We start from the raw sequence: 144,179 nt of genomic DNA, 5'->3' as shown, positions 1-144,179 counted from the left end.
TTAATCTCTTGTGGCAAGACTATGTATGTATGTATATCTTAATATATAGCGCTATCCAGATACATAGCGCTTTTAAATACACGTGCCATAATATTATAACACAAGTGTGACTGACAAAACAATAGGAAAAGGAGTCCACCGAAGAGATTACAATCATAGTGGTAAGTAAGGAGAACTAAGAGACAGTAGGAGGGTGTTATGGTAAGTTGCTTCTGCAAGGGGGCAAGGTCTGTGCTTATGAAATATATAGTATCAGCCAGCGGAGCTACCATATGCTTTGTTAAATAGGTGTATTTTAAGAAAGGTCCTCACAGTGGAAAGAGAAGATGCCATTTGGATATTGAGGGGAAGGGCATTCCATAGGTGTGGGGCAGTGAGTGAGAGGTTTTAGGCAGGAGAGGTATTTAAGAATATCTGTTAATTCAGGTGTAGTGTCCATCCTGAGTGTTTTTCTTTTTGAGGTTTAAAAATTGTATAATTAGTAGAACAAATGTGTAGGTAAGAATACATTCCTTTACGCCGAGTTCAGGGTGGGTGCTGCGGCCGCGAGCGTCCGTGCGCGCCTCTGCCACGCGCTCCTGCAGCCCACCGATCTGTGCTTTGGCTGCAGGAGTTGGGTCGCGGCATTTGGGGGCGTGGTGGGGGACATGGCGACCGTGTCACGGAGCTGGTTCACTGAACCAGCTCACGTGACGCGACTGTAGCCCGAAAAATCATTTTGGGTTGTAGCGGCAAAAAGTAGCAGCGTCAACGCTGTACTTTGCCGCCGGTGGAGTTTCCAGTTTGAAAACTCCCACCGAATAACCTGAAATTGTGACGGGCACGCACGTCGTGTAGCATCCACCCTGAACTCGGCCTAAGATGTGCTGCTCAAATGGCTTCAACGTTGGGGATTGTCTTTTAAAAAAAATAAACATTTAAAGTATAGACAGAAATATTTTTGAAGCCATTTGTAATCCTGCAACTGGAGGAAATGTGACTTCCTTTAGCTCCTCCACTGTGTGATTGTCAGAATTTTTGTTTTAGCAGAAGGCAATATCCACAGCCAAACTGCCTTCTCTCTTACCCCTCACCTTCTGCTTGCTCCTCTGAACACAAACACGTCATTAACTTGTATTCTATGTTTTGGGATCATAACTGAGAGGAAACACTTTTTAATTTCCACTAAATTTGACTCCTTTGCCTTTTAGGATGATTACAATTGTGTAAGGAAGCTAATTACAAAATGGCTTACTAGATGGTTTTGTTTAGATGTTACTTAACTGAAGCTGTCACTACAAACCTAAATCATCCAAACCCCATTCTTTGAGGTTACCACACAGAAAAAATTCCACGCTGACACCCCCTAACATCCACACCCCCAAACATTAATAGGACCAACTGTGCGGCTGGATCACATTCCATTCCACAATGAGCAGCCACTTTATCTTTTGTTTCAACACTGCCCCATATTCCCTCTAGACCAGGCCTGCACAACTCCAGTCGTCGAGGGCCACAAACAGGCCAGGTTTTCAAGATATCCCTACTTCAGCACAGCTGGCTCAATTAGTGGCTCTCCCGTAGCTGGGGAGAGCCAGGGCCCGGAGGAAACCAGAGGACCGGCAGCTGGACAGAGAAGTTGGGCCCTAGCTCTGGTATAGAACACTTGTCACAGCTCTCCTCCCCTGTCAGCACCCCTGGAGATACTCCACAAACAACTTTAACCCAACCTGAAGAAGTTCCAACCAGTTTTCAGTCCAGGTGAAACTATTTTTACTGAGTCCAGTTTCCTTTACTTTGTACACTAACCTCTTGTGTGGCACTGTATCAAAAGCCTTTGCAAAATCTAAGTAGATCACATCAACTGCATTACTCTGGTCTTAATTCCTACTTACCTCGTCAAAGAAACTAGTGTAACGGATCCGCATGTTAGTTTACTGCTTACCTTGCCTTACAGACCTGTGCAGTCCTGGAACACTTCCCCTGATATTTACTGCAGCCTGGATTCACTCATTAAAGCAATACTGTCACACGCCCCTTCTGCTATTGGTTCACTGACCTTTAAATACAGCCTTCCCACAATGCTTCCCTGCCGAGCATAATCCTTCCTGGATGTCACACGTGTTCTGCCACAAGCCCTAGGCTTGTCTCCTGGTACACTAACCTCTCTAGTTCTATTCCCTAGTTCCTGAGGTCTGCTGCTAGTCTTCATGCAGGGGCCTGTGTTTCCTGAGTATCCTGAGGCCAGCTACTACTCTCTACGTAGAGGCCTGCTTTCCTGAGGCCTGCTGCTAGTTTCACGCAGAGGTCTGTTCCTGTCTCCTGTGCTGAAGCGGAGTACTCTCCAGTGTTGTCTTCAGCTCCCTGTTTCCTGAGGCCTGCTGTCCTTCCATAGCAGAGGCCTATCTACTGGTTCCTGAGGCCTGCTGCTAGTTTCACGCAGAGTCCTGTTCCTGACTCCTGTGCTGAAGCGGAGGACTCTCCAGTGTGTACTTCAGCTCCCTGTTTCCTGAGGCCTGCTGTCCTTCCATAGCAGAGGCCTGTCTACTGGTTCCTGGGGCCTGCTGCTCTCCATTGCAGAGGTCGTGTCCTGGTTCCTGTGCTGAAGCGGAGCACCTCCAGTGTATACTTCAGCTCCCTGTTTCCTGAGGCCTGCTGCCCTTCCCTTAGCAGAGGCCGGTCTACGAGTCCTGAGGTCTGTAGCTCTCTCTCTCCTTGCACAGGCCCGCTCTGGACTCTTGCGCTGAAGCACTGGTTTACCAGTGCTGCCAGGCGGTGTGCCCACTCCGGTCTGCCTATCCCTTCCTGAGACCAGTACCATGGGCCATGGTCGCCGCACGCGCAGAACCCGCTCCCGCCCTGCAGCTATTACTCTGAAGCGGGACCTAGTTGACTCCCTGTTGCCGAAACTCCGCTTGGATAACGTTTACCCTGATGTCTCCAATCCTGACCCTGGCTTGTCCACTGACGATGCTGCCTTCTCCAGTCCCTGCTATGTACGACTACGAACTGCGCAATCCGGATCAGCCTGCGCGGTCTAAGGTCGGTGCTTATACAACCCCACCTCAGCCACGTGGTCCGACCCTGGTTTGTGGCGAGCACAACCGTGACAACTAGTAAGGTTAGTTTGGCACAACCTATCCTTCATAAATCCAGACAATTATTAATAATGTTGTTCTCCATTAGGTATTCCTGAATATTATCCTGTACTAAACCTTCAAGTAGTTTCCCCACTATTGATGTCAGGCTTACAGGTCTGTAATTCCCCGGTTGTGATTTAGCTCCCTTTCTATATACAGGCACCATGTCTGCTTTACGCCAATCTTGTGGTACTGAGCCTGTGGAAATGGAGTCCTTGAATATTAAATGTAATGGTTTGGCTATTACTGAACTTAACTCCTTGAACACTTGGATGCATGCCATCGGGGCCTGGTGCCTTATTTACTTTAATTTTATCAAGCTGCCTATGAACTTCCTCAATAAACCAATTGTTTGTTAATATAGAGGTTGTGGCTTCCTGCTTCGGCACTATTATTGCAATTGATTCTTCCCTGGTAAATACAGAGGCAAATCATTTGTCTAATACCTCTGCTTTTTCCTAATCTCCAATAATTGACATGCCCATCTCACACTGAAAGGGTCCTATAAATTAAAGAAAATGTCTTACATGTTATGAGCCATTGTGCTTTCACCGCCTTGTGGTGGAAAGAGGTATTGTGAGAACAGTTATATTATCTAAGAAAAGGTAATTTGGGTCCTAGGTTGTAAGTATACAAAAACCATTCAACTTTGTATATTTGGTCTGTTTATCATAACTAAAATGATTGTACCTCTTTGTCCTGAATGTGGTCCAAATATCACACCTCTTTCTATTCAGGAAAACCGTTTTATATTGTTTCACTGTTAAGTTTAACGAGAAATAACTTTTAAAACCTTTTTTTTAATGTAAATCAGCACAATGGATACATTTTTATTCTAATTTTTTCCACGTTGTACAAAGTCTGTACAACGATGTGGGGAAAATATCTCAACGATGAAGTGCTCCAGAGATGAATGATTCCAGGGAATAAAGCAAACAACTACTGTACGTCATCCATTAGAGATGTAAGTTCGTACTAAATCCCATAAGGAGTATATTAAATGGTTGGGTCAGTCTGTGTGAGCTTGCCAATGCAAATAGTAATGTAACCGCTCAGAGTCCTGACATAATATGATCAAGGTGCTGCGGGCAGGGACATTTTTAGAGATATGTGAGACCTCAGAACATCCGTGAGTCCATAGCCCAGCAGATGGTGCGCGATGTTTGAGTGATTTAAGTATAAACATATACAGACAAAAGCTAGTGTTGCTCCACAGTCCGTAGGCAAAATAAAACTTGTAGACAAAATCATAGTGTACTCACATGACCAAAAAGCTCAAAGCAACTCCTATAGCGTGCATCCCGTGGTAAATAATAAATGAAGATCTCCACCTGAAAATAGAAAAATACACCCTGAAGGGGTTAAAATTATATGTCAGCTCTACAAGTCTCCCGCCTAAATAGCATGGTTCTGTCTGGTCACATGGGATCAATTTTGTTGCCCATGTGCCACAGAGCCAAAAATACCCATAAGGAAGGTGTATTTTGGGGGGCATACTTTATTTGCCCTCTCCTGAGTGGTGAGCAGAAGAATAAATGGGCTTGGTCAAATGGTTGTTCTTTTAGAACAAAAGGAGGGAATTGAAGGGGTTAAAATTATGTCAGCTCTACAAGTCTCAGGGATTGAAAGGGTGAATATAATCTGCTAGCTTTATCTTTCTTATATGAGCTGTTCCAGTACTGAGAGAATTAACTCACTATGCTAGTTGTAATCTTTATTTACTTCTATTGTTCTCAGTTTGTCTTTTATACAATAGCACAAGAGCAGTAAAATGTCCCAAACAATACAGCTGCATGCTATTGATAAACATTACCTGTATTTCTCTTTGTAATGTAGAAGTAGAAACTGCCGGCCAAACACAAGCAAGATGTAATGATTTACTAATGCTTTGTCCAAAGACACAGATACATAACTTCTACAGAAACTTGTTATTTCTCATTGTTAAACATGATATGTTATGTATTAACATGTCCTTAGTTTTTTGTGTAAATGTCGGGGCACAACTGAATAAAACTTTGAAGTGTGGAAGTAGCAGCCCTGTTGTCTGACTCCTCTCTTCCCGAGCTCGTATTTGTCTGTGTTTCGGAGACTGCTAAACCAGTGCTGTCCAAATCTCCCTAGGTTGAGTAAAGTGATTCCTACCAAAGTGAAAAGTAACCCTTTCACACCCCTTCCCCCAATACATATAAAATACACTCCCACCCCCACATACATATAAAAATACACCCCCCACCCTAATACATGGAAAAATAAACACCCCCAATACATAGAAAAATACACTCCCCCCCCCCACATGCATATAAAACTTTTACTTAACTGTTTTGTTTTCTTATTGTAATACGGAAAAAAAACACTACAATGCAATCTATTTATTACACCCCCAACCCCCCCATACATAGAAAAATACACCCCCAAAACATATAAAAATACACCCCCACCCCCCAATACATAGAGAACTACACCCCCAATACATAGAAAAATACACCCCCAGCCCCCCCCCAATACATAGAAAAATACACCCACACACCCCCAATACATATAAAAGTACACCCCCAATACATATAAAAATATTCCCCAACCTCCCCAATACATAGAAAACTACACCCCCCAATACATAGAAAAATATACCCCCAGCCCCCCAATACATTGAAAAATACACCCACCCCCCCAATACATATAAAAGTACACCCCCCAAAACATATAAAAATACACCCCCACTGATAGGTCAAATCTGGACCTAGGGCAGGAAACCTTTTCTTTACTCCACTCAGAGAGTTTTCATTACGCAGCTGCTATATTCTTTTGTCTCAGATATGATGGTCGAGCTCGGAGAAGCAAAGATTCAATGCACACAAGGTGGTTGAGTTCTCACTTCTGTTTTAATATGCTCACAGATGAATCTTTTATACCAAAGGCAAGGACAATACATCGTGTGTCAATTTCATACATCTGTTACAAACTGAGTTCCCATGTATAGATCATACATGTAAAATGACATATACCATCTGGCCTAAATTGGTGGAAATAGGGATAAAAGGTCAATAACTACTAATGGGGTCAGAAACAAGACTAGTGGTCTTGTTTCTTATAATCTTATTTCTTATGTAATAGATATCCTGGGACAGCTGGTCCAAAGCTGAAATACTTTTACCATCTAGTCTTCTGAGAAAATAAAGCTTAACTGTTTTAACCCATTGAGACCCTGAAAAGAACATAGCTGACATATACAGTTTTTAACCTTACACTTCCTCCTTTTGTTCTGGAAGAACAATCCAATCAACCAGTCCCATTTCTTCTTCTGCACACCACTCGGGAGAGGAAAAACTCCAAGGGAGAAACCTCCAAGAGACCATGGGAATGCAGAAACCTATCTCTTTTAGGTATCTCGTTTGATAATCAGAGATGAATATATGGGTGGTTGACGAGTACCAAGACTATTGGTATTTCTCACTCTCATTGTGGGAGACATATACATAACGGTAGAACTAGAAGCAGAAGCAGCCCTTTTGGTAAAAATAGAATGGATTATACATCTAGTCATTTGGAGTAACATATACACACAAAGTAATAAACTTGCGATTGCCATGATTCCATAAAGAATTTTCATTCCCAATGCACCTAGCCAATTTCCAAGGCCAAAGGTCCAATCGAACCCTTTTGGTTCCTTTCGCATTCTAGATTGAATTTCTGCTAGAGTGTCCATGTCATGATATGTACTTTTTGATTGGTCATCAATATAAACACAACATTCTTTACCTACTAACTTACAAACCCCTCTTTGTGCTGCCAACAGATAATCTAGTGCCATGCGATTTTGCAAAACCACCGTTCTTATCTGTTCTTGCTCATTAGTGAGCCTAGTTATAGCGTCATTGGTGGCGTTGAAACCAACATCTAGCTCGTCCACCAGTAATCCCAGTTTGGAATATAAATCAAGGATGCCGTAAAAAGGGAATAAGGTACCTGCGAATGCTTCGCTTATACTTGTTTTGACAGTTAAACCCCTTTTGTTCCTTAACCGGCCTTCAGGTAGAGTAAGTTTCACCTGAAAAGCGGGTAGAACAAAACCTAGATAACACGGGGAGGGATGATTATAGGGCACAAACTTAGTTGCCTAGGAGCCACATAACCAGTAATACCCATATGGGAGTTTAATCTTAGGTGGGTAAGTTGTGATCGCTCTTTCCAATAGTTGTGATGTACCATATTTACAACTACTGTTGCTAAAACCATCACCACACGCACAAGCACCTATTGACAAGAACTGATTGGTTCGTGTTGGGTTTATCCATACTCTCCAAGTCTGGAGCTGTGTTCTGAACCACGTGTACAACTTGGGGGGGTTACTGGTACATCTCTTGGCGGTGTCATTATAAGTAATGTAATTTTGACAGAACTCACTACAATTCATAGTTAATTTCAGAGAATCAAATATCGTATGTTCACTTTGTGTGATAAGAGGTATATTAAAAAGTAATGTGATCACTGCCTACTGACAGTCAGAGTGCAATAGAAAAATTGAATCTCCCTGGATATTCTGTACATTCTGGTAGCATATGGCTCCGGCTACAACCTTTTTGCTAAGATGGATTTGATCTAATTCCTTTCTCTCTTGAGATTTGTCGTCAGGGGTAAGATTCCATGAAAGATCCCTTTCTACTATCTCCTGTAACTTAAATTAATCAATGGGGATAGGTACTGCTGGGTAGCCATGTTTAAGGCTATGTGGACCATGTCCACAGACCCAACGAGATGTATTAGGTTTGGTTTCTTGGTGAACAACTATTAGAGACTTTACATATATATTATCCTTTTCCCAGGATGATTTATGAAGCTCTCTTTTCTGTCGGTTGTGCTGTATTGTGTAATTGAATCTATAACTAATGGGTATGGTGTCTTTGTGGTACACAATGCAAGAAGTTAATCCCCAAATTAGCCCCAAAATCAAAGCTATTACAATGGATACACATGTGGTAAACATTAGGAGCTTGCTGACGGTTCCAGGATGGGTGGACCATGGGAGCCAATGGGTGCGGTCTTGATGCGACTTACGTGGATCCATGTTGGGCTGTCGTCTGTGAGTATGGCAGTGCGGGTGACAGTGATCACGGTGACAGGTGGTCCGAAGGCAGGATCCAATGTCTTATTCTTGAACAGCTGTTTGACCAGGGCAGTGTCTCCAGGCTTAAAGGGGTAGGTAGGCTCACCTGCGGGGGAAGGCAAAGAGACAGAAACATCACCATAGATGCCATTCAATTTCTCAATAAGTTGTGTTACATATTCCTCAGTTATACATTGCAAGTCGTTCCCTACTAGTGGTGTGCCATGGTTCCGTGCCCAGGGGGTAGGTAAAGGCCTACCCATTAAAATTTCAAAAGGAGAGTACCCAGTAGTTTTGTTTGGGGTCATCCTTATCTCTGCTAGTACAGCAAGCAAATGATCAGGCCAGTTTCGAAAGGTGCCATTAGTGCCCTTCCTGATTTTTGTCTTTGATCGTCCTGTTTGTGCGCTCCACCTGACCAGATGACTGGGGATGATATGGAATATGAAACTTCCAGTCAATGCACAACAGTGTACAAATGTGCTGCGTGACTTTAGCCGTAAATGGGGTACCTTTGTCACTATTGATAATCAATGGGCATCCAAAACGAGGAATAACTTCCTTACACAAAATTTAAGCCACCGTTTTGGCATCTTCCCTTGCAGTGGGAAATGCTTCTACCCATTTAGAGAACTGATCCACAATTACCAATAAGAATTGTAATTTACCCTTAGCTTTAGGCATGTGTGTAAAGTCAATTTGTATACACTGCATAGGGCCATCAGGTGGTGGCAAATGGTCGTGTGCTCCGTGAATATTACCCGTGGGGTTATTACGAGCACAGGTCAAACACCTAGATAATTGTGTCTCCACTAACAGTGGGAGATCTTTAATGCAGAACTTAGTCTGTATTGTCTTGCAGGTTTGTTTGCGACCAATGTGACCAAAAGAATGAAAATGACTGATAAAAATTGGTGCTGCTGTCTTTGGTATACCCACCCTTCCCTCCTTGTCTGACATAAGAAAATGCACATCCTTTGTCAGACCTTCTGATTCCCAATACTGAACATCCTCTTTGGATGCGAGAGCTTGAAGAGATATGTCAAACTGTGGGATGGGTGGTTGCAAGATCAGAGTGTATTGTGGTATGTGATCCTCGGGATACTGAGGATGAAACTGGGCAGATAATGCCGCATCCTTGGCTACCATATCTACCAAATTATTGCCATCAGCAATAGCTGAATCCTCTTTACTGTGCCCTGTTCATTTAACAATAGCTAACTGTGATGGCAACAACATAGCATCTAGAATACCTAAAACTAGCTGTTGTCTGATGTACGAAAACCTCTGTTCTTCCAGATTACCCCAAAATCATGTACCACTCCAAAAGCATACCGGGAATCCGTATAGATGGTGACTGGTTTGTCAGCAAACAGTATACAGGCCTGTGTCAGGGCTACCAACTCGGCAGCTTGGGCTGAAACAAAGGGCAAAGCATTTGCCATTAAAACAGCGTCAGGCAACTGTACTACTGCAAAACCAGTAAGAAAAACACCATCCATAGGTTTTGAGCAAGACCCATCTACAAATACAATGTCACCAGTTGACAAAGGGGAGGAAGATAAGTCATATCTTGGAGATGTCTCTTCCCTTAAAGTCAGAGCACAATCATGTGTTAAACTGTCGTCTGGGTCACCTGTGTCAGTGCAGGAAAGTAGCTTGTGTAGTAGTACCGCAGGGCCTGCATGAGAGGGGTAATACTCGACAACCAGATTAGAGGTTGCCGTTAAAACTGTCTCATATCCTGATTTCCTTTGAGCTGTCATGTGCTGTGTGGTGATGTTGTTAAGGATATGTATAACTTGGTGTGTTGTATGCAAGATAAGAGAGTGTGAAAGAACAATGGTCTGAGCAGCTTCAACCATCATGGCACAGGCGGCTACGGCCCTTAAGCATGCCGGCATTCCCCTTACCACGGGAGGTAGTACTTTAGAATAAAAAGCTACGGGCCTATAACCACAGCCGTGTTCCTGACAAGGACACCCGCCACAGTCACTCCACCTTCAGAACAATAAAGGTGAAACGGTTGCTGATAGTTTGGCAGTCCAAGAGCAGGAGCAGAGGGAGGCTTTTAGTGTCCGAAAGGCATCGGACATCTCATTGCTCCACTGGATAACATCTGGCATGTCTTTGAGGGTTGCCTGTCGAAGAATATGATCATAATATGAACAATCAGGAACCCATTGACGGCAATATGTCACAACACCCAGAAAAGATAGCAATGCAGTCTTGGTTTTGGGCCTTGGCAAAGCAACAATTGCTTGCACACGTTCAGGAGCCAATGTCCTTTGCCCATGTGACAGGATGAATCCCAGGTATCGTACCTCTGGAAGACAAAATTGCAGTTTCTTGAGTGACACTGTGTCATGTAATTGTAGAAACAGGCTGTGAGAGTCAGTGAGACATGATTCATAGTCTTTGCAGCACAGCAACAGGTCATCTGCATATTGGAGCAATACAGAATCACAGGGCGGGGACCAAGACTCAAGGGTTTTACGGACTATGGTTGAGAAGGCCGTTGGGGAGTCGATATACCCCTGGGGTAAACGGTTCCAGGTATATTGACCCCCCTTGTACGTGAAAGCAAAAAGAGGCCGGGTATTGGGGTGTACCGGTATACTAAAGAATGCCGAACACAGATCCACGGCCGTGAAACAAGTCGCTGTGGTAGGTATACCAGTGAGGATTGAATTCACATCTGGTACTATGGGGGCAATAGGTTGTACCAGTGCGTTAACTGCTCGCAAATCCTGTGTGAAGCGCCATTGCTGGCTTCCTGGTTTAGGGACTGGGTTAACAGGTGCGTTGTATGGGGAGACAGTAGGGGAAATAATGCCTTTGGTTAGCAGCTCGTGTACAATGGGGGCAATACCCTGTTCTTTATCTGCGGATAAGGGGTATTGTTTAATGTACACTGGGGAGGTATTAGGCTTCAAGGTCGCCTCATAAGGAGAGCAATCAATAAAACCTGGGTCAGTGGAGGACGTGGCCCATAAGGAAATGGGTACTTCAGAAAGTGAGGGATGTGGAAAAATGTGCTGAGGTGTAATGTCACAAGTTTGAAAACAAGTCATTGCTGGCAAACTGTCCAAAGGCAAATAACAAGGTTTGAAAACAATGTCATGTCCTTTGATCCACTCATGTATAGTTAGGGGTAATGATGTATGCACAGCAGGGTGTCAAATACAGTCCAGTGATTGATGACATCTGTGCGTCCGGCTGAGGGTGGTCAGCATGATCTAGAAATTGATCATACGAATCCCAAACCTCAATCGGAGTTTGAAAGGCAATATTGACATATGCATTTTGTGTGCGTGCAAAATCATAAGCTGCATACAATTGCTGTCTGATTTCCTGTTCAAACATCAGAGTGCGAACCTTCCTATTGGGGTCATATGTATGTCTTGCAACAAAACAGGTAACATAATCTTCTTTTGTACCTGCAGGAGTGGTAAGACAATAGGGAGTGTCACACACAACCCCACCCTTGTCTGTGATGTATAATGTCACACTCATTTTTCCCATAAGATCTCTTCCCAGGAGATTAACGGGGCACTTTGGGATAATCAAAAAGGAATGCTGCACCTCCAAAGGGGAAATACCAGGGGACACGTGTCTGACTGCAGATGTTAATTTAAAAGTGGTGTCCTTTTGCACTCCACTGGAACCCCACCAACACCAATAGAGGACTCACTTGCATCTGGGACCGGACCCTTATAAAACCTCCTGTATCAACTAAAAAATCATACAGGGTCCCGTCAACAGTAAAAGTTACCACAGGTACATTTTCCCATCGAGAGGAGAGTTCGGCCAAATTACAAATGAGGGGTCCCGTCTTCTGGCATCCCTATTGTTGTCGGGTTTGTGGTTTCCACTGGACATGCAAATTGTGCCTGGGAGGTCCTCCCTGATAATTATAATGTGGGGGGTGTTGGGGGTTTTGTGACGTGGCTTGAGGTGGTGGCTGCCATGAGCCAGTTGCCTCCACATTGGCATCCTAAAAGGGATATGGGCACTCATTTTGCCAATGTCCCATCTGGCCACAATTGAAACAGGACCCATTATGATGAGTTCTCCCTCCTGAGTGATTACAGGGTCCTGCAAAGGATCGTCTACCCTGATTCCTACCACCTCTACCCCGTCCCCGTCCTCCGTCAAAATACATGGTCGCGTTGGAGCGCCGCGTATTTTTCACGGGAGGGGGAAAAACCCCTGCTGCATCCTTCACTTTAACACACTGATCCCATTCTACAATATTTAGCTGGTGCCATCTATCAATGCACATTCTAATTGTCTGTGCGTTGCCTGGCAACATATTGTTCATTGCATGCTAAATATACAATGGAGCAAGAGTGCCATCTAGTGACAAACCACAGTCATTCTTCCAACACTCTTTAAACCTTCTTAAAAAATCAGTGACAGTTTCATCCACTTTCTGTACACATGCAATAGCCTCAGATATGTCTTATCTAGAACCATGCTCATCTGTAAATACAATCAAAACCTGTTTCCACATTTCTGCTATCCATTCAGACATTCCCCAATGATTGTCAATAGTTGCAGTAGGATTATCATATTGTGATTCAAGAGTTTTCCACTTCTCTGTCCTTTTGATACCTGCATGTTTAGTGACTAAATCTAACAAAAAGATATAATCAGAACCCACCAATTTCATGTGTTTAGTAAGTCTTTTTAAATACCTAACCGCAGCCTCAGGGTGTTGAGTGGGGTCAGAGCAACCTTGTGCCCATGCATTCATGACAAGTGTATCTGGGGTTTTTATAACCACTTGTTCACCTACTGTCATAAAGGGCATAGCTACAGATGACACACTTGCAGAAGATACCTCCAGCGTTTGGGACTGGGACTCATCTGTTTTTGGAGGGTTTGTCTCACATAATACAGGGGACTCTGCAGTAGCTATTTTGCTCAATTCGTATGCAAACTCCCCAAGTTGTTTCGATATTAAACCAAGATTCATAGTTTCCTGTTCTTCTGAAGAGAAATTATCCTTGGGGATTTTAGTCTTACTATTTACCTTCCTAGAATTTACTTTTTCCCGAGCTCCCAATTCCTTCCCTTTTTGTTTTGCTGCCGTGAGAGATCTAGTGTAACCCGCGGGACCAAAAGTGTATTGGTCTATTGTGTCACCCTGACTCATTTTCCTCATAAATGAAAACAGCTGCACTATGGACTGAGGATGCAATTGGGGATACAGCCGAGGACGCATCCCGGGACGCGACCGAGGACGCATCCTGGGACGCAACCGAGGATGCAACCGGAGACGCAACCTGAGATCTTTGATTATGCCTTAATCGCTGGGCTGCGAGGATTATGTCCTCATCCACAAATGCCACTGACAGTGAGGGAGGGGGTTGTGCGAGGGAGGACATACTAGGGTAAATAGAGGGGACGTATGGTGGAGGGGATGTGGGCATACTCGGGGCAGTTGCACCCAGTATAGCAGATGGACATACCGGGGGACATACTATTCCATCGGGGGATATTTCACAACCATAAGGCGCAATCGTAACTCAAGCACTGCCACTTTCCCTCATATATTTATGATTCCACTTGGGGTCACCTCCAAACCATGGCCAATCAGGGTCTCCTCCCAAACATGTCCCTTTTATCATAAGTACATGAAAATCATCAAAAGAGCCATCCCGGGGAAATGGGTTACTAGACTCTATTTTTTCTGACCAGCCGGCCAAATTATCCACAAACGGATCACAATAATAATTTCCAATTAATTCTACTGCAAATTCTTTAGGGCTTTGATTTGGCTTCCGCTTACAGGGAATAAGTTGCTGTTTACTTTTCTTAATATTTTTCTTTTTGTTAGTCTTATACTTAATAACATTTGACTTAACATCTGACTTACCCGCAGATGATGAAATGTTAGTGCCCATAATGAGTTTATACAGAAAAGAAATCTTAACACTTTATGCGTACGTAATAATAAACAATTCTTACTTTAACTTAAACAATTCTTATCTTAACTTAACTTAAACAATTCTTATCTTATCCTAAATTACCATCCTATCTGAGACCATACAGTATGCAGCCCGTTCATTTAACCAGGGACTCCAACCCTCTGTTATATAAATCAGGGACTTAAACCCTCGATTCTCAATTAAACACCAGGGACTTCAACCCTTTGTTATATAAATCAGGGACTTAACCCTCGATTCTTCTGCCCTATAAAATTTAGATTATTAAACTTACACCCACCTCCTCAATACATATAAAAATACACCCCCCCCCAATACATATCAAAAATACACCCCCAATACAAATAAAAATCAGGCTTACCTTGTGGATGGCCTCAGGTTGGTGGTTGCGGGATGGGGGGTGTGGCCATGAGTCGGCGGGTGCAGAGCATGATGCTGGTCTGCTGCGGTAGGGGGGGGAAGGGAAGGTGGATGCCAGTAGGGGGTGGGGGAGAAGTGAGAGGTGGATGCTGGTAGGGGGGACTCAGGAGGGGAAGGTGGATGCCGGTATGGGGGGTGGGGACAGTGGGATGCCGGTAGGGGGGAAAGGGGAGCGGACAGCGGGATGGATTGGGGCCCGAGGAGATGCCGCCCCAGTAGGGCCTGGCCTGCTGCTGGGGTGGGGCTCGTGGGAGGTCTGGACAGGAGCCGCCTGGGTCCTGGCTGGGGAGGGCACTGGGCGCTTAAGGCCCGCGTGGAGAATGGATGCCAGTGGGGGGGGAGGTAGGAAGGACGGGGGTAGTTAGGATGGGACGTACACTCAGACGGACACATGAGTGACACGACACGACACTACACAGACTGAGACAAAAAAAACAGACTAGAGACGAAGCACTGAAAAAATGCGTGAAACGCATTACAGTTCTTCTACCCTCTCTCATGCCTTGTTTATATACCATATTTGTTGTCACTTCATTCATTAAACTGTTTTTAACCTAGTTACGGTATTGTAGACCTTTCATCTTTTGCTGCTGTGCTCCGTTTTTTCTACCCGATTGGATCCCCTGCATTATGCTCTCAGCGTGAGGCACGCCCCTGGAACGGACGGCACTATACTGTGAGTACATCTACTTTCTTCCCACATTATAATTGTCAGACAGTGGGAGGAAGACTGTTATACATTGCATTAGAAGCTCTAGGGTGGTGATCCTTTTAGGAAGAGAACCAGGAAATGATGTTGTTTAACAGATACTTACTGCATTATCAACCATAGGACATTAGGTATACACTCCCTGCAATTTGAGAAAGATTCTTCTTCAACAGATATCATACTCACTGATGCCTTTATAGTCCTTTCTGCAAGCAAGTTTATATATTATAGACTGTTACTTTGTATTCAATATCCGTAAGCACTGATCAATGGAACTTTGTTTCCATTTCGTCCACTTATAGATATTTAATCAATGATACAAAATTATTGAGACCTATACTAATATCAGCCTATAACAAGTATATGCATATTTAATCCTTAAATCAATACGCATTGTTACATGTTAAAAATACTTTAAGAGAAAGATAAGGAAACCAACAGGGAGACCAATCCTATGGTAGGTATTGGTTCTCTCCATATCAAATGTATCTAATGCATTACACCTCTGGAGAATGGTATTCATCAGAACACTGGCAGCCCAGCAAGAATACTGGACCGAAGAAACCGTAAACAGATGGATCCACACCACAGAAATGCAGGATTTTGCTGATCGATCACAGGTGAACCAGGTGATCGGCAGCTTAGGTAATTAGTTTTCAATAAAGGTAATCAAATGCTGCATATATTAAAAGGAAAAAAAATTTAATATTTTTTTTTAAGTTGCTTCGATTGCCCCTTTAAACCTTGAGTCACTCAAGACCCCAAATTCATGTTTAAAAAAAACAGAACTCTGGCATCATACTCTATTTATCTCCCAGTATGTTCAAGTCTGATAAGAGATCTGGGGCTAGTTTCACTATCCCACACGGATTTCATGTGTGGACATTTTAGCATTTGCCCTTTTGTTAAACACATCAAGACAATTTTTTTTTGTTTTGTTACATCAAGACAATAGTTGGCAATGACAGGAAGAACACCTATAAAATAAAAACCATTATTAATTGTAATAGTAGCCATGTCATCTGCCTCTTGAGATGTGGGTGTGGCAAAGGCTACATCAGTCGTACTAAGAGACCATTTGGGCTGTTGGTTTTCTTTTCACTATCCCTGAGCATCTATTCAGCCTCTTTGTTATGAAACAATGAATAATTACTCATTAGATGGACTACCCGTAACAACAATTTTCCATGGGATTTGGTGATATATAAGCCCTGCAGACTTTTTTATTTAGCATCTTTCATGAAACGCAGGTACTATTAATCCTTATACCCCATTGCGATCTGTTGCTTTAAGGCTAGCAATAGCTTCTCCCAATATTATCCAATATTATCCAAAGTCATGGGAAAATGTTTTCACTCCCAATGAAGCGATTACCATACCAAGACAAATTTCCCTAGCCAATTCCAATCTGGCTTTTGCCCCAAACATTCCAAGGTAACTACCCTGCTAAAAGTTTGCAATGCGATCCAGTATGGAATCGAACTGGGACAACTTGCTGGTGCAATATTCCTAGATTTAACAAAGGCTTTTGATACTGTTGATCATATTATCTTGCTTAAACTCCAGTGCTCTGGAATAGGAATGCATGCTTTAAACTGGTTTTATTCCTACAGTACCTATCAAATAGATCTCAACATGTGTCTATCTCAGGCTCTAACTCCAACCCCTTGGATATCACCTGCGGTGTCGCTCAAGGCTCTGTTTTGGGGCCCCTACTCTTCTCAGTGTTCATCAATGATCTTCCTACAGCTTGTAAGGGGGCTTCAATACACATGTATGTATAGCCTCTCCGACCTTGAACACATACTTCAATCTGACTTTTTGAGACTTGAAAATCGGATTTCCCAAAACAAACTGTTTTTAAACAAACACTGACAAGACTGTAACAATGGTATCTAGGACCAAGGCTACATTTTTAAAGCTTCTAATGACTGAGCTCCATATCAGAACCAACACTAATACAATCCTAGCCCCTGTTACTAGTTTTAAATATTTGGGCATATTGTTTGACACCCATTTATGCACATTGATACCCTGACATCCAAAACCTATGCCAAACTAAGTGTACTTTATAGTAACAAATCTTCCCTAAGTCCGCTGGTCAGAAACTGTATCGCACAGCAGATGCTAATGCCAATTATAGACTATGGGGACATACTGTAGTATATGGCTCGGCACCCCAAACCCAACTTAGCAAACTTGATACCCTCTACAATTCAACATGCCGTTTTGTTCTCCAATGTAACTACAACACACATCACTGCGAAATGCTCAAAGATCTAGATTGGTCATCACTTGAGTCTAGGGCAAAGTTAATTTTTCCTGCCTTTCCTTCAAATACTTTCTGGGCAAGCTACCCGCCTATCTGAGCAAGCTCCTCACCCCTACCACATGCAAAACTTATCATCTGACATCAGACTCCAAAAGACTGTTCATGGTCCCAAGGTTCAGCAAAGTATCCGGCCGCTCCTTCTTCTGCTATCGTGCACCTTAAAACTGGAACAACCTACTGGAGACTCTCACATTCACCATCAGTCTAAGTTCTTTCAAAACTAAAGCTGTCTCACATTTTAATCTGGTCTGCAACCGTTACATAAGCCTATAACATATATTATCTCTAACTGTGTATGCAATGTCTTGTATATAATGTATACCCTGTTCACTTATGTAACTATGTATTTGTAACCATGTATTATTTGTCATCTTAACTCTATGCCCAGGAGATACTTGAAAACGAGAGGCAACTCAATGTATTACTTCTTGGTAAAACATTTTATAAATAAATAAATAGCCGTAGTTGTGAGTTATCACACTTTTCCATACAAATACATTGTTAACCCTGTATTCGGGTGCGATTGCGGCTTGATGAATACAAGCCAATGTTCTTCTGAGTGGGCAAACAAATGTTTATGCCTGACCTAGGGCCACAGATTATTATCCTGCATCTGTACATCATATTGTAGTGAACCCATAGCTGCTGTAACATCAATAAAGCATTCGCTCTGAATGTTGGTTTAGTTAATGATTGCATACAGTTACAGTGGGTCTGATGCTAATTATTGTGGGTGAAAAAGAAAACCCGAGGGTTGTTATATACTAACATCACCTGGTTACAAAACTGGTAATCATGTAGCACTAAATGTATCAAAGAAAAAAAAATCTTATTAAAAGTGTTTTAAAATTTGGTGTTATTTATTTATTGTGCCCCAATTGTGAAGCTGGGAGACCGATATATAATCTTGCCTATTTTTTCAACTGTATCCTGAGTGTTTTAGCGATGCAATCAAACTAAGCCCACTCACATATTGGAGGTGCAATAAAGTGAAAGCATTCCCCCGTGTAACTCTGCTTCTAATGTTTGCACAAAGTGTTTAAGTAGGTCATTTGGTTAAACACAAGGACAATATTTACTAAGCAAGGCTAAGCTATAACATATCTTCAGCTCTACAAATCTCAGTTAGTTTGTTCCTTGAATGTTGTCACCTCTACCTTCATTTAAAGGTGCCTTACGGCTTAGCGCTGCTTAGTGAACAAGCCCCGTATTTTTTTACATGCAACGTACATACCATTTTTTTAATTTCCTTTTTGTCAATGTGTGTTGTACAGTTCTTCAGTGTTCTACTTTCTCATTTCCCTCTGAAATATTTTGTTTCTGGCAAGTTGTGTGCGTGTCGGATATGTCTCCCAATATAGGCCATAACCGACCCGACAAGTAAACCTTCTTTTAAATGAGAAACACTCACTGGTTATTTTTTTTTTTTTTTTAAATAATGGATTTTTTTAGGCTTATTGAGAGATGCATCTTAAAAGCACTTCTGTTTAACGTGGATAAATAGAGTGCAAAGGTACTTGGGATATATACTGGAACCAAAAGGTTAAAAGGTATCAGCTATTCCTTAGTGTGACTGAACATCCTAGTTATAGGGGCTTTTCACCCAGCAGTTTGGATGTACTGTAGGGCCCCGCTTCTCGGTGATCCGCCAATATGGCGGTACCAAGAAGGGGGCCACCATGTCTGCGTTATGCGCAGAAGGGGGACGGCTGAAGTCGCGCATGTGCAGAAGGAGCGGCCGAGGTTGCGCATGCGCAGAACGGGGGAGCAGCCAAGTTCGCGCATGGCAGAAGGGTAAGAAAGACAGCAAATCGCTGGTGGACTTAGCAAATGCTATGTAGCGCACTTTCCCCCATACCCTGGGAGATGTGTGGCCACGGTGTGTGTGGTGCGGTGCAATACCTGTGGCTCAAAGGAGACCTGAGCCTCCGCTGCTGGGAACCTGGGGTGTACCTAGATCGATGCTCGGTAGCGGCTCCACCTGTATGGGATTCTAGATGTAGAATAACACCGTTACAGGACCCGCATGCAATAAAACACACTCTTAGTAAAAAGATAACAGTTTTATTACAGGCAACATAAGGAATATATGCAGTCCCACCAACCAGGCCATGCACAGCCTTCGCTCTCAAGCCATCCCCCCCTTGGAGTCACAATTCCCCAAAAGTACCTGAGGGGCCTTTGGGCACCCAACCACCCTGGTGTCCACAAAATAATACCCCACCCAATGTGTGGTACAGCGCTGCACACTAAAGTGTTTGTTGGTGCACGTGTTGCGTTGGGTACCTGCCGGGTGATCCCACACCCGGGCGTGCAGACGATGCCGGTGATGCAGATGGGATCCATGGATCCGTTGATGAACCGCAACGCCTCTGCCTCTATGGTGGGTGGGTCCCTCGTGGATGGTACCACCTTTAATAGTCTCTGAAGCACTGATGGATGATCTGGTCCCAGATCACCCTGATCCAGGATGCAGCCGCATCCTGGCTTTGTCTCTATGCTTTGGTTCTGGGGCAGTGTCCCTATCTATGGGCCTGTCCCTGCAGCAACCACAAGCTGCACAGGGGAATCTGGGCCTAACAGGGGGTATCTGGCGTAGTGGAGATGCCACTGACACCTGCACACACAACCTACCCCTTCCTTGTCCCAGCTCTGACTGCTGGCATGGTCACAGCGCGCGAAATGTATCTATCTGCAAGCAGGGGGATACGGCCACGCGATTGGCTGCTAGGCGTCCTGGATGCTTCGCACGTATTTGAAGACATCCTGTGAAATTAACCCACATTAAGTTTTCCATCTGCACTTAGATTGCTGTTCTCTGTTGTTTTTTTCTCCATATGCTCCCCCTGGGTTGTGAAAAAACGTATCTATCTTCTGGGGACCCGTGAAGACAGTCCCTGCCAGAGGGATGGAGCAGGGAGTTACAACATTTAATTTATCACGCCATTTGGCATTATTTATTTATTCACTTAAATCACGTTTCACGTTTGATATTGGGTTTTCTATCACTTTATAGTTAGTGATCACACTCAGTGTTTAGTGCCTTGATCTGCACCATCACTCAGTGTTGCACATAGCTCGCATCCTTGGTTCAGGGATCTTCTCCCAGAGGTCATCATCTGGAGTGGTGCTCAGTCCAGGTCTTCGGGATAGGGCATCCGCTCCGATATTCAGAGGCCCTGGTTTATATTTTAGGGTGAACTTATAGTTCGATAGAGCCGCCTGGCATCGGTGGCCGGTAGCATCCAACTTGCCAAATGTCACTATGTATGTTAGCGAATTGTTATCCGTCTTCACTTCGAAAGTGACGCCATAAAGGTAATCATGGAGTTTATCCACGATTGCCCACTTGAGAGCGAGAAACTCCAGCTTGTGTACCGGATAATTCTGCTCGCTAGGAGTCAGGATGCGGCTGACGTAGGCCACTGGTCGGGGTCCACCTTGATACTTTTGCTGCAGGACTACACCTGGACCATTGAGACTTGCGTCTACATGGAGAATATAGGGCTGTTCCACATCGGCATAAGCGAGAACGGTGGCCTCCGTTAAGCTTTTCTTCAGGCCCAGGAAGGCCCGTTCACAGTCAGTCGTCCATTTATCATTGAATGGTTGTTGAGCAGAGGTAGCTTTCCGCCCTGTGTCCTCAGGGTTTATTTTGAGGAGATTGTTGAGGGGCTTGGCCCTACTTGAATAATCCTCTACAAAGCAGCGGTAGTTGCCACAGAACCGAGGAAAGAACATAGCTCCATGACATTCCCTGGTTGCGGCCAATTCACCACGGCTTCCACTTTGGCCGAATCAGTAGAGATCCCATTGGCGGACAAGATATGCCCCAGGTAGGTCACGGAGGGGTGGCAAAACCGGCACTTGTCAAGGGACAGTTTCAGGCCTTCTTGACCCAGACGGCCCAGCACTTTTAGCAGCCGTTCTTCATGTTCCTCCAAGGTCTTACCAAAGACGATGATATCGTCCAGGTAGACCGAACATTCTTGAGGATTCATGTCACTGATGGTTTTCTCCATTAGGCGCTGGAATGTTGCTGGAGCTCCACATATGCCTTGAGGCATGCGCGTAAATTGATAGAAGCCCAGGGTACAGACGAAGGCAGTCTTCTCCTGGTCTTCCGCACTCATCGGTACCTGGTAGTACCCGGACAGCAAGTCCAGGACACTGAACCACTGGCTCCCAGTTAGTATCCAGCCGTTCCTCCTTCTCTTACTGTGCACCCCAAAACTGGAACAACCTACCAGAGACTCTCACATCCACCACCAGTTTAAGTTCTTTCAAATCTAAGGCTGTCTTACATTTTAATCTGGTCTGTAACTGTTTAATTCGCCCATAATATATATTTTCTTTAACTGTGCATGCAATGTCTTGTATATAATGTATACCCTGTTCATTTATGTAACTGTATTTGTAACCATGTATTATTTGTCTTAACTCTGTGCCCAGGACATACTTGAAAACAAGAGGTAACTCTCAATGTATTACTTCCTGGTAAAATATTTTATAAATAAATAGTGCGTTGAGAATCACTTCGATGCAGGGAAGAGTGTACTGGTCGGGTACCGTACGATTGTTCAGTGTCTGGTAGTCGACACACAATCTAACCGACTCATTCTTCTATCTCTGTAAGGAATCCACACCTCGGTTTACTGCTTACCTTGCCTTACAGACCTGTGCAGTCCTGGAACACTCCCCATGATATATTCTGCAGCTGTGCAAGCTATTACTGCAGCCCCAGCCTGGGCTCAGTCATTAGAGCAATGCTATCACACGCCCCTTTTGCTATAGGTTCGCTGACCTTTAACTACAGCTTTCCCACAATGTTTCTCTACCGAGCATAATCCTTTCTGGATGTCACATGTGTTTTGCCACAAGCCCTAGGCTTGTTATCTCTTGTTAAGTTTCCATGTTCTTGTCCCATGTTCCATGTTCCTAGTTCATGTCCTGGTTCCTGTGCTGAAGAGGACTCTCCAGTGTTACTTCAGCTTCCTGTTTCCTGAGGCCTGCTGTCCTTCCATAGCAGAGACCTGTCTACTGGTTCCTGGGGCCTGCTGCTCTCTCTCTCCATTGCAGAGGCCGTGTCCTGGTTCCTGTGCTGAAGCAGAGGACTCTCCAGTGTTACTTCAGCTCCCTGTTTCCTGAGGCCTGCTGTCCTTCCCTTAGCAGAGGCCGGTCTACGAGTCCTGAGGTCTGTAGCTCTCTCTCCTTGCAAAGGCTTGTTCTGGACTCTTGCGCTGAAGCACTGGTTTACCAGTGCTGCCATTCGGTGTGCCCACTCCGGTCTGCCTATCCCTTCCTGAGACCGGTACAATGGGCCATGGTCGCCGCACGCGCAAAACCGGCTCCCGCCCTGCAGCTATTACGCTGAAGCGGGACCTAGTTGACTTCCTGTTACCGAAACTCTGCTTGGATAACGTTTACCCTGATGTCTCCTATCCTGAACCTCGCTCGTCCATTGACTACGCTGCTCTCTCCAGTCCCGACCCTGCTATGTACGACTACAAACTGCGCAATCCGAATCAGCCTGCGCGGTCTAAGGTCGGTGCTTATACAACCCCACCTCAGCAACGCGGTCCGACCCTGGTTTGTGGCGAGCACAACCGTGACAATCTCACCTGCACGATGGGCGAGGCGTAGGGACTCTGGGATTCGGTCACAATCCCCACTGTCTCCATCTCTTGTAAGACGTCCCTTACATCGTCCACATCCCGAGGGGCGATGCGACGAGAATGTTCATGGAAAGGGGTGGCGTCACCGAGCCGGATAGTGTGTTGGATGCTTCGGCTGCAGCCCACGTCCATCTCACCTGTGGAGAATACGGCCTGGCTTTCTTCCAATCTGGCCGTTAGTCGGTCTTTCCATTCAGCCAGCAGGGTTGAGCCTCTAAAGTTGAAAGGCAGCTTGGCTGGATGCTCTGACATCGCAGCGGTATTCACGAGGCATAGTCTCAACAGGGGTGACGGGGTATATTCGCCAGATCGATGCTCGGTAGCGCCTCCACCTGTACGGGATTCTATATGTATATGTACAAGGCATAATAGTGTAGTGCACCTGCTGGCTTACAGGACTCCTGAGTCTCCCGCTCGATATTATGCGGAAGGTCAGGACAGGCTTCTGGGGACATATCCAGTACGAACTCATGGTGACAGCGCCTCTATCTATTGCAGGCCCCAGGATATGGGGTGGAATCCCTGGAATAGAAAGTCCCACTTAGGGATGAGAGATTCCAGTCTCACAACCGCTTCTTTATAAATCAGGAACACTTTATTACACAAACAGCATACACTGGAGCAGCATACACAGCAGTATAGGAACACAGGAAAGACAGGAGTTCTCCTGCAGGATGGACCTGGCCATACATTCCCAGTCAGAGCCCTGGAAGCAGGCCTAGCTCTTCCACTACCCCCTATCAGAGTAGTGGGAACAGTCTACCCGCCTCTCCCCTAAGGGCGGGCCCACAGTGTGGCAGAGCCATGCACAACTGGGTTGTTAGAGCGTGTCTTGTGTTGTACAGCCCCAGCTCCTGGGGTTGCTGGGAATTGTAGTTTTCCAACAGAGCTATTGGGTGTAATGGCCGCCACTGTGTACCTCTCTACGCATGCGCAAGGTGCACCAAGATGGCCACCACAACATAGACTTGCTCTGTGCATGCACGATCTTTTCCAAAATGGCGGCGCCCTGCAAAGTCCCGGCGACTCGGTCGCCACTCTCACCCAACCTCGCTGGCTCCTTCCGCCTGCCAGAGGCACCCGCGCTGCTGCAAGGGTGAACGGGGACTAAAGGGGAGCCGGGGTGCGGAGACGGGGGAGGGGGGGACCAGGTTACACTACATTCCGCTTTCTGGCGGTGGCTTAGAACGATCTTGTATTCTATAGGTACCTGCTTCTTAAACAGTCATTATTAATTGCAGTTTTGATGTAGTGTAGGATGATAAACACTTTCACTGGCTAAGGCTGCATCCCCGCTAGCGCTGAGCGGGCAGCGCTTACGGCGGTTACTTACATATATAGATATATGTACTGTAAGTCCCCGCTCACGCTGTGTGCACACATGCTCGCCGCTTAGGTAAACAAAAAATATATACTTTCCAGCGCGCTCAACTACCTGCAATGCCCCATCCCCCCCCCACGTACATGCAGGACACCTGGCGCTCATGCTTGGAGCGCTCTCCAAGCATGAGCGCGCTCAGCGCCAGCGGGGACTCAGCATTAGGCAGCACAGATATATACATTGCATGAATAGCATGAGGGATAATAATGCTGGTGTCACCAGTCATTTATTGAATCGGTAATATAAGCCTATACATTTATTCAGTGTTGTTATTTATCTTTAGAAAGAATGGGGAAGCCCTCTGACTCCCTCCCTCCTCCTGCCTGTCAGCAGACATCCATTAGCAGATATGAGGAAGTCTGACCCTCGGTGGCTTCCGTACCGTGGATTAGCCCATCTGAGGGACTGTGGGGGAGGGTTAACACCACATCATCTGTTTGACCGCTTCCTTTCCTATGCTGGGCCCGTTTCCCCCCCGCAGTAGTCTGACACACGGATCTGTGCGGTGGTTTCGCGGTGACAGCCAGGTCTCAGCTGCGTTGCGTCTCGTGGAGGTTTTCCGCACCCCTCCGCGCGTGGAGCGGATGGTGCATCCCGGCATCCCAGGTAATGGCAGCGCAGTGAGCGGCGGCGGTGACAGCTGAGGATCTCTCCCCCTCACCCGCCGGGACACTGACGCGTGTGACAGGTAAGGCCCGCGGCTCCCCTCACCCTGCTCACTGCCGGGGGCCCGGACCTCACCCCGGGGGTTACAGCAGCGCCGCCAGGTCCTGTCCCTGTAACCTTCCCCAGCACAGACACCTCTCCCCCTCACATCGGGGCCTGAGACCATGGCGCGCCTCCTCACACCGGGGCTCTGCCTCCCACACCGGGGCCCTGCCTCCTCACACCGGGGCCCTGCCCCCTCACACCGGGGCCCTGCCCCCTCACACCGGGGCCCTGCCTCCCACACCGGGGCCCTGCCTCCCACACCGGGGCCCTGCCTCCTCACACCGGGGCCCTGCCTCCTCACACCGGGGCCCTGCCTCCTCACACCGGGGCCCTGCCCCCTCACACCGGGGCCCTGCCCCCTCACACCGGGGCCCTGCCCCCTCACACCGGGGCCCTGCCCCCTCACACCGGGGCCCTGCCCCCTCACACCGGGGCCCTGCCCCCTCACACCGGGGCCCTGCCCCCTCACACCGGGGCCCTGCCCCCTCACACCGGGGCCCTGCCCCCTCACACTGGGGCCCTCCACAACTCACACCTGGGCCCCGCCTCCTCACACTGGGGCCTCACACCGGGGGTCCGCCTCCTCACACCGGGGCTTCACCCCAGGGGCCCCTGCCTCCTCACCCCAGGGGCCCCTGCCTCCTCTCCCCGGGGGCCCCTGCCTCCTCTCCCCGGGGGCCCCTGTCTCCTCTCCCCGGGGCTCGGCACCTTCTTTTACCGTGCACCCCAAAACTGGAACAACCTACTGGAGACTCTCACAGCCACCACCAGTTTAAGTTCTTTAAAAACCAAACCTGTCTCACATTTTAATCTGGTCTGTAACTGTTACATATGCCCATAATATATATTATCTGTAACTGTGTATGTATTGTATGTCTTTATATAGCGCCATAAATGTACATAGCGCTTCACAGTAGTAATACATATCATATAAATAACAAATAATATAAATCAGGTCATGGGAATAAGTGCTTCAGACATAAAAGTAATATTAAGGAAGAGGAGTCCCTGCTCCGAGGAGCTTACAATCTAATTGGTGGGTAGGGAGAACGTACAGAGACAGTAGGAGGGAATTCTAGTAAGTGCGTCTGCAGGGGGCCAAGCTTTATGTATCGTGTCCAGGATTATCCAGTGCTATTCTTGTATATAATGTATACCCTGTTCACTTATGTAACTGTATTTGTAACCATGTACTATTTGTCATTTTAACTCTATGTTCAGGACATACAGGCAGTCCTCGTTTTACAACGCTTCGTTTTACAACGAATGGCTTATCCAACGCTATGCAATGCATACCTATGTTCACTTATACAACGCCAAAACGGCTTATCCAACGCTCTTACGACGCTTTGCAACGTTGTTTATGTGTATGTGTGTATATACACACATACACATAAACAACGTTGCAAAGCATCGTAAGAGCGTATATATATATATATATAATATAATATATTATTTATTATGTTATATTATATATATAATACAGTATATACACTATATAATTTATGTGTGTGCTGCATATGTTATTGCCTGCGTAAAATATTTGGTGTATTTTAGTGTTAAAAATGCCTTCAGGAACGGAACCTTTCATTTAAACTGTGTTCCTATGGGAAAACGTGTTTCGCTTTACAACGTTTCGCTATCCAACACCATTTTGAGTAACACATTGTGTCGGATAACCGAGGACTGCCTGTACTTGAAAACGAGAGGTAACTCTCAATGTATTACTTCCTGGTAAAACATTTTATAAATAAAAAAAATAAATAAATTGTCGCTACCCCGAAGCTCTGCTCCTCCCGGCCCAACAGCAGTAGTCACGTGTAGGCGTCTGCCAGGCCTGGGCTGTATCCCGCTTGACCCCTTGTCTTCACTCGACCTATAGATCTGGGGGTTATTATTCTGTACAACTGGGGCAAACTGATCCAGTATAGATTGCAAGTGGGGTTGTTGCAGCACCCACTGAGTTTAGATATTTTTACATTAAGCTAATTGTGTAGGTTCCTGATTTTATATGTAGGCACCACCTTGAGAAAGGTCTCGTTGGGCTAATGGAACGTCGGTTTGTTGTGTCATTTTCCTCATACAAAAACTTGTTTACTGACTTACTTGAGTGCTGCTCTCTGATTTTGCGTAACAACGGTATTGTGTGTGTGTGTGTGTGGTTTATCAAAAGGAAGTGGTGTTAGCTAGATCTGTATAGTTTGTTTTCTTTTTTAAGGATCAGAGTTATGTCCCTTTTTTTTTTTTTTTTTTGTATTTGTGTAACCTAATCATCATATATTGTAGTGCATGTTTGGGGAAAATTGTTAGATTACATCTTTTGTAATGAGTGCGATACTTAGTTCTGTAGTTGTGTTTTTTTTTTTGTTAATTTGCGTGCGGCTAGCCATTTACACAGGCCAATAATATTATAATAGAGTATTGGCGACCCTGTACGAAATGGTGGTAAGTGCATAACTTAATTGAAAGAAAGGAGTCTGTGTTTTACAGAAACACTAATCATACTCCTGCTGGGAGGCCTACAGCCCCAGTAAGGGGTACATTAAGTATGTTTTTAGCAGCTTCTTTGTAGATTGTGATACATAGTGGATAAATATTAGAGTTCTTAATAGATGAAATGATGGTGCACAGATCTTTGAAACCTCCGGTTTCTTAGTGTATGTTTAGGTAAGCTTGAAAATCTGTTGTGGAGCATGCTCAGGTGTGTAGTTTATATTTGCCTAGACTAGAGGAAGGCAAATTAAAAAGAAACAAATGTCCTGTTTACAGTAATGAGCAGTAAAACATTTTCTGGATCCATAATGCAACTGAATGTTGATAACCTTTCTAGTAAGTCCTAGTAATAAGGTTGTCCTTTGGCTTTTGATCTGTATTTATTACTCAGTCATACTGTTAATGTGAAATCTCCATGGGGATGGAAATAAGTTTGCGCAACTCAGCCCTTTGTGTAACAAACTACGCAGACTATTTCTATTTCTGCAATCTGATTCTCACCCGTCATGCAGCGTCCATATAATTGGGCAATTCAACTCATAACCAAGTTGTAGTTATCCACATGTAAAACAAACAGGAATCATGTGTACCGAGCTTCAGTAAAATATGTATTTCTCCAATAATACCGAAATATACTTTTAGGTTGGTAACTCGATACAAGCTCTGGTGAGTGTTTTTTTTTTTTTTTTTTTTTTTTTTTAACGTCCCCGTGGTCCACTGAATGCAAACCGCACACAAATTCAATCAGAACCGCAAAAGATATTAAGGCACCTGTGGACATTCAAGTAACCGTTCAGGTTGTGCTATAAACCAAGGGAACTTTTAACTGATTGGAGCTTGTGATCTTTTCTGGTTATGCAAGTTGTTTTTTTTTTTTTTTTTTTTTTTAAATCTGCTCATTACGAATGCAGTGTGAACACAGATATTCCACCTGCAGCCCTTAACAAAAATCGAATGAGATGGGATATACACTGCTATTATAAGCTGTCGTCAGTTCAACTTTGCCTTCCTCTTGTTTTACAAAACAATTTTTTTTTATTGTTGTTTCACCTGTTTATTATCGTAAACTGGTATCGGGGGTTACCGTAGCATCCTCTGTGTGTGTGCTGTACAGGCATACCCCGCATTAACGTACGCAATGGGACCGGAGCATGTATGTAAAGCGAAAATGTACTTAAAGTGAAGCACTACATTTTCCCACTTATCGATGCATGTACTGTACTGCAATCGTAACATACGTGCATAACTGATGTAAATAACGCATTTGTAACAGGCTCTATAGTCTCCCCGCTTGCGCACAGCTTTGGTACAGGTAGGGAGCCGGTATTGCTGTTCAGAACGTGATGACAGGCGCATGCGTGAGATGCCGTTTGCCTATTGGGCGATATGTACTTACTCGCGAGTGTACTTAAAGTGAGTGTACTTAAAGCGGGGTATGCCTGTATATGAAAGAATCTGCCCAGTTTCAACTTCCAGCGTGGAGAATTGTTCACATTAGATCACCAAAGTATAACTATAGGATTTAGTAAAGGTTGGCATCACTAAAGATGAGTCTCAACAATAGTGTTAAACTCGGCAAACTGAGGAGTTTGCTTCTTTAACAATAAAAAAGTGCAGGCTTACAACACTACTAGTGTTATTATCTAGTAGAAAGGTATAAAGTATATACTCTGGTCTTATAAACCAAGGTGTTTTTTTTTTTATCTAACTCATGCATAGTTTTGCTTTTATTTTGAGCCTCACTTTTGCTGTGTAAGGGAAGAAGCATTGCAGATATTGTATGTGCTGTATGGTTCCACTTGGTAAGAATATCATACTATTTATATCTAGCGGTGTTAGAAAACCACAAATATCTATGTATGTATATCTGCTAAGTTTCCATGTGCCTGTATATTAAAAAAATATTAGTGCCAGTCACCAAGTTCTTTAACCATTTGACCACAAATCTGAATCTGTTGGGATAATCTTCAGTCTGTTCTAGTCTTTGGCATTCAGACTTTTTGGGACGCAGGAATCAACTCTTGGGTAACAAGTTTAGGAGCTTCCCAATTTGTTATAGATTTTAGCAAGTTTAATTTTTTTGCCCACTCAGTGGTATTTTTTGTCATTTTTATAGGTGCCAAATGGTAATAAATTCTGTTAGGGTATAAAATTCCTTGTGGCGTGTAGAAAGATTGAGTTTCATGCCCTGCATACAATAGATTGTATGAAACTGTGCTTTTAATGTTCTATCCAAGTATCATTATTTGTGACACTTTCTGCTGCTCTGTTTCCCAGTGTGGAGTACGTACTGTATGTTGTGTTTCTTGCACTCTGCGTTCTTGAATCACCATTTTAACTATTGACCAACGCTCAGTTTTGTTTGCTGTATTTCTTGCATAAAATAGTAAATATTTTTAGAATTTAACTACTTTTTGCTGAAGGAATCTATAGCAAAGTGTTTAAAACATGTTGGTTATTATTTATTTATAAAATATTTTACCAGGAAGTAATACATTGAGAGTTACCTCTCGTTTTCAAGTATGTCCTGGGCACAGAGTAAGACAAATAATACATGGTTACAAATACAGTTACATAAATGAACAGGGTATACATTATACACAAGACATTGCATGCACAGTTAAAGAAAATATATATTATGGGCGAATTAAACAGTTACAGACCAGGTTAAAATGTGAGACAGCCTTAGATTTGAAAGAACTTAAACTGGTGGTGGATGTGAGAGTCTCTGGTAGGTTGTTCCAGTTTTGGGGTGCACGGTAGGAGAAGGAGGAACGGCCGGATACTTTGTTGAGCCTTGGGACCATGAACAGTCTTTTGGAGTCAGATCTCAGATAATAAGTGCTGCATGTGGTAGGGGTGAGGAGCTTGTTCGGGTAGCTTGCCCATGAAGAATTTAAAGGCAAGACAGGAAAGGTGAACTTTGCGCCTAGATTCTAGTGATGACCAATCTAGTTCTTTGAGCATTTCGCAGTGATGTGTGTTGTAGTTGCATTGGAGAACAAAATGACAAATTGAATTGTAGAGGGTCTCAAGTTTACTAAGGTGGGTTTGAGGTGCCTAGCCATATACTATGTCTCCATAGTCAATAATTGGCATTAGCATCTGCTGTGCGATACGCTTTCTGACCAGGAGACTTAGGGAGGATTTGTTCCTGTAAAGTACCCCTAGTTTTGCATAGGTCTTGGTTGTCAGGGTATCAATGTGCATCCCGAATGCTAAGTGGGAGTCCAACCACATGCCCAGGTATTTAAAACTAGTAACAGGAGTTAGGGTGGTGTTAGTGTTGGTTCTAATCTGGAGCTAAGTCGCTGGAAGCATTAAAAATTTAGTCTTGGTCCCAAATACCATTGTTACAGTCTTGTCAGTGTTTAAAAACAGTTTGTTTTGGGAAATCCAGTTTTCGAGTCTCAAAAAGTCAGACTGAAGTATGTGTTGAAGGTCAGAGAGGCTTTGGCTGTGTGCATATAGGATTGTGTCCCACTTTGCATACTTTTTTAAATTGCTTTACAAACCTCTGCCCAGTTACATGTCTCCACTACTTCATTTTAACTGATTTGCTACAAGAGACACATGCATTTAAAAATGATGCACTTGGTTTTTTATATAGTTATTTGAAGAAATAGTTAAAACATTTTTTTTTAAATATATCAATGTAACTTGGATGGGGCTTGTGTGGTAATATTTATGACTAATAAGATTTTTTTGTTTTTTTATTGGGGTGATTAAAAAAAATGAATGTCTTGGTGATCAAGTCGTTTTGTGAAACCTGATTCCTGTCCTGGATGTCCCATGTTTTATTGGTTCCAGTTAAAATAAATGCATTACAGCTGATTAGAAGTCTTCCATTTGAATGCATACAGTATTACTTTTTATATTAGTTGCAAGGTGCACAGTGTTGGAATAGTGGAATTGATGTTTGTGTGCTTAAAGCTGCAGTTCAAGCTGTCGTTGTATTAAAACATGTGCATCAATACAAACCTACACACTGACAAGTGTTTAGCTAAGTTGCCGATCAGGGGTCACTAAATGCATCTTGGGTCCTCTTCTGCTGCACTCGCAGCCAAAGTTCTGTGAGGAAGATCATGTGACCAGGCAGGTACTAGATACAATTTGGTTCAATACCAGAGAGAGGGCAGGGCTCATGAAAGTGATGCTGTTTCAGAAGGAAGTGTGAGTTTGTAATGGCTGCTATAGGAAAAAAAAAGTGCCTGTTAATGTGTATATGTATATATATATATATATGTATGTATGTGTGTGTGTGTCCTATGACACAAATTGTTAGTCCAATAAAAAAGGTATCACCTAATACTGAAGAACTCATTTATTCTGCACTATTGCAACTGGACTAACACGGCTATTTTCTGATATATATACAGTTAGGTCCGGAAATAATTGGACACTGATACAAGTTTTGTTATTTCGGCTGTGTACCAAAATAAATTCAAGTTACAGTTAAATAATGAATATGGGCTTAAAGTGCAGTCTATCAGCTTTAATTTGAGGGTATTCACATCCAAATTGGAGGAAGGGTTTAGGAATTACATCTCTTTAATAAGTAGCCTCCTCTTTTTCAAGGGACCAAAAGTAATTGGACAATTGGCTCAAAAGCTGTTTCATGGACAGGTGTGGGCTATTCCTTCGTTATTTCAGCATCAATTAAGCAGGTAAAAGGTCTGGAGTTGATTCCAGGTGTGACATTCGCATTTGGAAGCTGTTGCTGTGAACCCGCTACATGCGCTCAAAGGAGCTCTCAATGCAAGTGAAACAGGGCATCCTTAGGCTGCAAAAAAAAGAAAATCCATCAGAGAGATAGTAGGATCATTAGGTGTGGCCAAATCAACAGTTTGGTACATTCTGAGAAAAAAAAGAACGCACTGGTGAGCTCTGCAACACAAAAAGGCTTGGACATCCACGGAAGACAACATTGGGGGATTATTGTAGGATCCTTTCAATTTTAAAGAAACCCACTTTACAACATCTAGCCAAGTGAAGAACACTCTCCAGAAGGTAGGCTTATCATTATCCAAGTTTACCATAAAGAGAAGACTTCACGAGAGCAAATACAGAGGGTTCACCACAAGGTGCAAACCATTCATAAACCTCAAGAATAGAAAGGCCAGATTAGACTTTGCCAAACAATATCTAAAAAAGGAAGCCCAGTTTTGGAACAGCATTCTTTGGACAGATGAAACTAAGATCAACCTGTACCAGAATGATGGGAAGAAAAAAGTATGGAGAAGGCTTGGAACGGCTCATGATTCGAAGCTTACCACATCATCTGTAAAACACAGTGGAGGCAGTGTGAGGGCATGGGCATGCATGGCTTACAAAGGCACTGTGTCACTAGTGTTTATTGATGATGTGACAGAAGACAGAAGCAGCCGGATGAATTCTGAAGTGTATTATATAGTATATGCAAGTGATCCAATGCTAGGTAAAATCCATCTGTAAATCCTCTGCTGTGTGTATTATATAGTATATGTAAGTGATCCAATGCTAGGTAAAATCCATCTCTAAATGCTGTTTTCTGTCTACCTCTAAGCAAATTAAGTGTTGCCACCTAGGCAGGGAACACCCTGTGTAGAAAACCATTTGTTTGAATGTGCCTCAGATGTGCTAATTAAGCAGACAGAACAACATTGTCAGGTGACTTTTTTTAGGCCTATATAAACCCAGTCAGAACAGCTAGTCTGCTTGCAGCCCATATCCAAGTGGCCCATTATAAGTGGCATGACTACTGAACAACTGAAGTTTAAAAGGAAGTTCAAAAGAAGTGAGGAAGAAGTGGACACCCCATCTGGCCCTGATTCCTGCATTTGAACTACGCTGGAAAGGAGGAGATCATCAATACCAGACTGCATCATTACTGCTGTGATGCTGCCTTTACCATTTATATTTGCTGTGACTTCACTTCTTTTCAAATTATGCACTTCTTTTTACCAGCCTCAGTATGTCTCAAACTCTATTCATATATCTCCATCTCTCCTTTCGTCACCACTTCTCAGTTCACATGAACTCCTTTCTTACCTGCGTCCTCTGACACCACACAGCTATATCCCCTGCACTAAAAAACACCCCTACAAATCCTCCTCACACATCCTCTTTCTATCCATGCTTCTCCTCCTTGCTTCTGGGGATATCTCTCCCAATCCTGGTCCCTGTCTTATTTCAACTTGCTCTCGTCCTCGCCTCCCACATGCAACTTCTACTCCTTCTGGTGTCAACCCCTCCAACCTCATACCCATCCCCTGCCACCCTCCCTCCTCTCTCCCTTTCTCCTGTGCCCTTTGGAACGCACGCTCTCTTTCTAACAAGTTCCTCTCTGTACATGACTTCTTTCTCTCTCACTCCCTGCTTCTCTTTGCTATAACTGAGACCTGGCTCACTCAGTCTGACTCTGCTCTGGAAGCTGCCCTCTCCTATGGTGGCCTTTCCTTCTCCCACACTCCGCGCCCTGATGGCAGGGGTGGAGGCGTGGGGCTCCTGCTCTCCTCTGTCTGCCATTACCGAACCCTTCCTATTCCCCCCTCTCTTGCTTTTCCCTCCTTTTGAGGCTCACACTGTACAGATCTTCTCTCCTCTCCCTGTTCATGTGGCGGTCATCTATCGCCCACCTACCTCTACTCATCCCCCTTCTGCCTTTCTCTCTCACTTTGAATCCTGGCTCTCTTTCTTCCTCTCCTCAGACTCCCCTGTTCTTCTCCTTGGGGACTTCAATTGCCACATTGATGACCCCTCTCTCTCTTGGGCTTCCAGCTTTCTTTCTCTTACCTCTTCTTTTGGCCTTCAACAGTGGACTGCAGCCAGCACCCACAAGGATGGCCACTACTTAGACCTGGTTTTCACTAAAAACTTCTCTCTCTCTGATTTCTCCATTTCACCTTTTCCTCTCTCTGACCATCATCTCATCTCATTCTCTCTATCTCGCTTTACACTCCTCCCTCTCCTCTCTCAGCTCTGCTACAGACCCTGACAACCTGGTCAGAAAGTACAACTCTGTCTTGTCCTCGTCTCTTGATCTACATGCCCCGCTTTCTCTCTGCCGCCCTCGCCCTTCTAACCCTAGACCCTGGCTAAATTCCCACACGCGCATGCTGCGTTCCTCCACTCGTTCCTCTGAACGCCTCTGGAGGAAGTCTCACACTCTCGCAGACTTCCTTCACTACAAATTTATGCTATCCTGTTTCAACTCTGCCCTCTCGCAAGCTAAACAAGCCTACTTTTCTGCACTAATCAACATGCACAAGTCTAACCCACGCCGACTGTTCCCTGTCTTTGATACTCTACTCAAACCACCCTCAGCTGCTTCTCCTTCCTCCATCTCCGCTCAGGACTTTGCTGACAATTTTAAGGAAAAGGTGGAATCCATACGGCAGAACATCCCCTCTGTTTCTTCCCCCCATCCTACACCTCTTCCTAACTCTTCTCCTGCCTTCCTTGACTCTTTTTCCACTGTCTCAGAGGAGGAGGTGTCGCTGTTGATCGCTCTACCACTTGCCCTCTTGACCCCATTCCCTCCCATCTCCTAAAACCTCTAGCTCCTACTATAATCCCTACGCTTACACACATTTTTAACTCCTCCCTCTGCTCTGGAACCTTTCCATCCTTCTTCAAACATGCAACAGTCATACCATTACTCAAAAACAGCAAGCTTGACCCTACCTGTCTTTCTAACTATCGACCTGTCTCCCTCCTGCCTTTTGCCTCTAAACTCCTTGAACATCTTGTATTCTCTTGCTTGCTCCATTTTCTCAACACCTATTCTCTCCTAGACCCTCTACAATCTGGCTTCCGCACTGCTCACTCCACCAAAACAGCCCTCACTAAAATAACTGACGACCTCCATGCTGCCAAAGACAGAGGTCATTACACTCGACCTCTCTGCAGCATTTGACACCGTGAACCACCCTCTTCTCCTCCACATTCTCCATACTCTAGGTATTCGGAACAAAGCTCTATCCTGGATCTCATCCTACCTCTCCCATCGTACTTTTAGTGTCTCTTCTGCTAACACCTCCTCCTCCTCTATTGATCTCTCTGTGGGGGTACCCCAGGGCTCTGTCCTGGGACCTCTTCTCTTTTCTCTGTACACACTCTCTCTAGGTGACCTAATAACATCTTTTGGGTTTAATTATCACCTCTATGCCGACGACACACAAATATACTTTTCAACACCTGACCTTACACCTGCTGTACAAACCAAAGTTTCTGAATGTCTCTCTGCTATATCATCCTGGATGGCCCTCCGACGCCTTAAACTCAACATGGCTAAAACAGAGCTCCTCATACTTCCTCCCAAACCTGGCCCTACTACCTCCTTCCACATTACTGTTGGAACTACGATCATTCACCCAGTAGCCCAAGCACGCTGCCTTGGGGTCACACTCGACTCCTCTCTCACATTTGCCCCTCACATTCAAAACATTTCTAAAACTTGTCGCTTTTTCCTCCGCAATATAACTAAGATACGACCTTTCCTCTGTTGTTCGACTGCTAAAACTCTGACTCAGGCCCTCATTCTCTCCCGTCTTGATTACTGTAACCTCCTGCTGTCCGGCCTTCCTGCCTCTCACCTGTCTCCCCTACAATCTATCCTAAATGCTGCTGCCAGAATCACTCTACTCTTTCCTAGCTCTGTCTCAGCATCTCCCCTCCTGAACTCCCTCTCCTGGCTTCCGATCAAATCCCGCATCTCACACTCCATTCTTCTCCTCACTTTTAAAGCTTTACATTCTTCTGCCCCTCCTTACATCTCATCCCTAATTTCTCGGTATGCACCATCCAGACTCTTGCGTTCTTCTCAAGGATGTCTTCTTTCTACCCCCTTTGTATCTAAAGCCCTCTCCCGCCTTAAACCTTTTTCACTGACTGCCCCACACCTCTGGAATGCCCTTCCCCTCAGTACCCGACTAGCACTCTCTCTATCCACCTTTAAGACCCACCTTAAGACACACTTGCTTAATGAAGCATATGAATAGCACTGTGGATATTCTGAACACATGATACATAAAGTTTGGCCCCCTGCAGACGCACTTACCAGAACTCCCTCCTACTGTCTCTGTACGTTCTCCCTACCTACCAATTAGACTGTAAGCTCCTCGGGGCAGGGACTCCTCTTCCGAAATGTTACTTTTATGTCTAAAGCACTTATTCCCATGATCTGTTATTTATATTATCTGTTATTTATTTGACTACCACATGTATTACTACTGTGAAGCGCTATGTACACTAATGGCGCTATATAAATAAAGACATACAATACAATACAATATATTGTCTGCTCAGATTCAGCCAAATTCAGCGAAGTTGTTTGGACGGCGCTTCACTTTATAGATGGACCATGACCCAAAACATACTGCGAAAGCAACCCAGGAGATTTTTTAAGGCAAAGAAGTGGAATATTCAGCAATGGCCGAGTCAATCACCTGATCTCAACCCGATCGAGCATGCATTTCACGTGCTGAAGACAAAACTTAAGGCAGAAAGACCCACGAACAAACAACAACTGAAGACAGCTGCAGTAAAGGTCTGGCAAAGCATCACAAAGGAGGAAACTCAACGTTTGGTGATGTCCATGCGTTCCAGACTTCAAGCAGTCAATGCCTACAAAGAATTCTCGACAAAATATTAAAAATGAAAAATTTATTTATGATTGGGTTAATTTGTCCAATTACATTTGTGCCCCTGAAATAAGGGGACTGTGTATGAAAATGGTTGCAATTCCTAAATGTTTCATACGATATTTTTGTTCAACCCCTTGAATTAAAGCTGAAAGTCTGCACTTCTATTGCATCTCGGTTGTTTCATTTCAAATCCATTGTGGTGGCGTACAGAGCCAAAATTATGAAAATGGTGTCAGTGTCCAATTATTTCTGGACCTAACTGTATATGTGTGTGTGTGTATATATATATATATATATATATATATATATATATATATATATATATATATATATATATATATATATATATATATATATATATATATATATATATATATATATATATATATATATATATATATATACATACAGGAATACCTCGGTTTAAGGACACTCACTTTAAGTACACTCGCGAGTAAGTACATCTCGCTCAATAGGCAAACGCCAGCTCGCGCATGCGCCTGTCAGCACGTCCTGAACAGCAATACCGGCTCCCTACCTGTACCGAAGCTGTGCGCAAGGAGGGAGACTATAGAGCCTGTTACACATGCGTTATTTACATCAGTTGTGCATGTATATGATGATTGCAGTACAGTACATGCATCAAAAGTGGAATAAAGGTAGTGCTTCACTTTAAGTACATTTTCGCTTTACATACATGCTCCGGTCCCATTGCGTACGTTAATGTGGGGTATGCCTGTATATCTATATATATATATCTATATATATCTATACAGGCATACCCCACATTAACGTACGCAATGGAACCGGAGCATGTATGTAAAGCGAAAATGTACTTAAAGTGAAGCACTACCTTTTTTCCACTTATCGATGCATGTACTGTACTGCAATCGTCATATACGTGCATAACTGATGTAAATAAGGCATTTGTACCAAGCTCTATAGTCTCCATCTTGGACACACCTTCGGTACAGGTAGGGAGCCGGTATTGCTGTTCAGGACATGCTGACTGGCGCATGCGTGAGCTGCCCTTTGCCTATTGAGCAAGATGTACTTACTCGCGAGTGTACTTAAAGTGAGTGTACTTTGTTGGTCAGGATGTATCTAAACAATGGTAAAGGTCATGGGCCCATGACAACAATGTATGTATATTAATATGTGAACATGACCAATAAAAAGAAATTGTTACAAAAAAAAAAGTGAGTGTACTTAAACCGGGGTATGCCTGTATATATCTAGATATATATAGATATATATAGATATATGAAGAGGTATCAGTACCATGTTAGCCGAGCTTCAATAATCAAAAAATAAATAGATGATACCGTTCTGTGGCTAACGAAATGCTTTTATTTGTATCTCGAAAGCTCACACAAATAAAAGCATTTCGTTAGCCACAGAACGGTATCATCTATTTATTTTTTGATTATCTATATATATATATCTATATATCTATAGATATATATCTATATCTATAGATATAGATATATATCTATAGATATATAGATATATCTATAGATATATAGATTTTTTTTTATATATAATTGCTACAAGTATTTTCTCAGTACAGAACTGATTAAAAAAAAACACACACGGCCGGATATTGCTTGAACTGCAGTTGTAATATTTTACTTTTACTTGTGGTAGTACTCTTCGTGGTATACTTGAACTATTGCTCCAACCTTGAATGCCTTAAGGATTTGTGTTCAGTGCTGTTGTCTGCACACACAATGTTTATTTGTTCTGCTTTGTTTTTTGCCCGACCAACCTTATATTAACACGATGGAAACATCAGTGAATCTGCAGCATCAGATGATTCAAGAGGCTTTTTAGACTGTAAGCTCCTCGGGGCAGGGACTCCTCTTCCTTAATGTTACTTTTAAGTCTGAAGCACTTATTCCCATGACATGTTATCTATATTATCTGTTATTTATTTGATTACCACATGTATTACTACTGTGAAGCGCTATGTACATTAATGGCGCTATATAAATAAAGACATACAATACAATACTTTTAACACAGATGTCCAACTTCTAAAAGCAAAGCTGAAATAGTATATGGGCAGTCTCACTGTGTATTGTTTCAGGCTGCTGATGTGCAGCCTTCTGTTCTGTCTGTTCTGCTAACCTACAAAATACTGTAGCCTACGTGCTAGCGTTGTCATAATGTTTGTCACACTGAATATAAGGCATTTTTGTGGCCTGCTATTATGCTGGAGCTATCTTTGGAAATGTACGCTCTGTGGATGGGCAATAAAAAAATGTTTAAAAAAAAAAAATACTGGTATGATATTAAGTGAACTTAAGTGATTTAGAACGGCGCTTAAGACACTAAATACAAGTGAGGAAAAAATAACTAAGACATTTATTTTGATAATTATTTATTTATAAAATATTTTACCAGGAAGCAATACAGTACATTGAGAGTTACCTCTCGTTTTCAAGTATGTCCTGGGCACAGAATTATTTGCATATCTGGTTTCATTACTTTTTGAAGTACTCTTTCATAATACATGTTAAAACATTTTTATTTGTAAGGTATTTAGTTTTTAAAATGCATAAAATACCCTTCCTTCCCCTTATCTTCGAACATCCAGAGATTGGATGGGGTTAGGGAATGTGTCGAGCGCAAAGGGTATACCGTAATACAGGCATACTCCGGTTTAAGGACACTCACTTTAAGTACACTCGCGAGTAAGGACATATTTTCAATAGCACCATACCCCCGTGTCTGTACGCTCGCTTCGCGAGTAGTGACACTTATTCTGCCCTACAGACAGCCGTAGTAGTGACGCGCTGATTCCCCTCGCCCAATAGGCAAACGGCAACTCGCGCATGCACCTGTCAGCACTTCCTGAACAGCAATACTGGCTCCCTACCTGTACCGAAGCATTGGTAAGTGGGAAAAGGGTAGTGCTTCACTTCAAGTACATTTTCACGTAACATACATTCTCTGGACCCATTATGTATGTTAATGCGGTGTATGTCTGTAATACATTTTAAGTATTAACTTATAGTGTTTTTTTTATTTATTACCACAATACTATCATATTGGTATATTGCCCAGCTTTAGTGCTCTTTTACGTAAACTTTTTTGCTGCTTTTTTCTGCTTTTGGCCACTTGGACAATAAAGTGGTTAAATAGATGTTAAGGGTTTCTGCGAGCAAATGTTCTGTTAACAGGTTAAACAGAATTTAATTCATAAAGTAGAAGAGACTGAAAACATGCTGGATTTAGGTGAGGCTTTGCAAAATCTTGTGGGATGTATCATGTTTACGAACTAGTTCGGTACATGTTGACACAAATTGCAGTAGTTAGCCCACGCAGAATATGCACTATTAAATATGCAGTCTCCTAAATGAATGGGCTTCACACTTCCCTTACGAGGAGAACATAATTTCACAGTATATTGAATAGGTGCCACTGTCAGACAGAATATCTTTCAGAGCACTTTGATGTCCTGTTAACCCTTAGAATGTATCGGACCCACTACATCATTGGCAGCAATATTATTTCCTGTTGCAGAAGTGCCATGCATTATTATTATTATTATTATTATTTTTAGATCACTTAAAATTCTTATAAGCTTTCAACAGGTAAGAATACAAGAGAAAGATGTTACTATGCAGAGAATAACATAACAGAAAATGTGCTTTGTAAAAGCATTTCACCTTCAACAGGGCCTCTGTCACTTTCCAGGATCTGTTTTAGACACGTGACCAAGTTTGCCCATTTGGCAACCAAGAGTTCTACATCTGGCAACACTCTCTTTCAAAGTGTGTTTGTCAGGGTTTATTGCTCTCCAGTAAATTCCCATGCTTCACAGGAAGCTACAGTACGTTCTGTATGTCACTATCACAGCCAGGCAGGGATTGGAAGTCCTATATGTCAGTCTTAATGAAATCATAGCATTATCAGAAAGGTGATTTGAAATGAAGCCCTACATTTTTAAATACACTATCTGTTCACCTTGCATTAAATATATTAATTACACACTGATACTTTCTAAAATCAACTAAGTTGTGCTCTATATAGCCTCTGGTGTTATTTCCCACAGTAGTTACATTCTCTTCCCTGTGCCCCAGCTTGATAGTTTTCAGTAATCCAAAAATGAATCTCTGTAACGATTGCGTCTGTTCTCAATGGGATGTCTGATCTGGCAGCTAACTTCCTGCATAACTTTGTGCGTGTGTACAATTGTCACCTATTTAATAATTTAATAAAAATCTCAATAGCAGAAACATAATCAGGTCTGCAACTGGCACACAGATGGGAAGTTCATGGGAAGTTTAAATGTGGGCTTTAAAAGCTTATTTTAACGCTTCTTCACAAAGCTGCAGTAGCTGAATAAACTAGCATCTAGAGTGTGGCGTTACTAACCCGACATTGTGGTCACGCAGCATAGGATCTCTAGTGATGCAAATAAGTCCGTGGGTATCAACTTTATTTTTTATTAAGGAACCCTAGAATTAGATTGTAAAATTCTGTGGAACCCCAACCCTTTCCCGTCTCTCCTCCCCTTTCACCCTCTCACACGCCTCCCCTTATGCTCGCTCTCCTACACTTTGACACGCTCCCCCTTCTACATACCTACAGTCTCACACCCGCACACCCTTTTTTTTTTTTTTTTTTAAAGGGAGCTGCAAGCGCAAGTGGGAAAAATAGAGCGAGAACACAAACCTCTTACCTTGCGGCCTGCGGTGCTGCGCCAGTCCGCAGCTCTTTCCTCCTGTCAGCCGGAAGTTGTACGTGACTTACGACGCCCACAGGAGCAGGCAGGGGAAGGATCTCAGTGACCAGGCAGCAGCTGTGCTGGGGAGGCGCCAGGTCACTACTGCGTTGGGGCGCAGCTGGCCCTGGGACAGCTTGGAGAGTGTTTGAAAAAGTGGGTCCTGTGTAAAGTACTTAAAATATATAGTTTTGGTAAATGTGATCTTTCAAGTAGTCGCATGTGCAGAGATTGTTAACTTTATGCACAAGGAAATGTTTATGTTTTGGCGGGGAGAGGGGGTACAAGATGTCACCTAATTCCTCCGTAGCAGCTAAAAATTTGGTTCAACGTGTAAGGCTGTGCTTATAGTGCCCGCGAGACGACGTCGCTCCTAAACAAAACAGTTGACTCAGTCGGGAGCGCTTATAGTAAGCACGAAGGAGCGAAGTCGCGACCAAAAATTTGGAGGCCGGGTAAATTAGATTTTTCAGAGACAGTCACCACATGTGACTGTCTGAACCAATCAATGACCTTGTCGCTGAAAGTTAAATTATAACTTTCGGTGGTGGAGACGGGTGACGTCATCGGTTGCGTTGCCGTCGCCAGCACTATAAGCGCGGCCTAAGGTTAACTCATATTTTCAAAATAGAGATAAGGTTGTGATGCCTACCAGTCTCTAAAAAGAAGCACATTTATTGGTGCACACCTGGGCTATTTAAAACATAACATTTATTATAGGCTAAAGCAGTAAAATTCAGGGCATTATTGAAAACCCTGCTTTCTGATTGGTTAAAATTCCGTGCATTATCCAATTGGTAATGCCCGGAATTTAAGCAGCAGAATGTGTAGTTTTCAATGTGTTTATTTCCAGCCAATCAGCTTTCAGAACAGCTGAGACAGGGCAGGGGATTGGTCAGGATGTATCAGCCACGGGTTGACTCCTCCCCCTCCCGAGCTGACTGAGATTTTCTGAGCAGATTCAGTTGAAGAAGGTGGTTGGTGGGGGAGTCTGCAAAGAAGTGGCTGTCTGCAGTTTCTTTGCGAGTGTGTCAGTAGCAGTGTGTGCTATGCTGTTGTATAGCTGTGTGTGTATAGAGCTCCTGTGTTTGTGTGTCAGTGTCAGCAGCAGTGTGTGTGTGTGTGGGGTGTGTAGAGGTGCTGTGTTGTGTGTAGAGGTGGGGGGGGGAGTGCAAAGTTTAGTACGTGGCTGCATTTTTTATTGTGGCTGCAGTGTGTGTGTGTGTGTGTGTGTGTGTGTGTGTGTGTTGTGCTGTTGTATGTGTAGCAGCAGTTTGTGTGTGTGTGTCAGTGTCAGCAGCAGTGTTTATGGGTGTAGCATGTGTGTAGCAGCAGAGTTTGTGTGTAGAGCTGCTTTGGTGTGTGTGTGTGTGTGTGTGTGTGTACGTGTACACAGAGGGGCGGCAGTGTGATATAGATATCTGCAGTGTAAGCGTATATAGAGGTAGTTTCAATTATTTACCTTTTTATTTTAACTATACAAAAGTGTCTATTATTTATGAAAAAAGTCTACATTTAGCCTATAATAGTAATAATCCCCTCAGAACAGGGCATTACTGGCCAATAATGCCCTGGCTGGGTTAAAGTCCCTCGGCTTCGCCTCGGGCCTTCAACTCTTCCAGCCAGGGCATTATTGGCCAGTAATGCCCTGTTCTTCGGGGATTATTACTTGATTATAGACTAAAGCTGGTAAATTCCGAGTGTGATCAGCTCTGAGACAGGGGAGGTGATTGGACAGGAGGCAGCAGCAAGGCACTGACTTCTCCCCCACCCTGCCTGCAGAGAGCTCCGCACAGGAGAGTTAGGGCAAAGGTCTGTGTCTCTGTGTGTTTTGTGGGTGTAGAGGGGGCAGCAGTCTGTTTTGTGTGTGTTTTGTGAGTGTAGATGAGGGGGTGCTGAGTGTGTTTTGTTGGTGGAGGAGGGGTGCAGAGTTTTTTGTTGGTGTGTATGTGTGGCTTTATAGGGGGGGTGTAGGGAGGGGCTGTTCGTTGTGTCTGCAGTGTGAGTGTTGTGGGTGCTGAGGGGTGGGGGGCTGCAGTGTGTGTGTTTTGTGTATGTACAGTCTGTTTTGTGTGTGTGTGTATAGAGGGTGGAGGAGGGCTGCAGTGTGTTTTGGTGTGTCTCTGCAGTTTTGTTGGTTTACAGGGGGCTGGTGTGTGTGTGTGTGTGTGTGTGTGTGTGTGTGTGTGTGTGTGTACTAACCCGACATTGTGGTTACGCAGCATAGGTATGACTTATTAGTTGTATTTTATCACATAAATGGCTGTTCGATAGCTTAGTATATGTTCAGTTTGATTGATCTCTCATAATTAAAATAATAGGTGTGTACTCAGCGCTGGTGCAATGACAATAATGGATATTAAAAACCTTTGATAAAGAGTCCAATAGGTAGTCCTGAAGCTGCCTTTAAAATATGTTTCTGGTATCTTCTACCCAGAGATGGAGTGAAGGCTGGAAAGAAATCTTTTCTGGCGCTGAGGTGAGGTAGAGATGAGTGGATTTATAATTTCTTCTGATGAACAATGACCTCAGGAAAAGGAGAAAGAAAAAGACAAGACATATTGTCTTTTGGAGCTGAGTAGAGCCAAGCAGAGCTGCGTCGTTTAGAACCCAGAGTGGTTAAACCACTGTTTTTATTCCTGGAGCATGTGAGTGGACTGTAGCTCCTTCATCTAGTTTTGTTTGTTCATTAAACTGTGTTTCACTATAATTTTTTCTCTTTTCTTTCCAACATATGCAGCATACATTGTTAACTGATTTCCTGTGAAATACTGTTTCCACCTGTGAGAGGAGTTCTTGTGCTTCGTGTACTCCTCCAGATGTTAACTTGAGGGATTGAGAAATTCCTCACACCAGCAGCATCTCCTCTTGGTGATACAGTATTTATTATTTTTGACTATTTTTGATATTATTTGGGTTTGCGCTCACTTTTCCTGATTAATAAAGGAAACCTGTATTGGTGCTTTAACCTGGGGAGTTGAATGTTGCGATGGGTTTATTTCTCTGGCTACTCCCTGTTGTGTAATACAATATAGATAAGCGCACACAATCACTGTGGTCAATTTACCACCGTATCAACATCTATATGATTTGTAAATCCAATGTTCTTAAACTACATGTATATAATATTGTCAAAAGATATATGCACACTAGGTTTAGTAAACTAGTCTGGTATAGTCTCTATCCCCATAGGAGGGATTCGTCCTCTAATGAATCCACAATATACCCTAGCAATTAAATGTTAAAGGAAAAATCTCAATTATGGAAGCATCCAATATAAGAAAGAGGACACCAGTTTTCCCCCAAAATATCCAAAATGTATTTAAATGTGCATATACAAAATATCAATCATGACGTAAATACATAGTGACCTAATGCATGTATAAAAAAAGACTTGCATAGCTGACACTCGCCCAGAGAGACCTGATGTTCCGAGCAGTATGCTCAGCAGCACTTGTTCGAGTGAGATCACCATGATATTGTGTACCTTTTTATACAAGTGCATCCCATCTTACTGCGCATATGCTCCAACTGTGATGGCTGCCATAATTGGAAATGACGCACTAGCATCATGACGGCTTGGGGCCATGGCCCCCTCTCTCCACATCGCCATGACTTCTAAACTTATCAGGAACTCTGTCGTGATTCATGAATAAGCACCTAATATGTAATCATGTTGTATTAAGTGCAACATGCCCACATAAGTCTTGTATAAAGTGCATGATACAAAATATAATTTACATAAATCTAAGTACATATACATACAATATTAATAAATTTACAATCATAAGTACAACATATAATATGATATACCATGTCACACAACTCTGTTGTGCAACATAACTGTGTTTGACAAGAGTTTGCATAGGCAAAATTCCCCTCTCCCCCTTCCTTATCTCTATCTGGTAAGAGTAGAGGAAGCTTTTGATTAACACTCCACCCTTATTTAGAGGCCCCAAAGAAACCCAAATCATGTTTCATTTCCAGATACATCAAATCAGCCAAATCTTTGCTTTACGTGTAGTTCAATTGTTTAAGGAAGACCGTTCGATTTGTTCTTTTTATAAAATGTGGTGTTTAGGTCAGTGATTTGCAGTTTTAAAGTGTGTGTGTGTGTGTACCAACCATTAAATTGCATTAAGATAAGGATCAGCAAAGGAGTTCGACAGGGAAACACTGTCACAAAAGCTTTTCACAGCAACACTTGAGGAATAGTTTAGTACATTGAATTGGGAAGAAAACTGAATCAAAATCCACAGTGAGTACTACTTGTCACTTACAATTTGCAGACTGCATTGTTATTTTTGCCACAAGTCCAGAAGACCTCCAGCAATAAATCTGAGAACTTGCTTAAGTAAGAATGTGGGCCTCCATGTGAATCTCAGCAAGACCAAAGCAATGTTCAACACATGTCAACTCTACAAAGATTGAAAAATAAATGGAATAGAGCTAGAAAAAGTCAAACATTGTCTGTCTTGGCCAGCAAGTATCAATGGATGGGAAACTTTTGAATTAAATCATGGGATGGAGAAGGAGCTCATTTGGAATAAACAAGAATCTTGCAGAGAATATTTCACTGCCTCAAAAGGAAAGTGTTTTGAACAGTGTATTCTACCTGTGCTCACATACTGTGTGGATGTGAAATTTGGACCCTAAATGCACAGATAATTCAGAAGCTTCAGACAACTTCAAGAAGTATGGAGAGAAATCTGCTGGGTATTACCCAGATCCAGGAAAAAGAATGAATGCATTTGAAAGCCAACATAAGTTTCTGACATAACAAGTTTGAAGCAATTACAATGGCATTGGGGTAGACATATTGCAAGAAGAAATCACAATTGTTCGACAAAGATGGTACTAGACTGGATTCCAAGGAATATCAAGTGACGACCAAAATTAAGATGGGAGGATCAGAAAACATGAATACTTGCAACCCCAGTATCATTGGGCAGACCTGGAAGATCATTGGGGAAGCCTTCATCCAACAGTGGATCGACAAGGGCTGAAGATGTCTACGTCTATGTATGTAGTGCTGTCTAACATTAAATGACTTATTAGTGAGTTGATCCACATGTCATACTTGAACTAGGAGAGCACTGCCTATAACATCCCATAACCATGAACAGAAAGCATACACAATGTTGGGAAAACCTGTCTAGGCAGATAGGAGCCTGCCCTAATCATGGGAAGGATGAGAATAATGATATTTGGCAATCTTTACAATACATGATACATAATTTATGTATTTTGCTGTATTAGTCTCAGGGTTTCTTATATATGCCAGAGATCCACCATGACATTCACATGTGCATAAAACTCAGAGCACATAATACTTAAAATTGGTCCAATCAATAGGGAGGAAATGTTGGTTCCCTAAACTAAAGCACACTTGTACCTCCTGGAGTTCTGCTCTTGTTCATTTGATTTAAACTTGGAATTTCTCAAGCCAAAGGAGTAATACACGCAATACATTGGATCATCATCATCATTGATTTTGAGTAAAAACACACCTCCACTTAAGGCGGTATTGCAATACTTTACAGTACAACAAATTAAAATAAGCAATTTTTTCGTTAGACAGGAAAAGCCAGAAGGAAGAGGTAAGTCTTACACTGACCCAGAAACAGTGGTAAGGTAGATATACACCTGAGCTCTGGCAGTAGTGAGTTCCAGAGGGTAAAAAAACACACTACTGGACCGCAGTCCAGTTAACCCCTTGCTTGCCAAGTGAGAGCAGGGGGTGGCCAAATGGGGTGTAACCCCTTTAATACCGGGCCAAACCCCCTCTCCCATGACAGGAGCCAAGTAGAATCGGGAGCAGTATGGATCGGACAGGTGTGTGTGTGTGTGTGTGTGTGTGTGTGTGTGTGTGTGTGTGTGTGTGTGTGTGTGTGTGTGTAGCTCCTTTCACCATTGTGTCCAGTATCTTTGGAGAAGCACTTTTTAGCGAAACAAAGGCGGCAGCCAAAGGGTGTCAGCTGGTTGTTGCCGATAGAGCTGCCTTGCCATAATTCGAAACATATCAACCTTCTCATTCCTCTATACCCTATGTTTCCACTTACCCTTCCTTATAGATTGTAAGCCTCCTCACCTACTGTAACAATGTACGTGTTAATATCTGTTATGTTGTTTTTCGTGCTCCAACCCTGTTATATTGCTCTATGGAATATGTTGGCGTGTTGTTATAAATAAATGATAAAATTAGCCACTGCTTAATATACCTCCCAGACCTGGCCAGTAGCTCAGTATTCTTACAGTTGTAAGACAGGCTTAATTTTGGAAAAAAACAAGTCATCAGCCTGTAGGTTTTGATTGTCATTCGAATTGGTTCAAATCCTTCCTCTATTACATTCAACTAGTATCGGGGAATTTCTCGCTAGGGTTTTTTTTGGCTGTTGCACAGAACACCATAGTGGTACCTAAGGAAGAAGTTTGCTTTGTAACATTGTCCCTTCAATTTAATTATTTTTGTAGCTAATAATATCATACTTTATTACTTTGGACCAAACTAATATTTCTGTTCTCTATTGCTTTTTGTTATGGTCATATGTTTTTATATACCTTCTTGCACAGTAATTTATTAAAGACAATTGGGCATTTATGACCAAAATGAAGTACAAACTACCATTGAAAATGAAGGCATGAAAGAGTGGAGCACCAATGTGCTGAACAGAACACGATGGCCCCTATTTATCAACTGCTGCTTTCCATAAGAACCCTAAACTTGTAGTGACCAAATAGGTGTAACTCTTATAAAATTACCAAATTGACATTACTGCGGTGGGACCTGCCACACATCTCTGCAGTGCCTTGGGGTAAAAATGTTCTAATGCACTTTGTAATACAGCCAAGTGATTGCACTCTCTAGCTCCAATGACTCATTAGTCATTTTTTTTCTCTACATATTGAAGTGATTGTTTTGTTGACCTCATGAATAAAGGCACATGTGCCTGGAACTGCAATGTATGCCAGACCCAGGGGGGTTAACTCCATGCTAGTCAATGCATGTTGAAATTGCTGGGGACATGGTTCCTTGTTTTATATATGAGTCGCCATGTGTCTTGCCATGTGTCTTGCAGTATGGCACAGAGTTTTAAACATAGATTCAATTACAAATATTAATGATCATTAACCTATTCAATACCAAATGCATTGATTGTGTTGCCAAATTAGACTGATACATATATATATACAGTGTTCGACAAACCTATACATTTGCACGCCCCGGGCGAGTGGATTTAACATCATATATATATATATATCATTTATTTTGTTTATCCCCTGCATATATGGTTAACCTACTGTAATATGTATATCATTATCGTCCCCATTATCCCTTGTCGAGCCACTGCTGGAGGAAGGCCTTCCTAATTCTGTGTATAATATATTACGGGTTTTATGTATATACTGTAGCTTTTTTTAATTAATTTTTTTAAACCAAAGATTTTGAGATCTTGAAAAACGCGGGATTCAGACAGGAAAATGGAGGGTGGGTGGGGAAATATATTGCAAATAAAAGACCCATAAATGGCTTTGCAGATCCATTTTGAAGATTTCTCTTATCTGTTACAATCTCACACTTTTCCCAAAACCCTCAAACCCGTAAATAACACGGGACTGGGGTTCCTAGTTGTCTGCTAGGAAATACCATCGTAATGATTTGAAAAAAGGTAATTAGGGGTCTGCAGGTCGGTGAGAACTTTGACCCGAGTATGAAAGATTCTTGGAACCTGCCTAATACTGACTCTAATTGGTAGTTCGGGTAATTGGTTAGCCATGGATCCAAGACCTTGTAAAGCTTCCAAGTATTATGCCTTAGGAAGGCTGTGAGTTTTTCCATGAGCATAATTTCGTCAACTACGCACTAGTGCAGATAATGAGTGCGCTCAATTTCTTCCAAGAGACCAGTATGGAATGCCTGGCTGCTGTCAATGTGTGTGAAATATTTTATATTTTCATTTGGTTTCTCTAAAACTATTACTGAATCTCCGTGTATTCTTACCTCAGGAAAATGCCGCAAAGTCTCTTACTTTCTCCCAAAACATTTTTATTTTGAGGTAGAACCACCAAATGTGGACAATATTTTCTTTTTGTCCACAGTTGCTCAAACAAAGATGGCAAAATATATCAGGAATTAGGTCCTAATGGAACATCATTTTATACATGTATTTTCTTAAGTGGTCATACAGATGGATAACACTTTGTCCCATATATCGCTCGAGTCATCCTTTGAGATGTCTGGAGCTCTAATTCCCATTTTAGCATGTAGGAATGGTCTGGTATATCATCTATTCGGACTAGTTCCTGATATAAAATAGATTAGCCTTTCTTCATACCTATGATTTCTACAAAGGGTTTCAAAGGCTGTATAATGAGGGAATTCTTGTGAGGTGGATAGGTGGGACACAGTGGTTAATTTGTAGATCTCTGAAAAAATGTATCGAGGAAAGCAAGGATTTGAAAAATGTACCTTTTTTAAATAAAAGGTTACCCACATCATTATCCCTCTGAATAGCAAAAAAGAGCTGTCTGTGAACGCAAATTTTAAAAGGATGGTGGTCAACCCAACATTTTACACGCTTATCTAGATGCCAGGAAATGTTCTGTCTCAGATCTGGAACTCTTAGCCCCCCCCCCCCCCAGTTTTTGATGTGAGCAGAATAGAGCTTGCCCCTCTAGGTTTTGATTAACCTAAATGAATTTACAAATATTCAAAAATCCTTTTTTTTTTTTTTTTTTTTTTTTTTTTTATCATTTTAGCTGGGACAGAGATTGGGAAGGTTTGATAATAGTACAAGGAAAATGTTCATTTTAAAGGACCAAATGCTGCCCATCCAAGAGATGTGGCCTGATTTCTCACTTATTAATCTCATTAACCTATGGTGTACCAAACCTTTCCAAAATTAACAGCGTTGTTAAGGTTAAGATTGTCGCCTGCAAATAATGAAAATGTTGTAAGTTGTTTAACCTACTTTGATTCCCATTATATCTTGGTTCTTCCTTCCACATTCATGGGGTTCAATAGTGAGGACGAAAAAGAGTGGAGACACAAGATATCCCTAGATATCACATAGATTTGGGATTTTTAGTTTGTTGATTTTCCCACCGTGACAGATTTTTGTACAGGTCAAGTAGAGTGCCTGTGAGAGCGGACCCATCAAATCCAAATTCCTCTAACGTTTACCTAAGGAAAGGCAAACTTCTTCTGTCGAATATCATATAGGTATCTAAGCTAACAAGGGTGGTTTTAATATTTTTATTGTTCACGTGGTATGTTAATAATCTTCCTTGTGTGGTTTGATGCCTGAAGTTCCTTAATAAAAACCAACCTGGTCATAGTGAATGAATTTAGGAAGAATTGGGTTAAGCGATTTGCCAATATCTTACTATACATTTTTAGGTCTGAATTTAAAAAGTTTTATATGGGCCTGTAGTTCCCACAACTCATTGGACCTTTACCCTCTTTATGGATGATTACAATATTGTCGCAATCATCTAGTGTGGAATGGTTTCCCCCTTTAAAAATGAGTTTAACATCTTGACCAAGGTTGGGCAAAAAGAAGATGGATGTTGGAAAGCCCACCAGGACTTTTAAGCTTTCTTTTATTTTAGAGCTTTAATCACCTCCTTCATGGATGTCTCCATTATGCTGGAATTTAGAGAAACGAAATCGTCCTGAGAGCAGGGAGACAACATTACTGTACTCTGTTGGGGAAGATCCTTCACTGAGATTGTATAGTTTTGGTATATAATTTATAGAGTTCTTTAGCTATTTGTGAGGGACTAGAAGTAAATTTGACATTCTTTAATATTGAAGTTACTATAGCACGTTTGATCTTGACTGCAGGCCTTTTAATTTCCTGACCAACAATCAATCTCTCCTTTTCTCTTTATCTGAATAGTAGTTTTGGTCCATTTTATAGCCCTTTAAGTGTGTGTGTGTGTGTACATAGAGGTACATAGAGATAGATGTACATAGAGATAGATAGATGTACATAGATATACAGAGATATACATAGATAGGTGTGTGTGTGTGTGTGTGTGTGTGTGTGTGTACACACAAGAAAGTATACCCTCTTTGAATTCTATGGTTTTACATATCAGGACATAACAATCATCTGTTCCTTAGCAGATCTTAAAATTAGGTAAATACAACCTCCGATGAACAACAACACATTACATATTACACTGTCATGATTTAGTTAACAAAAATAAAGCCAAAATGGAGAAGCCATGTGTGAAAAACTAAGTATACCTTATGATTCAATAGCTTGTAGAACCACCTTTAGCAGCAATAACTTGAAATAATCGTTTTCTGTATGTCTTTATCAGTCTCTCACATCGTTGTGGAGGAATTTTGGCCCACTGTTCTTTACAACGTTGCTTCAGTTCATTGAGGTTTGTGGGCATTTGTTTATGCACAGCTCTCTTAAGGTCCAGCCACAGCATTTCAATGGGGTTAAGGTCTGGACTGTGACTAGGCCATTGCAACACCTTGATTTTTTTTCTTTTTCAGCCATTCTGTTGTAGATTTGCTGGTGTGCTTGGAATCATTGTCCTGTTGCATGACCCAATTTCAGATAAGCGTTAGCTGTTGGACAGATGGCCTCACATTTGACGCTAGCATTCTTTTGGTATACAGAGACGTTCATGGTCGACTCAATGACTGCAAGTTTCCCAGGTCCTGTGGCTGCAAAACAAGCCCAAATCATCACCCCTCCACCACCATGCTTGACAATTGGTATGAGGTGTTTGTGCTGATATGCTGTGTTTGTTTTTTGCCAAACATGGTGCTGTGCTTTATGGCCAAACATCTCCACTTTGGTCTCGTCTGTCCAAAGGACATTGTTCCAGAAGTCTTTTGGTTTGTTCAGATGCACATTTGCAAATCTAAGCTGTGTTGCCATGTTCTTTTTAGAGAGAAGAGTCTTTCTCCTGGCAACTCTTCCCAACAAACCATACTTGTTCAGTCTTTTTCTAATTGTACTGTCATAAACTTTAACATTTAACATGCTAACTGAGGCCTGTAGAGTCTGAGATGTAACTCTTGTTTTTTTTTTTTTTGCAATTTCTCTGAGCATTGCACGGTCTGACCTTGTGGTGAATTTGCTGGGACGTCCACTCCTGGGAAGATTGGCAACTGTCTTGAATGTTTTCCACTTTTGAATAATTTTTCTCGCTGTAGAATGATGGACTTTAAATTGTTTGGAAATAGCCTTATTACCCGTCCCAGATTGATGGGCAGCAACAGTTGCTTCTCTAAGATCATTGCTGATGTCTTTCCTTCTTGGCATTGTGTTAACACACACCTGAATGCTCCAGACCAGCAAACTGCTAAAACTTTGGCTTTTATAGAGGTTGTCACACTTGCTGATCAATTAATCAAGGGCATTCTATTAGCAGCACCTGTCTGCTACTTAGCATCTTAATGCCTACGGAAGCAGTAAGGGTGAACTTAGTTTTTCACACATGGCTTCTCCATTTTGGCTTTATTTTTCTTTAATCATGACACGGTGTAATATGTCGTGTTGTTCATCTGAGGTTGTATTTACCTAATTTTTAGATCTGCTAAGGAACAGATGATTGTTATTATGTCCTGATATGTAAAACCATAGAATTCAAAGAGGGTGTACTTTCTTTTTCACACAACTGTACATACACATACATACCGTACCTCACTCGCTCACAGCATACACACAAAAGCGTGCAGCCCGTGCACGCACGTTCGCACAGGCACGGCCGCACACGCTATAAAACGGCCCTTATGAGCATTCTGTGTGGAGTATAATTTGACGCTACCTTCATTACAGCTTTATTTTTTAGGTAGGTTTACATACACATTTTAGAAAGGTGTGGTTTTTATTTTTTGTTTTGTACATGTACAATAAATTAAAACTTGACAGTGCTTTAGTTCCCTCTTTGTCTTGCTATATGTTAAGTTTCACCTCCTATTACTTTCCAATTTCCTAATTAGTCCTATGAATGGAAAGGTGCATTAATCATTTGGATTGCATTACCATTGCTATGAGGGCTGACAAAACAAGATGGAGAATATTGTGACTGCGAGCTTATTGTTGAAAGGACTTTCTCAATGCAAAAATAGACTGTCTGCTTCACTCTTAATTGGTCGCCTTCATATCAGAAATCATCTGTCATCTATCATTTGCACAGACCATATCTGGCTGCTTAGTAGACCATGAGCTCCTATATTTATCTTTTTAGCACCTGCTGTGATGTGTCAGTCTGGATACTTGGTTATTAACTTGTGAAAGCACTTACAGGGTGTGTGCCAGCTTTAAACATTCACTGATCAGATTGTTGTCTTATTATAAAAATGGATATGACCTTCACCTTAACGTTTCAGGAGAACATTATTCATTCAGTATTTCCACTTGTAAAACATAGCTTTCAGTCTGTGGACATGAGGCGGGTTATTAGGTAGTAGAAGCATGATCAGTTCATTAACACCTGGACTGCCAGAAGGCCAAGGCCCACCGACCTGCAGCCAAATTGTTAAGCTAAAATACAAGAGTACCTTACATCAATTAAATGTCCAGGCATTGTAATCAAGCCTATAGCAACATTTCTGTTACATACAGTAGTGATCTAATGTATTGCCCAAATCAGAGGCGATAACTGATTGAAACCGTTGTCAAAATTTGGTTCAGTAAATTATAATACATTCTTACCTAAAACAATGGGTGTTTGTTTTTAGAATTTGATCTACATTCAGGACACCACAGAAAGTTCATCTGTGCGGCAAACGGACTGTTCTTATTTCTGGGATTCAGGATTGTATTGCTCAATATAACTAGGATTCCTTATACCAGTTAGTGCGCCAACGACTGTCCTCTTACATTTCAATGGGTGTTAAATGTATTACTTGTTGGCCATTTTTGTATTTCTGCTTGTCATTCTGAATTTAAAAGTTTTTTTTTTTTGGGCAACATTGGGGGTGTATTTCAATGGGCGGCTTAATGTTAGACATGGTACATGTTCTATCCTTGAATAAGTAGGTCAAATGCCAATCTGGAAAAGTGCGGATTCAGATTTGCAAGTCTACCGTTAAACTATACGATGGAATACATTTTTGGACTTCCTATTAATTACTTATTCCTCCTCTGCCACCGTCCCACACATATGCTAGCAAGAATTGTGCCTCAACTGTACTTAAGCAGGTTCGGTAACTACTTTCTGCTAGGCAGTGCAGAATGCTATACAAGTGGGGGATGTGTTCACAGGATGGGGCAAGAGAAACACCAGGTTCGGAGCAGACACTGCCCCCTTCATCATGTGTAATTACAGAAACTAAAGACTTAAGACAGTCCCCTCAGTACCCATACCACCTTTCTGTGTTTCTGGTTTCTGAATCATAGTGATTTGCGCTTCGAATATCATAGCAACTTGTAAACCTAATCAGTACATAGTGTCATATCCATTTGTTGAAGCAACATGTAAACGGTCCTATGTTTTTATACATAATTTGTGTTCTGACTACTTTATTTTTACTAAGAAAAAGTATTATTGGGACTGTACGCTTTGTGTGCCCAAGATGTAGCTACCTAGTCATGACTTAACATAAAAAAATAATGCTTGTTTTGCTAGGGGAGATCATGTTGCGATGTACTGTACACTGATGAGGAACGGAAGGGGAGTGACTCCTCCCCTTCAGTCATCTGTGGCAAAGCGATCGAAGTGATCCTGTGATCGTGAGTGCTGGATGGGCCGCAGCACTGGGGACATTCCACAGTTAAAGCTGTAATACCCCTCCCAATTTTTAAAAAAAAATCTTATCTGAAGGAGAAATTTTTAGGAGCTGTTATGTGATCCCCATATCGTTTGGGGACCCCGTAGTTCTTGAGGTAGTGTTAATTTTCTATTTTTTTTTTCCCGTTTTTACTTCCCCCCCCCCCCCCCCAGTCTTACTCAGACCGTTTTGGATTGCAGCCCTGACGGGCAATTCAGGCGAGACTGGGCACACATGCAAGTACTTTTGTTTACAAACAAAAACATTTTGGAAAGTATGGAATCTGGCATTGAAAGAGTTTGTGTACATCAGGACATAGGGGAGGTTACTGTTCTGATCTACAGCAGAAAGCCAATAAACAAAGGCCTGAAACATGGCTGTCCAATGCGTTTAATCAATTTCTGTACTTCCAAAGCAGATGGAAGTGATAATATTGGTGGAAAATGAGCTTTAAAGATGGGGGCAAAAGGAGGACAGAAGCCTGGGACAGAGAGAGTAATATATTCTAGCGTAGTGCAGACACATTCTAGTTTTAATGGGTAGCAGAATGATTTAGATGTGCAGTCTTTCTTGAGGTGTGGTAGGTTTAAATGGTTAAATCTTAGGAATTGCTGTTCAAATTGACAAAAGTAGGTATTACAAATAATTTGAGAGTTTAAACGTTTTACTCTTATGAAGGGTTTTGTTGTTTACCGTGTTCCTTCCCCATCAATGAGAAAACAATCAGATTTTTTCAAACTTTTTAGTATGTGTCGTAGAAAAAAATGAGGTTGTTTCTTAGCATGACACAAAATAAATTAAATGTAGAAGGAAAGAGAACTAAATAGCAAGTCTGAATTGACCCTATTCAGCAATATTCCCAAACCGTAAATTATTAAACGTTTCTATACTGCTTTTGTTTGAAAGGTATCACTGACCAATATTTAGCCTACTAAGCATATTGGTGCCTTTAGGACTACACCCTGTAATTATCCATCTTTGGTTCTCAGTGATGGCATTTTACCTGTTTTCTAAATGTTAATCCATTTGTTTTACAGAATTTTAACGTTGAAACCCCACCATGTCCTTGAAGCCACGAGTTGTGGATTTTGATGAAACATGGAACAAACTTTTAACGACAATCAAAGCAGTTGTCATGCTGGATTATGTTGAAAGAGCAACGTGGAATGACCGCTTCTCGTATCCTTTCCAAGGCCTGTATGGTGATCAAAAGAAAAAACGGGGCTTACATTGGGAACACTAGTATTTCATTTTTATAATCCATCCGTATTTGCGCTGATTTTAAATGGACTTTCTATAACTAACCATATAGTTTCTTGGATAAATGAAATTAGGTGATAATTGATTGTTTAACCTCGTACTTTTTTGTCTGATTCTCTGCAAGTAAAGAGTACCAATTTTTTATTTTCAAATGGAGTCTGCGAGTTAGCCTTCCTTCGTTAATTATGCCTTTTTTAAAGCGTTAGTACCACATAGTGGAGCAGAGCAAAAAATCTAAATAAAAGATCAATGTAATTGCTTTCCTTGGAAAACTATGAAACTTAGTGTAAAAAAAGGTTAAGATCCAGATGAAAAATGAATACATTTTTATTTCCCTGTGTAATTTTAGCTTTAATTGATGCTCCTTCTCCTCTGCTTTTCTCAGTTGGATTAACAATTTGTATTTATATACAAAATACACTAGTTAAAAACACGTAAAAGAAACATAAAAAAAAAACTGCATGTGTTTGGTTACCCTAGAAATAAAAAAAAATAAAGTGTCCTAAAAATAAAGCCGCATGTAAGAGATTTAAACACATCACTGCCATTAGCTCATTTGAAGGACTTGCATTTTGTTCTTCTTTTTTTTAATATTTCAACCCTCTGTCTTCGGGGAACCCCAATCAGACCAAATTTCAGTGATTTAACAAATTAATTCTCAAAAACGTGTATGTACTTAATTTCTATGTGAATGTACGTGGTTAGGTTTTCCCAGTGCTTGATCTGCCTGCCTTCCAGGAGAGGCTTGACATACACTTGAGCAGTGATTCATCGTCTCTGTTTTTCTATAAACTTCTCTAAATTAGTATTGGTTTAATGGATGGAAAAAAAATGACAAGTGCTAAAGTTGTAACTGTTAACAATTGGCCATAATTATAGGACTGGTTAAGTGTTGTGGATTTGAATGAATTACTCATTCTAGCCCTATGATTGGTTTGTAGTTTGAGAACGAACAGCCAATGACAGCAGTTGGTGGGACACAAAAGGACCCCTCACGGGTGCCCAAGATATAGCCTGATAAAGTATATTGACTATACGAAACGCGTCGCGAGTGAACTGTGTAACTGGCTTCCCTATTCCATCCTTGGGGGCTAGCTTACACTGTTGTGTACCTATTCCGGTCACGATTTTCCACCGTAACCCAGAGCCGAATATTCAGCGATTTTGATTACAGGAGAATGGATGTCAGCAACTTGGTTAATCGCTTGTCAGTGTGTATATTGTATTGATGCACATATTGAATGAGGAAAAAAATGTTTTTTAAAAAGTGACAGCTTGAACTGCAGCTTTAAAGTCAGAAGAGACAGGGGCTTTGTATCAGAATTATAAGGAATGTAACAAAAGTTGCAAAAAGGGCAATCAGATTTGCAAGGATTGCAATAGAAAGCAAGATCAACCCTAAAAGTTTAAGTACATTAATACGAAGATTACAAAAGAGAATATAGGACCCTTTCAGTGTGAGATGGGCAGGAAAATGATTGGGCAGAAGGAGAAGGTATTGAGAGGTATTAAGTATTCACCAATTTAAAAATAAGTATTGCTCACTTACATGTGAGAAAATATCAACGGACACAGCTGAGCACGGGCAGGGGAACTTCAGTGTTGAACCGGTTCATCGGCGCTCTGGGAGAGTAAGTTCGCCTGTCCCTCCAGCGCTGGCATCCTACACCAGATCACAGAAGTCACAGTCTCGCGAGTCTTTGCCTCAGTCGCTTTGGCGCCACTCGGGATCGACTTAACCGCTCTACACCTCACCTCTGTGTTAGGCTTCCCCCGTCAAAGGAGGTAGCTTAATCGCTTACATCACCGTGCTCCATTGTGTACTGCCACAACCATTAACCCTACGCACTTCGCTCGCAGGGGCTTCGTCAGTGGATCTCCGTAAGGCAGTACACTACGGAGCATGGTGATGTTGGCCATTAAGCTACCTCCTTTGACGGCGGACTTTGAACACAGACGTGAGGTGTGAAGAGGGAAAGCGGATCGTGAGTGGTGCCACAGCGATGGAGGAAAAGTCTTGCAAGTCTGTCCGGGATCTGGTACTGGATGCCGGCACCGGAGGGACTGGCTCTCCCAGAGCGCCGATGAACCGGTTCAACACTGAAGTTCACCTGCCCGCGCTCAGCTGTGTCCGATGATGTTTTCTCACATGTAAGTGAGCAGTGCTTGTTTTTAATTGGTGTTTAATACATATAACTTATACGTGTTGTGCTGGTATATGCTTTTCCTACTTTTTCAAGGTCCACTCCCCCCACACCCCCCGGAGGAGGTTACTGGGCATTGGAATTTTATACCCAAGTTTATATGGACCGAGCACACCAGGTATACTGTTACAATTTTTCCTACCCATCAGTCAAGTAGAGCACGGTTCTATTGTGTAACTGTTATACTATGTTAAGATCTACTACTCAGTGAATCATGATTAAATGATCAAACCTGAATTAAACAGGATCAATAGGCTTTTGAATCTAACTCTAATGGATCTCACACAGTGTTTCCAAATAGCTGGCAAGCTCCCCCCTTTATTGGATATCTAATTCACTAGTATACTTACACGATTACGAACTCTAAGTCGGATCCAATTCAAAGATGAGTATACTCTCCCACACACACTTTTTTGTTTTTATAATTTTTTTGCGACAATTTGGCATGGTACCTATTTTTTTTTAGACTATTTTTTTTTTTAGATTTATTTTAGTTATTTGTATTGCTAATACACTTTACTCTGTATGTTTGGGGCATCTAAACTGTGTGGTGTAAAGGACCTCTCTGTTCTCTTCAGTTTGTGTATACATTTTCTCTCTGAACTTCTGAATGATTGTATAAGTAGAGCAGGACTATCCTTTCCATTGAATCATGACTTAAATAATATAATGTTGGTTCCTGGCATTAAGATGGCCTACTAAGGTTTTAATATATATAAAAAGCTCATTAACTTTAATTGTAGGCTAAAGCTGTTAAATTCCGGGCGTTATTGAAATCTCTGCACTCAGATTGGTTAAAATTCCGGGCATTATCCAATCATTAATGGCCCGGAGTTTTTAGCACCCTGCCAAGTTTCTCAGCCAATCGGTTTTCAGTTCTCATTCACAAAGAGTCAGATTAGCTCTAGTTAGATTAGCAGAGAGCTCCACACAGAGTGAGAGAATGAGCCTAAAAACGAAATGAAAAAAAAAAAGGATCTAGGTGAAGCTTGGACAAGAACCACATTTCTTTGCATTTTATAAACCTAAATGCAAACCAGTAGTGCCAAGGTCAAACATCAAGAATACAGTATGTGTATCGACTCACTGTTGGTAACAAACCAAGAAAACACCAAACAAAAGTGTGTACACCTAAACCTCTGATTATATCATCCTGAGCCCAATGAGAGGGAGCATTTAAGTGTAAGGGGCAGTTTTATAAAAGCACTACTTGCCCCTAAATAGTCCGCTTTCTTTTTTACCAAGTCCTTTGCTGTTCTTTTTAGCAACTCACCCGTTCTAAATTCACTATTTGAATTCGGTTATATTTTTTTCTGAAATGTTGGAAGGTTAGTATGGCTGCTGCCATTCACACGTATTTGAATAAGAGGTGCTCATGATAACGGCTAATGCCAGTGAGAATAATTTTTTTTTTAGTTCTGAAAAGTTAGTAATGGACAGAAAATGTTCGGGTGAGGTTATAACTTCAACTTGTTTGTTTTGGGGAGGATTTCGGTGTTTAAGACCAGTAGCGTCCTAGCATCTAGATCAAAACACAGATTGTTTAAAGCAGCGTTTCCCAAACTTTTTTTCCGTGACCCGGTTATTTTTGAACTTCTCCTTTGTGACCCACTAAAAATTGTATCGCCTAGAGGTAAAATAAAACCGTTATGAATGTCCAATCAGATTTCATATATTCTCCCAATCCCCTCTTCCCCCCTCCCCATTCTCTCTCTGACCTGCACAGACGCACACAGTCACTGATCTACAGACACTCACACAGACAGACCAACACTGACCACGCACAGACACCCACACAGACAGACACTGCTGGCCTGCACAGACACGCACACAGCCACTGATACACACACACAAACGCAGCCACTGATACACACACACACGCAGCCACTGACACACACGCGCACACACACAGCCACTGATACACACACACACAGACATGCAGCCACTGACACACACGCAGCCACTGACACACACACACACACACGCGCAGCCACGGACACACACAGCCACGGACACGCACAAGCCGCCACGGACATGCACAAGCCGCCACGGGCACACACGTGCAAGCCACGGGCACACACGTGCAAGCCACGGGCACACGCGCGCAGCCACGGGAACACGCGAGCAGCCACGGGCACACACGCGCAGCCACGGGCACACACGCGCAGCCACGCACGCACACGCGCAGCCACTCACGCACACGCGCAGCCACTCACGCAGCTACGCACACACGTGCGCACACATGCAGCCACGCACACACATGCAGCCACGCACACACATGCAGCCACGCACACACATGCAACCACGCAGCCACGCGCACACACGCAGCCACGCGCACACACGCAGCCACGCGCACACACGCAGCCACGCGCACACATGCAGCCACGCGCACACATGCACACACGCAGCCACGCACACACGCAGCCACGCACACACACACTGATACAAACGCAGCCACGCGCACACACGCACACACGCAGCCACGCAGCCACGCACACACACGCACACACACGCACACACGCAACACGCACACACTGATACAAACGCAGCCACGCACACACTGATACAAACGCAGCCACGCACACACTGATACAAACGCAGCCACGCACACACTGATGCACTGATGCGCACACGCACTGATGCGCGCGCATACGCTCACACTGATACTGATACGCACGCACGCACACACACTGACACACACACACTGATGTACGCACGCACATACGCACACACACTCACTGATGCGCACGCGCACACACACACACACGCGCACACACACTGATACGCACGCACACACACACTGATACGCACGCACGCACACACACACTGCTACACACACACACACACACACACACACACACACACACACACACACACACACACACACACACACACACTACCACACACACACACACACACTACTACTACTACACACACACACACACACACACTACTACTACTACCACACACACACACACACACACACACACACACACACACACACACACACACACACACACACACACACACACACACACACACACACACACACACACACACACCTACACACACTGCTACACACACACTGCTACACACACACTGCTACACACACACTGCTACACACACACACTGCTACACACACACACTGCTACACACACACTGCTACACACACACTGCTACACACACACTGCTACACACACACTGCTACACACACACTGATACATACACACACACACACACACACACACACACACACACACACACACACTGCTACACACACACACACACACACACACACACACACACACACACACACACACACACACACACACACACACTGCTACACACACACACACTGCTACACACACACACACACACTGCTACACACACACACACACACTGCTACACACACACACACACACTGCTACACACACACGCACTGCTACACACACACGCCCTGCTACACTGCTACACACACACGCACTGCTACACTGCTACACACACACGCACCTCTACACACACACGCACTGCTACACTGCTACACACACATGCACTGCTACACACTGATACATACACACACACACACTGATACATACACACACACACACTGATACATACACACACACACACATGCACAGACACTGATACTGATATACACACAGAGAGGAAAGGACAGCGATCCAAGCAGGCGGCTCCACCGCCTCCACCTGCCCGCCAGCGACTGCGCAGCCACCATTGCCCGCGCCCATCTCCCGCACCAAGGGGACCGGGGGGAAGGGAGCGCCAGGATAGGAGGCACAGGTACAACACCACCCCCCTCCCCTACCACCTCCTACCTCCTATCCAGGGCCGCCAACAGAAATCATGGGGCCCGGGACAAATGAAAGGAGCAGATCCCCCCACCCCCCACCCGAAAGCATAGGGCACCTACCAGGAAAAAATATCTTTTAACGCTTAACTTTTACTTAACTGTTTTCTTATTGAGATATAAAAATAAACAGGTTGCATTGTAATGTTTTTTTCTGTATTTTCAACAAAAGACATGTGACTGCCTGCCTGGGTGAGTGGGTGAATGACAGTGACTGGGTGGGTGAATGACAGTAGAATGACAGTTGGGTGAATGACGGTCGGTGGGAGACAGTGACTGGGTGGGAGACAGTGACTTACCTTGCCGCCGGACGCTTTCCCCTGCTGCCCCCGATATCCCCTGCTGCCCGGGACGGGAGGTGGGCTCGGGAAGCTGGCCGAGGGGGGAAGCGGGCCGAAGTAGGAGCTAGTACTTCCCCCTCCGTCCCACGTAACGTGCGGGCCGCAGAGGAGCTGGTACTTCCTCCTCCGTCCCACGTTGGGAGCGGGGGGGGGAGGGGAAGGGAGCGGGCCCTGCTTGCCCTGCGCGGGACCGCGGGGGAGTCGCCACCATTTTCTTTTAACTTGAGCGGGTGGGTGGGTGGGGGGGAGGGGGACACACCGCGTGGCCAGCGCTGCAACCCGACAATTTTGGTTCCGTGGCCCGGTGCCGGGTTGCGACCCACCATTTGGGAAACGCTGGTTTAAAGGATAGGAGTAATATATTGTAATTTTACTTTAGACTGTAGAATATATCCAGTTCATCAGAATTTATGTTCTACCAAAAATAAGAATGAGCTTCATGATCGAAGGTGACAGATAACCAATTTTAGTATCCGCCAAGTGTTGTCCTTGACTGATTAAACAGGGACATTTATGCACTATGTGTTGCCTATCCAGAGCCTCTTGGAGAAAGATTGTATTCAGAGACAAAAATATTTTTGGAAAATCATGTCCAGCAACTGCACCAGGTAAGATTTAATGTTACTAGTCTTTTTTTGTGTCAAAACAGTGGGTGAAGTATGTTACTACAGGAAAAAAAGCAATGCGTATTTTGGTTACAGTGGAAACATCTAGGTATTTGAAACAAATAGTTGACTCCTGTCATGTACTGAAATTCTTGGATGAGGGGTGAAATGTCATTTGTGTGAAGGAAATCTAAAATGTCTTGTTCACAAGGAGTACAATCAATATCGGACTGTACAATCTCCTCTGTACGAAGGTAAACATCAAAAATGGAGAAAGGTGCAGCCAAACAAGATGGCAGCTTAAATGTAGTGCTTCTGCTAGTGCAGTCCAAAAACTTTGTGAAAAGATCGAAAATATTCTTTCAAAGGTATTTAAAAAAAAAAAAAAAAAACGATTCGGTTGAGGTCTCCCAATTTTATTTATGCCGCGAGAAAAACCAATGGAGTTCCTCACACTTCCTCGTCCAGGCCTGATGATGACACAGGCCCCATTACTAGAATATGCCTTCAGCGGAAGCTTTAGGAACTAAAACTGATGAGATCTTGAGCAGCAATCGAGTAAGAAATATAGCAGCTTCAGTCTTGAATCTCGACATTGCTTCCTTCCCAGCTTAACTTTGTTAAAAACCATTGATTTGTGTTCATAAATTAAGGTGTAATAGGTATTTTCAGTCCTTTACGGAATAAATAAATCCTAATTTTTCATGTATTGATTGGAAATAATTATAACTGGGTCTCTACCTTTTTTTCTTTTTTTTCCCCCCCATAATTAATTAAGTTCCCTCCAAGTATTCTGTTTATTGAAGTCAAACTAATTTGCATCTTATAAAGACACATCTCCTTAATAAAGAAGTAATATACAAACCTTTTTTTTATTGCTTTTCAGCTTCATGTAACCTATCTGAGTTATAAAAATGTTTTAACATTAAACCTGAAAATATAAAAATGTTCATATTTTCGGGCCTGATCTACACGTAGTTGCTTTCTTGGCCTAAGAGCATCTCTTACCATGTCCCTATGACCTACTCTCAGCACCCCCTAACTTCCTTTTTTAATCAATGGGAGGTAAGACTTGCTAAAGCTTTGCACCCTTTAGTGAATGTGGGCCAGAGTCTCTTCACCCTGTGTAATGTGTTCTCATATGAGTACTTGACCTGCCAGTTTTTTACATTTTACCCATATGTTGAAAAGCTTCTAAAACTATATATGATTATGTATAGACACATTAAATTAATAGTTTTACAATCTCATACAGCATGCTATTAAATCTCATTAAACCTTTCACGTTCTGCGTAAACACTCTTCAGAAAATATGCTTCGCTCTCAATGTATTCAGGAAATTTGCTGAGGATATTATCTTTGTACAAAATTTACATTTTAAAGCTGGTAGTAATCACAAATTGCTAAAAAAAAAAAAAAAAAAAAAAAAACTAAAATAAAAAAAAAAAACTTTTAAACACTGCTTTGCATCTTCAGCCCCTGTTATGATAAAAGGGATGGCGAGCTTGATTCACATAACCATAAATGTTGTGGGAAATGAAATCTACACTGACAAATATGGCAGATGTATAATTTTAGTTAGACGTATTGTGTCGAATATATCTCTATTATAGCAAATGTGTATGTTTCAAATGAGAATCAGAGACCGTTCTTGGACTGTTTTATTATTATTATTTTTTTTTTTTATATACTTGCCAAATTAAAATTGCATAATAGATGGGAATTTAAATTTGACTATTGTCTCTAGGCTAGACAGAAGTTTGCATCTCCTGTCACTCATTAGATATTTTCTCTAATTTTTCTCTACCATGATTAAGCAATATAACTTGATTCTTGGAGGCGTGCGCACTCAATTGGAAGAGATTCATTTCAGCACCACACCAATCATTCTCCAGAATTGAGTAGATTTTTCATCTTTCCTTCTCTGTGATTACCTTTTTCTGCAGATATAAGTAGCAACTCATTCTCATATCACTCACCTGTTTTTCTATTATCCGAAAGACATGTAACAAGAACCTGTTCCATAAAGCCTTCATGGCATCGAAATTATTATTTAGTACATATACCCCAGATCAGATTGACATTTATTAAAAAGGAACTGCAGGGTTATTTTGAGCTAAATACAGTTCCTGATATTTCTTCTTCAACACTGGGAAACCCACAAAGCAGTAATATGTAATGAGTTAAATAGTCTTGCAGCAAAAAAGAAAGAAAAACAAGTAGTAATTGTTTCCAATTATTGGAATCCAAGCGTAAACAGAACTATTAACAAATAACATACTGAATAAGTGTATGATAAAATTTAGGGGGAAATTAAATGACATACAGTACTAGTTGATCGAATAAAGAACATTGAAATGCTGTTGACAGAAATGTTGCACTAAAGACAATAAAACAGCCTGTTGGCCAATAACTTTGAACCGATTCTATATGAGATTTTTTTTTCTATCAGCATAACATCGGTCAACTCATTGCATAGCCCAAAAGAAAGAGTCCAAGATTTTACAGACTACTTTTCTTAACATCACAATCTAAAAGAGAATTATGATAATACTTTAGAAAGAAAATCAATGAATCAAGGAATTCTTGGACAATGTAGACATTCCCTTACTTCACTCTGGCGTTGTAAATCTACTAAATCATCCCATTTCACAGCTAGATGTATTTTGAACCAGTTTTTATATTTATTGCATTTATCATTCAGTGTGTTTTAAAGGTGATCTAAACTGTTTTTTTGTTGTTCGCATGATGGCCCTGTTCAGTGTTTTGACATAGAAATAAGTCAAGCATGAGCATGAAATGTTGCCTTTTCAAACAAAGCAGCCAATGTGGACCTGACACTGCAATCTTGGTGCCCTAGCCATTGCCAAACCAATTGCTTCCATAGTCAACTCTATTCTGTCTGCAGGCCATATCCCCAAGACCTGGAAAACTGCCAGAGTTGTCCCAATCTTTAAAAGTGGGGACAAAAACGCTGTCTCAAACTACAAGCCAATCTCTCTTCTCCCAATACTATCCAAAATCATGGGAAAATGTGTTCACTCCTAAATAAACGACTACTATACCAAGATAAATTTCCTTAGCCAACTCCAATCTGGCTTTCGCCCAAAACACTCCACGGTAATTAGCTTCTTAAGTTTGCAATGAGTTCCAGTGTGGACTGGAACTGGGACAACTCACTGGTGCAATATTCCTAGATTTTGCAAAAGCTTTTGATACTGTTGATCATGTTATCTTGCTTAACAAACTCCAGAGCTCTGGAATAGGGAAGCATGCTTCAAACTGGTTTCATTCCTACCTATCAGGTAGGTCTCAACATGTGTCCATCTCAGGCTTTAACTCCAACTCCTTGGATATCACCTGTGGTGTCCCACAAGGCTCTGTTCTGGGCCCCTATGCTTCTCAGTGTTAATGATCTATCTTCCTATAGCTTGTAAGGGAGCTTATATGCACACAGCCATAGACTCTCCGACCTTCAACACATACGTCAGTCTGACTTTTTGAGACTTGAAAATTGGATTTCCAAAACAAATTGTTTTTAAACACTGACAAGACTGTAACAATGGAATTTGGGACCTAGGCTAAATTTTTAAAGCTTCCAGATACTGAGCTCCAGATCAGAACAAACGCTAAAACCACCCTAACTCCTGTTACTAGTTTTAAATACTTGGGCATATGGTTTGACTCCCATTTGACATTCGGGATGCACATTGATACCCTGACATCCAAAACCTATGCCAAACTAGGTGTACTTTACAGGAACAAATCCTCCCTAAGTCTGCTGGTCAGAAAGCGTATCGCACAGCAGATGCTAATGCAAATTATCGAACATAGTATACGGCTCGGCACCCCAAACTCACCTTAGAAGGCTTGATACCCTCTACAATTCAATATGCCATTTTGTTTTCCAATGCAACTACAACACACATCACTGCAAAATGCTAGGCGCAAAGTTCATCTTTCCTGTCTTGCCTTCAAATACTTTTTGGACAAGCTACCCACCTATCTGAACAAGCTCCTCACCCCTACCACATGCAGCACTTATCTGAGATCAGACTCCAAAAGACTGTTCATGGTCCCAAGGCTCAACAAAGTATCCGGCCGCTCCTCTTACCGTGTACCCCAAAACTGGAAAAACCTACCGGAGAGACTCACAGCCGCCACCAGTCTAAGTCCTTTCAAAACTAAAGCTGTCTCACATTTTTATCTGGTCTGTAACTTTTCCATATTCCCATGATGTATATTATCTCTAACTGTGCATTCTATGTCTTGTATATAACCCTGTTCACTTATGTAACTATGTATTTGTAACCATGTATTATTTGTCATCTTAACTCTATGCCCAGGACATACTTGAAAACGAGAGGTAACTCAATGTATTACTTCCTAGTAAAACATTTTATAAATAAATTGACCAACTGCACGGCAATTTAGTAGTAGGACACAACTCGTGTCCAGGCTATGAATCTCTCATTTTCTAATATTACTCCATTTGTGAATATGTGCATTAATATACCTCTTCAGTTTCAATTTTTGAGTTTTCGATGAGAATAACCATTATTGACAATGGAGCAGCTTTTAGTTTATAATACTTGAATGAGCCGATTTTAAGCTCCAGGACTGGTGTGTAATGTAAACAGAATGTCAGTAGTGAATAAATATAATCGGATTAACTGAAGGCATAATCATACACGATCCTGTGAAGATATAAAGGTGGTGCCGGTTTGCAGGAATCACGGAGAAAAGGCAGTATAGTGGAGAGGAAAAACAACCAGTAGGATGAACCAAAAAGGATATGTATTACCTCGGAGGGACAGCCCGGTTTGGAAGTTCCTCCCCGATGCCTAATATAATAACGGTTGGGTGCTTCAGCTGCTCCCGTGGTGTACCGTCTCCGGTCCCGCTGGCGTGTCTTCAACCGCTCATGCGCAGTAGAGATGTACTGTGTAGCAATGGATCGGTATATGTGTTACTTGTTTTTTAGTATGCAACATTAAACTTTTTTTATTTTTGTGTCAACCCCTGCAGTCCCACCAATCTTTTTGCAGCTTTTAGTTTATCCTTAAAGATTTAATCTCTTTACAAAGGGGTTTGTTAGTTTTGTGAAGTTTTATAATCGAATGTAGAATACCTGTAATCATAGCTTTTTACATGTTACGTAATAGAAATATCATAATAAATTTATATGTAATAAATTGACTTGCACTGCTTTTCTTGGGGGAATTAATCCATCCACCTATGAAGTGCAGATTTTCCGCCCCTTTTTTGAAGCTTGGTTGGACCAGCAATTTATTGCCCTGCTGACCCCTCAAACAGCAAAAACGCTTGGGACAGACAAGCTATCCTAAATAGGAGCGGAAGCAAAGCATCAAACAGGCTCCATGGAAAATGGGCAGCCTGGGTGCAATAAGTAGCTATCTGCTGTTATATTCAAGTTTCTATGTTTATAATCTATATGGGTTTTTTTGGTTTTTTATTTTTTTGTTAAATGCCCCAAATTATTTTTTTTTATGCTTTCTCTTCTCCCTCCCCTCAAACGTAATTTTAATCAATGTGTAATATTAGAATTGAGTCTTGCATCCTGTAGTTTATCTGAGTAATGTTCAATTGTTTCTGTTTGTTTGGGTTTTTATAGAGGGTTTTGGATTCAGCAGAACAAGTATTGGTGATGTATCACAGATACTGGGAGGAATATAGCAGAGGAGCGGATTACATGGACTGTCTATACAGGTAGCTTTATGCAGTGTCATTTATAAATGTGTCGTAATTTTTATTCCATATGCAATATGTTAAGTTATGTTGTATTTTTTTTATAATGCACATTTAGCGTATTTAAAAAAAGTTTGATTTTATACATCTAATAATCGAAAAATGCAATGTCTTAACTCCCACTTTGCATGCAATATTTAACGTTAAAAAATAATGAATAAACCTTTTTAGGGCAATGTACAATAATGTCTACCAACTAGTTATTGGTTATCTGTGTTAGGATGTGCATCTGCCTATTCATTTACTCTGCTATTGCCATCTTTTATAATAATTACGTACAAGGAATTTTTTACTCTAAAAAAAAAAATACAATATAGAAACCATCAGTTACATTTTAAAGTGTTGTCTTGCTGTTTTCATAACAGCCTGTTTAAGAATCAATGATTGTTAATAAACTGCCATACGTGCTTCCTTGCAAAATATACTCGCTTAGTAACGTGCTTAAGAAGGGACCACAACACCCACACATCGCACTTCTGTCATTGTAATATCCATTGATGCAAATCAAAAGAAGATATGGATGCTGATGTATTGCTGTTTTCCAGTTGACCTAAGCCTAGGTAGATACTATTTCTGAAATGTTACCGCATCAGAAACACTGTTCAGTTTGATCAAATATCAGTTTTAACCGTTGCCATATCATTGCTAAGCAAAAAGAAAATAAAGCAGAAGGAGCAAACGGGGGGGAAAGAGGCTTGTCTTTAGCTCGTGGTTAACTCTCAGAACGATAAATTATTTTTCCTCTTCATGTAAAGGGAGGAATAAAACGGTATTCGTACTTTCTCACACCTCAGGTATCTCAACACGCAGTTTATTAAAAAGAACAAACTAACAGAGGCTGACCTTCAGTATGGCTACGGTGGTGTGGATATGAATGAACCACTGATGGAAATAGGAGAGGTGAGTAAGTCCAAAGTAATATAGGTCATGTCTGCAAGTAGAGGCACCACTGCAAGAAACTTAACACCTATTTTCTCGACCCTCGCGTAACAGATCCACAGACTGGGACGCTGCAGCATGTTCTGTTTTTACCTTTTTTATTACAGTGGGAACCCTTCCAGTGTTTTATTATTGAGACCTATTAATGCAAGTTTATATATTTGTCTGTCCTCTTAAACATGCAGTTCCTTATAATAGTAGGTAAATAATAAAGTCACTCTGCTTGGGATAAAGCATAATGACCAAATAGAATTAAATGAAGCTGACCTTGTCAGCCTGATATCACTAACCTGACTTTGGAGAGAGTCAGTGATGGCCAACCCCAGTCCTCAACGGGTCTGGTTTTTAGGCTATCCCTGCTTTAGCACAGGTGGCTCAGTCATTATGACTGAGCCACCTGTGCTGAAGCAGCTATGTCCTTTAAACCTGACCGGTTGGTGGCCCTTGAGGACTGGAGTTGGCCACCCCTGCAATAGATGGTGAAGAGGAGATGAGCAGCGGGTGTATGGAGAGAAGATGGCAAACGTATAATCTCCATGATGGAGTGACTATCAACACTAAAATTGTCCAAGGGAGTATAATCAATTTGTGTTGTAAACGCTTTCATATGACGTTGATCCCTGGGTGAGATTGGAGACATAATTGGTTCATGCAGTAAAGGTAGCTGCTGATGGATAGGATGGTTTAAAACTCGCCAAAAAGTACTCTAGATATCCGCTACAGCAATAATAAATAGATGGGTAATGAGATTGGCAAATATGAGCTATGCGTAGTGCTCTGAGTCTACACTATATATTTCTTTTTAACTTTCTGCTTGCTGCTTTTGCGGCCTAACATGTTGCAATATTTAAAGAGTTCAAATTATTTAATAAAAATAATTGTTTTTGTTGCCGGGATGTTTGTGTCAATGACAATAATACAGTATGTGGGGATAGTAAAGTCTGTGTGACAGGATGTGTAGCCTTAAACCTAAAGCCAGCTCGGGTATTAAAGTGGCAATCCCTACCAAAAACTGAAATGAAGTTACTTGCATTATAAGGAATTAGTAGAGCAGCAATCCAGAAAAAATAATATATTTTCTTAGTTATATGAGAAATTACATTTGCTGGTATGCAGATGTTTATTTCCAGTGCCGATACATCAAGGATTTGGTTATTTAAATGTATTTTCCCTGTGCAGAGATCCTGCTGACACCACGGGGTGGGGAAGAATCTCATGAGACAATCAACATCTCAGGGACCCCAATATATGTGGCTCACCTGCTGCAGCTTTCATTCCCAATATCCTTCAACCACTCCGTGTGCATGGAATGAGTTTGTTAATGGCAATTAATGTGGATTAGCTGCTAAGGAGAGCAGCATTACAGGAATGTCTGTTGCTTTGTTTTCTTGAAGATAGAAGGGGAAAATGTTAACTGTAAGAGATCGTCTGGGTTCTAATATATCGTTGTGTGTTTGTTTTCAAAGTTATCTACATTTGTTAGAATTTTTTTCAGTTGAGAAAGTCGTGAGATATTTAAGAAGGGTGATTTTCGCTTTTTTTATATTGGTAGCCGTGTGCTGCAAAAGTGGGAAAGGGAATGGTGTAGTGTTAATCTCCCTGCCTTCAAAGCAAGTGAATCCTGTTCCAATTCTAGTGTCTGCTCCTTGTGATTTTTACCATGTCTCTGTGCCAGGGACTCTCCAGGACAGAAACCTACATCTGGAAAATTCTGTGTTTTAATAACAGAATAATAATTTTTTTTGTGACTGTTGTTGAATAATTTCATGATGCTCAAGAGGTCCATGAAGGTCTCCTGTTCTGTCTGGGTTTGCTTGCAATACCGCTGATCTGAGTGGAAGAGCTTATCCGCATGTTTTACTGGCATTGGGGTTGACGTAGGGCTATATGGTCACGGCAATAATAGTACTGAAAGTGTTAATTCATTCTGCATCATGGCTAGCATTCTGTATGCTGTTCCTTATGCATTTCAGTTAGCACTTGATATGTGGAGAAAATTGATGATTGAACCACTTCAGGGTACCCTCATTCGAATGCTTCTCCGAGAAATTAAAAAGTAAGTGAATTTTGCATGTTGTAAACAAATTGACACTCCCCTCCCCAACCCCCCCCCCCCTCCACCTCATGTTGTGGAGCAAATTGCTCAATTTTTATACATATTCCCCATAACATTAGATTTGGGCTCATACAGTATTTACTAAGCAGTTCTCTGCCATAAGGCACCTTCTGGCTCTGGAAGACCCCTTACAGGCAACTGACTGGCACTGATCTAAATGGGCTGTAAAGTGTCTTTCAGCACCAGAAAGTGCCATATGCCAGAAGATTGATTTAGTAGAAATCGCTAAAAGATCCTTATTAATTATATGGCAAATGCGTCTCTTGGACCGAAAAAACCCATAAACTTCAATGGGGACTTTTTGGCCGGAAACAGTCTGAACGGCCGCTTCAGCAAATATAGGATTACCAGTGGTATAATCTACCTCTTTACTTAAGTCGAAGGAATGGAATTTTGCGATCAATTTGCCTGTAATAGTTTTAACATGCTTCTTTGTTTTCATCTTTTCAGTGATCGATGTGGGGAAGACCCAAATCAAAAAGTAATCCACGGGGTTATCAACTCCTTTGTTCATGTTGAACAGTATAAGAAAAAATTTCCTTTAAAGGTACTTTATTTCACATTTTGTTTTTGGTTTGTCATTTTGCCCTTCTCATTCCGTGTCTAATTACTCTCACGTCATGTTTTCTTCACTACTTCAGTTTTATCAAGACATTTTTGAGTGGCCTTTTCTGGCTGAAACAGGAGAGTATTACAAACAGGAAGCTTCAAATTTACTACAAGAGTCAAATTGTTCACAATATATGGAAAAGGTAAGTAGGATACTTTCCTTTAGTGAAAAGGTTAGCGTTGTAAAACTTTTTTTATATGCTATTGTTGTCTTTAAAGAAGGATTCCCTGGTTTAACATTTTTTTTGTTTAAAACATCTATTTTAATTACATGCTGCTTGAAATATTTAACTTAAATATATATATACTTTAATATATATCGATCCCGATTGATATACATGGATTTATCTCGATCGCCGTGTGTTTATACATATAGCTGCAGGGCAGCCCATGAGAGTAGTAAACTAGGGAGTTTGGGGAAGGGGGGACCCTCACTATAGCCTAGGTGTAGTTATAGTGATAGGGGTAAGGTGCTTTACTGGATAACAAATGTCGGACCAAAAGGAAAGAATTCCCAGTATAGCGAGCACTCCGTTCCCAATAGGTGTGTGAGTAAAACATAATTTTATTGGTGACAATAATAAAATATAACAAATGCGGCAAAGCTTTTACAGATGACAGACAAAATTAAACATCACAATGGACACATCAAAAAATTAAAAGAAAGATTTGCCCGTATCAAATCCGCTACACTTTGAGCTAGTCCCATATTGCTCTACCCTTGGTAGATACTTAAAGCATTCTTCAATTTTATGGGCTGTGCTAAGTGGGGGTTTAGACAGTTTGTTTTATCTATTGTCTCTCCTCTTCTGGCACTAGGAGTGGTAACCCCAAATTGTACCAGGGTATAAATGGGTGAAATGCCAGAGGATTGTCGCTGTTGCTATATCTATGAGGCACTGCTGTTTGTCAAGTGTAACGGTTCTTGGAACTGTATTGGCCCAATCAGTCTTATTAGCAGGTGTATCCAAAAAAAACAGCAATATTGTAACTATCCTACTGGTGTCAGTATCGTTTTATATAGCACCTGTTGGTGGCAAAGTTGGTAAAGATCATATTGTGTGGACCGGAAGATAGTAGCTGCTAGTGTAGCTTGGAGGCACAAAACATTGCCAGTTCTTGCTTTTCCTGTGGCTGTATTAGCTAGGTAAGTTCTTTAAGTGCCTATATCCAGCTGGTGCAGCAGTATATATCTATCCTACTCATACTGCAGTCCGTATATCTGTATCTTTCAACGCAGTTATCTTCCCGTGGTATAATTCTCCCCACCCTAATATCAGAGACTTCTTCCAGATCTTAGATATCAACTACAAGTCAAGCTCTGGTGGGAGATTTTCAGCTTTGAAAACTATATTAAGAATAATCTGATTCCGAGCGTACCTGAGCATTAACTTGTTTCCTACCCAAAACATCACAGATGAGTTTCATGAAGTCATTGGGAGACAATATTAGCACATTGCTCTACTGACCATATGCAACTGTTGAGAGAGTATCAGAACGAAAAATTAAAAACCCAGACAAATAAATTAGAAACCTACCTTGAGGAAACCAGTAAGTGGAAATCCAACGTAGAATTTACTAATCTTGAAATAAAACTAAAACACAATATAGATAAATTCACGGCTGATTTAAAAGAGAGAACACCGAAAATTTCAAAGGGAAACAAAAGACTTTAAAGAAGCAAAATACATCAAATAGAGACCCAGGAATCTTCTACAGAATTGGAAATGTCTGATAATGATGACTAACACAGTCCCAGATACAATAATAGATTTAGTATCAAACAAAGAAATTATCCTGCCCACTCCACGTTTTTAGAGTACCCCAGACCTCCCTCCACAAACCAATCAAGAGGAAGTGTAGATGGGGAAAATTGGGTGCTTAGAGACAGGGGAAATGGCCCCCCAGCAAAACAAGGGGTCACCCACTATATAATAGCTGACAATTATATTGAAGTTAGGAAAATCAATACCTTCAGCTGCACAGGAGTCTCAGATTTTGTACTCTATCAACGTCATATAAATGTTCTCTCCAAAAGCCAATATCCACAAATTTGAATGGGTTAAAGATATAAAATTATTCGCCAAAACATTACTACTAAATGAAGGCTCTCAATATGGCAAGAAACATCCACCTAACTTCTTTAGATAGTCATGATCTTGAAAATCTAAAGGCTCTTACCTCATTACTAGGAGAATCAGAAAGGGAGAAGGGCCTTTTTCCACTTTGGAACCTAGATCCAAATTCACCCCAACATCTGAAATTAATCCTAACATTTAGGTTTTTGTCGATCTCGCCACTAGGGACTTGGAAAATCTAATCATTGATACCAAGCTCAGTGACAACCTTGATCCTGACGAACAGAAGGCCTTTTTGGAATTGGAGAAAGACAAGAACATTGTAATAAAATCCTCCGATGAGGAAGGCAATCTGGTGATTCCAAACATTGATGACTATAAGCAGGAAAATTTGAGACTCTTGTCCGATAAAGTTTTTATGAAATTCTGATTTAGGACCCCACTATTATGCACAGTAGAGAACTTGTGACAATCCTCAATGAAGGAATTAGGAATAATGTCATAAACACACAAGAAAAATAATACATACAAGTCAAAAAGCCAAAAATTACAACTTTTTATAAAAAATTATACAAAATAAATCACCACCACTAGGCCTTCCAATCTTGTCAGGGATTGGCAACCTTACCGAACATGCAAGTATCTACATAGAGTAGATATAAAGACCTTTTCGTAATTGCCCTAGCCTCATTCTTGAAAGATACAAAAGATATATCCTTAAAAAAATTGACGGTATCACAATCCCCAAAAACATTATCTTGGTCTCCCTTGACGTAGAAGGGCTGTACACAAGTATGCTACATGCAGCAGGTGTACAGGCAACATCATCTTTCCTTAATAAAAGGGGGAACCAATACAAGGCACACCACACCTTTGTCGCCCATCTATTACAGTTTGTCTTAACTAGAAATTATTTTCTTTTCGACAAACTGTATCACCAAACACAAGGAACAGCAATGGGGACTAGGTGCGCCCCATCATATGAGAATCTCTATTTAGGATGGTGGAAGGCAGAAACAGTCTTCTCTGAACATATGGATCAGTTTACCAAGTACATTGATATTTAGGCCAGATTTATACAGTAGGTGATGTCTTCCTTTTGTAGAATGGACCTGAAGTCCTAATTTGAAGAATTCATAACAACCCTCAACAACAACGAACATAATCTGAGATTGGCCTATGAGCAGAGAAAGGAACCCATTGTATGCCTAGACTTGAAGATCTCAATTGGATCTAAAGGAGAACTAGCAACGACCGTACATAGAAAATCAACAGCAAGCAACAGTGTGTTGCGCGACCCCCAGCCACCATCCACGAGCCCAGATTTAGGGCTTCCCAGTGAGACACTTCCTCATAATAAGGAGGAATTGCTCCTCAGACACAGAGTTTGAACTGAAAGCTGGGATGATGAAGGAAAGATTTAAAGAAAGAGGATACAGCAATAACATGATCAAGCGCGCCTACAATAGAGCCAAAAGCACCCCTTGGCAAGACCTTCTGAACAACAAAGCAAACATCCCAAAACATATGAGCATATGATTTATTGGGAGCTATAAATAAACAACGGGGACAAGCCAGAGAAATCCTCAAACGACTTTAGCATATCTTGAGAGCAGATGAGGACCTACGGGCGGTATTATGGAACTATCCAGAAATGACTAGTAGATGGGCCAAAAAATATGACACATACTTTGGTCCATAGCCATTTTGATAGTAGTACCAATACCACCTGGCTCCCAGCCAAACAAACAGGTTCCTTTTTGATGCTCTAATTGCAAATCCTGTGCCTCCATGAGGGTAACTAAGGAATTCCAGAACTGGAACAATACTCATTCTTACAGTATCAGGCAATTCATTAATTGCAAAACTTCAGGCATAATGTATATGTCTAAATGCACATGTACAAAAAACTACAGTGGCAAGATGGAGCACCAACTGGGAAGACTTATCGTTGAGCACTTGGGTACAGTAAGGAACAAAATAGATGCACCTACCTCGAGACATGTTACTGAATATCACCAAGGTGACACCACCGTCCTGAAATTTACCAGTATTGACCAGCTCTCAATGGGCATCAGAAAGGGCGATTGGGCCAGGAATGATTGAAAAAAGAATCTAGGTGGATTTAAACATTGAAAACTCTCTCCCCCAATGGCCTCAATGAAGGCTTTGTTTTTTAACTCTTTATCGGAAATTGAAAATTTCCGTCATTTTGCTCCTTACTTACCCAATATGCACAAGAATTCTTCCTATAAATTTCTAACCATACAAATAAACACATTCTAGGGCCAATCTGTATGTGTGCATTCAGTAACCAGTACATAGGTAGAAAAGAGGGGAGCGCAAAATGAGACATAGATAAGTAATAGGCAAAACAATGCCAATCTTGATACAGGGAAGGGGAGTTGGAATCAGTGTAAGATACACAGGGGAGGACACCACATACCCCTAACGCTGTGACAAAGGACTCAGACGTCCAATAGGAATAAATAAAAGATTATAGACTCACACGGCCCTATGTGAGTCTGCTCCTCAAATAGTTTCTTTACAATGGGTCACGCAGTCCCGTCCTGATGGATGGGTGGACCCTCGTGCTGATTGTAATGGAACAGGAGCCCGTGAGAATGAAGGAATATCCAAAGGTTCCAGTTAAAATACAACCATTTATTAAGTACAATAAAAGACACAGTGAACTTACATAGAAGTAATAATGCTGGTTCATCTGTCAGCCCCTGGCTGCCTCTGCTTCTCGCTAACACTCCTCTGTGCACCGCGTCCGTTGTGCGGAGCTGGAGGATCGATCGGGCAGAGCTGCTTCAGTGGCTGGCAGGTAACAGGAAAGTGCACGCTACCCGAACGACGCGTTTCGTATCTCGCGATACTTCGTCAGGTTCGACCAGCACATAAAACTAAGATGCAAATTTCAGGAAGTAACAAAAAGTAACATCTTAGGATGTTCTTACCCTAACATATGATGCCCTGAGAAACAGCTGCGGTTTCTGTATATAAAAAGAAACACGTGTTAAAGACAGATATAAACGCAGAAATCCATAACAACTTAACTCTTTGGCATAAAACACCTTTAATGAACACTTTCTCAAGAATAAAATAAAATCTGTGAATATACCATGTCAACAATCCTGCTCTCTGAATACTACAGCAGCAATAGCCTATATATCTATATATCGTCTAATACTATGTTCACGACAAAATCTGTTCTAGATGCATCTCTAATAAGTGATTGTTCTGCTGTGATTTACCTGACAAGCATAGACACGGGTGTTTCTTATAGTCGGCGACTACGAAAGGGTTAATGAGGCGCATACTTACCAAGTGACTGTCCTATAAATAAACTCCTGTTCGAGACAGCCAGCCCATTGCCTTGAGAAAGCGTCCAAGTGAAACGTACGTCGACAATTGGCAACGTCAAAACCCCCACCTAAAACAGCCCATAAAATTAAAGAGTACTACAAGTCTCTACCAAGGGCAGAGCAGTATGTGACAAGCTCCATGTGTAGCGGATTTGTTACGGGCACATTTTCTTTTATTTTTTTGCGTCCATTGCGATGTTTAATTTTGTCAGTCACCTGTAAAAGCTTTGACACATTTGTTATATTTTATTGTCGTCACAGATAAAAATGTTTTAATCGCCAAAACTTCTCTCACACCTATGGGGAACTGAGTGCTCTCTGCACTGGGATTTCTTTTCCTTTTGGTCCGACCTAACCCATGAGAGACACAGAACATCATCTCATGGGGTGATGTAGCTTTCTTTTGTGAGATTTCTCACTTGCCCAGCTTTCAGAACATGAGGTCCCCTGAGCTGTAAGCAGCTCGGTTCATCTCCGAGGTACGATGCTTCACAGCCAGCTCTCCAATATTTCATTTGCCAGCATGTGTAGTATTGTGGTGTACATTTAGTAACCAATACGTTTTGGTCCCATGTTTAACCCCATGAAGCATTGTTTTAAGGCAACATGTATGGTGAAAAGATCTCCATCTTTGACATGTAAGGATGCCAGTCTTGAAAAATATTCAATTAGGATTGTCGTGTGCATGTACACAAACAGTAAATGTTGAGAGAGGGGGAGAGAGGGAAGAAAGCTCGCTCTTGCTACCGTCTGGGATGGTGCCAGGGGTGAAGAAGTAATGTGCAAAACTGCACTTGCCTAAACAAGTGAAAAAGACCCCTATATAACTAGCACTCATAGGAGGATGATATGATGTGTATAAAGTAAAACTTAACCTTTAATGGTTTATAAAATAATGGATGTGAATAAACACTCAAACACAGACACACAACACTAATCGTAAAAAAAGTATTAAACTAACCACCTCCTAATCAAAATCTACAATGATAGGGGTGGTAAACAGAGGAACTATGACGGACTGGCATCTAAAACTATTATGGTCTTAGTGTATATGATGCCTCAGGGTGGTGAATATATATACGTATGGGAAGGTGTGGTATGTATATGTAATGTAAATGACACACCATCCAGACCACTCCTGATAAATTGTCACTCTGTTGATATGATCAGAAGAGATGACACTGTCAAATAGTCCTAAGGCAACACAGATAAAATTACATAGTATCAAAAATAAACTGCAAAGTGGCTAAGGATGTGTGCTTGGTGAATGGAGAGACCAAGATTCATTGTGTATATAGCTAACGTTCAAAATATCCATTCAGCATATTGGTCCTGGTATATAAATACATCAAAACACCAGAGCCTAATAGAGGCAGTGTATAATGAAATAAACTGCTACTCAGTTACTCTATGATGGCAGCGGTAACTTATAAGTGAATACGTCTTATTTATTCAGGCATGTAGAGGTGATTATCTATAATGTATAACCCCAGCGAGTGGTGTGCAAACATAATATTCTAGCCGATATATTGTATCAACAGCCATCTTAGTAGTATGGGACCAGTTATAAAGTTTAGACACTGTTTCTTCATAAAATGAAGGAGGCCACCTTGAGAAAGCGTCAGAGTGACGCGAAACGATCGTCGGCGGGTCGGTACTCTGTGACGTCATGTTTGCGTGGCAGCGTGCAGACACTAGCCGGCAGCCTCCCTCTGTACTTTCCGTGTGGAGAGCCGCCACTTCAGATGCCAGCTATTCAGTCAGTTTTCTCCACCTGGCAGTTCTTGTTCTGTGGTGTTCATGAATACACCACGCCGGGTGGAGCCTCGTAGTGAGCATATTCAGTGGAGCTGCGATACTCATTTAAACTCTATTGAAATTAATTTGCAACAGCTTAATTACTATCACCTGTTCCATACTTTGGAGCTGTGATTTGTCCTGCATTACGAGGCAGATATTCATTGACGCTCTGTTTCATACAACTAGAAACAGTGTGGAGATATTACAACTAGTTTCATTTTATGAAGAAACAGTGTCTAAACTTTATAACTGGTCCCATACTACTAAGATGGCTGTTGATACAATATATCGGCTACAATATTATGTTTGCACACCACTCGCTGGGGTTATACATTATAGATAATCACCTCTACATACCTGAATAAATAAGACGTATTCACTTATAAGTTACCGCTGCCATCATAGAGTAACTGAGTAGCAGTTTATTTCATTATACACTGCCTCTATTAGGCTCTGGTGTTTTGATGTATTTATATACCAGGACCAATATGCTGAATGGATATTTTGAACGTTAGCTATATACACAATGAATCTTGGTCTCTCCATTCACCAAGCACACATCCTTAGCCACTTTGCAGTTTATTTTTGATACTATGTAATTTTATCTGTGTTGCCTTAGGACTATTTGACAGTGTCGTCTCTTCTGATCATATCAACAGAGTGACAATTTATCAGGAGTGGTCTGGATGGTGTGTCATTTACATTACATATATATACCACACCTTCCCATACGAATATATATTCACCACCCTGTGGCATCATATACACTAAGACCATAATAGTTTTAGATGCCAGTCCATCATAGTTCCTCTGTTTACCACCCCTATCATTGTAGATTTTGATTAGGAGGTGGTTAGTTTAATACTTTTTTTTACGATTAGTGTTGTGTGTCTGTGTTTGAGTGTTTATTCACATCCATTATTTTATAAACCATTAAGGGTTAAGTTTTACTTTATAGACATCATATCATCCTCCTATGAGTGCTAGTTATATAGGGCTCTTTTTCACTTGTTTAGGCAAGTGTAGTTTTGCATATACACAAACAGAAAGCATAAAGTTATTGCATAAGTGACCAAGTGCAAATATTTAAAAAAAATCACTTGCATAGCTGACACACTCGCCTGAAGAGACAACGTTTCGGGCAGCAGCCCTTCGTCAAGAGTCTCGGACTCTTCAAGTGAATGAGCTGTTAGAAGTCTTCCAGTGCAGCAAGGTGTCTTATGGCATACTGTAGCACTGCTTAGTGATGCTGTTGCATAACACTACTGTGATAAAGCTGCAGACCAAGCAAAATCCTACATATGTATTTTTTTTTTAATCCGTTCTATACTATGAGAAAAAACTTGTAGCATTTTTTTTAAACAACTCTGAATGACATTTTTCATGTATTATAATATAGCAACCATTTACAAATTCACATCTCCTTCCTCTTCTGAAACAGGCTCTGGCACGCCCCTTTTTGAGCCCTGCCCTCTCTCTAGCAGTGCACCTATTGTATCTAGTGACTGCCTGGTCACATGCTCTTCCCCACAGAACTTTGCATCTTTGGTCCTCTTCTGCTGCACTGACTTTTATTGAACATCCGAGCCGAATCTTTGCCGATTGGTCACAGGAGAACTGATCGATCAGCAATTTAGCTAATTACTTATTGTGTGGATTGTATTGTTGCACATATTAAAAGGGGAGGGGGGGATAACATTTTGTAAAAACGGCAGCTAGGACTGCTGCTTTAATATTACCCTAAATTTGAGCTGATTTGACTGTTTACAATATCGAGCTTATAAGTAGTAGTTTGCTGCAATGTGATCTAAAAGCCGTGTGACACCGATATAAAATGTTAACCAAAATAACCTTGGAACAGGTTTAGGTTTATAAATATGGTCCTTAATGCTTAAGCACGCACAAGAAGTAGTAAATGAGTCAACAATTAATTCCTTGGAATTATTTGTGTCTAGATTTTAGGTAGATTAAAAGATGAAGAGATTCGGTGTCGGAAGTATTTACACCCCAGCTCATATAGTAAAGTGATTCATGAATGCCAGCAGCGAATGGTGGCGGACCACTTGCAGTTTCTACACGCAGAATGTCAGAACATCATCCGACAAGAAAGGAGAAGCGGTGAGCAGAGAGAAGTGACGATTAATCCTCTATACCCACTATACCTGCTAGCATTTTCTTCACTGTAAAGCTGTTCATTTCAATTATTGCTTTACAAATGGAGATCGACCGTTACAATGTTTTGTTATAAAACCCCCACTTATAAAGTAACCTATCGCACATTACTTTCAGTATGTCCTGCAGTACAAGCGCATTTGTTATTTAGACAAATTTGTTAATTAAGTGCAGGCAGTGGTGTTTCCTGTTTTTGGGGGGGTCTCACGGAAACCTTGTTAACCGCGGTCGCTGGTATTTTTTGTTGGGGAAAATAATATTACTTGAGAGCTTTGCTCTATGCTGCAATATTCTGAAGATATTGAAGCAGCATTCCCCTCACCAGCCACATGTAACCACAATAAAATAAACTATACTGGGATCCTAATATGGGATGTGCATTCTTGACATCTCTATACAGTATTGGCAGCTGGGGAACAGCTGTCCTGCCTCTGCAAATGCACAGAACTAACATTGTTATTCCTAATTACAGATATGGCCAACATGTACACCCTTCTTCGTGCTGTATCAAATGGTTTACCTCATATGATTCAGGAACTACAAAACCATATCCACGATGAAGGCCTTAGAGCTATTAGTAATCTTTCTCAGGAAAATGTGAGTATTGCCTAATGCAGTTCCTTCTTTGATGTTTTCTAGCAGCAACTTAGAAGCGTACATCAGGAATAGTAGTATGTAGGTAACCTGTGCTAGTGCTTCTTTACTCTGCAGTACATTCATGGAACCAGTGCTTCTTTACGCTGCAGTACATTAATGGAACCAGTGCTTCTTTACGCTGCAGTACATTAATGGAACCAGTGCTTCTTTACGCTGCAGTACATTAATGGAACCAGTGCTTCTTTACGCTGCAGTACATTAATGGAACCAGTGCTTCTTTACGCTGCAGTACATTAATGGAACCAGTGCTTCTTTACGCTGCAGTACATTAATGGAACCAGTGCTTCTTTACTCTGCAGTACATTCATGGAACCAGTGCTTAAATATGGGCCTTGCCTTATTTTTTTTATTTTCTTATCCGGCTTGTAATACTTTGAAAAGTGTTGTTTTTATTGATGCAGTTTAAGTAACTTAATCATTCCCTTTTGTGTCCTTTTTAAGTTCAAAGTTGTAGTAGGCGTATTGGTCTTGGAACAGTTTTAGGTTTGTTGTGGTTTCTTTTAAGTTATCAACACTGGTGTGCTACATAGATTATAGTGAACAGAGCTTTTGAAACGTCTTAGTTTAATAATAACCGTACCCTTGAAGAAACCGTATGGGGTTTTGTACAGTATTATTTAATCCGAGGGTGCGCGACTCCAGTCCTTAAGCCCCCCCAACAGGTCAGGTTTTCAGGATATTCAAGTTTCGGCACATATGGCAAAGTCTTTGACTATAAGCCTCTGAACCACCTGTGCTGAAGCAGGGATCTCCTGAAGATCTGACATGTTGGGGGTGGGGGGGAGGCTTGAGGACTGGAGTTGAGCACCCATGATTTTAATCTGACGAACACGGTTAGTCCCCTAAAAGTTATCACAATTTACAACAAATCTGTTCTCTTAGAAGAATTGATTTTAACAGCACCAGATCAACATATGTATACTAGATATGAAGAAAGTAAAATAGAGAGCGGGTAACAAAAATAAAGAAATGGTAGTGTATAATGGACCAAAAGAGGAGGAACACATGATAAAGACCACTGCAAGTTTTTTATTTGAGGCGAAAGAAGTAAAAATTAAGAAAATGAAGCAACAAAAAAGTCTGTACAATATTCCCCTTTACCACTGTTTTGGCTTTTAAAGCACACTAGTCACTGATAAAAAGTGTTTATCCTGACTAAGCATTTTTATCATTTCACTTCTAGGCTTCATTCTTCGTGCTCATGTAACAGAAAAAATAAAGCAATTTTTTTTCTCCTGGTTTAAGAAAAAAAAGGGAACAGCAACAGGATAAAACTGTTTGCCGTTCAATGATTCTTTGATAACTATTTGTTGTTGGTAATCGGTTTATAAATGTAGGTTGTCTGAAAAGGACAAATTATAGTAGCAAGTACAGTAATGGTTTAGCGCGGAGGCAAGCGCGATTCCTCCCTCCCCAATCTCCCATTACATAACACAGAGAATTCATATTTCTAAATATATTTTGATAAACCAGTCAACGTGATTTTGTATCTTCCTGAACTAAGGAATATGAGGGTGACTGTCATAAAATACGATTGGAAATCGTGCTCAAAGTCTGCGGATGCCAAAGAGGACAGTTCAGTTTTCCACCTGAAAAAGGGCGCATAAAGCTCAATGTCACAAAGTCCTTTCCCCAACATTAATTGTGTGTGTGATTATGAATTGTTAAGACTAACTAGCCCTTATTTGCAATACTTTAAAGCTGCTTCCAGTGCTGGAGAAGATTTTGGTCCCATTGATTTTGAATCGAGCCGTTTCATCAACCAGCAGTGGGAAGTGGCTTCACTGCATATTGCATGGGGGCCATAGTGATTTAAAGTGCTTTGGAATGCGCCGTTTTCATTTTCCAATGTTTCCTTTCCGATTTATACTTTCAGATGCCAACTCAATTTGTGGAGTCTGTCTTGGAAGTTCACAGTAAATTTGTTCAGCTTGTCAACACTGTTTTGAATGGAGATCAACATTTTATGAGCGCACTAGACAAGGTACAGTATATGAAACAGTTCAGCTTACAAAGGGCATAGAACAAACGTTCCAGTTAGGCCTGTATTGCAAGGTCCAAACATTGCCAGCCATGTAGAAAGGGCTAATTAGATCCACATTAAACGCCATAGACTTCAGAAAAGAAGGGTTCACATAGTACAAATCACAAACAGATGGCCAGCACAAATAAGGGGTATTAGCTCAACTTGGGAAAGCTGACATGCCGTAGTTAGATTCTGATAAAGTAATTTCCGCTGTGCCTCTTCCAAAAGGTTTTGGCTCTAACCTTCCTCGAACTCATGGAATCTGGCACCTGATGAAATAAACTGAAAGCATACCAAAGGAAACAATAATATAATGTACATGTTATCACAAGAAGTTGAGCAATATCCATGTAAACAAAACAAATGAGGTAATCCTTAAATAAAGCAAGTTCGTGTTCAGTGTTTTCTTTCAGCAGGTAGGGTTGCCAGGTGTTCGGTTTTTAACTGGACAGACTGGTATTTTGCCGATCTGTCCGGTAAATGAGAGGTAATACCGGACATGTATGTGTCCGGTGTTTTCCCTCTCATGATGTGCGGGCAGCGGGAGTGGGAAGGGTGGCCAAGTGCAGCGTACCCACTCTTACCTCCGATTCAGAAGCAGCAGCATCTGGTAACCAGGGAAACAAGCGTCACCCCCCCATTCCTGCCAACTGAGAAGACTAACCAATGGGAGGGCTCAACGTCATGCACAGCTCCCCCATTTGCATGATGGGAAATGTAGTTTCCTCCCAGCTTTGCATGTGGGAGAGGAGAGTTCTGCTCTGCCCCTGCCACCACATGTAAGATACTAGGAGGGGGAGAGGATCGATGAGGAGGTGGTGAGGAAGGAGGAGATGGGGGAGGTGAAGGCGAGGGAGGAGGAGAAGGGTGGGTGAAGGTGGAGGAGAAGGGTGGGTGAAGGTGAGGAAGGAGGAGGGGGGTTGGAGGTGGAGGAGAATGGGCGGTGATGGTGAGGAAGAGGAGGGGGTGAGGGAGGAGGGGGGGTGAAGATGAGGGAGATAGAGGGGGGTGATGGTGAGGGGTTGGTGGTGTGAGAGGATGAGGGGGGTTGCAACAGTCTTGGAAGTAGTGGGAGAGAAGCATTAAGATCAGTATCACTCACCATGTATTACAACAGGCATGTTATTTATAAATGATCTGATCCGTTATGTAATTTTTTCTCTAAATTTAACTCCACGTATGCACCAATTTCGTAGAAAATGCTGGGAGGGCGCTCAATCCCCTAATTTTTTACGAAATAGAATATGAAATGGTGTAAATTGGTGCAAACTTAGAGTGAAATTTTGAAAAAAATGACACAACGGTCTGAGAATTTATAAATAACATACCTCCCCCATCGGCTTTTCGAGCGCCGCATTTTTCACCGTTGTGTCCAGTATTTTTTGAGAAGCCACCTGGCAACCCTATCAGCAGTGAAATGAACATTGAATATCATACTGAATACAGCTTCTTAGACAATTACACACTGTAAGTCATATGCAATGTTGCTACATCTCACATTAAGCTTATTTTCGTGCTGCTTTCTATGACCGCCTACATTCCAGTGTATTGGATACAGCTTACGGCCAGTTTTTATTTTGAACTTGACACATTTACAAAATATTAAAGTGATAACCTTAGTCGCAAATGGTTAGTGAAATAATTCCAATTATAGCGGAGCAGCCCCAGTATAATTGAAATGTTCAAAATTTATTTTTCCTCTTAGGGGTGTAGTTGTAGTATTTTGCCACAGGGGGGAGCGCTACTGATGTGTCTGTGTGTGGGCAGTATTGTATTCCATCCAAAGCCCTGCATTAAGTAAGTTATGTGGGGTAAAAAAAAAAAAAAATAAAATGGGGGAGGGGGGGGATTTGGTTTGACAAAAACCCTCCACCGTACAGTGAATAAAAATATCACTTGTGAGCACATTCACGTCTGACAGGTCTGTAACCCTGCCTTTCCCCATTATCTCTTATCAAACAATGCTTCTACTGCATGCAAACTTTACTGGCTATGCACTTCTTTAACCCAGCGGTATTGAAAGAACGGTGTACTTTTCACTCAACATTTTTTTTTTTTTAAAGCGCATAGAAGCAGGGTTTGCTCTGTGTCTGCACTATACAAGGCATTGAGATGGTTAGAGGGATCCGTGTGCAAATGGACAAGTAAAAAGTGACAAACTGCTCATTGGCTTGTCATTACCCAGAATCCCTGGCTGCATTGTAAGCTAAGAGTTAATGGAGAAAAGTATGATTGCAGATCTGTCTGAGACATGTGAATGTGCTCACAAGTTGCATTTGTATTTGCTGTACTTTGAAAGCCCTGGAATCCAATAACTCTTGTGAGATATCATTGAATAATGAATCGCTGGAGTTTATTGTTCACCTTCATGTGGATTCAAATACTGTAAATACAAATATAGGATACCGGAAAGTATCTAAATTTAACATAGGTTGGATCTGATGGACATCAACCTCATCAACTGTTGACAAAACTTTACCTGTGGAATATTTTTACAAGCACAGTGACTTTTATGTAGTGAGATCTACTATCATCTGATGTTTCACTAGTCAATACTTTCTCTGTATTCAGAATACTTCATAGAGTCTTGCATAAATTGAAAATGTAAGTTTTGTCAGTATTATAGATCTCTCAATAGATCTCGGTGCTATACAAATGTTGTATAGCCCGCAGCGATTATTACAGAAAGAGGTTTTGGGATCCCACATATATTTAGAAAAATGAAATAAATCACCCGATCCCATTGAGCAACAATAACACGGATAAAAGACCTTTCAGAATTATTTTTTGTGTGTGTGTGCAGGCAATCAGTCTCTACTTCTGTAGTTTGTACACCTCTTCCAGGCCCATATTTACAAAGCAGTAAAAAAAAAATCAGGGTGCGCAGAAAACCAGGGAAGGCATGAAAAATAAAAACAAAAGAAACACACAAATAGTGCAACTTTGTCTAAGAAACAGAAATAAAAAATGCAGCTTGAAGTGGGTCTGCACCCACAGAGGTGCAAACATATAGTACCTCCCATACAGTCTGTTGGTAGCTGTCTTTAAAACAGGTAAATGTGTAAATACACTTGTAGACCAGAACAAATGAGGAGCTGGACAAAGATGGTGCAAGTAGTGCTGGTATATTGTAAAAAACAACCAATAGTAGGCAATGTCAACTTACAGGGAAGCCCCATGCAAGGGCATTGTACGATAGACTGGAGCATGGTCCGGTGATTGAGGTTTGAACGACGGCTGTGTTGAGCTCCTACAGAGAAGCCGGTGCACTGTCGGGTCTCTGCGATGTGCGACTGGGACTCTCACTTCCGTGTTTCGATCCTCACGTGATCGGCGGCCGCACGCGATGACGTCGATTCTCGGGCGCCTCCTCTCCAAGTCAGTCAGGGATTCGAACTCAATGCGTTTGCGTTTCGCTAGTTTGCTTCGTCAGGGGTCCGTAATTCCCTGTCAAACGTAGAGTTCCCTTATGTGTTAGAGACTAGCCAATCGGCATCGCCCTGGGCAATAAAGTCTCTTAAAAGGGCCACAGATGGTAGAGCCAATAGAGTGCCAGAGACTAGCCAATGGAGATAGTGCTTGAAAGTCTCTTATTATACTACATATACCAGAACTAATTTCAAAATATACATAATACAGCAAATAGTTTATTACAATAAATGGTTAAACGAAATGATATACAAACATATAATATTAAAAAAACATATAAATATGAATACATCAATGGTGTGTACTCTAATCACACAAACACATAACTTACTTTAAAAACAAAATGTAAACACAATGATTCCTGAAATAAATCACAGAGGGTGCTAAGGTCATGAAGCATACAGTATAAAATGTGTAGGTAGCAGCTGAATCCCCGAGAGGCACAGGAAGCAGTTGTCCCTACTTAATGTTTTGCGAATAGCGTCACACCCTTGAACATGACTTATAGAGGTGTAGAGGGATGCGACGTTTGATGTGACTAATATATAGTCTTCTTCCCATTGGATTTTACTCAGAATATCTAATATTTGCATAGTATCTCTCAGATATGATTTTAATCTCCATAACCTATTGACGTAGAAAAATATCTATGTATTCTGATAAATTTTCCGTAATCTAACCAATTTCCAATATGATGGGCCTTCCTGTTGGTTCTTGCAAGTTTTTATGGATTTTTGAGAGGAAATAAAACACTGGTATACCGGGTTTTTTCCTCCACATGTATCCAAATTCATCCTCCGTCAGAACATCACGTGATTTCCCCTCTGATAAGACTATTTAATTCTCCCATAAAGATTTTTGTTGGGTCCCTTTCTAATTTCTCATATGTTTTGTGATCGCTTACAATCCTGTCAGCTTTTGTCCATTACTACAACTCCGCCACCTTTCTGTGCTTGCTTGATCATAAGTCAAACAACTAGCAGAAGATTATAAAGTGCTGCTCTTTCTACAGAGTTAAGGTTGTTATTAAAAGGTTTCTTCTCATTTTGTAGTTTCTCAAAGCTTTTTTTGTACTAAATTATTAGCATCTATAAACCACTTAAAACCACTAGGTCCAGTGATTGGAGTGAAGTTAAGACCTTTGGCTAAAACGGAATTTTGTGCAGGAGTTAAAACGACCGTGCTAATATTAAAAATACTCATTCATGGTTTTAAAGAAAGTAGTGTTGACCGCGCTTGTCAGGTATTCACACATGCCTGGTCCTCTTCTTCCCGCTAATCCAAAATTCTCAGGTGATCAACCTGGGCAAAGCAAACATAGAACAAAGAAAGGAGCGCAGAGAAGGCCATTCATGGTTTTGCCTCTTTGACCTGTTTCTCCCACCTCCTCGCTTTCCTCTAAACCTCTTTTCCTTTGGGGTTTTAGTGTTTGATAATCCCAATTGTGATTTTCCAGGGCTGCATATGGGTTCTGATTCTCCCATTCCTTGTGATGGGAGACTTTCTGTAAAAAAAAAAAAATGGTGATTGGATGTTCTCCCATTGTCACTCCTGTTTTCATTCCTAGGGCTATGAATATATCTACTGGATTTACTCCAAGGTTTACCTTCATATCTCACTTCTCTTTCTTTTGATCTTTCCTTTCCTCTGTACTGTATGTCCTTTTAAAATCTTTTCTAGGTTATTCTCTTCTCTCAAGAGATCTCCTAGGAGATCTGTTCTCTTGATATAAAAACATTCATCCAGAGATAATCAATATATAACTATCTCCCCTATGTTGGTGGCTATTACTGTTATAGTTTACCTTCTGTTTTGGGTGATAACTTCTCTCTTTATCTTGTTTTTTTAGGATCTACTCTTTCCCCCACAGATTCATAACCTCTCGGCTGTTCCCACCTCCTAGCCTTATCTCTTTTTTCATTCTTCCATTGTTTCCATTTCTTATAATTGCCTTTTGGGTAATCTTCATCCCTATCAATTTTTTTTGTTTTAGTTTCCAAAATGTCAATCTCTAATTTATCTAAGTTCTCTTGTAATTCTTTATCATTCTTTTTTAACTCAGTTGTGTGTTCTAATAGTTCAATGCTTGACTTTATTATGTTAACTTCCTCATCAATTTTCTCCAGGCTTTTCTGATGATGAGCGGTGATTAACCTCATTAACTCAAATGAGCAGTTATCAATGATCTTATCCCAGGCTATATTAAATTGCTCGTTGTCAAAGTCAAATGTGAGTTTTATTCAAGAGTCTTAGACCTCTTGGTATCCTTCCTACCGCTAGGTATTTTTCCAAAAATATAAGGTCCAACCATTTCCGGGTTTCTATGCATAGTAATTTTTCTAATTTCTCAAATTCAGATTAGAATATCCTCTTTTTTTTTAGCTTTCATGTTTCTGTTTTATAGAGGAGGATATTAATATCTCTTCTAATAAGCCGTTTTGTAAAGACATTCTTAGAAACGTTTTCTGTAACGGTCTCCATAAACCCACAAAGGTGCAGCCAATAGTGATAGGAAAAGAAACCAAGTAAAAGACAGATATTCACTCGGCAGTCCTGTTATAGTGTGCAAACAATCAGTAACTAGGCTAGTCTCTGGCACCCTATTGGCTCTACCATCTGTAGCACTTTTAGAGACTTTATTGCCCAGCGCGATTTTCATTGGCTAGTCTCTAGCTCATAAGGGAACTCTTTGTCAGGGAATTATGGACCCTTGATGAAGTAAACTAGCGAAATGTGAATGCGTTTAGTCTGGATCCCTGACTGACTTGGAGATGAGGTGTCAGAGGATCGACGTTATCGCATGCGGACGCCGATCACGTGATGATCGTAACGCGGACGTGTAAGTCCCCGCCTAACATCGCAGAGATCCGACAGTGCACCGGCTTCTCTTTAGGAGCTCAACACAGCCATCGTTCTTACCTCTATCACCAGCCACTGCTCCAGTCTATCGTACCATGCCGTTGCATGGGGCTTCCCTGTAAGTTGTCATTGCCTACTATTGCATGCTATAGGTTGTTTTCAACAATATACCAGCACTACTTGCACCATCTTTGTCCAGCTCCTCATTTGTTGGTCTACAAGAGTATTTACACGTTTACCTGTTTTAAAGACAGTTACCAACAGACTGTGTGGGAGGTACTATATGTTTGCACCTCTGTGGGTACAGACCCACTTGAAGTTGCATTTTTGATTTCTGTTTCATAGTGCAACTTTATTTGTGTTTCTTTTGTTTTTATTTTTCATGCCTTCACCGGTTTTCTGCGCTCCCTGATTTTTTTATTACTGGGATTATGGAGGGCCACCAAGGAAGGTTCAGTGGGGGTTGAGCTGCAATTCACCTGTGTTTTTACTGAAGGTTTTATTTATTTATCTATTTCTTTTGTTTATTTAATTGCTTCTACACTAATTGAACAGTAGTGTGCATTAGTAGGTGTTGAGTTAATGATTGTTTGCACACTATAACAGGAGCACCGAGTGAATATCTGTCTTTTACCCATACTTACAAAGCAATATTATTATATAAAACTCCTTCTAAGGCTCTTTATGGTCCATTTAAATTAATCATTGAAGTGACAGGGGAAAGTAACGGGTTTTATATACGTTTTGAATGCGAGAGGACAATGTAATCTCAGTTGCATAGATATTCAACCCTTTTCCTACTGCAGCCGTAAATCATCTCAGGTGCAAATAAATTGTTTGTGAGGTCACATGTGTGAAATGGTTTCAGCCTGTTTGTAATCAAAGTGGTTTAACCTGTAGATCATTTCCTTTACGTATATAAATACTTTCAAGCTGCAACTTGCATAGTGATCCAAAAAGCAATCATGAAGACCAAGGAGCTTTCTAAACAAGTCGGGGATAAAGTGGTAGAGAGGCACAGAGTAGAAGACGGGTACAAGAAAATTTTGAAGGCACTAATTATCCTCATTAGCACTGTGAAGTCCATCATACTACCCTGATCAGGTCGACCTCCCAAACTGAGCAGCCGGCAAGCAGGCAACTGGTTCAGGATGTCACTCTGAAGTAGGGTTGGTCGGTATAATGAAATATCGCGATAGCATAATCTCCCTGTGTGGCAATATGGGAAATTACCTGTTATTTCACAATGCCGGCTCCTGTGGTCAGGCATGCTCTGACCGCAGTTGCGCTGTGCTGCCTCTCTCTGCCTCTCCATCCCTGAGTCCCCCTCTCTTCCTGCTTCTGAATGCAGACTTGGAGGGCGGGGGGGGGGAGCTTTGGGCAGAATGTGGAGTGAGCGTGTGAGAGCAGCGGGCTGCTGTGGAATAAGTCTGCACTTGTTTCCTTGTGTTGACCCCTCCCAATCCTCCCTCTGGGGCACTTAACCCCTTCCTCACCTCCCCCCACCCCCATTGCATGCTTGCCCTTCACTTTCTCACCTAAAATTCCCCTCATCCCATTACTCACCCTTTATGAAAAGATTTTTCGACTATTAATTGTCGAAATATCTGTTTTTAATATATTTTTAACGTTTTACAAGCGAAATTTTTTTTAAATGGAGGAACTGTCTTGAGGATGAGATTGATGCGATGAGGGGTGGATGAATGAGTATGTTTGGGTGATAGGAGCAGCGTAGGCGAGGAAAAGGTGAAGTGCCCAACATGGAAATGGTTTGCGAATGAAGATCTTTGTTCTAATAAATCTAAAGAAAATTGATTTATTTTGCGAACACGTTATTTAAATTTACTAGAACATTTTCAGACTTTTATTTTAACAAATGTATGGCGATTTTATATATATATATATATATATATATATATATATATATCGCGATAAATTTCTTAATATCAACATTTTTACCACTATAAGAATATTTCCCAACCCTACTCTAAAGCCAACAATGAACTTCCGAGATCCACAAAATTCTGTCTGAGATGGGAGTCTGTGTTTACACATCAACAAGCCGGACAATACACAAAGCTGGCTTGTATGGACGGGTGGCAAGAAAGAAGCCATTTCTCAAAAAGACGTTCACGGAAAAGCTTATAGCTGATACTGTAGACATGTTGGAAAAGGTTTTGTGGTCTGACGAGACAAAAATATAACCTTTTTGGTCTAAATTCCAAGGGTGAAGTCTGGTGCAAGCCCAACAATGCACAGCACCCAGATGGTGGTGGCAACATGATGTTATGGGGATGCTTCTCTTGAGCAGGGACTGGGAAGCTGGTCAGGATAGAGGGGAGAAGGGATGGTGCAAAGTAAAGGCAAATCCTTGAGGAGCACCTGTTTGAGTCACCAAGACTGAAACTGGGAAGAAAATTCCCATTTCAGCAGTACAATGACTGTAGCACAGAGCCAAAGCCACATTGGAGTGGTTGAATAAGAAGCGAATGAATTAATGTTTTTGAGTGGCCCAGTCAGTCCTGGAATCCAATCGAACATTTATGGCGAGACTTGAAGATTGCAGTCCATCGACTATCCCCAACAAACTTATCAGAACTGGATCAATTTTTCTGTGAAAATTTGGCAAAAATGTCACCATCCTACAGTGCAAAGCTAGTAGAGACCTATTCAAAGACAGTAATTGCTGCAAAAGGTGCTTCTACCAAGCACTGACCAGGTGCTGAATACTTGTGGAACGAGTACATTTCATTTTGTACACTTTCTTTGCTGACATTTAACCTCCATATAACCGTGTTAAATGTAACCACTACAGATTTGTAGCTTAAAATAAACATTTGTTTGAGAACTGTATTTGTAAGTCAACAAAATGTGACATTATTGGTAGGGGGAAAATACTTCTGCAAACGTATTTTTAGCTTTATTTGTATAGCGCCATCCATTTATATAGAGCTTTACAGCAGTAATAGTGTGACCTAATAGGAATAAACGCTTCAGACGTTCAAAAGTAAACATTAGGAAAGTCCCTGCCCCAAAGAGCTTACAATCCAAGTGCACTAGTTACACGGGTGGAAAAATGGTGAAGTAAATCCATTAATAAAATGACTTCTTGCTTTATTTGTACAGGCTCTTACATGTGTTGTGAACTACAGAGAGCCCCGGTCTGTCTGCAAAGCACCTGAATTGGTGGGTACAGCCCTTTTTACTTTTTATTATTCAGCATGATTGCATACTTTTATTATGAAATACACGGAATAATGACACTTGGGAATAATGTATAACCATTATCACTGCATCACGCCATTCACAATGCATTTTTATCTAGATTTAATTTGCTCTTGCACAGGTAGAAGATGCTTGTGTATATCTCAGGAAAGAATGGCAGGCAGCCAAGATATGACTTTTGCTTCTAAATCTGTACAGCTATTTGCCTCCGGTGTTATTAAATTTAGTCAGATGTTTATTCCACTTCAGACCTGGCAAATATTTAAGCAGAGACAAATGATGCCCTGCTGCAACATGTAATGCATGAAAAGGGATGTGCACGCAGTAATTCTCCCCAATTGCCATGTGCTTCAACAAACCAGTTATCAAAATGTTTGTGTGGTAAGTAGGGCAACGTATGGGAAAACATTTTATAACATCGATGCAAAAATGCATGTTCATGATGTCTTTTCTAGTGTCAAAGGGTCTTTATTTGTTATCTTGGTGCATAACCACTCCTGTACACGAGGTAGTAGGGAAGCATTCATGTATTTCTGGCTTGCTCAGGTGTTTTTATCCCTAGTTGGGAGCTATAATTGTGACCCTAACGCCAGGATTCAGATGTTTCTGCCAAACAGAATCAATGTTAAGCTCACAGATGTGGTTCTATTGTAAACAAAATTGCATGTTAGAATTAAGAAATATGATTTTTCAAATCCATCTTGTGTACAATTTTCAGCATATAAGCTGTAGCTAGCAAATAACGATGGCACTCTCCCAAGTACAGCGTCTACTTTATTGCCCAGTTGGGATGTTGATTCCAATTCTAACTAGGAGTCTAAACAAACTGGTTTGACATTGCTAAGAAGTGTATCTGTGAGCATGGTCTGTTCTCTATCGGGACAAAACACATTTTATTTATTGCCATTTTCAGGTGTGGCAAACTTTAAATCTTAGGTGGGCAAAATGGTTCGGACATCAAATACTTTTTCTGAGCACCAAGTCTTGTTACATGCGACTAAAACGTATAGTTTGTCATCAAGTGTGTCTGCGAGTAGAGATGTGCGAGATTCTCGCATCACTTTGCAAACGATGGGAAACGTACTCGTTCCTTACAACAACAGTATTATTTTAATTTTGACAGAATTCACACTGTTGCTCCAGGCTCTGAAAGTGCTTTTGGAGGAGAGTGCAATTTAGTTGAGTACCCAATGAATTGAATACCTCCCAAAACCCTCCTCTGTACAACATGTGGGGGAGAGTGGTCAATGGGTATTTTGCTAAATAGGTCCCTTCTCCCCCTCTCACTCTTGCCCCCCGTTCCCCCCCCCCCCACCCCCTAAAGTTCTACATCAAGATCTGTATGTGGCAGTGTTGTGAAATTTTTCGGATTCCCGCAGCACCTTAGACTGATTTAGCAATATTTTTAGCAGTGTTTCACTTGGCATAATAACTTTTTTTTTTTTTTTAATTATTTTATTTTTTTAAACTCGGGACACTTTTGCACATTGATCGTTGAGCTATATTTGTGCCTGTTCGGCATATGTACATTTCACATACAAAGGGTCGTCAGCTGTTCTTTTTTTTTTCTCCATTTGAAGCAATTTAAAATGTATGTAATGCAAAGATTGACCTAATGTTTTTTCATAATCCCTACAGCTGGCCAAGTACTGTGACAACATGCTGAAAAAATCAGCCAAGGGAATAACCGAAAATGAAGTGGAAGACAAGTTAACAAGTTTTATTACCGTTTTCAAGTATATTGATGACAAAGATGTTTTCCAGAAGGTATGTTCAGAACTGAGCTAAAAACTTGATGCTTGTAACCAAATGATTTAAATCATCAGTGCTGCTTGCTCTGCACCATCTTCCTTTGCTGTCCAGGGGCTGTGATTGCATTGCTTTTCAATGCGTTTTCTGTCCCTCTAGAGACAGTGGGCATCGCTCATTAGGAGAGGGAGAAATAAAGCCTTATGCACAGGAAGATAAAGGTCACAAGGAGCTCAAGGTCACAAGGAGCTAACAGTGGGAATTGAACCAGGCTCCCCTGATTCAAATACAGTGTCATTGTTTCCAGTTGGTGTTTTTCACTCACTGAGCCACTCCTCATTATGCAATAATGTATTTTCAAAGTGTCAGCTTGTCTAAAATGTTTAATTGGTGTTTCCCCCTCCCCCTTCACTCCTACTGCAATCTACAGTCCGCACTGTAGTCTTACCACACAATAGGCATTTCTTGCGATTGGTGTCTGGAATGGTAGCTGTTATCAACTTGACTACCAGTCGGTAATGATATTTTAACTGTTCCCTGGTTGATACCTAGATATAGATGTGCTGTCACGTTCTGAATTGCCTGCAATATTGTCATTCTATAAAAATGCCCATGTATTAATAAATATTTTATTTGTTGCAGGCTGTAATACCTTTTTAATTGGCGAACAAAAGTTTGTCATAGACCTTAATAGTGTGTACTTTCAAAACATTACCAGTCTCTTTCTTGTTATTCTGTGAATCGTAATATATTGAAACTACAGACCCACTAGTGACAACATAGGAAAAAGTCCATATATAAATAAAGACATAGATAGATACATATATGCATACATACATTGTCAACAGATGCTATACAGAGGGTGCCGCTAGAGTATGATGGAGGAGTTGTGTAGCACTAATTTGTAACCCAGAAGTAGATGTGTGCATTGGTCTTAGGGAAAGGGCTATCGTATATCATACAGTCATGCGTTCAAACTGGGCAATTTCAAGATGTTTTATTAGTGACTTGCATAGTATAAAATCCAAGCATTATAGCATGTTTTTGTTCTGAGTGAAACCAACATTAATGAATTATTGTTTTGGGGCAGGGGGGGAGGTCTTTTGATTTTCTCCAATAACCTGATAATGCCTTGCACTTTGGGGGGAAAAAAACAATCTCACTAATTGCATTTTCTGTCTACATTTTTGTAGTTCTATGCCAGAATGCTGGCAAAGCGATTAATTCATGGTTTGTCCATGTCCATGGATTCAGAAGAAACAATGATCAATAAATTAAAGGTACTGGAATACAATTTTAGTGATACTACATAAGACACTTTAAAATGAGTCTGTATTATTTATTTATGGTACACCAACATATTCAGAGCGATACAGTGAGGTGTGCAAAGGACAACAGTAAAATACACTGATCTCGTTTGTTTTTCATCAGTGTATGTTTGTCATGTTATCAAAGGTCTTTACTGCTTACTCAGAAACAAGGGGGACAAAGGTTGAAAACAGAGTTTTTGACAAAATATTATTCAGAGTTCCAGATCCACTTTTGTTTTAGTTGTCTTTGACTTTTCACAGTCCAATTACATACTGTATTGATAAATCTTAGTCGTGCTCTATTTTGAAAAAAAATATTTAAATAAATTGATGATGGATATCTTTAACGTGCCCACTATTGTGACTTTTCTAGAGACTGCTTTAAGTCCCTGATCTTTGTAAATATGCAGTTTTCAGCTTTTGTTCAAAGTTGGTTAAGGGGTCCATGGCCGAGTTATGCACTTAGTAGTGATTCCCTAATTAGCGCTGAACAAATCGGTGTCCTACAGTATATATTCTGTGACATTTATCATCTTGCAGTTTAGTTCGGCTTTCAAGCTTAAATTGGAGGAAGAGCTAACAAATCTTAAGTTATGCAATAGAAGTTACTGTAATGCATGTCAGTACATAAACTTTTATGCATTTTTAATATATGTTGCTAGTATTCCAATTATTCCAAGATGAAAACTAGTGTTCTGTGTGATTTGGAAGCAAGTGGAGAAGTAATGAGCAGTAGTGACCACATCTCTTAGATTGATAGAAAAAGAGGCAGCTAACACCCATACCTGCAAAATCTAAATATTTCCTATAATGAAGTTGGTGTGACCACTAAACACATCATAACCATTACCAGTTCTTGTCTATTTTCCAATTTGAGCTCTATGCCTTTATCAACACTAAAATAAAATGATGGATGTTATATCTGGTCTACTGTGAATAACCCCCTCTGAATTTGACGGCTTGCTGTCTAATTTTCTATTGTTTTTCTGTTGTTTGTCAGCTGAGCCAATGGGAAAATTGAATGTATGTGACCTATTGGTTAGATCAGGTTCTGGACACACAGACTTACGGCTTTTTTTTTTCTTTTCCACAGCAAGCCTGTGGGTATGAGTTTACCAGCAAGCTTCACCGAATGTACACTGACATGAGCGTTAGTGCCGATCTTAACAATAAGTTTAACAACTTCATTAAAAGCCAAGACACTGTTATAGACCTGGGTATCAGTTTTCAGATATATGTATTACAGGTAAGTCCCCATCATTTTCTATTTTTGCCTTTACTTATTTTTGCATTCAATTTGCCAATTGAAAGAGAAGTAATGCTTGAAAACTTCTCCATCGATTCATTGCTACATGTGCTTACACTATCTCTGCAGTGTTTGCACTAAAGGGTATAAATAATTAGTAAAGTGATTGGTTGAGGGAGCAGATATATTGACGTCAACATCCTGCTTTGTTCTTTAATGCACATTTTTAGTCAAACCTCCCAGTCAGACTAGAATGTTGTCCTATATGTCCTTCTACTCCATTCTCTGTGTTCACATCTGCTGCTCTCATAATATAGCCTGCATACATTCACTACTATGATCTTAACTTTAAGATAGGACTTTTAACATCCAATTGCCAACCTCAATGGTTCTGCTGCTGCTACACATCAGCTCTCCTTATTTGCTATTTCTCAGTACACCAACTCTCCTATCCATGGAAATTGAGAACTACTGCAGCTTGATCTGATGATCATTTTACTTATTCTCCCTTCTAACTCCGTATGAACGCCTTCTTTTTACTCCCTTGACCATGTCCATTCCCCCTTCGACATGAATTCCCAACCCACCCCTTTCTCATATTATTAACACATTACCTTCATTGTTCAAGCATTCCTATGTCTATCTGCTCATCCAGCTACAGCCAAATCCACCTTCTCTTTTTGTATGCAGACAAGTTGAACTGTTTGAATATAGCTGCACATTAGCACGCCTTACTTGGTAGTAACCACTTGAAGTGGTTTGCAAGAAATTAAGACTGCAAATACTGATTTAATTAAATGAGAATCGCCATGGGTTCTGCACCATGGACTCTGCTGCTCCCCTTGTCTATACTTGAACATCAAATTTTGTACCCTCGAATCCCATGTCTACACCCAAGCTTTTACTTGCCAGTTAAGGCTTCACCATCCACCCAATTCATCAAAGTAATTTTGAACTCTTCCCCCCCTGTTTTATTTCACCCATTCCGATCTTCGAAATGATGTTGTTTTTATGCACAGGAAAGTCCATTACAATTAATAAAGGTTTGCAGTTAAAAACTTGGTGGTGCAGACTTCTTCCAAACTGTCACATAATAGCATCTCTATTTCTAAACCTGGATGACTGCTTCTTTAGATCAGATTCAGTTAGTAAATTTAGATTCATGCAGACATTCTTGTAACTATTACTGATGCATAGCTGGTTAATCAACCGAGGAGAATGTTAATTAGTGAGTAAACGCTTCATTAAAGAGGTGAGTTTTCATATGGGTTTTGTAGTTCTCTAAATATATCCCCAGTCCACCAGGCATTTGAGAAGTCAATATCAATAGAACACAAACCAGAATCGGAGTTAAAAAATGTAAATATATATGCACATGCACACACACGAGAGGATGTGAAAGTAAAGTACTACTAGGAGGCTTTGCACACTCGTACTAAACCAGTGTATTACTGAACACAGCAGATTTGTGACCACAATTAATGCAGAGTTCTTAAAGCAAGGAATATTTCTTCCTATTATAAAACACCTAATCTTCATCACTCTCCCAGCCATTATTTATTTATTTATAAAATATTTTACCAGGAAGTAATACATTGAGAGTTACCTCTCGTTTTCAAGTATGTCCTGCGCACAGAGTTAAGACAAATAATACATGGTTACAAATACAGTTACATAAGTGAACTGGGTATACATTATATACAAGGCATTGCATGCACAGTTAAGATACTATATATTATAGGCGTATGTAACAGTTACAGACCAGGTTAAAATGTGAGACCGCTATAGTTTTGAAAGAACTTAGACTGGTGGCGGCTGCGAGAGTCTCCAGTAGGTTGTTCCAGTTGTGGGGTGCACGGTAAGAGGAGGAGGAGCGGCCGGATACTTTGAACCTTGGGAACCCACATCCCCACCCCCTCTTTTTAAATAGTTTTGATGCTGGAGACTCCGTAGCTGAACCGTGTTGGTTTCAGCTCCAGGAACCCCCTGCTTCCCGAGATACTTGCCTCTGTAGGGGATGCCGGTTTCTCTCTGCTGTATTAAATGGTGGGCCAATAGAAAGCCTCAATGGACGATATCACAGATTGCTATTTAAGCCGCCATTATATTATGTCACCCCAAACTAGCGCAGCCAGAGTTGCTACCGCCGCCCTGTACGAGGCAAGTATCTCGGGAAGCGGGGTGCCTGGAGCTGAGATCTGCTTTTGGTGACCCCCTGTTTCAAATCTATTTTTTTTTGTTTATTTGTTTGTTTTAAAGTAAGTGTCCCTGTGAGTTCTGCTTTAAGCGGTTGGTGTGCACAGATCGAAAAATACTATGCCTTCATGATTATTCCTGTACATACAATATGTGAACGTCGGTTGCAGACAACGTACCTTTTAACAATCTATGTATTTGGCTACAAAAGAGTTCAATCACAAGTTACAACTTTTTTTTTTTTTCTCTCTCGAAACATTGATGTGTAAAAGAGAGGGTGGAACCGGTTAATTACTATCTGCAATTGTACTTGGTGTAGACCAGCGTTTTTCAACCTTTAAGCCCCGTGGGATTCTTTACAATGTGGTGACTGATTCATCCTACACTATGTACGTAAAAGTAATACTGCTATGGCAGGATTTATATTTGGTAAATAAACAAACCGTTTTCTGTAGGGTTTATTATTTCTCCAAGATATCACGTGAATTATAAAATTTAAAAAAAAGTACAGTTTAATTGAAATTTATCTAAATAAGAGCGAGAATTAAACAAAACTGTCCCTTCCTGGATTCACATCCTATCATTGCACAAGGATTTACAGGACGGTGCTAGGCATTTCCTGATACAAGCATGGTATACAATGATTTTGACGGATTCTTATTGACGATGTTAGAGGGACTTCTAGATATTCTGGTATCTGACCGACCGATTTATTTTTTATGTGATCAAACTTGATCAGTCCATTGTCACCTGGGAATCACTAATCTCTAGTGCAGGCTAGGACTCGTGTGAGCTGCGTATGAACTGCGAGTGGCTTTGAAACCTCATCACTACTCTGATTCTGCACACATTTTTCTTCTTTTTTTTTGCTGGTTTTGTAAGATAATAAATATAGCTATTTTCCATACATCGGGGAAGTGCTTCTGTTATCAACTGGTGGGAATCGGCCTGAAGATGAAGTCGGCCCCCGAAACTTTGCCCCCTTATACATTTTTCTATAAATACCTTTGTTTTTGAGTACCTTGTTTTGCTGGTTTATTTTTGCCGCCGCTGCCTCCTTAAATTTTTTTTTTTTTTTAATTTTATTTCTTTTTTTAAAGCTTTATCTTATGCTGCCGATACATGTTACTAGCCTGGGTTTTGTGTGCTTATCTGTTTGAGCGCTGTAGATATATATTTCTATTCCCCATTGTTCATATCTTTTTATACGAGTAAAACATATTTTGGGGGCTATTATGGTCTTGGTCTCATAGTTATTATATTGAGTGCGGGATACCACTATATACTTAATTGTTAGTTTTGAGGGACAAGGGGTCCCTTAGGTTTCCATGCACCAACAATTGCAAATTACTCTATTAAAAAGACAATCCAAGCAGCTTAAATAAAAAAAATATTTATTTTTGTTTTAATCTATGCAACCTTTGATTACCTTTATTTAAAACTTATTACCTAAGCTGCTGATTGATTCAATTTGTGATCGATCAGCAAAATCCTGATTCCCAGTGTTCACTAAATGGCTGAATTTCAGTTTCAAATCAATTTGTCAGTCTGTGTAACTCAGAAGCTACAATGCATTCTTATATTATAAAGGTAACATTGTTACAGTTTGCAGCTGTAACTGCTGGGAATATTGGCAACAAATGATCACTAACAGGAAAGTGTTACAAAGATCTCGCACTGCTGGGGAGGTGTGCTAAAGCCCGCTATAGAAATCAAAGGATGCTCCGTATAATAACCCATATAAAAAATGGCATTGTTTTGAATTTTAAAATAAAACATTTTTTGTAAGTATTATCTAATACTACAGAACTGATTTATTTTAAATAAAATGTAAAAAAAAGTGTAGGTTATTGCAGGGATTGCTCCTTTTAAGGTGTTGCTGATTTCCCTTTTTGATTCATTCTGGTTTCTAGTGGTGCTTGTCATCTCAGTCTCTGAGGAAATGTTACGGTGACAGAAACAACACAACAGTGAGAAATACACAAGTGTGTTATTGCCAAGGAGCATGTTTCATTTTCCATCAAGACAAAGTAGTTATAGAGTAATAATTATGAATTACGCTGGACATTTTCTTTCTAATATGGTATAAATGTTCCAGTTGTTAATCCCTACATTTGATCTTGGCGGAAGAACACCCACAGGAGGAAAGAACATATTTTGCACATAATAAACCTGTATAAACAGAGTAAAACATTAATTTCATGAGGGCACAGTGGCCATGCTGCATTTTTGCTGCTGTTGGTTTTTAACACATACATGTGGGGGAATGGGGTACAGAAAAACAGGGGTGTCATTTTTTTCCAACAGGGTCACAAAAATGCAGGAATTATTCTGCCACGTTTTTTCTTTGTATTTTTTTTTTCTTTGTATTTTTTTTCTTCTTCTTTAGGTCCTGCTGTGGTGTTTAAACATTTCTATTTGCTCTTCTAGGTTTGTAGTATTTGCTTAAAATGCATTTATCCACAAGTTGGACTTTGCTGCATTTGTTCTCTTTCCTAGCCTGGATGTAAATGTGCACTAGCAGCTCAATTGCATTGACAAAACAATGAAGATGTTCCCCTTTCTTGGTATCTCCAATGGATGTAACCGGTACTCGGACAGGTGGTTTATAGTAGTGGTGCTCAACTCCAGCCCTCAAGACCCCCCAACAGGTCAGGTTTTAAGGATATGCCAGCTTTAGTGATTGAGCCACTTTTGCTGAAGCTGGTGTATCTTGGGCACTGGAGTGGAGTTCCACTGTTTTATAGAATGGACACAAATAGTTGCTATTATCACACCATGGCTAAGTTCAGTTCTGTATTTCAGTATGGAAAGTCATCAATAAACATTCATGAAATATATTTTTAGAAAGCAATATTCTATAAAGATCTCCTTGAAAATGAGATGTTAAGGATCTTTTACTGTATAAGAAAACCTCAAACACGGTTGGTTTTCTTGGATATTCACCCCCTTTTCTCTTTTCTTCTGTTTGTGTTTCAGGCAGGTGCATGGCCCCTAACTCAGGCACCGTCTTCTACATTTGCAATCCCTCAGGAACTGGAAAAGAGTGTACAGATGGTAGGTGGGGAGAGCATGTGTGGAATAGCATTAACCCAATGAACAAACCCTGTGGTGTTCAATGCTAAAATAAAGTAACACCCACGCCACAGTCGCAGTGACATCACTGATTGGTTTGTTTGCCCCAGCTTTCCATGTTCCAGACTGAACACAAAGCATTTTGAATACCAGCTAAAAGATAATCTACTTTAGATTATTTTTACTTTTATATTTCTAAGCCTTCATTTTTTTTTTTTTTTTTTTTTTTTTAATAAAATGATATATTTTACTTGAGTTGGTGAAGTTGCACCTTTAAATAAACCCAGTAGCCTGGAAACTAGGTTGATTGCACCAAATTCTCCAAACACATTTCATTACCATTTTTTTTACACGCTGTATAAACCTAATGCACTTGTATTCAGTCCTACTGTCGCTTAGTGTCCCAACATACCTCTTTTATATTGTAAGTTTTTTAGGTCTGGTATTCCATTTTTCAAACAGTTGGGTTTTTTCTCTGCTGCCCTTAAACCTGCACTCCATTAAAAACAATGTCCTTGTATTTAGAAAAGCTCATGGCTATGACTAAGGCCTTGCCCCCGCTGCCTGCTACAGCGTCCGCTGTGGTGGACGCTGCACTCACGAGAGCCCTCCCCGCAATGGCGCCGGGCCCGCTGCGAGGGGGGGGCTGCAGCGCTCGCGCGAGAGCTATTCCTGCTCTCAATAGAATTGAGAGCAGGAACTCGCGTCGAGCGGCTAGGCACGCCCCCCGGCGGTTCAGCCAATGATGGCGAACCTGCCGGGTGACGTCACTCCTCCGCCAGGCCCCCCCCCCCCCCCGGTCTCTGCTCCTGCAGTGAGCTGCAGACCGGGGAATCGCCGGAACGCGCAGCCAAAAGCGCGGGCGCGCATTACTGCGCCGTGACCGGGGCCTTAGCCTAAAGAAGCAAAAATAAAATGTGCATGATAACCAATCCATTTACATCTCTGTGACTGTTCTACTGCACCGGTTATTTAAATTTCATTGCTTTGCTGTGAGATGAGGATCACTGGAGGATTGAAAGAGGGTACATGCTGTAAACTACATGTGGGAAATCAGTGACTTTTTATATGCTGCGTGTTGACATCCCAGATTATGTACTAGTTGCACCATGTCACCTTTTCTGGATGCCATTACAAACGAACAATGAGGAGTTTGGTGCATATGGGTACTAATTCACACAGTACTATTGCTGTACGGTATTTAGTACAACTGTAAATTGTGTTCCCTCCTCTGAATTTTACTTTATTTCTGTGATTTTTCAACCGGGGTTCCGCGAGCACCCCTCAGGGGTTCCACGGCCGCTGGGGGGGTGAGCTGGGACAACTCTCCCAGCTTTCCCAGACCTGGTGGCACCCCCACATAGCAGTGATCCGGCGGCTCCCTAGCTCAGCAACAGCAGCCGTCCGGTCACTGCTATCTTTCCTCTCCCTGCTTCTGCCGCCAACTTCCGGCTCACAGGAGGGAGAGGAAGCATCGGTGCAAGAGCCGGTTCCCTTAAAGCGTCTGTGTGTCTGTGTGGGAGGGGGGAGTGTGTGTATGGGAGTGGAGAGAGTGTGTGTGTGTGTCGGAGGTTGCAAGGGTTGTGGTTCCCCAGAATTTCACAATCGAATTCTGGGGTTCCCTAACCAAAAAAAGTTGAAAACCACTGATCTATTTATTGCTAGTTCCTTCATTATATTTTCTGCTGTTGGCTAATTTGGGTGAACTTAAGTGAATAATTACAAATGGGTTTCTTTTTTCAAGTCCTTCCTATTTTTTTGAAATTTCCTTACTTCTATTTCCTTCCATCCAACAATGCAGTTGTTTGTTCTTGTATTCGCTAACCATTTTGCGGTGTTAATGAGTTTGTAGAGACACAAAATATTGCTTAACACTGTAGCGCATCCAGTGCCACACGCGAACCCTATACATGAGCTGCTGGTGTAATGTTTCTTGCAAGTTGATGCAGCGAAGGATGGCAGATTTGCTCTGCTTATGAAGGACTTCCTAGTGAGAAAAATAATCATTGCTATATCACAACATCCAGAATCTCTTACTAATGTAACAGATCTATGATGAAATGAATAAAGTACATACATGTAATTACATTGCGTATAGCTTACATTGCTATGATGCAATTGCCGTTTCTGACGTTTTGTTATTAAATATGTCATTCTGATCAATTACTATATATAGTGCAATAATTTTAGTTCAACACTTGGCACTAAAATATAGAAGAACAGTGCCTCAATCAAGTGATTTTATATTTAAAAAATAAATAAATAAAGTAAATCAGGATTATAAGTACTGACGAGGTACAGGGAGATGGAGGGATTAGCCCACGGTCACAAGGAGCGATGACACTGCTTTTGAAGCGGGTATTGAATCGCAGTGACATCATTGCGCTACACCGTCAGTCAATCAAATCACTGTTGAAATGATTGTTTTTTTTATTTTTGAATACTCGTGAGTTATACATGAAGCATTTAATCACTCAAATCTAGCTGTCATTTCCCCTGAGGAAATTATTTTACATGTACTCCCAAATAACAACATAATTACAAGCAGTTATCTGTGGGGTGCTTCAGGATCAAGAAAGGAGACTGTTGATGTGGAAAGTATAAAAAAGGGTGATTTGAAAGACAATATTGTAAAAATAAAAAAGTTTTACAATTAGTTGAATTACTTATAAAGAAAAATGTGAACAAGGCATATACTTTTATCTGATAGATATATCTATCTATTTATATATATATATATTGTTTTATAAAGATTATTTATATATATATATATATATGTATATATATATATATATATATATATATATATATATATATATATATATATATAAAAATAATCTTTATAAAACAATTTATCTGAAGGAAAGCTTTGAAGCTGAACATTAATCATAAAGGTACAGCCAGTGCAAATCAGAGACAAAATCTTCACTGTAGAAAAAAGTGCAGTTTTGCACCACTGGGCATTGCTACAAACGAGTCACGGACTTCTCCTAGTAGAGGCTGTAAGGGAGAGTGCCTTTTGTGTATGTAACAATTAGGCCACAAGGGGTCCTGCCATTTGTTTCTGCACAGCGATAACACTATGGAAAACTTGCATTGTTTTTGCGTTAATGTGGCCATAGACCACATCTATTCAGCAGTGTCTACAAAGAACATATTGGGACGCTATGTCATTTATGTTTTTAAAGTAGAAATAAATACAATGTTTCTGTTTTTAACCTTCACAGTGCCATGGGTCCATTGGCACCAGAGTAATACAATCCCCAAAGTACTAACAGGATGAGTACATGGTTAAAAAATAGTGGCATTAGAAAGTAGAATTGGCCTAATGTGGGGTTATCTTGGCGCGGAGGGCAAGCTTATACTTCGGCTAAAATATGTAACTAAAACTCCTATTTAAATGAAATGGTTAAATATTTGCAGGCTTTTATGCAAAATTCTAGAAGTATTGAGGGTTCATATAAAGTGCATCTGGTTTTCGTGTTTGTGGATGTGTGTTGTGATGTGTTTTTTTGCCTTTAGCTTTCTTGTTCGATTCTCCAGCATAGCAGCACTCAATTAAATTATAACAAAACATGCACATATTTTTTGTACTTGGTGAGCTTACCATGACACCTTGTAAAGCTCAAAAAGCAGCCGAACCATCCATTCCATTGTTTGCAGTGTTAATATTGTCACTAAAATGCTGTTAAGATAAAGGCTTCTGACTTTTAACATGTCATTTTGTTTTACAGTTTGAATTATTTTACAACCAGCATTTCAGTGGTAGAAAGCTGACTTGGTTGCACTATCTCTGTACAGGTAATGACATAAAACAATATAGAAAATAGGCACTATGCTTTATAGTATTTAAAAGACAAATGGGATAGAGCAGGAAACATGGGTGTACAGAATGCCTGAACTAAATTAACCGAGGTGAGAATGTAGCAGATTATAGAACCAGAATAACCATATCCGTGTATTACACAGGTTTGTCTTTTACATTTTACTTCTTTGCTTTGCCTTTTCCATCTTCTGTTCTGCTTCTTATACGCTTGTATTGCCACATTATGCACAACAACCAATTAGTGTTTGCACACAAAGGATTTTAATTTATATAGGTATGTAAGGTATTTTATAATTTTTGTAAGGAAAATGAAATGTGTAACATTATGTTGCAAAGGAGAAATGTAATTGTCAGGTAATACTTTAAGAGCAGTCTCTGTGCTTATAGTAAAACCTTTATATATTTCTGTATTTATATTCTTAATCCAACAGGTGAAGTGAAAATGAACTACCTGTCCAAACCCTACGTAGCCATGGTCACTACATACCAAATGGCGGTCCTGCTTGCCTTCAACAACAGTGAAACCGTAACTTACAAAGAGCTTCAGGACAGCACACAAATGAATGAGAAAGAGCTGACCAAAACAATCAAATCTCTACTCGATGTCAAGATGATAAATCACGATTCTGATAAGGTGTGTATGTATTCAGGCTGCAGCCTTCAACATTGGTGTTTAACATTTGGAAGAAAGCAGTGTTGGTCCTGGATATAAACAGTCAGACACACCAAGGAGACAGCTCAGAATAATTTTTCTTTCTTTTTGTAAGTTGTTTATTTACTCTGTTCATATGTGTTTTATTTAGAGATTTGAGTTTCAGGATGCAAAGTAGCAATAAGTACTCATTAAGGATACAATTCTAGATCGGGAGTAGCAAACCTAACTGGAAGTTGGAGCCAGAATTTACCTGTCACATTGTCAAAGGGCCACAATAAGAAAATAATTCAATTTAATACATGTGTACACCGACAGAGCATGACCTGACCATGTCAGTTAGTTAGTGCCAGAGTAAGAATAGATGATCCAAGGTACTGAGGATTTTGCAAAAGATTTATTATGTCAGAACAGCCCAACGTTTCAACCTTCAAGAGGTCTTTTTAGTTAGTGCCGTCAGACTTTGCCCTGTGTCTTTGTGTATTGCGGAGTATAACTTGACGGCACTACACACTATATAGCAGGGGAGTGCAAACATTTCCTGCTGCGCCCCCCTGTCTAGCTTGCCCCGGTATGGCGCCCCCCACACACCTTAGATCAGCATCAAATGACGCTGCGGGGGTCATGTGACATCATGTCCCGTGACCCGCGGCATCATTTGACGCATGTGACATCACATCACATGGCCCCGCGGTGGCATTTGATGCCACGTTGCCATGGGAACAGGTCACACAACTGGCTGAAACAAGGTAAGTGGAGTGTTACAGAGGCCTCACGCGATCCCCTGGCATTAAATTAAATGCCTTGGGGAAGAGCGCAGGGCCTCTGCAACCGCCTGCGCCCCCCATTTTGCGCACCGCTGCTATAGAGTATTTAGCCAGCAATACTAAACACTGACACAGGGTATAACCTGACACAGAGTGTCAAGTGGAAAGTGAAGGAAGAGGGTGGCATGGGTGCAGTTGGGGGACGTGTGTGATGTCCCTACTTGGCTTTTTAGTCTCCACAGCAAGCACCACATGGGGCTCTCAGCAGACAAGGTGTGTATTCACTGTACCCTGTGCTGTTTGGGAGCCCACAAGGGGTTGCTGGCCCATAGGAACTCAGGAGAGGAGCTGGTTAGCGGGCCCTCTGGCTTCTTTCATGACTCTATGGTCACAGTTTTTGCCACCCCTATTCTAAAGTATGAAGGATACAATTCTAACGACTAAGTAGCTAATTTTTTCATCAGCCTTTGTGTCTAGCTTCTCTCATATTAAGTTTTGAGTAATGTTTTTGTTCCGTTTTAGTCCTCAAAAGTATATATATGTTGGCGAACATCTATACAGGCGTGTGGTATGTGTTTGGCGATTAGCGGGTCTTAAAAACCAGTCAGTACCACTTCTGGCTTCAATAGTTGATTTAAATATTTAAATGTGGTCTCTGCTCTATATGTTTTGCATCTAAATGGATTCAATACGTTTTTGTTTTTCTATCCTAGGTTTTGGAGGAGCCAGAAACCCTAAAAGCAGCAGTTCCCACCTACCCAATTAAACATTAAAAAAAAAAAAAAAAAAAAACTTTAGGGAGGGTTACTTTGTAACGTTTTAGAACAGATGTATATCAATCGATAATATTCCTGCAGCATTCTATCCGTAATGTTGGCCCTGAAGAATTTTAAATGCATTGCTGTTGGTTTGTTGTTTTTTTTTATAAGCCCAACATAAATTCATTGGTGATTTACATTTCATATTAGTCGCATCTCTTTATGAATGTAAGAAACTGACATAACTGTTTGCTAAATTGTGTAAAATAAAATGACATGGACGTCCCTTCACGGATTGCATTTCACTTCTCTTTTTGTATTCCATGCAGGAAGATGTAGATGGAGAGTCAACATTTTCATTAAATATGAATTTCAGCAGTAAACGAACAAAATTTAAAATCACTACACCTATGCAGAAAGACACACCGCAGGTAAGTACAGTACTCTACTTGACATGAGTGAGGCCAATAATAGATTTGTTATGCAAATTTCTGCCATGTTTTGTCTAATCCTAATCGGAATTTGTATTATTTTGTGTCAGAACTGTAAAACATTTGGTATACTGTTTTTAAATTCAACATTTTTTTTAAAGAATGCACTTGCACTGAGCAAGTTTAATTGGTGTGAATGTGAAGGAAGTACATGGGTATTCACCATGTAACAGCGCCTTGTTTCTTTTGTTGCAGTGTTATAACTTTCCAAATGTAAAGAATAGAATAACAAACATAAGAATATATATCAAGTGCAACATGTTTGTTTTTTTTAAGAGCTGATCCAAAAATAGTCAGATTTTAACTGCTTTCCATAGGCTCAGGATATCAAGGAGCCTTTAGTGACTTGGGATCATTTATTTTAAAGTAAGTAGGGAAAACAGACCAAATGGTTAATATCTGAATCTTGGGAATGTGTGAAACATAAAGGTACGTAAGTAAGACGGGTTTAGAACATTTCTTCAGGCTACTACCACATTCTGTTTAAATCCTTTATTTCTCAGAAGCGACCTACAAGTTTCACAGGGAATCCTGTAATTAGTATGGGGAATGAAATGTAAACGCTAGTTCAGACTTTACCTTCAAGTGTCTCCATAACATAACCGGAGCTTCAATTCTTGTCCCCTGATTAATTATTTTCAAATAAGTTTGCATTTTTTAAACCTATTTCTTAGCCTGAATGAAAATATCAGGTTTATTAAAGCTGGGAGGCAAAGTAATGTGCACTAAAGCTGTATGATGCATGACAAAAACAAGCAGGCAAACGGTATTTTTTTGTGTATATCTGTGATCTTTTTAACATTTTGAATTGCATACGTGAACAGTTACCCTGGTACTCCTATCTGTGCATACTTTCACAAATGAACTATTGCATCTAGCGTTAAAGCCTCTTAAATGCAAAATATGTCTACTGTGCAGTGCAATGCATTAGAGGCTCTCTTGCATTAAAATCATTAAAAAATCTTAGAACAGACATTGCTTGCTTAGTTAGTAACGGACACCCAGGTTACAGTATTAAATATAATACAATGAATTAAAGTAATCACGAAGATATAACTCCTGTCTAGAAGTACTGGCCTTTAAAGTGACAGGCCCCGAATTGAGTCTTTGTGATGGTCGGCAAGACACTTTATGCCCCTAAACCCCAGATGTCAACAGCTAGAGTGTAAGCTTTCCTGGGCAGTGGTACAATTTGTCCTTGTATTATCTACTAAACATTGTAGGCTGTACATCTTATACAAAGGAAATACCTTTATAAAGGGATAGAAGGGCATACATGTCTCTCTCCTCTTAACATTTCCTTAGCGCACATGGGTATTACTTTGTTCAAAGGGCAAAACAAACCAACTCTCAAATCTCTGACCTATGACCCCCTCATTGTTTATAATATTTATCTGAAAGATCTTGCTTGTTAACTCCTTCACTGGAACCAATGAATTTTCGGTTTCCCTGGCAGCGTACAGTAACATTAATATTCATTGGCAGAGGAAAACGTTTCCAAATAGGCTTGTGATTCAGTATTAGGATTAATCCGGAGTGATCACACATTTGGCAAATTAAAATTAATTCATATGACTGCACTTCAAAGGGAATGCAAGTCCTTGAAAGCTAAAATAACATTTACAATCTTGGTAACTGTTTGGAAGTGTTTTCTTATTAACCCAGTAACAACTGTTATTGGCTAACCATCATTTGTAGCAAATGTAATTGTGCATCTTGTCCAATTGGGAGGACACTGTAGAAGCCGCTGCATATGTGTTACCTTTTCAAATGGTATAGCAAGGTTCTTTGGAAGAATCAAAACAGGATATGCAGCCTGTAAAACAAGATTAAAAACATCTGACAATTCTTATTTTTATTATTCTCTGTTTTGCTGATCTTGAGGTTTGTTTAGGTACGACTCTTCTTGGTTTTTTTTTTTTTTTGGTTTGGTTTTTTTTGGTTTGGTTTTTTTAATGATTCCCACAATGCTCAGGGGGTGGAAAGCAGTGGTCTGTTGGTTTCATTTGCACTTTTACTTGTACTTTAAGTTTATTAGTTTGTCGTCACACCAAGGAAAGCTGGCCCATTTAATGGTCCATTTATTTGCCTTTGGTTCTACTGCCTTTTTTTTGAGGGGCCATTTATCTCTATCTCTGAGGAGGGTGCTGTACACCTCTATCATTTATGTTGACAGGCAGTTAAACTTGCTCCGTCATAGTGATACGGATTCCTTATGGACCCTTAACGAGCAATTATTTGATGACCCTTAAATGCGTTAAAACGTAAATATTTTGTATCGACCTTATAATGGGTCCTAAAACCTCTGGACATAACCCTTTTTTTCTAATGGAAATGTAAAGTCGGTAAAAAAGATACATGATTTGGTTTGCCAGTGGTTGCTGGTCTTGGGGAGTCATGGGTCAGAGTTCCTCCTTCTCAATTTCTTTCATCTCATCAAGGGGGTTCAACCCAGGTGTGCTGAGGAAGCTATGCTTTGGAGAGGAGAAGGGCGCTTCTCTCTGGTAGGTAACCCTGCGTTCTTCTTAGCGAAAAGTTGAGCACAAAAAATTAAAAGCACAGCAAATGAAACCATGTGTTTATTTGCATCTGGTAAATTATTATTAATGTTCACCCTACATAGGTCAAAAGCAAAGGTAAATTGTGTGCACTAATTTGTGTTTCATGTCGGTGTGTTGGTATATACACATCTTAAGTTCTAATTTCATACTAATGGTAGAAACTTTTTATATATTGTATAGGTTTTTTTCCCCCCAAAATAGTGGTGCAGTTAGGGGTTTAAAGCTCAAAAACAGTCTCCGTGTTATACTAAGTATCTGTTTTAATTCTGTAGGAAGTGGAGCAGACCAGAAGTGCTGTAGACGAAGACAGGAAAATGTATCTTCAAGCTGCTATAGTGCGTATCATGAAAGCACGAAAACTACTGCGACATAATGCTTTAATACAGGAGGTAAGGGGAACTACCTGTTCTTTATTTCATGCCTTAGAACAGGGGTGCGCAAACTATTTGAGCTGCACCCCCTTTGCCTGCTCTTTCCCCCCTCTTCCCCATGCTCACGTCCCCCTTACCTCTCTTGCTGGGGTCTTGTCACGTCGCCGCGTTGCCATGGCAACCGGCGACAACTGACATCGCTGGGCCATGTGACGTCATGTCACACGACCCCGCCGCGTTGCCATGGCGAAGTCACACGGAGCCTTTGAATCCCGGTAAGTGAAGTTGCAGAGGCCTCATGCGATCCCCTGGCATTTTATTTAAATGCCTTGAAGAGAGCAGGGCCTCTGCAATCGCCCATGCCCCCCCCCCCCATCAGTTTGCACACTACTACCTTTGAATTCGGCACCAAAAAGATTTAAAGTGATGACAACTTAGGCCTCAAGGAAGCTAATGGTTGCAGATAGTAATAAATATAAACATGCAAAATAAAAAATTGTATTAGTTTGGTTTCAGAACAAAGATTTTGACTCTTCTTTATACGGATATCATGGTTTGGCTCAAGTGACATATTTCTGTTCATCATCACTAACAACTGCTTGCAGACTGTGTTTGTAGCCACCTGAGTTTGTCATTCTGGGGCCCCACTCAATATGTTGTGAAGCCGTCTTCACCTGTCTGGGGAACTTTTCTATTCTTTTAATGGAGTTTATATCTTCCCTAGCAAGCAGAATGTCTTAGTAGCATATTTTGGAATTGTCGTAGTGTTGTTACCATACGTCCTGTATTTTCATACAGACCTGTTGATAATTCATTAAAATGTGCGCGAGTACCATGATGTGTGACATAGTTTATATATTTTTCTGATTTAGGCATTTTTTCCCCTCAGTCATCAGTAAGTAATGTGTATAATTATTCTTGTGGTTTTGTTCACAATTTGAAGAAAAAAGAGGGAAAAAAATCTGCATACGTGACCATTTGTGAGCATTGGTGAGCACTTGACCTGCATATGGGAAAAGGGTTAATACACGGCTCTCTAACTTGCCCACTTTTCACCTTCCGCAAAGGTCCCTCAAATGAACAATATCTCTCCTCACTCCGTCCCAATAAACCATCTGTCACGAACAGCACACTGGTGATCACGTGACGTATATGCAACCAGGGTTAATGCACACTGCTAAACTAGCTAACTCACCTTTCTCCTGCGCAAGGTACTTTGAGTTCGCTACTCGCTGACACCACCCAAGAAATAGCAAATCTGACATTTGCAGTCTTGAAGTAAAATGATGCACTTCCGTTGTAGCAAAATGTGTCCGAAAATTTACTTGACTCTATACAAAGCATGCAACCAGTTCATTCAGAGCCCAAAGCATTACTTTATTAAAGTTTTATTTTAATATATATAAAAATACAGTGCTTAGGTTACAGAAAAAGATTATTACAAGAACATAGTTACAATAAATGCAGATCTGCTTCTAAAAATAAAAGGATAAAACATAAACAGAAATCCCTATAGAGTATGTTACCATACGTCATAGGTTTTTCCAGAGAGGTCACTGGCATAGGAAAGATGAGAACTCACATGTTTCATTTTAAAACATACCTCTTGTTGAATTCTGATTTTTATATTACCGTGGTGAGACTTAAGTACAATTTCCCTCCCACCCCCCCCCCCCCTCATTGAAATGTTCTCCTTTTGCGATGTTTAGTAGTCTGATTGAATATAGAAGCACACTCATAACATAATTTCTCCAGTACTTAGACAGACGAGAGTTATGCCATTAGATTCAGGCGAGTTTGCTGAATGCAACAATACTAATTTGAGCCACAAAGGGATATCTATCCCATGCCACCTCCGAAAGATAAATTGTTTGGCCTTATTGTTGCATCCATCTCCTTTCCAAGATGAAAACTATCTAAACGTTTTTCTTCTGAATAGATGTTATCCCATGATATCCTATATTTAATATAGCCCTCAGAGTAAGTGGTGATATTGCAAACGCATTCAGTGAATACTTTGTGGGGTGTGCAACCCGAAATACAAACATGAAGGTCAATCTTGGAGAAGCCCTATAGCCTCACCCTCTCCCAACACAGGCCATCATTTTCAATTTGTCCCAGTATCAGAAGAGGAGATTACACAAGCGCTCCTCAAATTAAAACTAAGCAGCCAATGTGGACCTGACCTACTGCAATCTAAGTTCCTATGACTCGGTGCCCCAGCCATTGCCAATCCGCTTGCTTCCCTAAACAACTCTATTTTGTCTACAGGCCATATCTCTAAGACCTGGAAAGCTGCCAGAGTTGTCCCAATCTTAAAAAGTGGAGACAAAAACAGTCTCAAACTACAGGCAAATCTCTCTTCTCCCAATACTATTCAAAGTCATGAAAAAATGTGTCCACTCCCAAATAAACGATTACTATACCAAGACAAATTTCCCTAGCCAACTCCAATCTGTCTTTTGCCCCAAACACTCCATGGTAACTACCCTCTTAAGTTTGCAATGAGATCCAGTGTGGAATGGACCTGGGACAACTTACTGGTGCAATATTCCTAGATTTTGAAAAGGCTTCTGATGCCGTTGATCAGGTTATCTTGCTAAACAAGCTCAAGTGCTCTGGAATAGGGGAACATGCTTTAAACTGGTTTCATTCCTACTTATAGGGTAGATCCCAACTGTCTATCTCGGACTCTAACTCCAACACATTAGTTATCACCTGTGGTGTCCCACAAGGCGCTGTCCTGGGGCCCCTACTCTTTTCATTCTTCATCAATTATCTAGCTACAGCTTGTAAGGGAGCTTCAATGCGCATGTATTTGGATGACACAATCTTATATACTGTATACTTAGCCCTAATCTCTCTGTCCATGTACATATACTTCAATCTGATTTTTCAAGACTTTAAAGCTGAATTTCCCAAAACAAACTTTTTAAACATTGATAAGATTATAACAATGGTATTTAGGACCAAGGCTACATTTCTAAAGCTTCTAGTGACGGAACTACAGATCAGAAACAACATTAATACCATCCTAGTGCCTGTCACTATTTTTAAATATCTGGGCATATGGTTTGACTCCCATTTTTCATTTGGGTTGCACGTTGGCATAGGTATTGGATGTCAGGGTATCAACAAATGCTCCCTAAACCAGCTGGTCAAATGCTAATGCATGGCCAGGCAGATGCAAATGCCATTTATAGACTATGGGCACATAATATATGGTACAGCACTCCAAACACGCCTTTCGAAAACTAGACACCCTCTACAACTTAATATGCCGCTTTTTCCTCCAATGCAACTACAACACACTCAAAAAACTACAGCAATGCTCAAAAAACTAGCCTGGCTATCATTTGTGTCTAGGCGCAAAAGTTAATTTTCCCTGTTTTGCCTTCAAATACTTTCTGAGCAAGCTACCCACCTATCTGAACAAGCTCCTCACCCCTACCACATGCAGCACTTCTCACCTGAGATCTGACTCCAAAAGACTGTTCATGGTCCCAAGTTTCACCAAAGTATCCGGCCGCTCCTCCTCTTACCGTGCACCCCACAACTGGAACAACCTACCGGAGACTCACATCCACTACCAGTCTAAGTTCTTTCAAAACTAAAGCTATCTCACATTTTAATCTGGTCTGTAACTGTTACATACGCCTATAATATATATTATGTTTAACTGTTCATGCAATGGCTTTAAATATAATGTATAACCCTGTTTGTTTACTGTAACCATGTATTGTCATCATAACTCTGTGCCCAGCACATACTTAAAAACGAGAGGTAACTCTCAATGTATTCCTTCCTAGTAAAACATTTTAATATTCATCTAAATAATATTACACTGAAAACGCCAGCGTTTTATATGGTGGCCCATAGTTGATCAAATCTGTATGCTGCATAACATTATTTTGACAAACCTATTTAAGATTATATAGTTTCTTAGCAGACTGCATTGCCAGAAGCCAAAAATAAAATAATTATAATGTACAGAGCATCATCTCAACTGACACTTGGACATGAGCCATAATTCTACACTGTAATCAAGATCCCTATAAGAACATTCATCTAGAACTGGCAGGAAAGTGTCTAAGGTGACTGAGCACACCCAGACTTGTTGTCAAGAAATATTAATCTCTGGAATTAACGAGAGAAGCACGATGAGGTTTCATTCGACTTCTTTAATGTCATTTTAATGGCCTTGTCTGAAACCGCTACCGTTTCAATTCATATTCAGTATAAAGTCACACACACTATTATTATTATTACCATAGTTTATTTGTAAAGTGCCAACATACTACGAATCGCAGTCCAAAGTGGGGTACAGAGACTTGATAGTTACATAAACAGTTACATATAAATAAAAAGACACATGCACAAAAAGGTCATGAGGGCCCTGCTTAGTCTTAAATATAAAAGTCCCCGCTAAGACAAAACCCACTCCCCTCTCCCCCACCATCCTTCTTTCTCTTTTTTATTATTTTTTTAATTTTGCAGGATGGGAACCGGTGGGCCAGGGACCCACCTATGCCCATGATCCATACCAGGGAAGTTACCGGTGTCTGCCGAGTTCTGGGGAAACATAATAGCACTTAAAATCTCCTGAATCACACGAGCCAATAGGAAGCCACAACATTATCCTGCTTCCAAGTGGGCCGTGTGACACCAGGGATTTAAAGCTCCGGAAGTACAGGCAGTACCATTAATGGTATGTATCATGGGAACAGAGCGGTTCGGCACCGGAGATACACTCATTCTCATTCTGTTAAAGAAAAAAAAAAAGTGGAGGGAGAGAAGGGATTTGGTAGAGGGGGAACTTCGTGTGTGTGTGTGTGTGTGTGTGTGTGTGTGTGTGTGTGTGTTCTCGATCATTTGGACCAAAAGTTCAGGCCTTTTTTTTCCCCCCCAAAATGTACCTGTACAAATGGGAAAAGAAGACAATAACAGAGTCTTAAATTGAAATAAATACATGAAACATTTATTAAAGGAAAAAAATCAACGACTGGTCCCCTTATGGGCCTCTTATCAACCCTTTGCACAGGCAAAGCCTCCCCCTTTTATGGCCTATACCTTTCTGATTAGTGTTTTCTCAATCCTTTTCTCACTATGACCTAGCTGACAAACACTACCCTATTCAGGGGCCCCAGAGGAAATCAGTGTACTTCATTTCCAAAGGATCCAAGTCAGACAAATATGTGTTTAAACATGATTTAGATTTGTTTAAAGAAGCCAGTTAGACTGTTAAATTCTTTACAGGATTGTGTTTTTTGTCAGCTACTAGGTATTGCACCTTACTGATGTGGCTGAGCCTCACAGCGGGAGTGAATATCCGATAAAATAAACATTTCAAACATTGTGCAGCTTGAGGCTATTTTCTCTCCCATTTTTTCAGGAGGAGATTTGAGCTGCTGGGATTCATCAAGCTCTGATGGTGGGTGTCACACTCAGATCGATCCATGATTTATAGCCGTTCAAGTCAATGGACCCAGCATTGGAGCTTACTGAATCTGCTCCTTCAGATCATTGTATGGTGAAACATGTTCATAATCAGTGTTGAGCACAAATCCCAGTTTTGGCTAACAAGTAAAGTGCACATTGGTGCAAGAGATTCCTAAAATAATTTTTGTTTGAGATTAAAGGTTTGTCATAACATCGGACTAACATTGGACTTCCAGGTCTCCACTGCACATTAAATTACTTTGCCCATGGTACTGTTTTAAAGCACAATCCCCCACAAAAGAAGAATTAAGTCACAACTAAAATTATTAGTTGAAACAACTAGAAGACACAACTTCAAAGACCTGGCTATTGTCACCTTCTCTCCCACCCCCCCCCCCCACCCCCTCCCCACCCCCTCATCCCTGCTGTGGCTGGCTGTTTGCTGTGCAGCTGTTTTCACTTTACCTCTGACTCTATTGGAGATAACGCCAGAGTCACAGCAAATGCGTGTGTGCTGATGTTACAGCTGCTCTGTTATTGATTTTAGGTAAAATATTTCAGATGTATATTGAAGCATTTCCATCTACACACCCTGCTCTCACAGCTCTACCTGCGCACAATCACACTTCCTTCCCCCCCTCCCCCCCCCCCCCAATGACAACTCCTTCAAATAACAAGTTTGTTACCTCCTAGGGCCCACAACTTAGTTTAACTCACTGGCAGACTAGAGCGTACCAGTAGCTGTAAACATTACCCGCTTCGAAGTGGAGCTAGCACAAGCCGCAGCCTAGTAATATGGTCGCATCCCTGACGTCAGGAATGTCTACGTCATTGAAAATCCAACGAGCGTTTCGTTCCTGTGGGAACTTCTTCGGGGGTGGGTGGGTGGGTACCTGCAGACTTCCGTGTGTGTGTGTGTGTGTGTGTGTGTGTATATATCTTGTCGTGATTGGCTTCTTCTAAGCCAATAAGTGTGACCCAAAATCGGACACTTGATGATAACATTGAAGGTGTTGCATTTTCAGCCCAATTTAAAAATACTGTAGCTTGTATTAAAATCAAATCGCGCAATGATGTAAATTACACTATGTGTAGGGACTGGGAGGATTACACATCGTACATACAGAATCTGTGCATCCACTGAAACGCTTTAGGCAATCACAATTATGTTAAAAAAATCAATACAGACTGACATTGATAATATGTTTAATGGAAACCCAGATACTCTAGGCTAATACATATGTACATAACATAGTGTAAGTTGACTGGCTACATAACCATGAAGGACATTGATGTAAATTGTCTATCAGGCCATATAGTCATCATATTGTTATGTAAATTAAATATGGAGAGATTCTTATCCATTCTGAGACAAGATATCCACAGTAATGTTGTGTTACCTCTCAGAATCCCTTTTTTCCACATCCTTTATCCTCAAAAAAAAAAACCAACAAGATAAGTGTGCATAATCCTGCATCTCTGGTATATCCTTTATAATCACAATAAAATTATTTAAAATTAGTGGAGGAAGAGTGCTTGTTGTACAGGGATTCTTTCTCTTTATGTATGCACATCTCTAGATCCTGACAGTTTTTAACACTATGCCTGGTCAAGGGGTTAACAGGCCATAAACCATTCCTTTGTACTTTTAAAATCCAACTTCAATTAAGTTCTCTTTGAAAACTAGCATAGACCCATGACAAGTCATAAACCCCATATATTGTATTTTTAAACCTACATTTTACCTTCATTAACCCCTGAAGCACCAGATGGATTAAAATACATAATATCTCATGATATCATGACATGGGGCTTATTCAATAAGCTCTGAAGAGACCAAAAACTTCAATTCAGGTCAGTGGGAGTTTTTGGACAGGTCAGTGGGAGTTTTTGGACAATCAGTAGGGTGGGTTGCGTTGGATCCTTCTGAATAATCGCCTGTGTCATTCTGTAATAAGGACTTGTGATGTTGGCATTTTATAGTAGGAATCGCCCTTCAATGAGTTAAACATATCAAACCTGTACGCCCAGTGCATACTGGAATGAACAGGACACAATTATCTTTGTTTTTTAAGGAAAATAACTTAATTCCACACAGAGAATTCATGCACATGACAAACTTTATTTCCTGTTTTGAGATCTAACACACTTATTGCCCGCATGCAATGTTAATTCCCAATTTTCCAAGAGATGGGCATGACTTCTGACTCCTAGTAAGACAAGTCTCTGCACTGTGTTTGCATTGCTTATCATTCACTATGACGTGTGGGAGAACATTGGATGTCTTTATTTTACAAGGAAGATGTAATCTAATATACTTATTTTCCTTGATTTGGCCCGACTGGCTAAAATCCTGTCGTATGATACTACTTGGTCAAATGGCGCCTTTCATAAAGCAAACTCCACTAAACCCAGTGGTCAACATGTGATGCTGTTAGTAGGTAAGGAATACCACAACATGTGTTTATAATCCCCGAGTACCACTACTTTTGTTTTATTTGCATGTTTATAGTAACACTTTCTTTTTAAAGTAAATTGGTTGTGTACAGTGCCAGCATACTGTGCTAGAAAGTACAATAGGGATGTGACGGACAATAACAATAAAACATACATAGTGTGTTACATACATGTTGCATCATCAGCATGTTAAGGAGCGCCTGCTCAAACAAGCTTATGATGTAAAATAGTTTGTAAATGTTTACAGTTCTGTCTGGTTCCTTACCGCCTGTACTATATCATGCAGTGGCAGAAGTGAGGAAACAATGATAGCACTGGCATAATATCAGATGTTTGTCTAAATAGGACATTGCAGGATTAAAAAAAAATAGACGTGGTCAGCCGTGATGAGCTGTGATGGCCAAAATATGGTGGCAGATAACCATACAAAAAAATGAATTGCTGAGTCTCCCCTATGAGTAGAGGACATGAACATAATTGTCTTTTCCTTGAGGGAATTTTTTTTTTTTGATTGTATTTAGCGCTTTTTTCACAATGGGACTGTAAGGTGCTTTACAGAGTTAGAAAATTACAAACAAAAGGAGCACATTTAAAGCTGAAAGAAACCAAATACAAGATATAAATATAGGATGAATGGAATGATACGGTAAGAATTCAATGTATGAGCTTGTGGTTCACTCAGAAAATACCCGGGTAAAGAGGGAAGTCTTGAGTTCAGAGTAGGAACAGCATGGCTAAAAGCTCAAGCCCCAAAAGAAGTCGGGGAGATTCGATAAGAATTGAACATGGTTTTTGGATTTTCTGACTAGTTTTTTTGTTCTGTTTTCTTTTCTTTATCAAAATATATATTTTTTATTTCACTAGTACAATCTGTTTGAAATGAGGTGCTCAAAAGCTGGAACTTCCATGCCCACCTCTACTCCCACAGCCATGTACATGTCCTGTATGGGAAAAGCTATGTGAGGGATTCTCACTGTGACATTACAAGAACATTTCCAGCAGAATGATCTAAGCTGTGTTTGCGTTTAGTTGAAGGATTTGTTTGACGAGGTCAATGGCCGCAGTGTTACGTTAAAAGTGTAGGTGGTTTTTTTTCCCCCAGTATTTTTAGTGACCGTGTGGGCACTTCTTTGAATGTTGTTTGCCCTTTCACATTATTGTAAATGTGAGTACATTGTCTATCTTCCTCTCAGAAGTCACTGTTTGCATAATCCCTTTTCTCTGCCATGTATTCCAGGCATCTCCGGGAAGCAGTGTTGATAATTGAAAACCTAAATTGTTGGCTACACAAGTGAAACCTTACAAAATATTAGCAGAAAAAGTGGGCTCGCTAAGCTCCGTTAACCAAATGAATGTGACGTTAACCTAAGTAAACGCCCATTAATAATACCACAGTATTTACTACTTCAGATTATGTGGGATAAAGAGCGGCTCAGTGAGAAAAGACACTGACTGTCACTGAGTTTGGAGCAGGGGAGCCTGGTTCAATTCCCGGTGTCAGCTCCTTGTGACCTTGGGCAAGTCACTTTATCTCCCTGGGCCTCAGGCACCAAAAACCTAGATTGTAAGCTCCACGGGACAGGGACTGTCTGCAAAATGTCTCTGTAAAGCGCTACGTAAAACTAGCAGCACTATACAAGATCATATTATTATTATTAGTATTAGGTAATCCGGTTTTACTTTGGTAAAAGCATGCAATCATTCCTACAGTTATTCTAAATGCCCTGGAAATTAGTTAATTACAACCCTAAAGATTTCCATCCCATATTTGCCAAGATCAGTTAAGGCCAATGCTGGGAAATGAGCGGCGTTATGTAGGTCAGGGCGAACGCGCGGCCCGACACTGAAAACAGGGCTGAGAGAGACCCCAACTGGCTAATTTAGAGGAGGGCGCAGTGACTTGCATGTTTCCAAATAAATGAAGACTGGAGGTGATCACCTGTTCAAAATACTGCTTTGTTGTCATCTGACTTTTCTCGTTCATATCTGAAACATCAAAGATGTGATTGGATGAGTCAATCGGTCATAATACTACCAAGGCAATATTACCTAAAAAATACATTAATGCCTCCTATCCCAATGATATATGCAACTAGAAAGCCCCAATATACACCTTTTTGTTTCTCTAATTTGTACCTCTTATGGCGCAAAACCATGTTTTGGGGCCCGAGGAAATTGTATGCAGGTTATATGGGATTTCCAGTGTTGGTTCTTTCCAGTATATGTCTTCCTATTATTTATACAGCTAATAAATTAGCACCCTTCATAAAGCTTTACATTCCCGCTAATGTGTTTCTTCTCAGTGTTATGTTGGTGGTGGAATCTGAGTAATTAGGATCTGTGTCAGAACGTTGAGCTCCTCAGTAAAGCAGTGTGGTGGGATTGGCATATCAGAATGTGTTTGTTGTGCAATGTAACAGGAAGCACAAAAATATAATAGTCAGAATGTCCTGGAACAGGATTGTGTTTTTTCTGTCTTCAGGCTGCCAGCACTCCTCAGCCTAGCTGTTGCAACTATGTTGTGACCCCTTGTGGGTTTCTTGGCTTCAGCCAGTTGCCTTGGCAACCCCCTGCCTTTTTACCAGGATGGACTGCTCCCCCTCCCCTTGCCAGGTGGTGTTGTCCCAGTAAATTTCCCATCAGCCCAAACCAGCATCCTGTCTTTTAGTACCAGCAGCCATCTTGACCAGTCATCTCTCCTATTTTAGTAAAGTTACTACTTTTTACCTATCCCTATATCTTGCATTTAGCCCACTTCCCGCATAGCTCCACCTCCCCTCCATTGCTCTCATGTCCCAGTGACCCTCAGTACCATTTCCCCCTTTGTATTTGTATGTTGTTGTCCCAAATAAACACTTCAGCAAGTAAGAAGGTTCCCTTGTTTGATATATGGGATTGAGTTAACCTGCCTGTCACTACGCATCTATCAGGGTGTGCTTGGTTCAGAACACAGAATTTTTAGGAACCAGAAGTTTGCTAGGTTGGGAAAGGGCACAGATTCCCTCCATGTCAGCCTCTCTGTGCGTCTGTGTATCTATGCTGCGCACACATATACCACAGGCTGGCACTTGACAGAAGGAGAGCAAGAGTAGGCATTCCCGGAGCACACAATTCCCCCTTATTCCTCCCAGGGTGGCTTATTGAAGTACAAGGCAGTACAGTGCTCGGCGCGCATGTGCAGGGGACTCCGCAGCAGCATAGGGTGAGACACACACACAGACACACAAGGAATTCAGTTAGTATAAATATAGAAGTGCAAATAGCTAAAACGGGGGGAGGTGTGCCAAGCACGTGCGTTCTAAGTCAAACTTCTTTGCGTTTTGTCACTGAAATTGTGTTTTACTTTTTCATTGAAAACATCACCTTCACAAAAACAATTTCTGTGACAAAAGACAAAAGTTTCACATAAAATGCGCATGCCCGACACACACACCCTTTTCCCCCCTATGTTTAGTTGATAATAATAACACTAGTATATAGCTGATACTAGGCAATATTACATTGAAAGAAAATGTTCACACTTATCACTACAATATTTGTATTATGTTTACTCCGTTAAAACGTGGCGTAATGCCACATATTTATTTAGTATGCAGACTATTTCACCAGTAATTATATTGAGATAATTACTTTTAAGTATATTTTGGGGTAAAATGCCAAAGCACGGACATTGGTATACACAAATAATAATCACACGTAAATGAAAAAGAAAATATTAATTTTATATTTCTATATGGAGCACAGAAAATATAGTCTTGTTGACCATTACAATATGCGGGGCACTATAAGAAAAACAACTGCCAGCTTGTTTTCTCTTCTTAAAAGGGAAACTTCAGTTTGGCAATAAGTGTAATGTGCTCTCTAGTGTTCCTATCTCCACTTCATGAGATGAGAACCACATGCCTTAGTTATGGAAGAATAAAAGCAGACACGCAATAAAGTTTCAGTTTCCATACCTTTTATAAAGTGGCCAATATGTAAAATTAGGTTAGACAAGCGAGTGCTCTTTGCACAGGCATCAGCTGTATGTAGGTTGGTTACCTCATGTACCCTTACCAGTGGCTTCATCTAATTCAGTTCACTCAGTAATGTACTGTACAAAGAGCATTGTTATGAAATATTAACACCGTTTTTCTATAGTATGAGGCATATAGACAGTTTCCTTTAACTATACATCATGCAGTTGACGGCAATATTGTTGCCTTTGTTTTTAGAAGATCTGTCATTGCCCATCTGATTTGATTGATTGGTACTGTATGTATATGTATAACATGTTTTTAGTTCAACTTTATGCAATTCTCATTTTCACTGGAAACTAATGAGTTCTAATGCCTATGCGCCATCCTACTTCTTGATTAATTTTCCATGTTTTATCCAAGCTTTCTTTTCCCTTGGTAGATAAAGTAACACATAAGATCCTCACTGTAACCAGACCTGTCAGTTGCTTTAATATATACATACCAACCATTGCAATCATATCTATCGAGCAGAACAACTTCTTTGACCAATGAGGATCTGCACATTTGAATTTTATGGCATGACTTGGACACAAGATCCTCAGAGATTAAGCTCTGTTATAAATAAACAGTTATTAATTTATGTAGAGTTAATAGCATTGTAGTTTATTCAGAGAAGTTTACTAGTAGTTTACACAGTCTTCATCTGGATTTTTCATCCTTATTGAGTGTGCAACTTGCACTTTCTGTTGAAACACATGTTTAGGTTAGGAAGGCTCCTGGGGTTATTTAGAAGCACAATCATGAGGTATGAATCTTTTGTGGTGCCCAACATAAAAAAAAAAGATATTTTGATTAGAGACTTTTTATTTGAATATACAGAGTAATATTGGCGTATTGATACTTGGGGGCAAGTGTACCAATTCAAGAAGATTTATATATAGCAAGATAGAATAGATAATGCAACCTATGACTTGAGAATTTGCATATCAACTGTAGTTACATTAATGTTGTAAAAGTTTAAAGTAATTATGATGGAAGTGAGATACAGTATGCACCTTCGGTCAACAATAGCCAATTTAGCTGCCCATACCTCTTAAATGCAGAACCTTAAGTATGGAAAAAAATTATTATATGCTAATAATTTGTGAGGGCTACTGCATTCTCTAGGAAGAGGTGCAATGTCTTCACAAACGGGAATAAAATATCTTCACCTCAATTCTACAATATTCATAAATAACTGACTGTGAAAGGCAACCTCTCCTCTTAACATGGAAAATGTTTCACCTAGTGGTACTCGAATATAATTACTGATCGTAAACAACAGCAGATCCATAATATGTACAAAGATACTGGAAATCTCATCCAATACTTTTTTTTTTTAATTTATTGAATAGATTTCACAAAATATAGTCCAGATACTTTGTAGAGCAAAATAACAATTGCCTGACCAAGCTTATTTCTGCTTACACAGGAGCGCTGCAACACAGTGGTATTTTGCAGTTCCTTGTTTAATGTCATTCATAAAAATGATCAATGACTTTGTTTACCTAATTGAGCTTTTGTTCTATTTCCTTCAGACACAACGTGACTATTGGTAACTGTATGCCACTGTTGGAAAATTGATGGACACTGTTTCTCTTTCCTTCTAGGTCATTAGCCAGTCCAGAGCTAGATTTAACCCTAGCATCAGCATGATTAAGAAGTGCATTGAAGTTCTTATAGACAAGCAGTACATAGAGCGAAGCCAAGCCTCAGCAGATGAATACAGTTACGTAGCATGATGCTGTCGTCACTTTGGCGTGTGTAAGAGAAGATCATCGCGTCACTGTTTGGTGTGTTCCTGTTGGAAGAAGCAGGCCTTTGCCTCCATATTCGGTCACCCGGCAGTCCCTGTTTTTCTGCTGTTTACAACATCACCAGTGCCACGTCATGAGCGTCAGTGAAAATGCCTATAAATATTTCAAGCTCATGCCATTATGACATTTCTTACAACTTTACTAAAAGAATGAGTGCTGTATTGCTGGAATGTGGAAATTTTTGGTTGGGTAATGTTTTTTTTTTTTCTCCTCCCTCATCACGTTTGCAGTTGATGTGTTTTTTTTTTAAATGTATCTTAAAGGACCTAAAGTAAAAACTAAATATTGTAATATTACAGATAACCTAATAATTGTATCTACTTTAAAATGTACAAAAATGACAAACAAGATATTGCTGCTTGTCAAATAAAAAATAAAGAAATGACGTGTACTGATCTTAATATTTTAACAAATCCTGTAATATGCAGTGAATTTTTCTCAATGCCAGCTTACAGGAGAATGCAGAAATACAGTATGTGTGGCTAGGTAAATACGTACTTTGGTGCAATCATACTTGGATGGACACATTCATAGATCATGGTTGAAAACCATTTATAGTAAATTCCTCGAAGGATGATTTTTTTTGATTGGGGGAAACAATATGGCCACTGGTGTCGGACTTACTCGGTTTACCAATAGAAAGCCGTGACCTCATGGGATGACATCTCCCGCAACCCCCAGTTTGCGCTCATACATTCAATGTTATCAAGAGCATTGCTCTACAACAACTCCACTTTTCAGCTGCATATGCATTGTCCAAAAAGGTGTACATTTATCTTGGTATATGTGTGTTGCATAGTCATAAAAATATCAGTCTTTATAATAAAACAATAAAGGAAACTTATTTCAATGTGTGCCTTTTGGAAGTAAAACCGACGTGAAGCAATAAAGCTGATCAATTAAATGATACACAAAAGCACACCAAAGCAAAGTTATACATTCTTTCATTGCACAAACAATAGGACTGTGTGTGTGTGTGTGTGTGTGTGTGTGTGTGTGTGTGTGTGTGTGTGTGTATATATATATGTATTGTAATTTTCCTTTGGCATTATAGGGTCAGGGAACACTGGGGGGGGGGGTGACAGAGAGTCTTTCTCTATCTCTTCCTAGGGTTCCATCTTTCCACTTGTGATCATGATTAATCTGCAATGTTGGCATCTTGTGCTGTTTTTATGGTCCATAACAGGATCAATTCATCCTAAAGCAATCAACACCTTCAAGAACTAGCATTTTGTAAGGGGTGAAAACAATGCAGCAATACAGCAACTAACCATTATGAGCAAAAGCTGCATGTTGAAACAAAGTTAGTCTGAAATACAGGGTGCAACTAGTTAAAAGACTGTAATCAATGTGAGGGCTGCAGGAAATTTAAAAAAAAAGGGGGGGGAACATTAGCGCAGCTATGATTCATCAATAAAGATTTTGAGAAAACAAAGGCAAACTCATTAAAATGCTCAACACAGAGGCTCTTTAGAGGAGCAATCCAATCGATATCCTAAACGTGTTTTTAAAATAAATCAGTTCTGTAGTATTAGATAATACTACCTTTTTTTTATTTTGAAATGCAACTCTTAATGCCATTTTTAATTAGTTTTATTATAATGAGCATCCTTGGATTTGTATAGCAGGCTTTAGCACACCTCCCCAGCAGTGCAAGATCTTTGTAACACTTTCCTGTACATGATAATTTGTTGCCAATATTCCCAGCAGTTTCAGCTGCAAACTGTAACAATAGGTAATGATACTGTAGTAATATATGAATACATTGTAGCTGCTGAGAGACACTGACCTGAAGGATTGATTTGATACTGAAAGGCAGCCATTTAGTAAACCCTGGAAAGCAGGATCTCTGCTGGTCATTAACGGGAGAGCCAATCGATCAACAGCTTAGGCAATTAATTTTCAATAAAAGTAATCAAAAGCAGCATATATTAAGGCAAACATATTTTTAATTTTTATTTTAAGCTGCTTGGATTGCCTCTTTTAACAGATAGTGCAATGTTGGACACCCACTTTTTTAACAGGAAAGTTCATTGAGAGTAAGGTAGGATCTGAAGTTTCCTCAGCAAATGTTCTCACAAGACCTTACCTGATTTGAAGAGGATTTAGAAAATCTTGGTCTGGCATGTTCATCGCCTTACTAAGAGGAGCAAGTACAGTACACACGAGCGGGTCAACTTTCCTGGGCCTGGCAGCGCTGAAGGCTATTCATTTTCTACTGAATAGTAAGAATTCCAGTCATCCCGAGAACAGACCAGTCTAGCCGTGTTATCACCCATTAGATCAGCTATACAAATATGCACTACTCTTACCTAATGGGGAACCAGAATATATATTTTACATTGTTACTGTGTAAATATTGGTAGCATAAAAGTCTAGTTTCATTTGATCAAAAACCTGACCGTTTCCTTTTTCAAGCAATAGACTCACTGTGCAAAAATGAGTGAATACTTCATTAGTAGGCAATACCTTTTTTTAAATTTGGAATAACAGAATATATTTTAAAGGCAAGCTTTTGAGTGCACTGCTCTTTTCCCCAGGTACTGCTTGACCCAATTGTCAAAGTTGCAGAGAAAAAAAAAAAGTAGTCCTGACAAAAAAAGTGTCTGTATTTGTTAAAGACTGAGGACAAGTTATTTGGAGCAGATTTCAGAATGTAGCAAATATTTATGCTTATAAAGCAGAAAGGGAGAGCGGCGTCCTAATTTTTTTCTTTTAATAGAAAGTATGAACTGTAAGAGGAAAAAAAATGTAGTTGTACTGTGCTCCATACACCCCTAATACCATCGCAACAAATCACTGGTTTGACCTTGCTACTATTAAATAAAGATGGGCAAGTCCAGAAATCCGGTTGTCCCCGAACTGCCAAGATCCGGACTAATTTATCTGCGTGCCAAGTCCAAACTGAAAAAGAAAATAAAGCCCAAATCTTGCTTTTTGTTTCCTGCTCACGCAGATCTACCGGCAATTCTCCCTTCCCCAGCCGCCAGTTCCTGTTGGTGACTGCAGGGGAAGGTTGGAGTGTGTGATCAGTCTAGCACAGACGGAAAGAGAAGAGCAGAGGGAGACTATAGAATATATACATTATAAAATACATTATAGGTATATATGTATTTATAATATATACTACTGTTATTGCTATTAGGAAGAAAGATACCATCACCATCTAACCTCCCTTTGTCAGTTCCATTTGGGTTTGATTACTTATTGGGTATTATTTAGATCAGCGGTGTGCAAACTGGGGGGCGCGAGGTTTACAGAGGCCCTGCACGCTTCCAGAAGGCACTACGCTCTAGTGATATACCAGTCCGTTCCAATTGGTTAACAGCACATTTATGTTATATAAATCTACAATATTTGTTGCTGCATCACAGAGCAAGTACTCAAGGCCACAGAGCAGATGAATCTAAATATTGCATTTTCACTGTCTCCAACAAAACATAGTTGATTTGAATCAAGGGTCTCTCTAAATAGTCTAATTCCAAAGTGCGGGGAAACGGTTTCAGGCGAAGAGAATCCTGCTTGTGCAGCCAACATAGACAAACAATCTCTTCAAAGTGCAGGTCTCCTCTAAGACAGAGGTACAACGTAGAGCTCTACTCACAAGGTCATAATGAAGTTCTCCATTTTATGTGACAGCCAAGAACAATGGAAAGACAACGTTTCAGGTCCCATATGGACCTTTCATCAGATCAGATCTCTCTAAATAGTCTATTTCCAAACAGTAGTCTTATCCTGTCTTGGAAATAGAATCCTTCGTGCATTACATCTCCAAAATTACACATTTGATTTGAATGGTCATTCTAAATAGTCTCCATCTCCAGGCGTTGGTTTGGTTCTGTCTTTGAAACAGCATCCTTAATGCACCCTGTCTTACAAATGGGGATCACTGAAGACAAACTGTTAAGTACTAAACTGAGGGCTTATGTGATCATTCTTACTGTAGTCCCAAATTAGTCTCAATTTGGTAGAATGTCATTAAAGTGGGAAGTCTAAATCCTCCTTCCAATGTATAATGTCAATAGTTAAACAGTTTAGGTCTACTTTTCCCCCCTTGTTAAATCCAAAGGGAAATAACCTTCTGGATAAGTTTAAAGAATGGTACAGCAAAGGAATCTTAATTGGAATTGTTTGTATGAAATACAGAAACTGGGTAAAACATTCATGCTGCCCAAAGCAGGGCTCCATAAAAATGATCTTGATTAACCCTTTGAGTGTTGATGGTGTTTGTATCCCTGAGTGCTGAAGATACCTTGGAGTTTTTAGTGCTAATAATGTTCAAGCCATAAGAACAATAATAAATAAACCTAGGCAAATCATATATGCCTTTTTTTTGTTTGTTTGTTTGTTTGTTTGTACCACATTAATGTTATTATTTTCCGACATGCTACAGAAATGTCAGTTCATATACTAAAAAATACTTTAGAATTTTTTATTTGTACTCCATGAAGAAATGGAGTTAAAGAAATAGGGATGGGGTACAGAAAAAAAAGGGGCCGATGGGGGAGGGGTACATTGCTACAATTAACAGACTATAAAACTGGATGTAATTAATGTATTATTAAAATATATATTTCATTTCAAATAGTAAGATCCACAAAGTTAATTTTAACTTTACAATTGATGTCAAAGGGAATCTAACAATTATTTGTGTATATACGTAGTTATGTGTAGGTGGAGTTTGTCCAATGAGCCCTGTAGGGGTAGCTGGCATCACAAAATACTGAGAGAGAGAAAATCAGCTCATCCAGATCACTAATAATTCTGTCTAGAAGGCCATGGCCTGAGACAGATCTGGGTCTACGCGGAAGCCAAGGTCTCCAGACACCGGGTGGTGAGTAGAATGATGACGCTGCCCTTTACTTCGCAGCTGAATTCATGTCCCCTAAATTTAGCCTGATGCCCTTTTCCCATTCCCTACATGAGGATACTATCCCTGGACCAGTTTTTTTTAACTGTGGTCTAGGAATCCCTCCCCTCTCAATCCCCTTATATTTTTGTCACCCTTTGCACTCATTTCCTAAAAAACTAAACACCACATTAATACATTCGAACCACCCTATCAAATGGGGCTGAAAATAATTTCTCAAAATGCTAGGGGATTAAATACCCCCAAAGCATAGACTTGTGCTAGCTGAAATGATAAGAATGGATATTGGGGTGGTTATATTACAGGAAACTCACTACCTAAAGACCAAAAATTGCTAACTAGTAAACATTTCCCATCGACAGTTGCAATACTACTCCACAATAAAATACATTTCCAACATGACATGATTAAAGCAGACAGAGAGGGTCGTTTCGTAATGGTAACAGGCCTCCTTGACTTGGTACATGTCACTTTAGTGAATGTTTACGTCCCTAACACAGACCAATTTATGTTTTTCGAAGAAGTATTTGGCAAATTAGACAAACTATAAAAAGACAAATTAATAATAAGAGGAGACTTTAACGTATCTCTCAATCCTAAAATAGATAAAACAGGTCCAATAACACACTCAACAAATAAAAATCTCAGAAAACTATTTAGAGACAATGCTTTCCTGGACTATTGGAGAACCCTCAATCCAGGGGAAAAGGATTATTTCGTCTTTTCTACAGTCCATGGATCCTTCTCCACAATAGACAATGTTGTGGTTGACTCCTCCCTTTGTAGTCACCTAGCAGCGGCAAAAATATGCCCCTCTGCCTGGTCGGATCACAGTTCAATTCTAGTAACCTTTAAAAACTGGAGCCCCACACACAAACCCATGAGCTGGAGATTAAATGAATCCCTACTCTGCAGCCTGGAAGCTAGAGAAGCACTTAAAGTCTACTTTGAAATTAACGATACTGACTCTGTATCGCAGATGACCCTGTGGGAGGCCCATAAGGCGGTTCTTAGGGGCAAGTTGATCACGATCAGAGCAGGGGAAAAGAAGTAAAAAGCACAAGATATAATTAGATTAACCCAAGAACTGGAAAAAGCTGGGAGTTTCCCTAAAATAAATCCCTCAGATGTACATTTTAAACGTGTGACCTGAATTAAAGAACAACTAAATTCTTTACTGCTAGATAAAGTAGATGGACACAAGAAAAATATTATCAAAAAGGAAAAATAAGCTAAATCAGAAAAGAAAAAGATTCCAAATTTTCTCAATTCGTAATAGAAATGGACAATAAGTGTATGACGCAATTCAGATAAGAACCGAGTTTAAACAATACTATGAAAAATTATATAATTTGCCAAAAAATAATATAAAAGCTAAAAAAAAAATCCAGATTTGTCCTCTTTTCTGCAAGGATGCGTTTTACCAAGGTTATCTATCGAAGATAAGAACAAACTCGAAACCTCAATTACAGGACTGGAGGTTGTGGAAGTTATTAAAACACTGAAAAATGAGAAAACACCCGGGCGGGAAGGCTTTTCAAATAAATATTACAGAACATTTTGCGCAATTCTGGCTCCTCATCTAACAAAATTATTCAACACATTTCTAAAAGGAGCAAGCCCCTCAAAAGAAATGTCCCAAGCTACCCTAGTAGTAATACACAAAGAGGGGAGAGATCCCTTAAATTGTAATTGCTACCGCCCAATTTCTCTAATCAATTCAGACATAGAAAATCTCGGGCAAATCTCGAAATTCATTTCGAGAAATGTTCGACTAATGGCCGCTTCATCTGTACAAGCAAATTTACAAAAGAACGGCTGCAGAAGAAGAAATTCCACGTTTTAGAATGGCCTAGTCAAAGTCTGGACCTAAACTCCATCAAAATTTTGTGGCAGGACCTAGAATGAGCTGTGCAAGAAAGCCCTCCAATGTCACTGGATTGATGCAGTTCTTTAAAGAGGAATGGGCCAAAATTCCTTCAAACCAATGTGTGACCCTCACCAGCAGTTACAAGAAACACTTAGTCGAAGTTATTACATAGTAGATGAGGTTGAAAAAAGACGTACGTCCATCAAGTTCAACCTATGCTAAATTTAGACAACAGATACTTTATCCTATATCTATACTTACTTATTGATCCAGAGGAAGGCAAACAAAAAACTCCAGTGACATATCATCCAATGATATCTCATAAGGCTAAGGCCCCGCTCCCAGAGTCAGCACGCCCGCACTGCAGACAGGCGGGGCGCTGACAGACACAGACCGCGATATGCGGTCTGTAGGGAGCGGGAGCCGGAGCGGGAGGTGGGCGGGAGTGGGAGGCTTGAGCGGGAGGGGGGGTGTGGCTTGAGCGGAGGGACCCGCTACTCTCCCCCCCTCCCTCCACGGCTCAGGCTGCTGATTGAAGGTAAGTAAAGCAACACACACACAGACAGAGGCAGGCACTCACGCACTCAGGCACACACATACACACACACAGACAGGCACGCACGCACTCAGACACACACACAGACAGGCACTCACGCTGCTTTCACTCCACACTCCTCCCCGCTCCCCGAAGCCACTCCTCCCGAAGCCTCCCCTCCCCATTGGCTCACAGCCACACCACGTGACGCGTCAACGCTAGGGATCACCATTCTCTTGTATTCCATAGCGGCTGACGCGCCACAGCGTGTAGTAAGCTGTGCAGCCAGGGGGGACCAGGACCGGCTCCGCAGGATTCCCCTGCTGGTGGGGAACTCGCGTGTGGCCGCCCGCGCCACCGAGCGCAGCGGGACCGAGGCCTAAGGGGAAAAATAAATTCCTTCCTGACTCCAAGAATTGGCAATCGGATTTATCCCTGGATCAATATCCTTCCCATGTATACTTATTTGGTATATCCCTGTATACCTTTCCCATCTAAAAAGATGTCCAACCTTTTTTTTTAACAAATCTATTGTATCTGCCATCACAGTCTCCATGGGTAATGAATTCAACATTTTAACTGCCCTTACTGTAAAGAACCCTTTCCTTTGTTGCTGGTGAAATCTGCTTTCCTCCAACCTTACGGGATGGCCCGAGTCCTTTGTACTGCCCGTGGGATGTACAGTTCTTTTGAAAGCTCCTTGTACTGTCCCCGAATATATTTGTATATAGTTATCATATCCCCTCTTAGACGCCTCTTTTCTAATGTAAATAAATCTAATTTAGCTAGCCTCTCCTCATAAGTTAGATTGTCCATCCCCTTTGTTAATTTGGTGGCTCTTCTCTGCACTCTCTCTAGTTCCATAATGTCTTTTCTTAGGATTGGTGCCCAAAATTGTTCTCCATTTTCAATGTGCGGTCTTACTAATGCTTTGTAAAGGGGCATAATTATGTTTACTTCCCTTCTCTCTATATGCGGTAGTCCCGCTCATTGAGGTCAACAGCCACATAAAGTGGAGGGATACATAGGACCAGGCCAAGCAAAGGCCGGAGGCGCCACACAGAGACACAGAGGCGTGATTATTAGCTCCAATTAGGGGTACAAGGATAATGTATTACAAGGGGGAGAGGTAGGTTACCGTAAAGGGGAGTACGTAGGGCAAAGGAATGATCATAGGAAAGCATTGTTTGCTAGTTGTTGTTTGAAGATTTTATAGGAGGGAGGACGGATAGCGGGGGTCGAGCCTGCTTTTGTTCCTGCATGGACCGACAGCCGGATCGGGAAAGGACATCAACCCCAATGACCGGCAAAGTCCCTTGGGAGGGGATTCCAGTGAGGGAGGGAGGGGGGCAGGGGGGGAGGGAGTACCTGGCCGCCTACACGGAGTACCCAAGGGCGATGGTCTCACAGCCGGGGTACTGGTACCGAGGCTCTGAGACCACTGTTTATATGTGTTGTTTATGTCTGTCTGGTTGTTCCCCCCCTCCCTCATGTATCTTCCCCCCCATAGTGCACCAAACTACAGGAAGATGGAGAACTACAGATCCCCAGAAACAGTTGGAGTATGCGGACCAACGAACGGCCCAGATGACCTCGCCAATGGAGCACACCTCTTCTGCAGACAAGGATGAGTAATGAACTAATAATGATTACACACAATGTCAAAGGGTTTAACAGCCCGGTTAAACGTAGAATCGCATTTAAAGAATATAGCCGCCTGAAAGCCGATATACTTTTTCTACAAGAAACCCACTTTTCACACTCCAATCACCCGAAATATCTAGACAAAAACTACAGAACTTTTTATCTGGCCTCTAACAAGGCAAAGAAAAGAGGAGTGGCTATCTTAGTACACAATAAACTAGCGTTAGATATAAATAAACAATATGCGGACCCGGAAGGTCGTTATATCATCCTTACGGGGATGATACAAAGTCAACCTCTGACATTAGCGTCAGTCTACGCCCCATGCGAGACGAGCGCTACATTCTTTACACAGTTCTTTAATAAACTACACACTGTCGCGAAGGGACATATCTTCATAGCAGGCGATCTTAACCGCACCCTAGACTCTGACCTGGACAGATGTACGAGACCTAACCCATCCCACAAACAGGACGTACTAACCATACATAAGGGTATGCAAGACTGTCAGCTAATTGATATCTGGCGGGAACAACATCCTAATGCACAGGAATATACCTTTTATTCCCACCCACACAATCGCTACAGTCGGATAGATTACCTCCTGGTATCCAATAGAGTGGTCCCAGTGGTAGGGCACACAAAGATCCATGGAATGTCGTGGTCCGACCATGCACCGGTAGAGCTGCGGTGCACATTAGACGCCTTAGACAGACCTGGAGCAAACTGGAAGCTCAACGAACTCCTCCTTAAATGCCCCGTAACTGCAAAAGAGATTGGTGAGCGAATCCAAGAATATTTTAAGGACAATAAAGGCAGTGTGTCGGCTCAATCCACCCTATGGGAGGCTCATAAGGCTACCATGAGAGGGGTGTTGATGACCATAGCAGGAAAAAGAAAGAGAGCAAAAGAGGCGAAAGTAAAAGAGCTACGTGAGAAATTGGCACATCTCACTGCTCAACACAAAACGCACAAGGATAATTTGGTTTGGAAAGAACTGAGCGACACTAAAATTAAACTTAACCTGGTCCTGACCTCTCAGGCCGAGAAGGAGTTGGCATGGTCAAAGCGCAGATTCTATGAGAAAGCCAACAAGCCAGATACCTTATTAGCCAATAAGCTCCGAAACAAGCTTCCAAATTACCGTATAGCATCCATCAAATCTCAGGGGGGGGACCTTACCTCCGATCCTCGACAAATAGTGGAGGTGTTTAAGAATTATTACGCCACACTATACGACGGAGATAAGGTCAGCCACTCACAAAAGACCGCAGCAACTTTGAACAAATTCCTAAAAGAGGCAAATCTACCTACCTTGAGCAGAGAGGAGAGGGAGGCACTCCAGGGCGACTTCACCTTTGAGGAAGTAACAGAGGTAATGAAGTCCCTTAAACCCGCTAAAGCCCCTGGTCCAGACGGATTTTCAAATTTATATTATAAGAAATTTGTCAAGATTCTGGCTCCCCACTTGTTGTCCCTATTTAATGGGATTCTAGCAGGAGAGCCCCTCCCGGCGCAGATGCTCCAGGCATCTATCTCTGTGATCCACAAACCCGGTAAGGACCCGGCAGACGTCAAGAGCTACCGGCCAATATCCCTGATCAATTCGGACACTAAAATCTTCTCAAAATTGTTAGCTAACAGGGTGGGCATTGTCCTTCCGGGGTTGATTCACCCGGATCAAGTAGGCTTTATTGAGGGCAGGCAGGCGGCAGACAATACTAGGCGGATTGTAGATTTGATTGATTTGGCAAAAAAGAAAAATATCCCGTCTATGTTGTTGAGTCTGGACGCCGAAAAGGCCTTTGATAGGATTGACTGGCCCTTCCTCAGGGAGACGCTGGGGGCATTTGGGTTCGGGGGGCGCCTCCTAGAGGCAATACTAGCCCTTTACAATGGTCCCACTGCAAGGGTGCGACACCAAGGGTTCCCCTCAGAGATATTCAACATCCGTAGCGGGACAAGACAAGGTTGCCCACTTTCACCGTTAATATTTGCCCTCTGCATAGAACCGTTAGCGGCTCATATCAGAGCAAGCCCAGATATAACAGGGATAGATATAGGGGAGCAGCATCATAAAGTAGCGCTATACGCAGACGATGTAATCTTGACACTGTCAAAACCCCTCGCCTCCTTGCCCAACGTCTTTGCGATCTTGGGAACTTTCAGCTTGGTGTCGGGGTTTAAAATTAACCAGGCCAAGTCGGACGCGCTTAACATCAATCTACCCAAGCCGGTCGAAAAACTGATAGAGCTCAACTTCAATTTTAAATGGCAAGCCTCCGCTATCAAATATTTAGGGGTATATATCACAAATGACTACAATACACTATATAAAGCAAATTTCCCCAGAATAATGAAGAAACTGCAGGAAGATCTCAGGGTTTGGGCGGGCTATGGCATATCGTGGTTTGGGCGGATCAACAGTGTCAAAATGAACCTGCTGCCTAAACTATTATATCTGTTTCAAGCCCTCCCGATACCTCTTGTTAGGACTGAGGTCCTCACGCTGCAGGCTCGCATTATTCAATTTATTTGGAATTAAAAAAAGCCCACGAATTGCGAAAAGCATACTGACAAAACCAGTAACAAGAGGAGGGTTAGCGGTACCTTGCTTGTTGGCATACCACAAGGCGGCACAATTATGCCAAATTGTCCATTGGCACTCGAACCCAGCAAATAGAAGATGGGTGGCCCTAGAAACAGAATGCTGCATGCCAGTAAAACTGCACGATCTGATTTGGCTTCCAAAACAGTGCAAGAAATCAATAGGGATGCCACTCTGTGCAATTGCGAACTCGCTAGCGGTCTGGGAGTCATCTAAATTTAAAGCTAAATTGACCACACAACAGTCGTTGATGACCCCCCTGGTGGGAAATCCGGATTTTGCTCCAGGGCTGTTAGGTGACAAATTTGTAAAATGGACGCAAGCGGGGTACTTACGATTAAAGGACCTGGAAGGAAGTAAATATATCAAGACGTTCGATATGATTAAGGATGAGAAAAAGCTACCCAACACAGAATTATTTAGATTCCTCCAGGTCAGGGCTTTCTATAATAAATTCCCGGTTCGCCCAGCACGAACTAATTTCGAACAGCTGTGTTCCAGAGAGACAGACACAAGAGGACTAACTTCTCGGATGTACAGGGAGGTAGTCTGTCCGAAGACTTCCGACGCCCCCCGACTGAAATACATGCGACAGTGGGAGACAGATTTAGGGGAGACACTAGAGGACGAGGAATGGGATCAGATATTACAGGCAGCTGCCAAAAGCTCAATATGTGCCACGTTGAAGGAGAACGCATATAAAGTCCTAATGCGGTGGTACCATACCCCATTGAAATTATCTAAATTTATCAAGGGCTATTCCCCGCTCTGCCCAAAACAGTGTGGGGAAACGGCTGATTTAAAACATATGCTGTGGTCTTGCCCGAAAGTGGTCCCGATTTGGGAATCTATTAGGGATTGGCTAGAAAGAATCCTCAACTTGGAGGTCCCCCTGGACCCGTGGCTGTTCCTCGTGGGCAGACGGCCTCAGGACGTGTCTAACGCGACACTCAAATTGGTTGCACATTTCGCAACCGCCACGAGGTGTGAGATCGCAGCAGTATGGAGACAACAGGAATTACCCACTATAGCCAAAATCAGGAACAGAATTTGGCATGTCTGCCAGATGGAACAGTTGATGAGTTGGATCAACGACTCTGGCTCCAAATTTCTAAACGTATGGGCCCCATGGCTGGCCCAAACAGACATCCCGGGGGTGGACGCCGCCACAATTTTGCACTAATATAGATAAATGCGTTCTCCTTGGACAGAGCAGACCAGACGGGATGATGACATAGCGACGGAGAACATGGAACCACTGGGATATCCACAACACACCCTAGCGTACACATAGAGCTAATAACAGATCCTCCGCTCCGAGGCAGCAGCTACAGGTGCCCCCCACCCCCACCCACCCTAATGTGTCTCACCCCAGTCTAGTTTGTCCTGTCCATCTTAGTGATGTGGTTTACGTGTGGTTCGTTACATCTGTCTCATGTCTTGTCTACGTGTCACTGTTTTGATGACAAAATTGTGTATTCTGTAACGTACGCCAATAGGTGGTGATATTATGTATGCTCTGTAATACCAAATAAAAATGAGAGTTATAAAAAAAAAAAGCAGGGGTCCCAGTACCGATCCCTGAGGTACTCCACTCACGACTTTAGCCCAACCTGAAAAAGTTCCATTTATGACAACCCTCTGTTGTCTGTCCTTTAACCAGTTATCAATCCAGGTGCATATATTATTACTGAGTCCAATTTTCTTTATTTTGTACACCAACCTCTTGTGTGAAACCGTATCAAAAGCCTTTGCAAAATCTAAGTAGACCACATCAACTGCATTACCCTGGTCTAAATTCCTACTTACCTCCTCAAAGAAACAAATAAGGTTAGTTTGGCATAATCTATCCTTCATAAATCCATGCTGACTATTACTAATAATTTTGTTTTCCATTAGGTATTCCTGAATATTATCCCGTATTAAACCTTCAAGTAGTTTCCCCACTATTGAAGTCAGGCTTACAGGTCTGTAATTTCCCGGTTGTGATCTTGCTCCCTTTTTAAATATAGGAACCACATCTGCTTTACCCCAATCTTGTGATACTGTGCCTGTGGAAACGGAGTCCTTGAATATTAAATATAATTTTGATAAAGCGCCCTGTGCGCGAAACATGTCAGAGTGTCTCTAGGAACTCTGCCCTATGTTCTTTTAATCAATAAACCGTTATAAAGAGAGAGGAACCTCGTGTCCTGTTTTGCACTGGTGGGCTGTGCTCCGGTTTCTCCATCGATCCAGATTACTATCTCCTACCCGAATGCACGCCACTGTGAATACGCTGTCGGAAGTCCTCATTTGCATACCAACCGAGACCTCCTCCCCGGTACACACAGCAACCTATCTGGTGGTTGAGGCAGGACGGTTACATCCTACTAACGAGCCGTACTGAGGCTGCATCAACCCTGCGGCAGGTTCATCGACTTGGGGGCTCGTCTATTCCCTCCTACAACATGGAGGGATTCGCCCTCGCCGAGGCTGCTGAGCTCCTTCACGGGGATTCCTCTTCTGCCTGACGCCGCGCTGCCCGTCATCGGAGGCTGCTGCTGGAGGAGCTGCTGGTTATCGGCGTTTGCCAGGGGATTTGATTATCCACTCCACAACTGTTCTACATACCTGTGAGTAACAACACAACGACGCGATCGTGCTGCATGTAGCAGCCAGCCGACAACAAGCCTTCTGACTTATACATTACTTGACCTACATATCGTTCCAATTGGCATTTGCTCACAGGTAGACTCACACAGTGTGTCTTTCACAGTATTCAGAGACATCAGTATACAGCGTATTCTCAGCTACACACCTCTATTTTTTTTAGAGCACCAGATTTTTTTGGACTGCCTCACGGTCTAAAATTCTATATATTAAATATAATGGTTTGGCTATTACTGAGCTTAACTCCTTGAGAACTCTTGGATGTATGCCATCGGTTATTGCTGCTAAAGCGGGTGCCACCAGGTACTAAATCTAAAGGTTCACACATGGATATTGAATGTTAAATCATTTGTGGATAAATAAATGTTGAAAACGTATCATGTTTTTGTGTCATTTGTTGTATCAGGTTATCTTTATCTATTATTAGGACTTAGATTAAAATCTATTAACATTTTAGGTTTGAAATATGTGAAAATCCTTAGTATATATATATATATATATATATATATTTCTATATTGAGATACCTGCACCCACCACAATTTTAATTTTGTATACTTTGTGCTATTGGATTTTGACCTTGCTGTGACGCGTGATGTCACAATCCGGTAATATCGGGAATCAAGTAGACGCTTGGTCCTCCCTCTGCACTCCTGGCACTGTGTCTGGTAATGGCGTTTTTGGCACCAAGTAGGTGGGGGTGAGTGTGACTTAACCTATTTAAATGTCTGTTCATGATGTATTTGTACACTGAGGGGTGATTTGATGCAAAAGCTGCTGCCCTGAAACGTTATTTGTTCCTTTTTTGTCTCCCACTATGCACAAAGTAATTAGTTAAATATTTTTGCAGCAATACCTACGCTGACCTTTTTGTGCGCTACATACAATTGCCTGTGCCTTGCATTGAAGCCTGCTGTTCATTAGGATGGTGCCCTCACTGTCACTGTGTGTCAGTCAGTAATAATCATCAGTACAAGTTGCAACAAAGGCAGGAGCTGTATAGTCATCCAAGTCAGAGCCGGCTTGTACTTATGCGAGGCCTCTCACCCGGTGCGACATCTCCTCCTCAGACTTTGCACCGTCACGGTGCTATACGGCATCACGTTGTCATGGCAACGCAACACCATTTGACGTCAGGTAAGAGACAGTTACAGAGGCCCCGTGCTCTCCCCGCGGCTCACATGCACCGACGGCACCACCATCAAGCCAGCCCTGACATCCCTCACGTGCGCCAAACAGTGCGCTTCCTTCAGTTCCTTGCTTTTTATCTTCATCATAATACGTGATCACAGACCGCTGCACCGGGGATAATTGATGCTCTTGATGGGAATTACAAGCGCAAACAGTTTGCCTTAGGCCTCGTCCAGGGTGGCGCTGATGGGGCGGGCGCGCTCACGCTGGCCGCGATGAAACACATTGCTGCAATGTGTGTGGCCAGCGTGAGCGAGCGCCTGCGCCTGCTCGGCCCTTAGCTGCTTGCAGAAGCAAGCACATTTTAATTTGCCGCTCGCTAGCGCGTCACGTGAGCGGTCCGCTCCCAATGAGGGCGAACCAGCTCTGTGACGTCAGTGCCGCGCCCCCCCATGCGCGCACCTAGCCGGCCACAAATCGCCCGGCCGAGCAGAGCGTGTGACGTCACCGCGCGCTCGCTCCCTGCCTGGCCGCAGCCTTAGCCAGACCAGCAGACTCCAATTCCCATCAATTACCTACACCAACTCCAATTATCCAGTGGTGTATTTCTTTGGGTCAGTTATTTATTTATGGTATTTGTAGTAAACAATTACAAGCAAATTTGCTAAAAAAAAGAAAAAGGAAAATGCATTTTCCCGTACCACAATTTACAGTGTATAATTAGTTGCTAAAGCTTGGTGAATATTTCATGAACTTGTGCAAAAGTTCCTCACTCGTCTACTCTGTGTAGATCATTGTGAGTCTAGCATGAAAGCTGCCATCCCATGTAG

At 41.2% G+C, this 144,179-nt stretch overlaps 1 protein-coding gene across 4 annotated transcripts; it reads left to right on the top strand.

The window, feature by feature from the left end:
- The first annotated feature begins 25,097 nt into the window (after positions 1-25,097).
- Positions 25,098-128,426, top strand: CUL2 (cullin 2). Of its 4 annotated transcripts, XM_075587748.1 has the most exons (23): positions 25,098-25,379; positions 42,161-42,409; positions 57,038-57,179; positions 64,179-64,281; positions 69,914-70,008; positions 70,842-70,947; positions 72,960-73,042; positions 73,553-73,649; positions 73,744-73,854; positions 82,916-83,078; positions 83,605-83,729; positions 85,666-85,773; positions 95,230-95,289; positions 96,967-97,095; positions 98,271-98,357; positions 99,481-99,633; positions 104,809-104,886; positions 108,639-108,705; positions 109,162-109,364; positions 111,237-111,338; positions 113,840-113,902; positions 114,232-114,348; positions 127,835-128,426. In XM_075587748.1, the coding sequence occupies exons 3-23, from the start codon at positions 57,061-57,063 to the stop codon at positions 127,964-127,966; spliced, it is 2,301 nt and encodes a 766-aa protein (XP_075443863.1). In that variant the 5' UTR covers positions 25,098-25,379; positions 42,161-42,409; positions 57,038-57,060; the 3' UTR covers positions 127,967-128,426. The 4 variants fall into 4 exon arrangements, with proteins under 4 accessions (XP_075443863.1, XP_075443864.1, XP_075443862.1 ...); XM_075587749.1 differs by lacking the exon at positions 42,161-42,409 and having other exon boundaries at positions 25,098-25,297; XM_075587747.1 differs by lacking the exon at positions 42,161-42,409.
- Positions 128,427-144,179: the final 15,753 nt, after the last annotated feature.

Source organism: Ascaphus truei, chromosome 2, assembly GCF_040206685.1.
Source record: "Ascaphus truei isolate aAscTru1 chromosome 2, aAscTru1.hap1, whole genome shotgun sequence".
NCBI lineage: Eukaryota > Metazoa > Chordata > Amphibia > Anura > Ascaphidae > Ascaphus > Ascaphus truei.
The sequence above is the reverse complement of the archived record's forward strand: the minus strand, read 5'-3'. Positions and strand labels throughout refer to the sequence as shown.

Excerpts from the sequence above, each read along its gene's own strand:
- CUL2 (XM_075587749.1), top strand. The coding sequence starts at position 57,061 with ATGTCCTTGAAGCCACGAGTTGTGGATTTTGATGAAACATGGAACAAA. Across the intron at positions 57,180-64,178 it reads ACGTGGAATGACCGCTTCTC|GGACATTTATGCACTATGTG; the intron begins GTATCCTTTCCA and ends CTGATTAAACAG. Across the intron at positions 73,043-73,552 it reads CTTCTCCGAGAAATTAAAAA|TGATCGATGTGGGGAAGACC; the intron begins GTAAGTGAATTT and ends TCATCTTTTCAG.